Source organism: Nymphaea colorata, chromosome 9 (assembly GCF_008831285.2).
Source record: "Nymphaea colorata isolate Beijing-Zhang1983 chromosome 9, ASM883128v2, whole genome shotgun sequence".
Taxonomy (NCBI): Eukaryota; Viridiplantae; Streptophyta; class Magnoliopsida; order Nymphaeales; family Nymphaeaceae; genus Nymphaea; species Nymphaea colorata.
The window spans coordinates 8519587-8645728 of NC_045146.1; the positions used below are offsets into that span (position 1 = coordinate 8519587).

The 126142-nt window shown below is 37.5% G+C and overlaps 2 protein-coding genes, 2 long non-coding RNA genes and 2 other non-coding genes across 15 annotated transcripts; 3 read left to right on the forward strand and 3 right to left on the reverse strand.

The window, feature by feature from the left end:
- Positions 1 to 928: 928 nt before the first annotated feature.
- Positions 929 to 8643, reverse strand: LOC116261328 (uncharacterized). Of its 2 annotated transcripts, XR_004174269.2 has the most exons (5): positions 8252 to 8643; positions 7341 to 7379; positions 6948 to 7011; positions 5810 to 5866; positions 929 to 1163 (listed from the first exon to the last, which is right to left on the reverse strand). It is a non-coding gene; the product is annotated as an uncharacterized LOC116261328 (long non-coding RNA). The 2 variants fall into 2 exon arrangements; XR_007574205.1 differs by having other exon boundaries at positions 6948 to 7379; positions 8220 to 8643.
- A 12428-nt stretch (positions 8644 to 21071) lies between these two features.
- LOC116260250 (probable U6 snRNA-associated Sm-like protein LSm4) lies at positions 21072 to 67897 on the forward strand. Of its 4 annotated transcripts, XM_031638432.2 has the most exons (9): positions 21074 to 21412; positions 25822 to 25955; positions 55692 to 55773; positions 56056 to 56097; positions 58722 to 58820; positions 58946 to 59023; positions 66164 to 66206; positions 66933 to 67097; positions 67555 to 67897. In XM_031638432.2, the coding sequence occupies exons 3-9, from the start codon at positions 55771 to 55773 to the stop codon at positions 67575 to 67577; spliced, it is 453 nt and encodes a 150-aa protein (XP_031494292.1). In that variant the 5' UTR covers positions 21074 to 21412; positions 25822 to 25955; positions 55692 to 55770; the 3' UTR covers positions 67578 to 67897. The 4 variants fall into 4 exon arrangements, with proteins under 4 accessions (XP_031494294.1, XP_031494293.1, XP_031494292.1 ...); XM_031638431.2 differs by lacking the exon at positions 25822 to 25955; XM_031638434.2 differs by lacking the exons at positions 25822 to 25955; positions 58946 to 59023 and having other exon boundaries at positions 21072 to 21412.
- A 629-nt stretch (positions 67898 to 68526) lies between these two features.
- LOC116260724 (uncharacterized) lies at positions 68527 to 75034 on the reverse strand. 2 transcript variants are annotated; one of them, XR_007574289.1, is made up of 3 exons: positions 74632 to 75034; positions 74257 to 74412; positions 68527 to 72732 (listed from the first exon to the last, which is right to left on the reverse strand). It is a non-coding gene; the product is annotated as an uncharacterized LOC116260724 (long non-coding RNA). The 2 variants fall into 2 exon arrangements; XR_004174160.2 differs by having other exon boundaries at positions 68527 to 73795.
- A 17595-nt stretch (positions 75035 to 92629) lies between these two features.
- On the reverse strand, positions 92630 to 99928 carry LOC116260341 (octanoyltransferase LIP2, mitochondrial). Of its 5 annotated transcripts, XM_031638596.2 has the most exons (5): positions 99796 to 99928; positions 99242 to 99312; positions 98993 to 99114; positions 98830 to 98915; positions 92630 to 93580 (listed from the first exon to the last, which is right to left on the reverse strand). In XM_031638596.2, exon 5 carries the CDS (start codon positions 93510 to 93512, stop codon positions 92805 to 92807), a length of 708 nt encoding a protein of 235 aa, XP_031494456.1. In that variant the 5' UTR covers positions 93513 to 93580; positions 98830 to 98915; positions 98993 to 99114; positions 99242 to 99312; positions 99796 to 99928; the 3' UTR covers positions 92630 to 92804. The 5 variants fall into 5 exon arrangements, with proteins under 5 accessions (XP_031494456.1, XP_049935465.1, XP_031494458.1 ...); XM_050079508.1 differs by having other exon boundaries at positions 98830 to 99114; XM_031638598.2 differs by lacking the exon at positions 99242 to 99312 and having other exon boundaries at positions 99796 to 99910.
- A 582-nt stretch (positions 99929 to 100510) lies between these two features.
- LOC116261633 (small nucleolar RNA Z101) lies at positions 100511 to 100598 on the forward strand. Its single transcript, XR_004174337.1, has one exon. It is a non-coding gene; the product is annotated as a small nucleolar RNA Z101 (small nucleolar RNA).
- A 118-nt stretch (positions 100599 to 100716) lies between these two features.
- LOC116261634 (small nucleolar RNA Z102/R77) lies at positions 100717 to 100804 on the forward strand. Its single transcript, XR_004174338.1, has one exon. It is a non-coding gene; the product is annotated as a small nucleolar RNA Z102/R77 (small nucleolar RNA).
- The last annotated feature ends 25338 nt before the right edge of the window (positions 100805 to 126142 follow it).

Here is a 126142-nt window from a genome sequence, read left to right on the forward strand (position 1 = left end):
TACATTAATACATGTATATTATTCACATTGGTAAAGTTTATGATTTGAACGATTTTCTGTTTTCATGTTTTTCTCCATTGAATTGTTTAACTGCTCATGTTTTTGTGTCTACATCTTTCTGCCCTAGGTTTTTTGAAAATTTTAAATGTGGATGAAATCTTTATATACATAGAGTTAGTATACCAAGTTTATCATTGAACACCATTACATTATCTTTTGCATTCATGCAACATGACTTGTGAAACTGTTTTACATTTTCTGGTACTTGGTCAAATTTATGAGTCTGTTTGAAAGTTTTTATTTCTATAGCAACTTTTCAGGTCAATAACGTTTTCATCTCTCATTATTTTGTGGATATATAAAGTCCTATTGGTTCTCTTTTATGTATAGAATCTACAGTCCAAATTTCAAGTCAATCCAAGTTGTTTAGATATGTTTTGAGTCATGCAAAAGTCATAATGGTAAAACTTTTTGCCGCTATGTTTTTTGCACCGACTTTATTGCTTAATTTGTTTTTTTGGTAAATGGACTTTACTGATTTATCAATTTGAATTAATTTTTTTATATGTGCAGATTCTCCACCCAAAATTTCCAATGAATGTCGTGATACAGATGCTATTTTGTGGCATAATGTCGAAATGCCATAAATGGATGTGTTAAGTGGTGTTCTATTCATGCCACTGAAGAGTTTTTAGTGGCGCTGGGTTTATGCCATAATAAATATTATTAACATGGTGGAGAAGTCATCAAGTGAGCTTTCAGTGACATTGTTGGAAAGTCGGTATTTATCTACTATGGCACAATAAAACCGCCATTGAAGGAACGTTCAGTGGCATTCCTTCAATGCCACTAAGACTATTATGATAAACTAACAATGCAAAAATTATTATTTATCAAACATGATTTTGGTACATATACAAAAGTAAATACATAAAAGAAATTCCTAATAAAATTACATTCCTAACAGAAATTACAAAGCCATTGCCATCCCCTATACATTCTTCACCTAAGAAAATGGATCTGGAATTGCTAAAAATTAACCACCAATGACCAGTCCCTGGTGTCTTCCCTCTATCATTCCCTTATAGCTGGAGTTTGTGGCACATGAAGCTATTCTAAACTGGGCCCTTTTACACTAAGATGTCCATGAATAAAGAAATTAGCTGTAAAAATAGAACACACATATTAGAATGCATATTCTCATGCCTAATATAGCTAGACAAAATAAATGCAGAATTTTTGTTCATTTATATGTCAAATCAACTTCATGTATATCTGCTATGAAGATGAAATTAAGGCTGCCCATAAGAAACTTAGAGCTTACCAGATGAAAAAGGTAGCACTGAAAATGCTAATACTATCGTCATAAATCTTGAAATTTCAGTGTAGGCAGAAAATTTGTCAAGGAGAAGGACTAGGAAGTTGGGTTGTGGAAATGCTAACAATGGTAGCAAGTTCGTTAATAAATCTTCCTCATCATTATCAGCAGTCGCTTTATAGGCACCTATGTGCCATTGGACAACCATCCTTTATTGACCTTCCCAAAGCCACCCTCCCCAAATTTATCCTTCAAAATTCTGTCATTTTCTTTATGTCATTGTATGTGTATCTAGTGGTGGTGTAAGCCCTGTGATCATTCAAAATTTTCTCAATTTTTGCTGGCCGTTTATGGAGTATTTGGAAGCACCCATTTCCAACAGGAGATTTTATTGCACTCGAAGCCCAAAAGGATCGAGTGGAGAACAACAAACATGCTAAGAGTTTTGTTGCAGAAAATAAGTAACAATTTTTCTAGGACTTAGCCAAGTTTTTATTTCCACCTAGTTATGAATTTTCCATCCGATTTTTGTTTTTTAACTTAAACATTTTTGCTTTTTTCGTGGTAAAAGCACAAATTGACGTGGTTAATCATGTGAATCATCATTTTAGGGTTCTAGAATATGCTTATTTGTTTAACAGTTTTCATGCATTGTTAAATTTGCATTATTTCAAATTACTGCATTTAAACTTCAATATATGACTTTAGGGTTTTGAATGACCTTGCGCAATAGGCCCTTCTCATTAAGCTTGATTTATCAAGTGAATGCCCTAATTTGAGTCTGAATTCCATATTATTTTGAAATATCATATCATTCATGCACAAATATGCTTTGTTCTATTTTTATTAATGTGCTTAATTGTGTGCATTCATGTAATGTAATGCATTCATTCACTTCAAAACACACATAGACATGGGTTTTGTATTAATCAAGTCAAGATCATCAGCTATACATGTTGCAATATCCCATGTATATGCTTGACTTGAGTTGATTATATGAAAATATATTTAGAACCATAGTTTTTAAATACACCTTTTCAAATTGGCCTCTTTCAAATCTATTCTTCCAAAAACCTAGATTTACTCATGATTGAGTGCTAATCCTTAGGATTAAACCTACGTAAAACCATAGTCTTCTCTCAATATCTTAATCAAGACTTGATATTGAGTCATCAATTATTTACCTAAGTTTCAACCCTGGTTAGGATGAATCTATACTCTAGTTAGGCTAATGCTAAACCCTAGTCAAGTTAGTCCTAAATCTTAGCCAAGTTAAACCTAACCCTAGATAAGCTCAACCTAGACCCTCACTAGTTTAACCCAAACCCCAATAATGTTGTTTGTGTGAGTCTTGGAGAAATATGATCTAGATCTAAATGAATTGGATATTGGATTTGAGGTCAAGTATGAGATCCAATTTGAATATGATTCGGGTCCAAGAAATCATATTATTGAACTTAAACTTTATGAGAGTTGGATTTAAAGATTGGATTCCATATCAACCTTTTGGACCCAAATCTCATGATAATTTGGATCAAGATTTTGAAACTCTTATTATGGACTTTAGAATCTAAACCCTGCAATTGGATCGTTATACCTCATTTTGGATTCAGATCATGAATTTAGGATTAAAGATCATTTAGGAATTGGCTTCGCACCTCCTAACTAAATCCTAGTCAGGGTATTAATTTAAACTCTCATTACAATGATCCTAAGCCTAAACCACATATCTTGATCAATCACTTTATGTTCGGATCAGTATTAGTTGATGATCTTGGATTTGAACTTTAAATCAAAACCTTCCTAGGTTCTTGTCCAATACTTAGAAGCTAGATCTCATTCATGTATTGAATGTAGTTTCACATGCATTCATATTAGATATGGAAATTACATTTTGCATGGAGCTATAACGATATGGATAATGAACTACGGTACATGGCTCAAGAATTTTCAGTTCATGCTCTCCAATGTCTGATGATCCACTCGAATGTTAAATTCCTCTTATTTTCAAAATTCAAGACTCTTTTTGCATTTAGGTTTGATGACAATCATAATTTGGAATCTTAAACACTTAATCTGGTCATTGATCTAAATACTCCCATTAAAGGCAGTAGGAATAGTCAGTTCTTGTACCAATGAGTCAAGTCCTATCTCTTGTAGGTTCCCATAATGGAAATACAGAGGCAAGTTAATATTTTAATGATTTATTGTTTATCCTATATGAACGGTCATGACATGCAAGATTGTGAAAATTTTGCATCATCAACAAAGAAAGAGATGCACAAGAAACCATGACACCCGAAGATATGTCAGACATGGCCTAAATTATGTACCTCTTGTTATAAACATTTACAAGGGATAAATGAAGAGCATATACAAAACTTGTTGATTTGGATGAGGTCCACTAACTATCAAAATTAATAATACTTATCACATGTGGCATCTACATATAATCTGCATTAACATTTTATTAACAGTTGTTCTATCTTACTTGTTGTGGAAGTGATTTCTTGCTACCTGTTAGTTTTTTGCTTTTTTAACAAATGAATTTGCAATCTGCAGGTGAGGACAATAGCATGTAGAAACTAAATATAAGAGTTAGAATTTTATTTATGTTCAAAGTTGCACATTGTCTTTTCTTTCTTTTTGATATCATTCATAAATGATATCATGCGTGAGCTTTCTGTCACTCTTTCATGGTTTTCTTATGGACATTTTGTGTTCCCTAGCCAGGTTTCCTTACTTTGAGCTAAATTGGGCACAACTGTTCGTACATATCCTTTGTTTGTAGTTAAGGTGGTTTATGAAATTCATGAGCTCAACTTGTTGGTACCGAATATGCATAAATGTACATAAAGTCAATTTGTTATCCTTCTCTATCTTTCTTAGTGAATTTAAGAAGCCCTTAAAGATGAGACACAGATTTTCCCTTGTATTAAAACTTAGTGACACTTACTTTTTCTTGATTTTATGAAAATAATGGCTTGACATATGAGGAAGATACCACAGTGCCTTTTGTTAAAACCATTATTTTGTTGCCTTGACCTCGTTTTCAAATTTTTTACAATTGGAAGGGAAGGCAGTAGGCTAAACCAGTGTAGCTAGGTCTCCTACTGCAGTGAACTCTATTGGTTAAGAAAAATAGGCATCAAGTGGATGGCGCCTTTGAAAGAGAAAATTGGTTTAGTTGTATCTATTTTAGTAACTGGTTAAGTTAGAACTACAAGTGTTGAATGCCACAGACCAATACCAACACCAATAAGCACAACTTGTTTTCCTTTTTCCTTGTATACAAGAACTTGATGAGCCATGTAATGTCTTGTTTGTACTTTGGAATGTTGTGTGGCAGTGTGATTTTTAGTTTCTACTATACATGTATTTGCATCTAAAGAAGTCAGATTCAAAAGTGGATATGATGCAATATAGAAAATATTTTCTGTAAAAGAACCTCTTTAATGAGAAACAATAATCTTAGAATTAATTTTATTAGGTTCTTTTACTAGTTTGAGATGCAGATCTAGCTTGTACGAATAATATACTTTTCCTTTAGAAAATTACTCCTAAGATACTTTTTAATATACACTTAAATGAAAAATTCATGTGGACCATGTCGATGATCTGTCTCAAGTTTAAAAGGATTCTGATTAATCTCCAATTACCTTTTGTTATACATGTTTGATTAGTCATTTTGTTAAATGTTAACTAGTTATCACCAATGCAAGTCATGCTTCAAATCGAAATCAAGATGTTTTGTCCAATCTATGATATCCACATATTGCTTGACATGCATGTCCTGCATTATCATGACTCTGCTCATATGCACATTCAACACCTTGTCATTGCATCTGCACATCAATTTCATGCACATCTTACATCATCATGATTTGGTCCATACCTAGGGATGTCAATTGGATTCAGATCAGATATACCTTTTACCATATCCAATTTTTGGATATTCATATATTCAGATTCGGGCTTGGATTCGAATTCAGATGAAAAAAATATATATACCACATCTGAATCCAACTTTTAAATATGCATCGAAATCCAATCTGAATCCAATTTTTAAGATATATTTAAATCTGATCCAAATCCTAATTTTAAATTATATCTGAATCCGATCCGAATATCACTTTTAAGTTATATCCGAATGTGAACCGAATTGGACTTTTAAGTTATATCTGAATCCATCTGAATCGGATTTATGACTTTTAAACCGTATGCAAATCTGATTTATGTATGAAAAATATACAATAAACACCAAATGAACTATGAAATCCAATCCTAACATCACACTAGCCCAAACTTGACTGGTGATAATTGTCAAACTTATTAAGAGAGAGAGAGAGAGAGAGAGAGATTATATATATATATATATATATATATATATATAATGGTAGGCAAGAATGTTAGTTTATTGATATGAAGACTCCCGAAGAAACTCTTAACGCCGAACAAAATTGCAATATGCAGTAATATAAGTGTACTCACTTGCACAAAAGTTGAAATGGAAAGAAGAGGCTTCTCCCCCACTTTTTGGTGCCTAGACTGCAAAAAGGATAAAATGTTAGTGGTCTACATCCTCAGAAATTAATCAACCATTCTGCCATTTGGTCCAATTAACTCAAAGAAATTAAAATAAAAAAGTGAAACTAGTAAATGCATGCAAATGTCTTTCTTCATTTCCTGTACTGGTATACATTTTAATGACATAAAAAAAAACATCAAAATGACCAGCAAGTTGCTGCACTGGTTCGCCTAGTGCCACAAGATTCATGTCTCAAAGTTCAAAGAGTTCCTTGTACAACTTCCAGCTCCAACATCACAAATCATCAAATCTGGGAACCATCTTTCTGCTCACAGCAGTTGAAAGTCCAGCTTATTATTTTGCAGCAAGTATAAAAGGAATTCTTAGTACCCACTCATTATAATAATATGTCAACTGATATATATTTATAAGCATGTAGAATATTTTGAGAAAGGATGAATTGATGTGGTGGGTGTATGTAGAGGCAGGGTGAGAAAAAGAATTGTGAGTCCCATTCATTATTTTTTATTGTAAAATACTATAACTGGCTCACCATTTTCTTTGCATAAAATTTCACGGAACTCCAACTATGTCTAACAATTACTAGTAAGTTAATTTTTATGGTTTTACACAAGATATTTAAATGCTTCCTGATTAGATGGATAAAAAAGAACGTGTTTGAAGATGGTCATCGCACTTTCGAAGAATGCAAGTACAAGAAGGATAAGCATAAAGAGAAACAAGAAGAAAAGAAAAAAGTCACTCCCACTTGCATAAGAAATGCAATCACAAGCAAAAGATACCAAGTCTCAATTGGAAGACAATTGTTCTTTTAACCACCGAAAGTTCCATTCATTAAGCAGTTTTTTATTAAACAGTAGTCCAATTGGAAAACCAGACAAATCAAAATAAGTTCATATGGATGTAATCAGTAGGCAATTGAGTAATCTATTGTTTAATGAGGTGGGAGGAATGAAGATTAGATACTAAAATTTGACCTAAGCATTAAGTCTTCAGTATATGCAACATGAACCTGTGGATCAGAAGTTGAGATTCACAAAGAAACATAAGTTTAAGGCTTTGAGCTCAAGAATGTGTAACCTTTTCATGCAAATGTCAAGGGAGCCCTAAAATAATGCTGAAGAGACCCAGTTGATACCAATACCTGCAAAATAAGAAGAAACTTTCAGACCCAGTTTTTTTATATTTTCCACATTCTTACCTCATCGTCGGTTGGATATGGCCAAGGTTTTCATAGACTTATACAATGGAAATGCTGGTTTCGAGCATAACTTTAAAAAAACTACTGATCATGGCAATCCTTTGAATGGAAGCCTCTACTCTTCATATTGCATCCGGCCTGCTGCAGTTGCAATTCTATACAATGTAGGGGCATCAGGGAGCTACAACATAGGGTATAGGAAGTCTGATTCACGACTATGATCTTGACAATTAAAATTGAAACATACACCTTAGTGAAATGAAAAAAACAACCTGATATCTCCAACGAGGAGCCAACTCTTCTGCAGCTTCCTGTCAATAAAATAGAACAGGAAAGGGAATGGAAAACACATTAGTCAAACATACAATGTTTGTTTCCCTCTACCTCAACGGCTGAGGGAAGAGGAAAAGTTGAAAAGGAGGCACCAAAACCCCAACAAAAAATCATCAAGAGGCTCTTAAATCTCCTCTGCCTCCCATAGGAATAGTGCATTCTCTCTCTCTCTCTCTCTCTCTCTCTCTCTCTTGGATTACAAAGCACAAAGTGAAGATACCCATTTTGTTGTCATCTCTAGAATGAGCTAGAATCCCTAAGGGGGTGGAGAAGGGGCGGGGTGGGAGTTTTTTTTTTTTTTGGGTGGGTGAGAGATGGGTCCATTTCTGGAGTCGACAGATGGTGTGGTGGAGCAGATCATGAGAAAGGGGCAAGAGGTCCCCGAAGAACTCTTCTTCATATTGTAGGTGATGTAGAGGAACCTTGTGTTCCTACAGAGCAAGCAACAAAAGAGGGAAGCCCTCACGATTCTCGATCTCGAGAGATACCACTCGTTGTGCTTCCTGTCCACCTTCCTCAAGGATTCATGAACAACTTCAACAGGTAAATCATGTTGAAATAATTCTAAAAAATGTTGTGTATGAGGCTTATTTCCAAGTCAGGTTCAGAGTTTGTTATGGGGGCTTGCATGCGTGAATCGTCTTGCCTGATTTGCAATCATAGAAATGTCTAAAAAGGGTATATAAAGTGTACAAAAGTGTAGAATCTTGTGGGTATATCTATATTTCTTCAATTTTTTATCTAGTGTTGATTTGTAACAGAATTGTAGACTTAAGGCCACTATTCAAGTAATGAGAAGATGAGCCTTTTCATCCAACCTTTGCTCTGCTCCGTATTCCTAAGCACATACCCTGTTTTCCACCATTTTTCAAGCTCCTGTCACATGGTATCAGAGCCATGACTTCACACGGACCTGTAGAAATCCCACTAGGTGAATACCCCAAATTCTTCATCGTCTGAACCTGCACCTCATTTTGATCACGGCATAGTGGACAGCTTAAACCCCTTTTTCCTTCACCACTCTGACAACCTAGGAGCGGTGCTGGTCTCCCAAGTTCTCACAGGCGACAACTTCATGATGTGGAGTCACGCTATGGTTATGGCCTTATCTGCGAAAAACAAGCTTTCATTTGTCGATGGCAGTCTACCTTAGCCGAACTTAAACTCACCACACTTCATTCCGTGGAGAAGATGCAATCACATGGTTTTATCCTGGTTGCTCAACTCCATCTCAAAGGAGCTTGCCAATAGTGTAATCTATGCCTCCACTGCTTATGAGGTATGGAATGACCTCAAAGATCGATTTACACAAAGTGTAGCACCACGTAAATATCAGATTAAAGTGTCTTAGTCGTCTTCCTCAGGAAAATATGTCTATAGTTGCTTACTACCAAGTTAAAAGCATTATGGGATGAGTTATCTTCCTATGACGTGTTACCAAAGTGCTCTTGTGGTGCTCTGAAATTGATTGCGGCAAATCGAGTGATCCAGTTTCTAATGGGTCTTAATGACTCATACAAATGCCACTGGGGGGCAAATCCTATTGCTCGACCCCCTGCCATCTGTAGGCAAGATTTTCTCGTTGGTTCTTCAAAAGGAAAAGCAACGAGAAGCAAGAGTCCAATCTAACTTGATTGAGCATGTTGGGTTGACTGCATCTGATGGAGAAGCAAGAAACATCAAAAACTATCATCTGAAGAGGTCACAACAATATTATTGTACCCACTGCCAAATAGCAAGTCACTCAAGGGAGAGATGTTTCAAGCTAAATGGATACCCTCCCAATTTCAAAGGAGGAAAAAAAAAAGAACTGGTACTAATGCTGCAGATGGAGATAAAATGCATTCTAATGCTTCAATATCTGTTGTTACACCTAATCCAAGCAAGGATCAAGCTCCTGTTCTAACTATGGTTGAATACAACAAGTTAAAACAACTTCTTAAAGATCGAACTACTCTTGCGCCACAGCCGTCCAATGGTCAGTTTCATTTTGCAAGTGTGATATATTCATAGTCAGGCACTTGGATCATTGACAGTGGTGCCTATGATCACATGTCATCTTCCCTTAATTTTTTGTCTAATGTTATGCTCTTACAATCACCTTATCCCATAAAACTACCAAATGGAACTGTAGTACATGCTACGCACATTGGTGAAGCCTCTCTACTACCCTCTTTGTTACTAAAAAGTGTTTACTACATTCCAAATTTTCAGTTCAATCTTGTATCAGTAAGTAAACTTGTTTCACTTACTAATTTTCAAGTCATCTTTGGTTCCAACGGTTGCACCTTGCAAGACCTGAATTCTAGGACGATGACTGGACTGGGTAGTTTGAGAGATGGCCTGTTCGCATGTAAGATCTCTAGTCCTTCACATGAATCATTGGCAATAAACTCTAGTCTCAAGCAATCAGATATATGGCATCTTAAACTTGGGCATCCATCACAAGCCAAAAATTATCTATTTTCTCAGCATGAATTTAGCATTAAAATGTGAACATTTTATTGTGATGTATGCAAACTAGCAAAACAGTCTAGATTACCTTTCAATGAAAGTGTCTCTTGTTCAAATCATCCATTTCACATGTTGCATTGTGATATTTGGGGGCCATATTCCCCAGCCTCATTTTCTGAAGCACCCTATTGTATTACCTTGGTTGATGACTATACACTAGAGCAGTGTGGGTTTATTTGATGCAATTTAAGCATGAAACTACTCATCTATTAAAAGATTTTATCAATATGATTGAAAGGAAATATAAAGTTGAGGTTCAAATTATTAGAACTGATAATGGAGTCCAATTTTTTTTCAAGGGAGATGAATGAATTTTTTCACGAAAAAGGCATTGTTCATCAACACCCATGTGTTAACACACTACAACAAAACAGTGTAGTTGAGAGAAAACACCATCACATTTTAGATGTGGCTCGAGCCCTTAAATTCCATTTTGGTTTGCCTCTACATTTTTGGGATGAGTGTGTGTTGACAGCAGTCTATTTAATCAATTGAACCCAACAAGTGCTTTACAAAACAAAACTCTTTATGAAAAAAATATTTTAAAAAAACCCCACGTATTTTCATCTAGGCATCTTAGGTTGTTTGTGTTTTGCAAAAGAACCAAATCCCAAATCTAAATTTGATCAAAGATCACATAGATATGTTTTTCTAGGCTACACATTTGGTCAAAAAGCATATAAAGTGTACAATCTTGAGACTGAAAAAAAAATTTGCTAATAGAGATGTATTTTTCAATGAAACAGAGTTTCCATTTAAATTAATTAGAAATAGTCCACCAACTTCAGTTATTTCATTGCCAATTAATGAGACTCACGCTACTAAAACTAGAGACTCTTATGCAAACGATGAAGTTCAGGTGGACCCCTTGACTGCATAAAATCATGATTCATTGAGCCATGGACCTATTGAAAATTTGACATCAACAACAAACAATAATGAAACAGAACCCAATTCCATTGAACCCTCTAAGCCTCTTGCTAAAACACTTGAACCGACAGTTACACTTCAGCCACCATCGCTAAGAAGATCAACTCGCAAGCCCAGACCTTCTGTTGTATTAAAGGAGTATTACTATGGATTGGCCACTCAAGATGGACCCAGTCTTTCATCTATTGGAAAGAAGTCCTTGTCCATGTCTCCTCTTTCACAACTCCTCTCTTTTTCAGCTTTCTCCTCAGCTCATAAAGCATACTTGTTGAACATTTCACATGTTCTAGAACCCACATCCTATATCCAAGCTGAGCTTGATCCAAATTGAAGAATGGTGATGCAAACTGAAATTGAAGCATTAGAAGCTAATAAAACTTAGGATCTCATAGAACCTCCAAATGGTATTAAACCCATAGGCTGTAAGTGGGGTTTATTGCTTCAAATACAAAGCAAATGGTGAGGTTAAAAAAATTCAAGGCAAGGTTAGTTGCCAAAGGGTCTGCACAAGTTGAGGGTATGAATTATAATGAAACATATGCACAATAGCAAAGTTAGTTACAGTCCGATGTCTTCTATCAATTTTAGACGAGCATAATTGGATCCTTCACCAGATGGACGTCTACAATGCTTTCTTGAATGGCAGCTTGGATGAAAAAAATTATATGTTGCTTTCTCCCAAATATGGATATGGTAGAGACACACGAGTATGCAAGCTAAAAAAATCATTTTATGGGCTAAAACAAGCCCCTAGAAATTGGTTTGGAAGGTTTTCAGAGGTATTGCTAGCTTAGGATTTCGGCATCTTGAAATATTTTCTTGGGCTAGAATTGGCAAGATCGAAGAAAGGGATATTCTTGTCCCAACGAAAATACGGTTGTGATGTCTTGGATGAGGCAGGGTTGATTAATGCAAAACCAGTTGAAGTCCCAATGGAGCATAGAAAAGATTTATCGGTGGATGGTGGTGAGTTGCTGAAGGATCCAACCGCCTATCGACATCTAGTAGGAAGGTTAATTTGCTTAACCATAACCAGATCTGATATTACTTTTGCAGTACATACTCTTAGTAGGTATATGCAACAACCTTCTATTGCACACTGCAAAGCAGCTTTGAGGGTGTTAAAATATTTAAAACAAAGTCCTGGCCAGGGACTATTGCTTCCACTAAATGAAGACTTCCAGGTCACCGCATATTGTGATGCTGATTGGGGATCATGTAAAGAGACAAGGAGGTCGATAATAATTAGGAGCAGCTTAATTTCATGCAAATCAAAGATGCAGCATACTGTATCAAGGTTGTCTGCTGAAGCAGAATACCGCTCCATGGCAAACACTAGTTGTGAAATTTTATGGTTAAAATACTTGCTTCCAGATTTTCAGGTGAATTTAACCAGTGGAATTACTCTGTGACAACAAATCAGCCTTTCAAATTGCTGCTAATCCAGTACTGCATGAAAGAACAAAACATATTGAACTTGATTGCCACCTTGTTCGTGACCTAATAAAAAATAAAACCATTTCAACCAGTTTTGCTCCCTCACAGTGTCAGCTAGCTGACTTGTGATCAGTTTCAGTCGTTGAAGTCCACACTGCGCATTTGTGATTTGCATGCTCAGTTTGAAGGAGTATTGAAATAATTCAGAAAAATGTTGTGTATGAGGCTTATTTCTAAGTCAGGTTCATAGTTTGTTATGGAGGCTTGCACGTGTGAATTGTCTTGCCTTATTTGCAATAATAGAAATGTCTAAAAAGGGTATATATGGTGTATAAAAGTGTAGAATCTTGTGGGTATGTCTATATTTCTTCAATTTTTTATCTCTACTGTTGATTTGTAACATAATTGTATACTTAAGGCCACTATTCGAGTACTGAGAAGATGAGCCTTTTCATCCAACCTTTGCTACGCTCCATATTCCTAAGCACATACCCTGTTTCCCACCGTTTTTCAAGCTCCTATCACAAATTAGTGAAACGTACTCACATAGAAGAACAAAACAACATGCACACTTGATGAAAAACGAGAGAAAGGTGGATGTGGACAAACCTTTGCACTCACACCATCTATGAATCCCTGGAGGTGTTTGGAAGTTTTTGGCTGCCGTTCAGGTTTCAACGCTTCTCTTTTTTGTTGTTGGGTGGTGTAGGGAAGAAGAAATGAGAGAGAGAGAGAGAGAGAGAGAAATAGGTAGACAGCCAATAATCTTCAATAGCTTGCATGAAACAGCCAATAAAAGAATTTTTTTTAGAAGCAAAAGGGAACGGGCGGGAACCGGAAGTTTCTATTTCCATTTTAAATCAGGTCTTAATATATATAAGTCCTTAGTCACCAGCCTTATGAGAATGTCGACAACTGTTAGCCCATGATCTTCATCAGTAGCTATATTCATGCCTCCATTAATGCTTAGTTGAGAGACACCCTAATCATCAATGCCATCTTTGTTGCAAAATTGATTTTCTTTTGTGTTATGATCATTGAGAAAGCCAATTTTGCTCCAAAAATTTGAGAATGTGGATCATGCTATTGCTTTGGTGAAGAAACACAACCTCTTTCCTCACGTGCAGGACTTCATTGAGGCCCAAATCTTCTTCATCAAGTGCACCCTCTATTACCATGTGAAAAATGATAGATTATTTTGAACTATGTTTCCATTCATGAACAAAGTGGGGAGAAAACCCAAGTAGGAATTTGACAAGAGAACACTTATATGGATGTCATTCAACCATTGTTGGTTCGGTTGAAGCCGTTCACACATTTCCATACAGTTTAACTTACACCAAGTGATAGTCTAACAATTGAACATGAGCAAATAATTGGTTATTAACATGTCTCAAAATAGGTTTTGCCCTGTGTGAAATCTTTGACTTGATTTTGTAATATATGTATATGTGTGTTTTTTGTGTGCATGCATTTGACTGGGTAAACATCTGCAACATTGCTTGCATTCCCTACACTGGTTTATGAAAATGATTTTCCATAATATATACATATAATGTGTATTCAAGCTAAAAAAGTCAACACTATAATGCTCTTATAATTGGTGGGCAGAAATTGTGCCTAATAGCTGACCTACCTTTTTTTTGTGTTGAATTGGTACCAATGATTTCCATGTTTTGACAAATCAAATTGGAGAGACTTTGTAAAGTTATTCAGTTTCTAAATCCTTGGAGATATCTGCTCGTGCCTGCTCGTCCCTCAATGAAATGGCTCTCTTTGTTATGGTGTGCCTCGAGTCGCCACTTTCGCTTTTCTCTGCCAGCAAACCAATAATATATATATATATATATATATATATATATATATATTATATATATTAAACTTAATTTACCAACAGACTAGACTACATTTGGAACTTATATAGCATAAATGTAGAATGGTTAAGATCATTCTTGATGGGTCAAACACCTAACAGTATGCACCTACCCATTCATTGATTCAAAATAGTCCAGTAAATTCACATAACTATCTTTTAGCAAATTTGACTAATTGATCAATTCTCTTTTTTTTAACTAGTATATTTGACATTCATACTTCTTTCATAATAATTGTGCATATTGAACATTGATCGGTTTATTTTTAAATAATAATATATTTTAATTGAGTAAACTATTATTTCATGATGATCACTTATTTTTATTGTGAATTATTAAATCAAGTGACCCAACTCATTTGAAAAATACATTATTTACTATTTTTTTCTCATTTTAGTGAATTAATTGAAATAATTTGTCTTACATCCGTAAAAAGAATGTTCAGTGATATATCCAATAATTTAGTAGCCTTCTTACCTTTATTACAATAGGTGTTTTTTTACATAAAATTGTATATTTAATCCAATGATATATAAGATAATTTATTAAATCAAATGATTTGTTATTTTTCTACTAGTTAAAAGTTTTTGTTTTCAAATTTATTAATTAAATGTTATACATCAAATACCTATGATTTTCAGATAAATTATATAATTATACAAAATAAGCAATTGATTATTTGATAAATAAAACTTTTTTATGACTTCAGTAGTTTTTTCATATTAAATTTATTTATTTGAGATTGTGCATTGTGCACACTGAAGATGCTTTCAACTTAAAATGAATATCATAATGCGTTTAAGATTTTTTATTTATTATAAAATATATTTTCTTTGATGTTGGTTTTTAAAAAAGTATGTTTTTGCTATCAACTTTTTTTCATATGTCACGTACATGCCAATATTTCTTTTTGAAACCTGCCATTTTTTAAATATATAATATAGTTATTCTTGGAACCAATTTGACATAATGGTCCACTAAAAAATTTATAGCTCTAAAAGTGTCTTTTTCATATTTTCAAAATTCCCATTTTGTTGATTTGTTATTAAAGTTTTCTTTATTATTTCTGATTAGATAAATATATTATTTAAGATATCCTGCTTAGTTGATGCCTTACCTGTAATAATTTGCTTGATTACACAAAAATGTTAGTTAAACATAATATTATTTAATTAATTAATTAGTTTTATAAGATATAGTTTTAAATATTTTAAGTTAAATGGTGTATATGATTACTAGAGGGATATTATTATATGCAACTCCATGGAAGTCATTGGCTCTTAGTCATGATGTTAAGTTAATGCATTTGGCTAAACCTTTTGCCCAAACATCCTACCATTACAATAGGTTGCAACTTCAAAACCTAAGGCCAACAAATCAAGCTCTCACTGGATTCAGATATTAGGCTACAAGATTCAGATATCAGTTCTTGCGGTTCGGATTCACATATTAGGCTCCAAGATTCGAATATCAGGTCTCACGGTTTGGATTCAGATATCAAGATACAGGATTCAGATATCAACTCAAGGTTCAGATTCATATATCAAGTTATAGTTTGGATTCAGATATACTTGTTAAGATAGTTAGTAACTGATCGGATATTTATTTAAAACCAAATCTGAATCCGTATCTGATTGGATGTTATTTCTTAAATCCAAATCTGATCCAATTTTCTTAATCGGATGTGAAATTGCTTACTATATCTGATTTTTTAAAAGCAATTCGGACAGATATCCGATCCAAATTTGATCTATTGACATCCCTGTCCATACCCCTAATCAGCACCTTGTCATGGACTCATCAATTCATGAACTTGATTGCCTATTATGCATTTTCTTTAAGTTAACTTTCATGGCTTTAGCTTGATAGGCCAGTAACCTTATATATCGATACGACTTGATTTTTTTTTTTTTTTCATCGTATGAAAAAGAGATAGCAGTGGCAGCAAAGAAACTGACATAACGTCAAGAGACCATCTTTCTCCTCGTAAGGCAACCTGGGCTCCCAAGTCTTTATAGGTGATATTTTTTTGCAAGCAGTTTGTTGAATGCTTTTGATTTTTGTTACTTGTTTTGTATGGGCATGCATCCATGGTTTTTGGAAAATGTCCTTTTTCTTACATATTAGGATCAAGCTCATTGCGGACCCCTTAGTATGTCCTAGATATACACTTAGGAGTGAGGGTGTAGAGTACAAAAAATAAATCATGACTACCTACCTAATCTGGACATACTCCAGATCTTCTTCATCACGTCCTTCACACTCTATTATCCGGGAATGAAGGTCCATAAGACCCTACAAAGGCTCAAGAAACCTTTCTCTTGAAGGGCATGAAAATCAAGGTCAAAGCCTATGTGAGAGAGTGTGCAATTTGCCAAAAGAATAAATATGAGACCATTCATCCTCAAGGCCATCTAAACCCGTTGTCCACACCCAATAAGCCTTGGGAGGACATATTCATGGATTTCATGGAGGTCTTGCTAAACTCAAAAGGAAAGGACACTACTTTTGTGGTGGTAGATCTTCTAACATAATATGTTCATTTTGTTGCTTTTCAGGAACCTTATCTACTCCTTTAGCAGTGGAAGCCTTGCATGATCATATAAGAAAGCTTCGTGGGGTTTCCAAAACCATAGTAAGTAATAGAGGAACTTACTTCCTAAGCCATTTTTGGATGCGCGACTTTCAAATGACAAACTTTGTTTCAGCATGATATACTATCCTCAAATTGATGGCCATACTGAGGTGGTCAATAGGACACTTGAGACCTTCTTGTAGTGTTGCATGAGTCATAAATTAAAAAGTTGGTCCAAGTTGTCACACACCAACACTTTGACACTCAAATAATTTTTTTTGTTGTTGAAACATAAAACATTGAAGTACGACGGCACAACACTTCAAAAGAGATGAGCTATGCAATCAAAGACAATGGGGCAACTTTCATTTATATAACAATTTTCAGTTCACAAAAATCACATCATTCTTCTCATTAATACATATGACAAAAATGCCTCAAATCACAACATTGATGTCTAACAAAAACAATACATTAATATGACCCAAACAAGATGCGCTGGCACTACAATAGACCCAAAACCTTCCCAATAGGACGTGAGTAGAGCCATCTGATCAACTTGTTACCCCAGGTCCGCCAAAACCTGAAAAAGAAAAACAATTGAAGGCTTAGCCTTCGCAGTATGACAACAAGCTAGATAAGTCCCTACCCCTCTAAGGTTAGGGCTCAAATAAGAGATAAAACAAAATGAAAGCATATCACCATCATGTTGTGATACGGCATATAGTTACATGACTTGTCAAGAAGGCCCTTCACATATGCCACAACATGTAAAATCTACTTGATGACCACAAAAACACGTTCACAATTCACATGCAACTCATGCATAAACATATCATTCTTATTCACTTCATTAACATTTTTTTCATTTACATTAACTTTAGTGAATTGAGAGTTTCTGTGGGTGCAAACACAGGCACATGTACACTGCGGGTGGCCTACAGCCGAGAAACAACCCCCGTGGTGGCCAGAAACGATATGGATTCATTCACGCTGCAATGGAAGAACACTCATCCATGGGTGTGTGAACTTCAAGGAGAGATACTCAACCTTCCCTAGGACACCTAGTTTGGGAAGGCGGGAGCCCAACCCTCCAAGTACATCACACAACGGTACCCTAGGGCCTTGCACCACCTGCGCTCTGAAAAGGCGAGACCAATGGTGAAGGTGGGACAACTCCCAAACACATTGCCACAACCCATTGACCTCTCATATCTTATTCTTAAGTTCTTATCATTATAATTGCACATTCACAAAATGACTGGCTAGGTCATGAGGTTGGTTCACTTCTCGAGTGCACCCACACCTCCAAATGCCTCCACATGAGGACTACACATATTATTAACATTCTTAGCTAGCTATCATAACAATACAGGTACAACTACCCTTCAATTCATTCAATTGCATTATTGCCCATGACAATGCATATACAATATACCACAATATTCACATTAATCAAATACATCAATCATATCTTTCAAAACTTACCAAACCATGGAGAGTAGTCTCGATCCATGATTGGCTTGTAGCTGTCCTATACAGTTATTATTCTAGGATGGTTTCTAATGCACAATCGGGGTCAATGAGACACTCAACTCGATACCTCACCTCATATGTCTTAGGCAGTTATCAATTCTAGCATGCAAATGCAATTGCGTAGAAATTTTTAAAACAAAACTAATTACATAAGCATTCAATTCTCTTGCATACATTCATTCAATTACATTACAATCATTCAATCACATCACAATCGTAGGATCCAACGATCTTGAGAATACAATTCAATTACATTACAATCATTCAATCACATCACAATCGTAGGATCCAACGATCTTGAGAATACACATTCACAAATTGGCCCTAGGCCAGGATTTGTTTAGAATGCTGCCATACCTGTCGCGCGTCTACAAAACACCCAAAACGCCTCGAGCTTCGAATCTAGTCGCTCAAGGTCTAGTGGTCGTGCCTAGAGTACCTGCAAACACAATCAAACGATAAGTTCTCTACTCACTTCACTTTACATATTATACAAATGTGAAACATAATCGTTGAGACATGGCATCGTCTTAAGGGGGTGTCGACAAGTAGTATCGGCTCGCAAAACCTTCCAATAAGCATCTTCCAAACTCTTTGAGGTTGTGACCAAACGTCTAAACTCGGAGCTTCAATCAATCTATCACTAACACATTTCTCACTTCCTTTCCTTAGTTGAGGCATCTACCCCGCAATTAAGATTCTCAACATACAACGTAAATGCACATCAATACAAATATATTTCCCTAGCTTGCTAAAAACAGTTCTAAACCTTCCCAACATCGTCAAAAACTCCATCATGTTTCCAAATCGCTTCGAAAATCAACTTATCATGCTAAAAAAGACAATTATACACGTAGATCTACGTCCTTCTCCAAATAGTCCTAGACTTTCTCCAAAATAGCAACATCGCTAAAATGCATTTTAATTAATCAAATCTCAAGTCTAGCACGCTCAATTAATAATTATACATGCACCAAAAAAAATTATTAGGCAATTTAAGCTCGATTAGGCCTCGCTCACCCCATTTTCATAGTCCAAACTACTGCAATGTTCCCGGCAGCCACCTCGAATGCTCGATTGAGTGCCAACCCCAATGATTGCACGCTACCTTCACCACCAATGCCTTCAATTCGCTCGTATGAGGGGGAAAATGTGTCTCCAAACTGCCAAACAACCATAAATAGGGTGAACTGTAGTGAAAGAGAGGTCAAAAGAGGGGTATGTTGTTAGAAAAAAAAATAGTCGGCCGTGAGAATGAAGTTTAGCTAAGGGTGAGAGGGGAAAAAAATAGAAAATGAGGAGAGGAAGAATGTCCATGAGAATTTGGGTAGAGGGGAAAGTGTGCAGGAGAGAACTGGCGGGAAGGAGGAGAGTGGTGAGGGAGAGAGAGTGTGAGTGAGGGAGTGAGAGCTCGAGCAAAGTGAGAGAGAGAGAGAGAGCGTGCATGCAGAAGGAAGGAGTTGACAGAGAGGGAAGAGGACAACACAGGAGTGAGGTCGTGCGAGACAGAAAAGGGCATGGGCAGAGGGGTGAGAGTGTTGCGAAGGAGGGAGAAGGAGAAGAAGGAAGAGGCAGCGAGAGGTCGAGTGGGCTTACCAGAGCACCACTGCCGCCGTCCTTCCTCCACTGGCCCAAGCGTCACCGCTGCACCCTTGTCTACCTCTTGCTTCTCACACGGCTGAGACAAAGGAAAAAGACGAAGAGGAAGACGTCGGGGAAAAGAGAAGTCATCGGGCTCCTTCACATAAGTGGGTTCGGGTCTGGGTCTGGACCCGATCCAGCCCACCTGAAAATGTTGAGTGTTACACAAGTATTTGTAGTGAGACGAGTGGTCCTACAATTCAAGTCACTACTCTACCATTGGTGTGACCCCTTTTGAGGTAGTATACAATTACCCAAATCCATCTTTGCTACAGTATAAAAAATGTGATAGTCAATATGCCTTTGTGAACAAACAATTGCAATGAAAAGATGAAATTCTAAAAATTAAGAAAAATAATATTGAAATGGCACAAAAAAGAATGAAGTAGCAGCATGACAAAGAAAGAAAGGAAAAATCCTTCAAGGTGGGTGACTTGGTACTCCTCAAGAGACTTGTAAGAAGCCAAAGAACTCTACTTGTCCAAGATTATACTAAGTTGGTCTCTCACTATCCTGGCCCTTTCAAAGTCTCTAAAGTCATAGGAAAGCCTATAGGTTGGGCTTACCTGATGATGCACAAGTCCATCTGGTTTTCCAAGTCTCTGGACTTTAACCTTTCTTTAGTACACCCCCATCTAAGAAGACAAGGCTCAATGGGATGGTCCATCTCCCTTACCAATCCAAATCATGAAAGTGAGGTGGGTTTAAAAAGAGGGTTGTCTATTGCACCGACTCTTGGTCCAATGATGACGAGGAAATGAGATTAACTTGAAAAGGTGAGAATTTTTAAGGTGGGAGGAGTTGATCTGGGTCCATGCACAAGCAAGCAGACGTTCAGAAGGTCAGCCCACATCCCAATCCAGACATGCACATAAGCAGGGGCGGAGGGAGGGGGGGGCTGCTCAAGAATTTTTTTTTTTTTTACATTGACAAAATCAAATTCTTTTAGGATGGCCCAACCGGTTGCTCTTCGTCACTCCTCTTGGCCGGCCCGCAAATTGTATTGACCCGACCCTAGAAAAAATTCTCGCTCCGCCCCCTGCACATAAGGACACATAAGGGATACACTGTAGTTCGAGGAAAAAATTTCAAATTTTTTAAAAATTGTTCTCTCCAAAAAAGGAGAGAAAAAATGTCCGCTGAGCTGAGTTCTGGAATTATTATTCTGGAAAAATCTTTCCACCCTCGAAGGTGGAAAAAAATTTCTGGAGAAGGAAAAATGCCCGTGAGGGCTTCCTTCGCTTTCACGGTCTTGTTTCCAGACGAAGACAGAAGGGGACGGCAGCTCTGTCTTCCGCAGTAGCTCTTCCCCGCAGATTGGGAGGCTCCCCTGTGCCCTCGACCCCTGCTTTCGCAGATGTCTCTCCCCCCGACTGCCAAAGCGCGAGCGACAAATCTGTAGCAGATAGTTTTGGCCTTCCGAGACATACTGCTTCGGCAACTCATCCGACCTGCTTCTCAAACCCTCTAGCATACCAACGGCTACGTTGTTTGTGTTTTTCAGGTAAGAAATCCCTCGGTCGTCTTGCTCTTTGTATGCCCTTTGATTTTGTTTTGCTATTGAGAATGGTTTCGAGTTGGCTGGTCGTTTTCCGTTCTACATTTCTTCCTTCCTTGCTGCTTTGGGCTTCTAATGTTTCATGGTTTTGATTTTTGGGAGTTTGATCTTGGGATTGGGTTTCGATTTTTGGGGGTTTGATTTTTCAGGCGAGCTCTTCTAACGTCATCTTCAGTTTGAAGTACATGGTAAACAGGATTGTCTTGTGTTGCAATCTGCAGTTTTGTTAAGTTTTATCACGGTACTCCAATTGCTGTCGATCGAAACCTAAACCTATCACCTACAAATAAGAAATATAAAAGAATTTAATCAAACAATAAATAAAAAATGTGGGAGTGATGATTCAACCAGCAAACAGTAAATTGTTGTTTCTCGTCAAATGTAGGCTAGCATCCAACTGCCCATCCAAATCTTTGCCCTATGCCCTGCTTCTGCATTCCTTGAGCTTCTTATTAAATTCTCTGTGCTCACATCCCGCTGAATCAGACAGATCCTGATGCCTGGTTGCACCAAGCTTTCTGTTGACTGACTAATCCCAGATGTGTTCAACCTGCTTCCCAATTTGAATGTTAATGAGTTGATCAAGGCATTCTCTGTGAAGACAAATGATATGATGCTTGTGATCTACCTCTCATCCCTCATTCGACAAATGTAGGTTTATGATAGATTCTTTGGCCAGAACACGAGAAAGCTGAAGATGCGAAGCCTATGCCAATTCCTGCAGCAGGAGGAAGCTAAGCTACTCAGCCTTGGTCTAGATGTGTCACGGTTATTTTCTGCAGCAAAGTGCTAGTTGGCAATTGCATTTAGTGCTGAAGTTGGCTGCTGCAAATTGGTGTTGGCTCTTGTGAGAATTTTGTATTGATCTTTATTTCAGAAACTACGCCCTCATGCAACTTGCCACCATAACCAACATCCGAGTGCTTCGATGACTAGTTGATTCTAGTAGAATCGTGTAACTTAGAAATTGTTAGGGCTTCCAGACGTGAATGGTTTTGGTTGGAATTAAATATGGATGATGACAGGAAGGCATGCTTAAGGTGTAAAGGAACTGAATTTTCCACTTTTTCCTTCTGTAAAATCATTAAGACGCGTATATGGTGTTTCTATGTTAAAAGTATAGGCTGTGTCAGTTGCGACATCGATTTTCTTTGTCATCTTGTATAGATCTTTCATAACTAGTTCCAACTTTAGAATCTCTGTGCTTCTCTTCTCTCTGTTTTCTCATTTCCTTTTTTCCCATCTTTCACATCCAATTGTTATCCCTTTTTCACCTAATTTTCCATTACGTAACATTTCAGTGTGCCAATTTTCAATTTTAATTTTTTAAATATATTTAACGCATTTAGTTTGTCATGAAGTTGTTGGATCTGAAGTGGTAACCTTCGCCATAATTTTTTTAGGTCTTGTTTGTTTTCATGTTTTCATTTTCTTCCCATTCCATCAAACTAAGAAATAACTTTCCTGGAAACATTTTTCAACCCCATCAAACACACAACATAAGTGGAATAGGTACCAACTTTCCGGTTCCATTTTTCCAGGAAAGATATTTCTACAAACTTCTTTCCAACTCCATATTTCCCATGCATCAAACGGGCCCTAAGAGATTATATCTAAATCCAGCATTTGCTTAATGCAAAAATTCTGACTTTTGAAATTTACTATGGTCTTCTACACTAAGCAAATTAATAAGCTAGGTGTCATACTAATTGTCAAACCGAAAGTGAATATGTCTCTGACTTGCTATTCGTATGCCTTGACTTGCCATCAACCTGTGAAGCACCTTTTCATTAAGTAATTGTGCCTGGCCTTGGGTTTAATGGTCCAAAAAATTGTGTTTAGCAAAATATTTCCTTGCACAAAATCTAGGTCAAATGGTTAACCTTTTTACAAGTTTTGGGGGCTGTCCCACACTATCAAATGTGAAGCACCTTTTCATTAAGTAATTGTGCCTTGCCTTGGGTTTGATGGTCCAAAAAATTGTGGTTAGCAAAATATTTCCTTGCAAAAAATCTAGGTCAAAGGTTAACCTTTTTACAAGTTTTGGGGGCTGTCCCACACTATCAAATGGTTCCCTTTACCTTGTGCACCACCTCCCCATAGAAGGCTTGCCATGGTAGAGGGATCTTCTTGACCACAACCTAGAGAAGCCAAAATACAAGCATCCAAAATCCAATGACATTAAGATGAACATATTTTATAAGACACAACTAGCCAACATAAAGAGATCAACCTATTTCCAATCTATAAGTTTTTTTTTTTCTACCTTCTAGAATCTAAACTAATCGTTTGCACCAATCCTCCTTCAAGTGACTGCCAAATAGTGATAGCCCAGTAATTAGTTGGTAGGGAGCCCACCTGATTCAGTAGTTGAGTCAGCTTCATTTGAATGGAAAACAAAAACCATGGACTTGAAAGTATTTTACTAAAAAGACCTACACACTCAAAACAAATTTTGCCAAAGCACTCTTAACTGCAAGAAGAGACACATGATTTGCCATGCTAAAAAGTAGAACACCATCAACAAATGTGAGTATAGTAGGACAACAACCCACTCTTAGAATCCAATGGACTTAATATGGTTATGCTCTGCCTTGCCTTTGGCAAATCAAAAGAAAATTTCCATAGCCACGATAAACAGATATGGGGCTGGGGTTTAGCACAATGTTAGTCCTTGCTGCATCTCAAACAAATCTTCTAGGTCTCCAAACTACATAGTAGAGACGAGCTAACACACATCATAATTCTCTCAATCCAAGCCTTTGGAAAAATCCCAATTCAATTATTGTCTTCCAAATGAAACTCTCGTTTAGCATTTGATATGCTTTAAGATGCCCAACTTTAGAAGCATGATGAAGACCTTGTGCTATTTGATGCACAAATGATCCAATCAGCATCAATAACATAAACTAGTCGTAGCCTGCCAAGGATACATGCTCCTTGCCTAGGGCCTATGATTCTTTGAAGCACACTTTCACTCAATTGGCCAAGAAGTTATATATGAATTGGTAAAAGGAATTGTAGAGAGCAATGGGGTGAAAATCTTGTACTTGCCTTACTCCCTCCCTTTTGGGATGAGGGAAATGAAAAACCTGTTCACATTTTTAACCAACTTTTTTGTATGCGTAAAGCTCTTAATGATGTCTACAATATGTGGCCCCAAAACATTTCAATAATTTTGATAGTAAGAGCTTGAAAATCCATCTGTCCTGGGTGCACTCCAAGTATCTATGAGAAGACAATGGCTTCCATTTCCAACCCTAATACCTTTGGATCCTCGATATCTTCCAACATTTCATCTGTTGCTTAACAAACCCCCCAAAATTTGATAAAGGTATTTCTGACATGTGTAAAGAATGGCCATAGGATCCTCAATTAGGGTGCCTTCATGCCAAATAGAATAGCTATTAATTTTCACCCATCTTCCTTTGACTAATTATGAAAGTACTCTATATTGGGTCCCACTCAGTCAGCCATCCGATCCTAGCTTTTTGTTTTCATTGATTTTCTTCTTCTTTTTCAAGAAAAATCTAAAGCTCCTCGAAGTAACGATTATCCCATGAATTATTTCTAGCTTGGGCCCTATAGAGAGCTTCATTTATGCTTTTACTTCGTGCAAACACATTGCCAAGGCACATTCTATATCAAACCGAAAGCTTTCTTCTACAATAGATGTCACCTAAGCATAGGCAATAATATTATGGCTTTCCAGCTGAAGTGCTCAAGAGTTGAAGAAGTGAAAAAGCCTCGTCAACCTGTGTAAGGGAGGAGGGAAAAGTAATGGAGAAAACTAAAAGAATATGATTTGAGGTAGAGTATTGCAACACATGAAGCCGATTGTTTGTGCCCCAGACCTTATTCCAGCAATGGTTCAACTAACACCAATCTAGCCTGCACAAACTACAGTCCACACCTTGATGACTATTGGATCAAGTGAAGCTTCTTTTATCATCATCTACATCATGAAATCTACAACTAACAAGAAAGTTGTTAAAGATCTAGCACGAAGTGATGTTTGGTTCTCTCCAAATCTTGTCATGAGAACCTCTTATGGGATTGAAGCCTCCTACCAAAATGTATGGCCTCTGTCACATGGATACTCCTCCCCTACACGGTACTGGTACGACACCAGTACCAGTGCAGTATGGCCTTGGGTTCGGGTGCGGTCAACGCACTCAAGGTCATTTTTGACCTTTTCAGACTCAATCAAAGTTGATCGAGTCCAAATTTGTCTGATTTTCATGTTAACGATTTTTACATTTTAATGTTTTAAAGTTTAAACCATTTTAACGTTAAAATTTTCGAAAGCCTTAAACACGTTTTCATTTCATTTGGTTTCGTTTCTTCGTCTTCAGTCACCGACAACCACGCATGGCGAGCGGCGAAGGTAGGGGCGGTGACCAGCGACTGAAGGCGGTGACCGGAAACAAAAGGCGACGACCGGCGATGGCAGACGATCTCCGGCAACGGCACGCGGCGAACGGCGATGGTATTTGCTTGTTTTCATCATTTTCTAAATTTCTATCGATGCGCTGAGCCTACCATCGTCTCCGGTGCCGGCAAACGATGCTTTTCACCGGCGAGGAACAAGGCTCTCTCTTGTTTCCCTTGATACGATACTGATATGGCTTTGGTTCTTAGTGTTCCTTTTTTTTGTTACCTCTTTTTTGTTTGTCTCTTTTTTCTTCATTCTTGCTTCGTAGTGTTGGGATTCGTTTTCTGCTTCGCTAGCTCCTTTATCTTGTTATGTAAAAGTCTATGTTGTTCTTTTGTTTGTGCTTCTGCTTCTGTACACGCGTGATTTTCTTCGGCCTCAGTTGAGCAGTAAATTTGGGCTTAGTTTTTGGATACAAATTGATGTAATCTAACTTGCAGATGAACAAAACTTCAAACTAAAGTACTTACACTAGAAGACAATAAGGAAGACAACATAAAACCAAAGTAACTTTTAACTTCATTCAACATCAAGTGTATGCAAAATAGAATCGTCGCCCACTTATATGGGCGAGAGTAGCAACGGGTCGGGTCCTGTACAAGTGCCCGACCCAAACAGACCCACATAGATATCACATGAACATACGTGCAAAGTGAATCACAAAATAACATATGTAACTCAAAATTACAATTCAACCCTTGGTCCGCCTCGAGTATCTATGCAGAGGCACCTCCTCTCGTGTGTGCTTTGGGTCCACGGGGGATCCCACAGTTGAAGGTTCATGAACTGCACTGATGCCTGAAGGTGGAACCTGAAGCGAAGAACTGGACCGAGGAGAGTGACGGCTCTAGTCCTGCCCTGCATCATTCTCCCCTGGTTGGAGGGAAGTTATCTCCGACGAATCATTGTCACCAGAGTAGGGAAACAAATCAGAAACATTGAAGATCGACGAAATTTGCCACTCAGGAAGCTCAAGCAGATAAGCATTTGTTCCTAGACGATGACTGATACAGAAAGGGCTATATTTTCTAGGACTTAACTTACTATAGGTACCAAGAGGACATCCCTCAGGTCATAGGTAGACCCAAACTTGTTGACCCACTTCAAAGTTGACATCTCGACGACTCTGATCAACACGGGACTTGTAGGTTTCGTAGTTCTCTTGGAGCTTCTGCTTCACTTGACTATGGACATCACGCATATACTCAATAGCATTTAGTGCCACCGGAGCATGTTCTCCAACACCTGGTACCATGGATAAGTCAACAACATGGTTTGGGGACCGACCATATAACACTTGAAAAGGAGACTTCACAGTGAAACAGTTGATTGAGTTATTATATGCAAACTCAGCTTGTGGTAGCACTAAGTCCCAAGTTTGATATTTTCTCCTACAAGACACCTGAGTAAGTTTTTTAAAATTCTATTGACTACCTCGGTTTGGCCATCGGTTTGAGGGTGGTAAGCACTACTGAACTGAAGTTTCGTATTAAGCAGAGACCATAGTGAACGCCAAAAATGACTCAGGAACCTCGTATCTCTATCTGAGGTGATTGAACGAGGAAGTCCATGAAACCGTGCCACATCTTTGAAATAGTAAGAAGTAACTAATGACGCATCTATCGTCCTCTTGCATGGAATGAAAATGGCCATCTTGAAATCTGTGTACAACAACCATGATTGAATCCATTCTACGGATCGTCTTGGGAAGTCCGATGAAGAAATCCATAGAAACATGCTCCCAAGGCTTATTTGGAATAGGTAGGGGAGTGTACAAACTATTATTTTGACTATGCCCCTTTGTGATTTGGCAAGTACGACAACATTGAGCAAACTTGATGACATCCTTCCTCATCTTGGGCCAATAGTAGCGTTCATCCATCAAAGAATATGTCTTGTCCTGCCCAGAATGCCCCGACATTCCATTACCATGGAGTTCTGCAATAAGTTGTAATCGTAATGAATATTGATGGATACATAATTTATTCCCACAGAAAAGGTACCCATTGTGAATGGAAAATTTAGAGTCCAGGGGTTGAGACACACTAGAGCACTCAGACCAAATGTGGCCGAAGTCCGGGTTAGCATGATACATGTCATTGCAACTTTCAAATCCGACTACCTCCACAGACATGGACATCAATAGGTTGTTCTTTCTACTGAGAGCGTCTGCAACTCTATTGAGGTTTCCTTATTGGTGGTGAATGGAGAAGGTATACTCTGTTAAAATATAAATTCTTCACCAGCACGTTGAAGAGGAGTCTCTTAGGATTCCACCTCCTTGTAGAATGTGTTAAAATATTTAATGTCCTTGTAACATGTGAAGAGTCTCCTAGGATTCTATGTTGTAGTTAATATCCTTGTTATATGGGAAGTTTCCTAGGATTCTATGTTGTAGTTAATATCCTTGTAATATGTGAAGTCTCTTAGGTTTCTATGATGTAATTAATGTCCTTGGAGCTTGTGAAATCTCTTAGGATTCTACGATTGTAGAATTCTGGAAATGAGATTATAAATAGAGGCCGTGCAAACCATTTTGGCTACGGCTTCTTCTCCTCAGTTTCTTCTTGTTTTCATTCTCTCTCTCTCTCTCTCTCTCTCTCTCTCTCTCTCTCTCTATCTTCCTGCGTGAGTGCTGTTTTCGGGTTACAGATATTGGTGCTACATTTCTATCATGATATCAGAGCACCAGGTTACGTTATCTCTACCAAACGAAATGCCCAAACAAGTCTGATCTGGTTAGAACTCTTTTCTCATCTTGTCTCTATCCTGAATTTACTTTTCTCTTGCGCAATTCTTGTTCCTTTTTCTTCTTGCTTACCCAAGGACACATCTTGTTATATCGTGTCTTCTTTCCCTCTCATCTTCTACCTATATACCATTCCTTTCTGCTGTCATGGAAAACCTTTCGCATTCTGGCATGTCCTCAAGTTTTCTTCCTCACCTTATTACCGAAAAACTCAACCATGAGAATTATCTGATCTGGAAAAGGCAAATCATGCCTTTCATAAGAAGTCAAGGCCTCTTTGGACATCTCGATGGTTCAACAAAGGCTCCACCAATATCTGTCTTACAGGAAATAAAAAATGAGGCAGGAGAAGTTATTGCTGTTCATGAAGACAACAATCCTGAACATGCTATGTGGATGAGACGTGATCAAAGTCTGGTTGCGTATATTTTGTCCACTTTATCTCAACAAGTGTTACTTTCAGTTTCTGATGATTGTACTGCAGAAGAATTATGGGAAACCCTTGCTGATACCTTTTCCCAAATATCAGAAGCTCGAATTATGTACTTAAAAAAAGAATTTCAGAATTTGAGCAAAGGTTCAACGTCTATCATGGATTATTTGGGGCGTATTAAGGCCGTCGCAGACCAACTTGCTGCCTCAGGGAATAACATTTCTGATAAGGAAAAGGTGCAGCAAACCTTGAATGGACTTGGGCATGATTATCATGCTTTTATTACAGCTCTTGAGGTCCTTCCTGTTCTGCCTTCCTTCAACGAACTACAAGGTAAACTTCTCCAACATGAAATGAATATGAAAAGAGTCATTGAAAGGACTGATCAAGGGAACTCCCAAAATGTGTTGGCTATGAATGTAAAGTTTGGTAAGAGCCATGAGCCATGGGAACTCCAACCATGGTGGTCGTGGCATTCTACCAACACCACATAACCAAGGTATGTCTCCTTTGGATACTTCAAGAAAAATACCAATTTGTTTTCAATGCAACAAGAAAGGACACATGAAGGCACAATGTTGGTTTAATCCTCAAAATAAAAACAAAGGGGTAAGACATGATTATAAACAAGGAGGACAAAGTTCTAAATCCACCGCTGAAGATATGCAACAGCTATTGATGGCTGCATTCTCAAAGATGACTATAAAGCAAAATGAGCAGGGAGAATGGTTCTTGGATTCAGGTGCAGCTACCCATGTGACAGGAAATGCAGGTAAATTGACTAACTTATCCCCTCATTACGGTAGAAGTTGCATTATAACAGGTGATGGAAAATCTCATCCTATTACACATATTGGAAATGCACATATTCCATTGTCATCCTCGTCTCTATCACTGTCTAATGTTGTTTTTGCTCCCAATATCAAAAAGAACATCATATCCATTTTTAAACTCATTGATGATACAAGCTCTTCTGTTGAATTCACACCTTCTTCTGTCTATGTCAAGGACCTCCAAACGAAGAAAATGTTCGCTAGAGGGGAGCGTCAAGGGAATATGTACGTCCTCAAGGAATGTCTACCCAAGGATTCATCCACTTTTGATATAGGATTGAAGACATTTTCTCTTTCTCATAATGCGTCATCAGTGCCAAGTTCTTGCCATTTTCAATCAAAAGTAAGGGGCCCTAACCAATTTTTGGAGTCTGATTTGTGGCATAGTCGGCTAGGACACTGTGGTCGACATTTCATTGAAAAACTTGTCACAAATAGTCTCATTCCAAGATCAAGTTTACCTCTTACTTCAAGTGTCAAAAAATGTTCAAGTTGTGGACTTTGTAAGAGTCATGTTTTACCTTTCCATAATATAAATCAAAGGGCTTCCGAACCCTTTGAAACTATTTTTTCTGATGTATGGGGGCCAGCTCCTATTGATTCCATGTCTGGGTCAAGATATTATGTCTTATTCATTGACTCTTACTCACGTTTCACCTGGATTTACTTCATGAAACACAAATCAGAAGTACCTCACATATTTCGAAACTTCTATGCCATGATTCAAACTAAATTTTCATCCAATGTGGTGCATTTTCAATGTGATGGAGGGGGAGAATATTCCTCGTTTGATTTTATTGAATTTCTACGTGAAAAAGGGATAACTAGACAAATTTCCTGCCCTTACACACCACAACAAAATGGTGTAGTTGAGCGGAAACATCGACATATAGTTGAAAGCGCCATGAGCATGATGCATGATACTAATGTGCCCATTTCCTTGTGGACTGAAGCCTTCCATACTGCTGTATACATAATAAATTGTTTGCCTATGACACTCTTGATGTATAAATCGCCATATTTTACACTCTTAGGCAAACAACCTGATTACAAGAACTTGAAGGTTTTTGGTTGTGTATGCTATGTTCACGTTGATGCTGCCTTGAGGAACAAGTTTCAAGACAAAGCTATTCAATGTAGATTCGTTGGATATGCTGATGAATATAAAGGTTTTCGATGCTATGATCCAACAACTAAACGTATCAAAACTTCAAGAAATGTCATTTTTGATGAACATAGTTTTGATAATACAAATGAAATGCCTATGACCATTGAATCTTATGATCCCTGGACCAGTACACAGTTATTCAATGCAGATCCTGTTATAGAAAATGATGTGCCTCAAAGTGAAGATTCAGAGAGAGCAATACAACCGTCGGATATGGCTCAAAGTGAAAATCAAGAAGATCCAACACAGTCATCAAGTCATCACGAAAACAATAATGAAGAACAGAGCAACGATGCACATCGGTATTCGGGTCTTATCTACAGTCGACGACTAAGGGACAGAGATGCTCACAGTGAAGAAGACAACATGCCCCACCTTAGAAGATCCCAACGCATTTGTCATCCGATTCACAGGTGGGTTAGCTATGATTCTTTATCATTTGATTTTCAGTTATTCATGGCAAAAGTTGGCAAGGAGGAAGAACCTACTTCATTTGATCAAGCATCAAAATCACATCATTGGAGAAAGGCTATGAAAGAAGAAATGGATGCCTTGCATGAATGTGGAACATGGGAGATCGTTCCAAGGCCACACGAAAAGAACGTAGTGGGCTCCAAATGGGTATACAAAATTAAATACAAACCTGACGGCAGCATAGAAAGACACAAAGCAAGGTTAGTAGCAAAAGGGTTTACACAACAATATGGAGAAGATTATGATGAGACATTCAGCCCTGTGATCAAAATGGGAACAATTCGCATGATTATATCATTGGCAGTTGAATATGAATGGAGACTACATCAAATGGACGTGAAGAATGCTTTTCTTCATGGTGATTTAAGGGAGGAAGTATATATGGAACAACCTCCAGGATACACGAAAGGAGACTCTCATGCATGGGTTTGCAAACTAAGAAAATCTATTTATGGACTTAAACAGGCCTCACGTTCGTGGTTTGACAGTTTCTCTTGCAAGATTCAAGAATGTGGTTTTCGGAGATGTCCTCTAGATCACTCTCTTTTCATTTATCGAAAGGAAAACATATTTACTTTACTTCTTATATATGTTGATGATATTGTTATCACAGGCAATTCAGAAAAACACATAGAAGAAGCTAAAGTTTTGATGATGCAAAACTTCAAAATGAAAGAGCTTGGTGATTTACGATTCTTTCTTGGAGTGGAGATTGATAGGCACAATAATCGCCTCACATTGACACAACAGAAATACACGTTGGATCTGTTGAAAAAGTTAGGTATGTCTGATTGTAAGCCTGTTGGAACTCCTAGTGTTCTAAATCAAAGACTAAGTGCTCAAGATGGGGAGTTATATGAAGATCCTACGCAATATCGAAGTATTGTTGGGGCACTTCAATATCTTACATTTACTAGACCAGATATTATATATGCTGTGAATCAAGTATCTCAATTTATGCATGCACCTAGAGATACTCACATGGATGCTGTCAAAAGAATATTAAGATATCTTAAAGGGACAGCAGGAGATGGCTTAGTTTATGGTAAGAGTGAAAATATAACTACTGGACATCAACTTATGACATTCACAGATGCAGATTGGGCTGGAGATCCCGATCAAAGAAAGTCCATTTCTGGTTTTTGTATTTTCATTGGACGTAATCTTGTGTCTTGGAGTTGTCGAAAGCAAAAGGCAGTAGCAAGATCCAGCACTGAAGTTGAATACAGATGCATGGCTGCAGGTACTGCTGAAGTTACATGGGTTAGACATTTGCTAGAAGACATTGGAGAAAAGATTAAAACATCAATGTTAATGTGCGATAATCAAAGCGCTATTAACATTGCCTTTAATCCCGTACAACATGGTCGAACAAAGCACATTGAGATTGATCAACACTTTGTTAGACAAAAGGTGGAAGACAAGGAGATTCAGCCTATTTATGTTCGTACAGATGAACAAGTTGCAGACTTATTTACAAAAGGATTAACAAAGGAACGATTCTGGTTTCTAAAAGGCAAATTGTACATGGTGCAAAACCATGCACAACTTGAGGGAGGGTGTTAAAATATAAATCCTTCACCAGCACGTTGAAGAGGAGTCTCTTAGGATTCCACCTCCTAGAATGTGTTAAAATATTTAATGTCCTTGTAACATGTGAAGAGTCTCCTAGGATTCTATGTTGTAGTTAATATCCTTGTTATATGGGAAGTCTCCTAGGATTCTATGTTGTAGTTAATATCCTTGTAATATGTGAAGTCTCTTAGGTTTCTATGATGTAATTAATGTCCTTGGAGCTTGTGAAATCTCCTAGGATTCTACGATTGGAGACTCTTAGAATTCTGGAAATGAGATTATAAATAGAGGCCGTGCAAACCATTTTGGCTACGGCTTCTCCTCAGTTTCTTCTTGTTTTCATTCTCTCTCTCCCTCTCTCTCTCTCTCTCTCTCTCTCTCTCTCTCTCTCTCTCTATCTTCCTGCGTGAGTGCTGTTTTCGGGTTACAGATATTGGTGCTACATTTCTATCATACTCTTGCATGAAATTAACCCACTTGACATGACGAGCACACATATTCTTTTGACTATGGAGATACTTAAGTGCCTCATGATCTATATACAGAACAAATTCATTGTAGATTAAATAGTGTTTCCAATATCGAAGGGCCTGTACAACAACGTAAAACTCCAAGTCATATTTGGAGTACTGACATTTTGCTCCGCTTAGCTTCTCGCTATAAAAAGCGACTGGCCTCTTGTTCTGACTAAGCACAACTCCAATTCCAACCTTGGAGGCATCACATTCTACCTCAAATACCTTAGTGAAGTCTGGTAAAGCCAATACAGGGGCATGAGTCGTACGATCATTGATATTGCAAAAGGCGTCCTCAGCCGCTTGGGTCCACTTAAAAGTTTCACCCTTGAGACACTCTATGATAGGAGCCATCATGGTGCTGAAGTTTTTGATGAATCTCCGGTAGAAAGTGGCTAAACCATGAAAACTCCTGACATCGCCCACTATTCTCGGCGTTGACCAATCTATGATAGCTTGCACCTTAGAGGGATCAACCTGCACTCCTTTTGACGAAACAATGAACCCCAAGAAGACAAGGTTCGAAGTGAGGAAACTACATTTCTTGGCATTAGCAAACAATTTTTCCTTGCGCAAGGTCTCTAGGACTTGACGCAGATGACCAAGGTGATAAAAAATTGTGAGGCTAAAAACCAAAATGTCATCGAAGTACACTACAACAAACTTTCCAATGTACGGCCGAAGGACTTGCGTCATGACACTCATGAAGGTGCTGGGTGCATTGGATAATCCAAATGGCATAACTAGCCACTCATAGAGCCCATCTCGTGTCTTAAACGCAGTTTTCCACTCATCTCCTTCTCGAATTCTTATATGATGATATATGCTTTTCAAATCAATCTTCGAGAACACTTGAGCTCCCGCTAGCATATCCAACATATCATCCAATCTGCGTTAATGGGGAAACGATACTTAATGGTGATCTTATTGATAGCTCGACTATCCACACACATTTGTTTCGTGCTATCTTTTTTTGGGGTCAGTAAAGCTGGAACTGCACACGGACTAACACTCTTTCGAATGTGACTTTTTTGCAACAATTCGTTTACTCGCCTCTGCAACTCAGCATCCTCAATGGGGTTCAACCGATAAGCAAGTAGGTTGGGTAAACTACTTCCCGGAACAAAGTCTATTGCATGTTGAACATCTCGGTTTGGTGGCAATCCCGAAAATAGATCATCTGGCATAATGTCTTGAAACTCAGAAATGAGTGGTGCTACCTCTTGTGGAATGTTTGATGAGGTAATAGACACAGGTTTAACAACCAAAGCATAGTAAAATCCATCTCCTTGACAATGATTCAAGAATTCTTTGTTAAGAATGTATGTATCCCATATGTATACATATATACATTTATATATATCACATATATTAGTCATCTAATATATGCTTTATATATATATATATATATATATATTTTATATTTTGGGTACTTAGGACACCTATGTAATTTTCACTTTCTTTATGTATTTTTTCTTTATGTATTATTTTCTGTTTTCCCCTTTTATCCCTCTCCTTTTTCTATTTTTCATAGAGGGAGACTAGTCCCAACGGCTAGATTTCTAGCCGTTGGGACTGCCTCCTCCTTCTTCTCTTTGGCCCTCTCCTCTATAAATAGGGCAGCTCTCCCATTGTTTATTGTATGGCTTTTTAGCCTACTTCTTGTATCTCTTTGTGTGATTAATTTAAGTTCTTCTTCACCTCTTGTTTGAGGGTTTGTGAGATTGACTTGTTGGTGAAAGCTTCAAGGCTGATATTACTTGAAGAGGTTGTTTCTTTGGGCCTGATTTACATGGTATCAGAGCCTCGTCTTTGGCTCTTTGTCTTGCTGCCATTCAAGATTGAAGGTTCATTTTTTATTCTTGCGTTGGAGCTGTGAAAGACTCCAAGTGTTCGAGATATTGCTTGCTGCAGTTTTACACAAGAAGAAGAGTGTTTTTGCTGGCTTCTTTTTGGTGATTTCTTGACGAAATCTAGCTCCCTTGGTGGTGAGCTCGTGGCTGTTGAAAGGGTGACTGGTTTCTATCATTGTTGAGTTTTTATCCTTGCCGTGGACTTCTTTTCACGTGGCTGCCATCTTCTTCATAACTTGTAAGTGGATCTACCTTGTTGATTGTGCCCATGGATGACAAAGTCTCTTCTCTTCCTTTTCCCAAACTCTCATCAACAAATTACATACAATGGGCTAGAACTATGGAACACTTTATTCGTAGTAAAAGCCTTTGGGGACTAGTTGATGGGACAAAACTTGAACCACAACTAGTCCTTACGAAAGTTGTTGATGGAAGGGCTATGGAATTGGATGCAACCGAAAAAGAGAAGGTAATGGCTGAATACAACAAAAAATGGGAAGAATGGAGTGTTGGTCATCACAAAATCATTACTTGGATCTTGACTTGTGTTGACAATGCTACTAGCGGGCAAATCTCTAAATTAAATTCTGCCCTAGAAGCTTGGGAATATCTAAAGAAAACTCATACCATGAGAGATGTTGCTTATATGCATCATGTTCAACTCAAAATTCAGAATCTTCAACAAGGAGATAGATCCATTAAAGATTATGTGGCTGAAATGGATCAATTGTATGATGAATTAAGTATTTTTGAACCACATTGGACACAAGATCTTATTCTTAGAGAAAAGCAAATACAACGTGACAAGTTTTACAAGTTTATTATAGGTCTTAGACCTGAATTTGATGGTGTTAAAACAACTTTACTTCATCGCTCTAAAATACCATCTATGAATGAGGCTATTGCGGAGCTTCAAATGGAGGAAAATCGTCTTTGTCTTGATAAAGAGACAGTCAACAATGTGCTTGCCACATCTAGGCCGGGGGCCCACTTGAGACCTTATAGACCTCCTCACTTCAATCGTACAAATGAAGGAACAAGGAGAAATATTATTTGCTATCATTGTCAAGAAGAAGGACATACCAAGCCAAGATGTCCAAAACTTAGAATTTTTGATAAAAGAAGCAATGTTGTGGCTCAAATTCAAGAAGAGAAGAAAGAAGCAAGTTCATTCCAACTTGAGCAACTCATAAGTGCTCTTCAACCTTTTCTAAAAGGAGGAAGCACACCTTCGACTTTGGGAGCGACCGTGGCATCTACTTCTTCAAGTAAGTACTCTTGGATTATTGATTCGGGTGCATCTTTTCATATGACTCCTTATGAATCCCTTCTCACCGAATGCACTAAAAATGATTCTTATTCCTTTGTGAAAACGGCGGATGGTACCTCTCTTGAAATTGATTTTATGGGAAATCTTGACCTAGCTTTTGGATCCAAAATTTTAAAAGTACCTCAAGTAAGACATATTCCTAAATTAAACTTAAATTTATTGTCCGTTTCTCAAATAGCCGACCTTGGTTTTGATGTAATCTTCTCACAATCCAAATGTTTGATACAGGATCGGATATCCAAGAAGATGATTGGGGAAGGTTTTAGAACAAATAATCTCTACTACATAGACTTTTTGGACCTTTCAAGACCATCTTGCAATATCTCCAAAGAATGTGACATTCAAACTTGGCATCAAAGACTTGGACATTCAAATATAGAAAAAATGTCTCATCTTCCATTCATGGAGAATTTTTGTCAAAAGAACTTTGATTGTAATGATTGTATTAAGGCTAAAATGAAAGCCTTACCTTTTGATAATAGAAATTTTATTGCCCAAAAATCTTTTGATTTGGTGCATTCGGATGTGTGGGGACCCGCTCCTATTATGTCAAAAGGAGGATTATTGTACTATGTGATCTTTATTGATGATTATTCTAGGCATACTTGGGTTTATTTTCTCAAGCACAAATCGGAAGTATTCACAAACTTTAAGAATTTCTACAACATGATCTATACCCAATTTGGCTCAAATATCAAAGTCTTTAGAAGTGATTCGGGAGGAGAATTTATGTCAAATGAATTTCAACAATTTCTAAAAGAAAAAGGCATTGTTCATCAAAGATCTTGTCCTAACACTCCACAACAAAACGGAGTGGCCGAACGTAAACATAGGCACATTATTGAAACTACTAGAGCCCTTCTTTTATCTAAAAATGTTCCCAAAAACTTTTGGGCCGAGGCTGTTTTGACTTCAACCTATTTAATTAATAGAATGCCTACCAAACTTTTGAAACATATTTCTCCTTTTGAAAGACTTCATCATGTTAAACCTAATTACAATAGACTTAAAGTCTTTGGTTGCAAATGTTTTGTGTTAAATGACAAAGACGATAAGCTTTCCTCCAAAGCTATTTGTTGTGTTTTTATTGGGTATTCCGAAACTCAAAAGGGTTATAGATGTTATGATATTAAAAAAGATAAAGTTTATGTTTCTAGAAATGTGATCTTTTTAGAAAATGAAGATGGTTTCAAAGATGAACCCAAGAAACTGGAAGATTATACTTTTCTTTGGACTAATGATATTGATGATGATGATGATATTGATGATGATGAACCCGATAAAGGTATAGAGGTACCAATTGAAGAAGTCAACAATGATAATTCTACTCATATCATCCCTCCAAAAGAGATCTTAGTTTATAGAAGAAGAGACCCCCAAAATCAAGAAACTAATCAATCTCTTCCTAGGAGATCCCAAAGGCACATTAGGCCTCCTCAAAGATTTATCTCTTATGAGTCTTTTTCTCCAAAATTTCGAGCTTGTATTATGGCACATCATTCTTTTCATGAGCCATCTTCTTACCTTGAAGCTAAAGAAGATCCCAATTGGATTGAAGCCATGAATCTTGAGCTTAAAGCTCTTGAAAGCAATGAAACTTGGGATATTGTGCCTCTACCAACGGGGAAAAAGACTATTGGTTGTAGATGGATCTATAAAATCAAAACTAGAAGTGATGGAACCTTAGAAAGATATAAGGCCAGACTTGTTGCCAAGGGATATGCTCAAGAATATGGGATTGATTATGAAGAAACCTTTGCTCCTGTTGCTCGCATGACTTCTGTTAGAACCCTTATTGCCATTGCCTCTGTTAAACATTGGACTATTTTTCAAATGGATGTTAAAAATGCTTTCTTAAATGGTCACCTACAAGAAGAAGTTTTCATGAGTGCTCCCCCTGGTTTTGATCTACCCCAAAACAAAGTTTTACGCCTTAAGAAAGCTCTTTATGGTTTAAAACAAGCTCCCAAAGCCTGGTTTGACAAGTTTAGTAGTGTCATGTTTAATCAAGGTTTTAAATCTTGCTACTCTGATACTGCCATGTTTGTAAAAACTACCTCCGTAGGTGTAATTGTTTTATTACTGTATGTTGATGATATGGTTATTACTGGGAGTGATGATGAAGGGATTATAGAGGTAAAACACTTTCTTAGCAAATGTTTTCAAATGACTGATTTGGGAAGACTAACTTATTTTCTTGGAATTGAAGTTGCTTATAGCAAACAAGGTTATCTTCTTTCTCAAATGAAGTTTGCTAGTGAATTAGTTGACAGAACAGGTATCTCAGATGACAAAGTTGTGGATACTCCAGCAGCACTGGGAGTAAAAATGAAAATTGATGATGGAGAGATATTGGAGAATCCCACTCCTTTTCGGCAAATAGTTGGCGCTCTCTCTTATCTATCCATCACCAGACCTGACATTGCTCATGCTGTGCATGTGATAAGCCAATTTCAACAAAGACCCACCTCAGTACATATGGGAGCGGCAATGCGGATTGTCCGTTATGTGAAAAACACTATCAACAAAGGACTATTTCTGTCTTCTTCTTCTATATTAGAATTAGTTGCGTATACAGATGCTGATTGGGGTGGAGATCCCAATAATAGGCACTCCACCACTGGTTTTTGTGTGTTTTTAGGTGACTCCTTAATTTCCTGGCGATGCAAGAAACAGAATAAGGTATCGCTATCATCAACAGAAGCTGAATATCGAGCAATGGCAACTACAGCAATGGAGATAGTGTGGCTCAAAAGCTTACTGAAAGATATGAGAATTCATATTACGAATCCTGTCAAGCTTTGTTGCGACAACAAAAGTGCAATCTATATTGCTAGCAATCACACATTCCATGAAAGAACAAAGCATATAGAGATGGACTGCCATTATGTTCGTGAAGAGTTCCTTCAGAAAAACATAGATCTCTCCTATGTCCAATCAGAGTATCAACTTGGCGATTTCTTCACTAAAGCTCTTGCTGCTACCAGATTTAATTTTCTCCTTGGCAAACTTTCGGTTATCACACCGTAAGTTTGAGGGGGGGTGTTAGAATGTATGTATCCCATATGTATACATATATACATTTATATATATCACATATATTAGTCATCTAATATATGCTTTATATATATATATATATATTTTATATTTTGGGTACTTAGGACACCTATGTAATTTTCACTTTCTTTATGTATTTTTTCTTTATGTATTATTTTCTGTTTTCCCCTTTTATTCCTCTCCTTTTTCTATTTTTCATAGAGGGAGACTAGTCCCAACGGCTAGATTTCTAGCCGTTGGGACTGCCTCCTCCTTCTTCTCTTTGGCCCTCTCCTCTATAAATAGGGCTGCTCTCCCATTGTTTATTGTATGGCTTTTTAGCCTACTTCTTGTATCTCTTTGTGTGATTAATTTAAGTTCTTCTTCACCTCTTGTTTGAGGGTTTGTGAGATTGACTTGTTGGTGAAAGAAGCTTCAAGGCTGATATTACTTGAAGAGGTTGTTTCTTTGGGCCTGATTTACATTCTTTACGAGATAGTCCCACAAAACTGGATAGTTGCACCGGACGACCAACTCGTTGTGTTATGTTTTCCTTTGTGGGTAGCAAGACATCTTTCCGGCCCTTAAATTTAAATGAATAAGTATTCTTATGCCCATTATGAACAGTCTTCCGATTAAACTGTCCAGGTTGACCAAGAAGAGACATGCATTCATTGGAACAACGTCACACCACACTTCGTCCAGGTAATGTGGTCCCAGAGAAAGCTTTACTAGGCACCGCTGGGGGACGTGAACTTCTTCTCCCTTTTTAAACTAAGACATCTTGTAAGGTTGAGTGCACTTTTCGAGCTTTAAGCCTAGGGTAGTAACTGCTTATTGTGAAACTAGGTTCTCACATGCACCACTGTCAATAATCACATCACAAATTGTCAATAATCACATCACAAATATATCCCTCACACTTGCATCGAGTCCTGAAAATGTTACCACGTAACCATGAAGAATCTGACTTTCCTTTTGGTGCAGTCAAGACGTGATGTATTGATAAAAGGTTGCTTATGTCATCACCATCAAAATGTATAACATCATCCTGATCAGAACTCACATCAGACGAGCCACTCGAGACTTCCTTACTGTTAGAATCTGGCGGTTCCTCTATAGTCTCTGCCAAATGAGTTTTCTTTTGGGAATTTGGACAGTGATTTAACTCATGAAACCTAAAACAACGGATGGTCTGATCTGAACTACGAGTTTTAGACTGGGTGTTATAGGCTGGACCTGATTGCTCGCCTTTACCAGGGGAAGGCGGTACGGTATGGGCTTGAACTCAACAGGTTTCGAGGAGCTAGCTTCCCTAGTTGGAAAACTCGACTTGGGACGATGTGAGGTGTCACCCCTAGACACTTGGGTTTCATGCTTAAGTTTCAAGGTTTCTTCTCTGTTCATTGCATATCTGCTTGCCTGATCTAGAGTATCTACTCTGGTACAATTAAATTGATCAGAAATAGAGGGACGAAGACCAGGAACCTACCTGGTAACTTGTTGACGTTCAGTCTCCACAATCTGGACGTGCAGTGACAGTCGATGAAACTCTGCCATGTAATCCGTTACGGATCTCGAGCCCTGACGAAGGTTGAGGTACTCCTTGTATGCCCTCTCAGCGAAGGTACAAATTTGGTCTACATCAGCCTCTGCATCTCGCCCCAAGCCTGCACAGGTCGCTGACCGCGTCGCCCATACGATCTTTGAAGCTCAAACCACCGTGTCTGTGCAAGCCCACGCAGTCTAGTCGCAGCAAGTGGCACTCTGTGATGCTCCTCCACCTGGTGGTAGTCAAACAAGAACTGGACTGCATATGCCCAGTCAAAGTACTCCTGTGCGTCGAATTGCCCAACAAACTCCGGAAGGTCCAACCTCACCCCATATCTGGTGGGGCGATCTGCGGTACGCCTGTGTCGATGGTCAACTGGTCCTTTTGGATGTGCACTCCAAAACTCGTCATCATCTGAATAAGCTGAGTCGCTGTCATTCTCGGCTGGCGCATGGGGTCGGTACGGCTCAACATGAGGTGGCCTCGGGTGGGTCCGATCTGCGAGGGGACCCATCCGTCGACACCTTTGTTGTGGAGCCTGAAGAAGTGGTGGGTCCCTAACTGTGCCTGCACAAAATGGAACTAGATCTGGGGCTTGGGTCCCATGGACAATCAGATAGCGATATGAGTATGGATTTGGGAATGGGTATGGGGCGTGAAAAGTATTCACATGTGGACTTGGGTATGGGTTTAAGGACGGATTTGGATAAAGGTTTGGGTTGGATTGGGTTTGGATCGGGTTTTCTCCTAAACTATTCGTCAGACCTAGAGTGGATTGGGTTGGATTATGGATCGAGTTTTGTGGATAGAAGGCAGGATTTGAACTCGATCCTGAATCTGTAAGAGAATGGATCTGGTTTTGATCTGGTCTAGGACACAAAATGGGCGGGTTCCGGGTCCGATTATGGTCTTGGTGTAAATCAGGCCCAAAGAGACAAATACTTCAAGTAAATCAGCCTTGAAGCTTCCACCAACAAGTCAAACTCACAAGCCCTCAAACAAGAGGTGAAGAAGAAATTGAATTAATCACAATAAGAGATACATAAAATAGGCTAAAAAGCCATATCAAACAATAGAGAAGCTGTCCTATTTATAGAGGAGAGGGCCAAAGAGAAGAAGGAGGAGGCAGTCCCAACGGTTAGAAATCTCGCCGTTGGGACTAGTCTCCCTCTAGGTAAAACAGAAAAAGGAGAGGGATAAAAGGGGAAAAACAGAAAATAAACTAAGGTAGCGTTTGATAGGCAGAGATTCTATTGTAGCTCAGGAAAGATTATTCAAATTTAAAAAAAAATTCCTGCGTATCAAACGCGGAATTATTTTTTTTACCGTTGAAGCTCAAAACGGAATAATATTTCCAGAAATATTATTCCAGCTGAGAGCCGGAATAATATTTTCGGTTTTTTTTTTTTTATCGTTGGGGAGGAAGAAGGGACGGGGAGGAAGAAAGGAAGGAGGGAGGAGGAAGAAGGAGGAAGAAGGGAAGGAGGGAGGAGAAGGAAGGGAAGGAGGAAGGAGGGAGGAGGACGAAAGGGAAGGAGGGAGGAGGAAGAGGGGAAGGAGGTAGGAGGAAGAAAGGGAAGAAGGGAAGGAGGCTGAGCCGGAAGGAGGGATCGTAGACGGAGGGAGGAGGAAAGGGGAACGAGGGAGGATGGAAGGAGGCGGAAGAAGGGAAGGAGGAAGGAGGGAGGAGGAAGAAGGGTAGGAGGGAGGAGGAAAGGGGAATGAGGGATCATGAAAGGAGGGAGGATGGAAGGAGGCGGAAGAAGGGAAGGAGGAAGGAGGGAGGAGGAAAGGGGAAGGAGGCGGAAGAAGGGAAGGAGGCTAGGCGGAAGAAACGAAGGAGGAAGAAGGGAAGGAGGGAGGAGGAAAGGGAGAGGAGGAAAGGGGAAGGAGGCGCGGAAGAAGGGAACGAAAGGGAAAGAGGAAGGAGGGAGGAGGAAAGAGGAAGGAGGGAGGAGGAAAGGGAAGGAGGGAGGAGGAAGAAGGGAAAGAGGAAGGAGGGAGGAGGAAGAAGGGAAAGAGGAAGGAGGGAGGAGGAAAGGGAAGGAGGGAGGAGGAAGAAGGGAAAGAGGAAGGAGGTGGAGGAAGGGAAGGAGGGAGGAGGAAGAAAGGGAAGGAAACGGAGGGTTTTCCCATTTCCAATTCTTCCTCCCTCCCATCAAACGCAGAAACTTATTTCTAGAAAAATAATTCTAAACTAACAAACACAACTTAGTTTTGGAAATCAAGAATTTTATTTCTTAAAAACCAATTCCAGAAATATGTTTCTAGAAACATCTTTCCAGAAACATATTTCTGGTCATCAAACACTACCTAAAAGAAAAGATACATCAAGAAAGTAAACATTACATAAGTGTCCTAAGTACCCAAAAGATATAAAATATATATATACATATAAAACATATATTAGATGACTAATATATGTGATATATATAAATATATATATGTATACATTTGGGATACATACATTCTAACACCCCCCCTCAAACTTACGGTGTGATAACCGAAAGTTTGCCAAGGAGAAATTTGAATCTGGCAGCAGCAAGAGCTTTAGTGAAGAAGTCTCCAAGCTGATACTCTGATGGAACATAGGAGAGATCAATGTTTTTCTGCAAGAATTCTTCACGAACATAATGACAATCCATCTCTATATGCTTTGTTCTTTCGTGAAATGTGTGATTGCTAGCAATATATATTGCACTTTTGTTGTCACAACAAAGCTTGACAGGATTCGTGATATGAATTTCCATATCTTTCAGTAAGCTTTTGAGCCACACTATCTCCATTGTTGTAGTTACCATTGCACGATACTCAGCTTCTGTTGATGATAGCGACAACTTATTTTGTATCTTGCATCGCTAGGAAATTAAGGAATCACCTAAAAACACACAAAAACCAGTGGTGGAGTGCCTATTATTGGGATCTCCACCCCAATCAACATTTGTATAAGCAACTAAATACAGAAGAGGAAGACAAAAATAGTCCTTTGTTGATAGTGTTTTTCACACAACGGACAATCCGCATTGCCGCTCCCATGTGCACTGAGGTGGGTCTTTGTTGAAATTGGCTTATCACAGGCACGGCATGAGCAATGTCCGGTCTGGTGATGGAGAGATAAGAGAGAGCTCCAACTATTTGCCGAAAAGGAGTGGGATTCTCCAATATCTCTCCATCATCAATTTTCATTTTTACTCCCAGTTCTTTTGGGGTATCCACAACTTTGTCATCTGAGATACCTGTTCTGTCAACTAATTCACTAGCAAACTTCATTTGAGAAAGAAGATTACCCTGCTTGCTATAAGCAACTTCAATTCCAAGATAATAAGTTAGTCTTCCCAAATCAGTCATTTGAAAACATTTCTTAAGAAAATGTTTTACCTCTATAATCCCTTCATCATCACTCCCAGTAATAACCATATCATCAACATACGATAATAAAACAATCAATTACACCTACGGAGGTGGTTTTTACAAACATGGCAGTATCAGAGTAGCAAGATTGAAAACCTTGATTAAACATGACACTATTAAACTTGTCAAACCAGGCCTTGGGAGCTTGTTTTAAACCATAAAAGGCTTCTTAAGACGTAAAATTTTGTTTTGTGGTAGATCAAAACCAGGGGGAGCATTCATGAAAACTTCTTCCTGTAAGTGACCATTTAAAAAAGCATTTTTAACATCCATTTGAAAAATAGTCCAATGTTTAACAGAAGCAATGACAATAAGAGTTCTAACAGAAGTCATGCGAACAACAAAAGCAATGGTTTCTTCATAATCAATCCCATATTCTTGAGCATATCCCTTGGCAACAAGTCTGGCTTTATATCTTTCTAAGGTTCCATCACTTCTAGTTTTGATTTTATAGATCCATCTACAACCAATAGCCTTTTTCTCCGTTGGTAGAGGCACAATATCCCAAGTCTCATTGCTTTCAAGAGCTTTAAGCTCAAGATTCATGACTTCAATCCAATTGAGATCTTCCTTAGCTTCAAGGTAAGAAGATGACTTATAAAAAGAACGATGTGCCATAAGACAAGCTCGAAATTTTGGAGAAAAAGACTCGTAAGAGATAAATCTTTGAGGAGGCCTAATGTGCCTTTGGGATCTCCTAGGAAGAGATTGATTAGTTTCTTGATTTTGGGGATCGCTTCTTCTATAAACTAAGATCTCTTTTGGAGGAATCATACGAGTAGAATTATCATTGTTGACTTCTTCAATTGGCACTTCTACAACTTTATCGGGTTCATCATCATCAATATCATCGTCATCATCAATATCATTAGTCCAAAGAACAGTATAATCTTCTAGTTTCTTGGGTTCATCTTTGAAACCATCTTCATTTTCTAAAAAATCACATTTCTAGAAACATAAACTTTATCTCTTTCAATATCATAACATCTATAACCCTTTTGAGTTTCAGAATACCCAATAAAAACACAAGAAATAGCTTTGGAAGAAAGCTTATCGTCTTTGTCACTTAACACAAAACATTTGCAACCAAAGACTTTTAAGTCTATTGTAATTAGGTTTAACGTGGTGAAGTTTTTCAAAAGGAGAAATATGTTTCAAAAGTTTGGTAGACATTCTATTAATTAAATAGGTTGAAGTCAAAACAGCCTCGGCCCAAAAGTTTTTGGGAACATTTTTAGATAAAAGAAGGGTTCGAGTAGTTTCAATAATGTGCCTATGTTTACGCTCGACCACTCCGTTTTGTTGTGGAGTGTTAGGACAAGATCTTTGATGAACAATGCCTTTTTCTTTTAGAAATTGCTGAAATTCATTTGACATAAATTCTCCTCCCGAATCACTTCTAAAGATTTTGATATTTGAGCCAAATTGGGTATAGATCATGTTGTAGAAATTCTTAAAGTTGGTGAAAACCTCCAATTTATGTTTGAGAAAGTAAACCCAAGTATGCCTAAAATAATCATCAATAAAGATCACATAGTACAATAATCCTCCTTTTGACATAATAGGAGCGGGTCCCCACACATCCGAATGCACTAAATCAAAAGAGTTTTGGGCAATAAAGTTTCTATTATTAAAAGGTAAGACTTTCATTTTAGCCTTAATACAATCATTACAATCAAAATTTTTTCGACAAAAATTCTCCATAAAGGGAAGATGAGACATTTTTTTTATATTGGAATGTCCAAGTCTTTGATGCCAAGTTTGAATGTCACATTCTTTAGAGATATTGCAAGATGGTCTTGAAAGGTTCAAAAAGTCTATGTAGTAGAAATCTTTTGTTCTAAAACCTTCCCCAATCGTCTTCTTGGATACTCGGTCCTGTATCAAACATTTGGATTGTGAGAAGATTATATCAAAACCAAGGTCGACTATTTGATAAACGGACAATAAATTTAAACTTAATTTAGGAATGTGTCTTACTTGAGGTACTTTTAAAAGTTTTGGATCCAAAAGCTAGGTCAAGATTTCCAATAAAATCGATTTCAAGAGAAGTACCATCTGCCGTTTCACAAAGGAATAAGAATCATTTTTAGTGCGTTCGTTGAGAAGGGATCCACAAGGAGTCATATGAAAAGATGCACCCGAATCAATAATCCAAGAATACCTACTTGAAGAAGTAGATGCCACGGCTCCCAAAGTTGAAGGTGTGCCTCCTCCCTTTAGAAAAGGTTGAAGACCACTTATGAGTTGATCAAGTTGGAATGAGCTTGCTTCTTTTCTTTCTTCTTGAATTGGAACCGCAACATTGCTTCTTTTGTCAAAAGTTTTAAGTTTTGGACATCTTGGCTTGGTATGTCCTTCTTCTTGACAATGATAGCAAATAACTTTTCTTCTTGCTCCTTCATTTGTACGATTGAAGTGAGAAGGTCTATAAGGTCTCAAATGGGCCCCCGGCCTAGATGTGGCAAGCACATTGTTGACTGTCTCTTTATCAAGACAAAGACGATTTTCCTCCATTTGAAGCTCCGCAATAGCCTCATTCATAGATGGTATTTTAGAGCGATGAAGTAAAGTTGTTTTAACACCATCAAATTCAGGTCTAAGACCTATAATAAACTTGTAAAACTTGTCACGTTGTATTTGCTTTTCTCTAAGAATAAGATCTTGTGTCCAATGTGGTTCAAAAATACTTAATTCATCATACAATTGATCCATTTCAGCCACATAATCTTTAATGGATCTATCTCCTTGTTGAAGATTCTGAATTTTGAGTTGAACATGATGCATATAAGCAACATCTCTCATGGTATGAGTTTTCTTTAGATATTCCCAAGCTTCTAGGGCAGAATTTAATTTAGAGATTTGCCCGCTAGTAGCATTGTCAACACAAGTCAAGATCCAAGTAATAATTTTGTGATGACCAACACTCCATTCTTCCCATTTCTTGTTGTATTCCGCCACTACTTTTTCTTTTTCGGTTCCATCCAATTCCATAGCTCTTCCATCAACAACTTTAGTAACGACTAGTTGTGGTTCAAGTTTTCTCCCATCAACTTGTCCCCAAAGGCTTTTACTACGAATAAAATGTTCCATAGTTCTAGCCCATTGTATATAGCTTGTTGATGAGAGTTTGGGAAATGGAAGAGATGAGACTTTGTCATCCATGTTCAAAATCAACAAGAAGACTTTGTTGATGAAGGAGAGTCTGCTAGTGCTACTGTTGGTGCTGAATATGTTGGTGAGGATCTTCTAATTCTTGACGATGAAGAAGAAGAAGAAGAAGAAGATGAAGATGAAGATGATGAAGATTATGAATGATGAATCATTATATGTATCGAACCACTTAAGAGTTATGAATCTATGGTTGTTGAACACTTGAATGTTTTATCACTTTATGACTTATGCTTTGTTGATTGAAATTGAATGATATTGTTATGAAATTTGATGTCTATGAAGTATGAATGATGAACCGTGAACGCGTAAGTTTATAGCATTTAGCAATAATAAGTCTATCATTATCTAAAACATGTTTTTTATGAAGAATCTATTATTTTTAATTTTTTCTGATTTTTTTATGAATTTTCTGATTTTTTTTAAATTTTTTCTGATTTATTATTATTATTTTAAAAAAATTTACGATACGGTTACGATACGGCGTATCTTAATGCCCGATCGATACGCCTTACGATACACGTTTCACAACATTGGTCTCGCCTGATGTGGGCGATCTCAAATTCATGTTTTGCCAAAGTCTGTTGTACATTTTCTTGATTTTTCTCTTCCGTTTGCACGATTTCTGTTTGATTTTTCTCACTCACATTTGATGTAAACTCTGTAACTTTTTTTCCTGTAGCAGCAGTATCGTTTGCCTTTTCTTTTTACTTTGCTTCTTTTGTAGCCATGGCACGACAGGACAGGGACGAAGGTTCGCTCTGATACCAATATGATGTAATCTAACTTGTAGATGAACGAAACTTTAAACTAAAGTACTTACACTAGAAGACAACATAAAAGAAAAGTAACTTTTAACTTCATTCAACATCAAGTGTATGCAAAATAGAATCGTCGCCCATTTATATGGGCAAGAGTAGCAACGGGTCGGGTCCTATACAAGTGCCTGACCCAAACAGACCCACATAGATATCACATGAACATACGTACAAAGTGAATCACAAATAACATATGTTACTCAAAATTACAATTCAACCCTTGGTCCGTCTCGAGTATCTATGCAGAGGCACCTCCTCTCGTATGTGCTCTGGGTCCACAGGGGATCCCATGGTTGAAGGTTCATGAATTGCACTGATGCCTGAAGGTGGAACCTGAGGCGAAGAATTGGACCCAGGAGAGTGACGGGTCTGGTCCTGCCCTACAAATCGTGTCTTGTTTTCTGAAATGTGTTGATTTCATTTTGTTTTTCGAGTGGGTTCTTATTTTGTGTTGGAGGGAAATGGGATCCTTCTATCGTGTCTTTTTTTCGAGTGGGGATCCTTCTATCTCCATATTCAAGATTCTTATGCATTATCTTATCCCCCTTAATATGGACCTTACAGAACCTGTTGTTCCTTCTAATCTGCATGATGCGATTGAGGAGAATGAGAATAAAAAAAGTTGATGTATTTTGTATGTTAATTATGCGACTCAGGAAAATGAGAATCAAAATGATAAATTTTGGAATATGATTTATGAATAGGTTATTCTGTTTGTAATTTTTTGATATATATATGTGCAAATATGTTATTTTGTTTGAAATTTTTTGACATATATACGTATATGTGCATGTGTGTGTACGGCCGTACCCCTACGCCCAAGTTTTTTAAAAATGGTCCTTACCCGTACCCGCACCGACACCCGTACCTGCACCGGCACCGGTACCTGCACCCGCACCCGTACCTATGTGACAGTGTATGGCCCAGCAACTTCTCAAATAATAGACTGTAGAGCTCTTAAGGTTACTTGTTGGGCTTCAGGGTTCACGGCAAATACAGTGCTCCCACTATGAAAGCGACTTGAGTGTATCTATAGGTACATTTCATCATAATCCACCAACAATTTATATCTAAAATAATAAGAGGTTTTCATAGGATCCCAACAAAAAAAATTCTAACAATCTCATTGCAAAACTCAGTGTTTGTCCACACTATATAAGAGTGAAACAGAGCTTTCTAGGAGTCCCTTCAAGCTTCAAACATCATTGTGTTAAACAGGAAAAAGCAGACACATTCATATTAAATAAGAAGATGAAAAAAAAATCTATAGTGGCAGGACGCCTGACTAGACCTTAGATGTTCCATACAAAGTTATCTTGGGGGTATCGTAGAGAACCTTCAGCTGGGCCTAGTCCAGTTTAGGCAGGCGTGTGAGCTGTTGACATTAATGATGTGCTTGGGCACTTGCTTACCTTTACCACCTTTGTTGCCCCTACTTCTGCTTCTAGATTGCAAGGAAGCCCCCACCACCATGTTCTTAGTGGAAATGGAAAAGCCCAACAACACCACAACCTCTGCACTTAAACTGGCCCCTGTATCCAATTTAGCAAAGTGATGCTTAGGTGAGTCCTCATAAAGCTTCTCTTGATGAGTCATTTTGCCACCTTTCAAACATATATGACAGGCAGAAAGTGGACTATCATGAGAATTAGATTGCTTCATAAATTTCTATGTCATAACATGTGTTAACATTATCTCTAGCTTCTAGGTTCAATTGGGGTAATTTCCGCACATTGCACTTGAGAGAGAACAAAAAATATGTTGGAGAGATTTTGTCGACTTTGTCTCCCGAAGGGGTAACATTCATAGTCGTCTGGGGAGTTACCAAGCACACTCGGCCCACTATTCGTTTTTGTACCAATAGTGGTTTGCTAGGGGCATGCCTTTGAGGGTTGCGAGTTGACTCCACACATTCGACAAAATTGGAATTGGCCCTCATAAACAGCTACTTCAGAGGTTGCACTGTTCTCCCTTGGAGCAATCTTCACTTGTGGAGGGGGTTTACACCTTGTTTGGATGGAGAGAAAGGGAGGGAAAGGGAAGGAAATAACAATCAATTCTTTGTTTTGTTGATTAATTAAGAAGAAGGGAAAGGAAAGAAAAGTAAAAAACTTGTTTAGTTGCAAAGGGAGGGAATGGAAATGATACTCTAATGTAAAATTGTAAATCCAATCCCTCCAATTTAAGGATACTCTAATGTAAATCCAATCCCTCCAAAATTGGAGGGATTGGAAAGGAAAGGAAAGACTTATCACTTTCTACCGTATATGCCCTTACCAAGAGTGGTTTGCTAGGGGCATGCCTTTGAGGGTTGCGAGTTGACTCCACACATTCGACAAAATTGGAATTGGCCCTCATAAACAACTACTTCAGAGGTTGCACAGTTCTCCCTTGGAGCAATCTTCACTTGTGGAGGGAGTTTACACCTTGTTTGGATGGAGAGAAAGGGAGGGAAATGAAAGGAAATAACAATCAATTCTTTGTTTGGTTGATTAATTAAGAAGAAGGGAAAGGAAAGAAAAGTAAAAAAGCTGTTTAGTTGCAAAGGGAGGGAAAGGAAAGGGAGGGAATGGAAATGATACTCTAATGTAAAATTGTAAATTCAATCCCTCCAATTTAAGGATACTCTAATGTAAATCCAATCCCTCCAAAATTGGAGGGATTGGAAAGGAAAGGAAATACTTATCACTTTCTACCGTATATGCCCTTTCTTTTTCTCTGTGCATGCATGAATAATGTTTCACGTGATAGCAACATAGTTTTCAATCCAGAGTCTCTTTTTACCACCGTTCACGTAAACCATCACAGCGACGAAGCTTCTTCAAGTTCGTCTCTCTTCTCTTTTCTGTCTACCTTTTTACCACTGTTCACGATGCCCCTTTCCCCATCTTTATCGTCTGGTGCAGGGATATTATTGTAAAGTAATATAAATTCTATCATTCCTTTCCTTTATGTAGTCTAAACAAAACATAATTTTAGCAATTCTTTCATTTTTATCCAAACAAGCTTTATAATAACCTCTTTCCTTTCTTTTTCCATTCTCTTTTCCTCCCTTTCTTTTCCTTTCCTTTCCACCCCTCCCTTTTCCTCCATTTCTTTTCCTTTCCTTTCCACCCCTCCCTTTTCTTTCTTTTCCCTCCATCCAAACAAAGCGTTAGCTTTTAAAGGAGTATCCAACAACATTTGGCAAGACCGACTCCTGTCGCGCTATTTGAATTGGTATCCGGTTCCAACAAATCCCTTTTAAAAGTTACAATCACAGCCTTGCCAAAGCTCTGGCGATAAACCCAGTAGAAGAATCTAGAGAGGAGTTGGAATTATTGGGTCCAACCTCAAAGGTAGGCTCAAGTGCCATCAAGATGCATCGAGCATGTTACCAACCAGCCACAGTCGAGGTTCTTTTCCTCATAACCATGTTCAACTTCCTCTTCACTAGTACCATGCACAAAAAAATCACCACAATCCAACAAAATGTATGCAGGAGAAATTTTTCCCAACCGGTTCTTGTTAAACCAACAAAAAGTTGAGGAACAATTACAATATCCTTCGTCGAGGTGCCCATGAAGCACTCTATCACTGACTATTGGAGGGGCTTCAACATGCATTTGTAGTCCTCTTGAGAGAAAACAATGTACATCCTTTCCCGACACTTGCAACGAGCATCTCCTGAACCACAACCGCCAGCAACATAGGAAGCCCATGATACCCCCACCTTCATACCATGAGCAAGCAGTTGCTATTACTATTTCTGGCCTTCACAATTGCGAGTCGCCCCTACACTTCTTTGACTTCAGGTTGTAGGAAAGAGCACCTCATCGGTCAGGTCTATCGTTGCCTCCTTTTGGCGGCAAGCACCACTCTCCATCTCCCACTATTCGATTATTTGATGCTCTGCCTAACTAATAGAAATATTTTCCCATGACCGACCTTCATGAGCGAAGGAGAGGAATCGAGGGATCTCACCTTTCACCTCCTGAACTTCAGGTCTGACGGCCTCACTGCAACGACGGGAAGGTGGGAATATGAGCCTTTGATTCCCTTTATTGAGAGTGAACCCTGGGAATGAGAACATAGCACTCATTCCAAATGCTCACAAGAACCTGGGAGCGAGGATATAGCACTTGTTTTTCGAAAGCTCACAAGGACCCTGCCTACAAGAACATAACAATTATTCCAAAGGCTATCAAGTTATTGATCTGCCCTTGAGAAGACCAACCAGTAGAGAATGATGCTGTTAAAGGGCCCCCACTTCTCGAAGCATGCACCTACGAGTGTTTTTCCATTAAAAACGCCCCCAGGCGTAATTGAGAGGCGTATGCGCAATGCCTCACCACGAATCGCGGCATGATATGTTATAATTAAAACTAAAAATAAAAAATGGACCATTTTCCCCCTTTTCGAAGCCTTTAGCCCGCGAAACCCTCTCTCGCACTGTGATCTCCCTCTGCCTTTTTGATTTTGCCCTTCCCCACCGGAGATCCATCGCAGTGACGCTGGAGATTGACCTCTACGATAACTCAGGTCCCTCTCTCTCTCTCTTTTGATGGCCGGTAGCCGTCGGCTCTCTTTGTCTCTTGTTTGAGGGCCGCCGGCCACCAATTGTCGGCCGGCAGTCCTCCTCCTCCTCCTCTCTCTCCCCCTCTCCTTTTCTTTCTCTTTCTCTCCTCGATGTTCATTTTCATTTTGTTAGACTCTTACCGTGGCGTTAGATCAAGTGTCTCGTGTGCAAGTGTTATCTTCATATCAATAAATTGAATAGGTCTATTTGCAGATGGAAATAACTTCAAAGTTTTGTTTCGGTTTGTGGATTGTTATTTGCATTTCAGATTGCTATTTGGAAGACAGTTTATGTGTTCTATTTGTTATTTGTAATGTACCTCTAACAACATTTATTGAGGAAAGGCTCAGTCTGTGTTTGATGGGTATGTTCACCTACTATGCCATCCAACATATTATGTACTCAATGCAGACAAATTTAACACAGTGAGTTGCTGTGGTGTAGATGAAATAAGTTGTACCTTGGGGGTCCTTATTTCAATCGGCAATTGTGACTATACGAAATTTGTGTCAGAACAATGACATCTGAAACTTGCAGAAACTTATCATCAGACTTCAGTTGGAAGTTTTGGTGAAGTTTGTCTTTACCAACCTCTTTGAAGATCGTGATCTGATTCGATGGAGAGGATAGTTAATGATCTCATATTAAAGGCTTTGTTAGTGTGTTGATGAAGGGTGTTATATGCAGCACAAATAATTGAAAAAGCAACTGGCAACCTGTTGCTTCTCTCTCTCTCTCTCTCTCTCTTTCTCGTCCCAAGTGGAGATCCTTGATCAACGGCATATGTGTTTCGCAAGATTAAACTGTTGCAACCATCAAAATCAACATTTCTCTCTCTCCCCTCTCTCTCTTTATCTCTCTTTGAAATTTTCCCTCTTGCAGTAAATTTTATATACAATTTAGTTTAAGTGGTGTTTTGTTGCTTTTTATAGCTTTTTTTTTGCATATTTGTCATGTGTTAATTATCCATTATGGAAAAATTTCTTTTGATTTTTTTCTAGTGTTCTACGATGATTTTATCAGCAATAAATTTAATATAACAAGGATTTTATAATGGATGGTGCTATGATTTGCATCAGTTTTTGTAAACACCCCTTAGATGATGAGAACTTGTATCCCGTTCAATCATTTTGAAGAGTTCATGTATTCTTCTTAGCTACATGGGCTAGCTATCCTTAATATGAATTATAAATGCTGCATAAGAAATTTTCAACTAAAAAGAGCATCAGCCGTCATGACTGTCAATTTTTTTGTCACTTTTACTCTCTCCCTCTGTCTATGTCTCTAGTGCAAGTACTTGGGAAATGTATGCAATATACTTGCTGCAAATAATTAACGGGTAAATGTCGGTGTATATATGATTTTCTTTTCATAGAAAATGAGATATTCAGTTCCAATAGTACTTACCATAAAGTAAATGTATGTTACATTTTTTGCAAATAGATTTGGAGGTCAAGAATATTGGCTGAGTAATTGACTAGCCTGGAATGGAATGAAAGTCGATCAGTGACGAACTCACTGGCTAGTTGGATGAGTTGATTGACTAGTCTAAATTTTGACAGCTAAGTTCATGCCTAGGGCCTGACGATAATCATTTTGTGTTCCAGATGGATGGGTTAGAACATAAGATGAATGTGATAGTTTGTCCTTTAACATGGTAAATATTGAATGAATAGCTCATAAGTTCTGGTATTTTGCTAATTTCTTTCTAAGGAAGTTACTAATTGCATTGAGAATGAAATTGCCATTGTTCTTTCATGAACTGCTTGTATTCTTTGAGAAACAAAAATGCACATTTCACACTAGCAAAGATAAGCTGGCTGCAGTGGTGGACAAAAATGTGACCACTTTATAAGGTTTCTGTGACACACTATTCATTAAGAAATTGGTGTCATTATTTTTTTCGAAAAAAGTTCAGGAACTGTGGAAAAATGAGAATGAACATTTAATTGTATGATATGCCTATATCAGACCAAGGAATGCAGTGAAAATTAGTGGGTTCTTGTAGATGAAACTTGAAGCAACACATGACCCACATCAAGCAAACTAATTGGTTCAATCACAATCAATTCTTGTTTGGCTAAGCAGCTGGACTTATGGATAAGTTGATAATTGCAATCTTAGTTAATCAATGAATTCTGTGTATTCTACATTCGCATGGGTATATCTACGTTTGTTCTTTACGAATATGATAGTCTTGTGTGTATGTGCATGTATATGTTGATCCACAGATTCCGCACACCTGCATACTCAACCTCTTTTAACTTTCCATTTAAAACATGCTGGACTATCTTAATTTGATCACATTCTGCAGTTTCTTAGAGTGAAAGCAAGGGTTTTCTTGGTGCACTAGTGAGCAGCTTCTTTGTAGTGGGTGTGATCTTTCTGTCAAGATGGTATGTAGCTCCCTTCTTTTGTGAAACTTGTGGAGAGGGAAGCATCCGGATGCAGCCCTACTTGTCCAAGGAAGTAGGATAATTAGGTTATTTTATTGTGGAACTAGATTCTACATTTTAAATTATCCAAGACTTCTGTGTTAGGGGGTCTACAAGAAGTAGGTCTTGCTTTAAATATTTTGTTGTTTATGTTTCTGGCAATACGTCCAGTTGGGAAGTCTCTTTTCAGATTAATCAGGTTGAAGGGCCTTGACTTGGTTTCATTTCTTTGCATGTTTTCAGCTTCCCTTGTCCCTGCTGAAGACGGCACAGGGACATCCCATGGTAAGATTCCAAACATTTGCTTTTACAATGAACTGCTTAGGTGCTGTTTGGAGCATGAATTTCTGCAAAGCTTTGGGCTTTCACGCATACACTAATTAATTTTTCAGTTTTTTTTTTTTTTTTTTTTTTTTACTGAGCATAAGGGCCACTTTAGGGATACAAATGATGCAATAGACATGCTTCTGTACTCAAGTTTTATGTAATGATACAATTATCGACGTAATTATATTGCTTTGTAATTGCGACAGAGAATAAATGACATTATTACAGGCTGGAAACTGACATGAAGTGGTGTAGCTCACATGATATTCTGTTTGGGAGATAGGTATGAGCATTCAGTGAGGACCTAGATCAACTACTGTTGTTTATTTGGCTATTGATAAGCAAGGATTCGATGACAATAATGGTGATAATAGCTGAGATGAGATGTATTGAACTTATGTAATAAAAATTTGTTCGTTAAATCCTATCCTATTTCTTGTCCGCATCTCAAATGTGGCTCCAAAAAGCAGCTGAACAACCAATAGTTTAATCTTTCCAGTCTATATTGCATGGATACAAACATAGTATAACAACCTGACCCACTCCTGGACTCGGCCTCCTGGTTCGGCGGATTCCAACCCGCCTCCTAGTAGTTTCGGTTTCAACCACAAAAAGGATAGGAACCAGGACAATCATCTCATTAATGGCCTCCCTTTATAAGCCCTTGAAGATCCCTCACAATCTTCGATACAAGACTAAACTTCTGGGGTGTTACAATCCACCCCCTTTAAGGTACACGCATCCGCGCGTGTGGGACTCCAGGTCCGAGTGTTGAAACTGCTCTGATACCACTATAACAACCCGACCCACTCTTGGGCTCGGGCTCCTGGTTCGGCGGATCCCAATCTACCCTCTAGTAGTTTCGGTTTCAACCACAAAAAGGATAGGAACCAGGACAATCATCTCATTAATGGCTTCCCTTTATAAGCCCTTGAAAATCCCTCACAATCTTTGATACATGACTAAACTTCTGGGGTGTTACACATAGTGTCAGTGTTGGACAGGGGCATAAGTGTCGGACACAGCAAGCCCTAAAGCATTAGATACTTGGACACCATTTTCTATCTATCTATATATATATTATAATTTTATATAATTAATTAATCACCTGTTCTTTTAAAAAAATGTCAGGGTTAAAAGGGAGGACACCCTAGTCATCTTTTTTAAAAGGCGATCAGGGTGTTTCCCTTTTTAGGAGGACCAAGGTTGTCCTTTAAAGAGTCGAAAGACCCTTTTCATTTAAAAGGACAATCCTGGTCGTCCTTTGAAAAGGGAGTTGTTCTTTCCTCCCTCTTTAAGTGCTCCCGAAAACGAGAGAGATAGGCAGAGTCATGTGTGACTCTAGTTGGAAAAAGAAAGAGAGAGATGAGAGGGAAAAGAGGGAGGGAAGGGAGAGGAAAGAAAAAAAAATAGAGGGAGAGAGACAGAAAAAGAGAGCGAGAGCAAGGACAACAAAAGAGGGAGATAACAGGGAAGGAGAATAAACAGTTGACATGCGTGTTCGACACTTCATGCTGTAAAAAGGAAGTGTCCAAGGCATGTCAAAGTATGTTGGTATTGGTGTCGGGTGTGGCCGACACCGACACTTCATGTTTTTTGAAGTGTCCATGCAACATAGTTGCGAGGTTGATTTCAAGGATTGATAAATTATAGCTACAAAAAAACGTTAAAAATGAAAAAACGCATTTTTTCATTTTTTTTTTTGTGCATTTTGTTTATTTTAGTTATTCTTTTAAACATTTTTTAATGCCAAACTATTTGTTTCCATTTTCTAATTTTTATTTATTGCTTATCTACTTACTTTTTGATGTTGCCTTATTAGTTTCTCATTTATTTTTCTTTGCCCCAATTTTTATTTTTTTTGAAATTTTTTAAAAATTTACCATTTTTTTCCATTTTTTCAAGTTCGCGTTATTATATCGAATACAAACTTCGCCGTTTAAAACTCAAAAACAATATTTGGGACTATGCTATAAACTCTGTCACACAGATACGTGGGTTTAGCCCACGTACCCGCTCCGATATGCCGACACGCGGATCCGGATACGGGACATGGGTGCGACATGCCAAAAAATAAACTATCAATTTAATGTTTTTTTTTTCATTTTATCATTTTTTTGTGATGCATCCAATTTTTCCATGAACAATCCTTTCAAATACTCAGCCCTTTTGTGATAAAACAAACTTTCTTACCAGATTGAAATGAACAATCCTTTCAAATTCTCAGCCCTTTTGTGATAAAACAAACTTTCTTACGAGATTGTAAGAGTGAACTATTAATTTAATGTTTTTTTTTTCATTTGATCATTTTGGGAATATAAAATTTGCCGTATCCACGTACCCAAAATTTTCAAAATTGCTGTGGCCGTACCCATACCCGTATCGTACCCACACCCATGTGACATAGGCTATGAATGTCTCCTTTCATTTTCTTCTCATGTTTGCTTTCTCTTCAATAGAATGTCACAACTTTTTGATAAGTATAAACTTGCATTGTGCATGTGGGGGTCTTCCTAGTTGTCGTTATTTTAATGCAAGAAAGTGCACAATTTGTTATCTTCATTGAATCATGGCCTTTACAGTTGGTGGAGCTTAAGAATGGAGAGACATACAATGGTCACTTGGTAAATTGTGATAGCTGGATGAATATTCATTTACGTGAAGTCATTTGTACATCTAAGGTAATTTTCTTTCTTCTAGATGGAACGTGAAGACATTTTCTTCTTTGTTTATGTCCTTTTGTATGTGTATTTGTTTGCTATTTCATTTCAATTTAGATGCCCGACCCATTCTACACTTGTCATAGGATGGAGATCGTTTTTGGCGAATGCCAGAGTGTTATATTCGTGGAAATACCATCAAATATCTTAGAGTTCCCGATGAGGTATGTATCGTCATGGAGAAATTAGTTTCCACTTGTGTGTGACGTTGAAAACGAACTTGGTAGGCTGAATTTTGAAGGTTTTGGCAATGTTGTAAAGTGCATAACATAATTTGTATTCATGGAACCAATAGTTAGATACGTAACATAACATAAAAATTAATAAATTTATTTTTTTAATTTTAAAATTCAAAAACGAAGAAAAAAGGAAAAAATAAGAAAAATTTAAAAAGAATCTGAAAAAATAAAAACAATATGTTTTCCATAAAAAAGGTTGCACATAAATACAATAACGAGCATTTACATTGATACTTTACATAAAGTCATTACTCATGATGTGGTGCGAGCCTAGCTTGTGCTCGTCTGCCAAGATTGGCGACCCTTGAAGAAGGGTCATGCTTGCACTCCGAAGGAGCTTTAGTGACAAAAAGGAACATCCCAAGATACGAGTTCTAGCAGCAGTGGGCTGCCTTGCAGAAGATTCACGGTCGCTTATTTGAGAAAACAAATTGCCGGAAAATGCTTTGGGTGACCAACTAATTGAACACGGAGGAGAGCTTTACTCTAGAAAGAAGTGAAGATGCCTCGGTTCAACAAGATGATCCTCACCGGTTGCACAAAGGATTTTGTAGACTCCTCAAAGTGCCTGGTTGATGAAGAGTAAGGAGAGCTTGATGCAGTTACACGTGAAAGCACAGGCCACCAACGACATGAGGTCTTTAGCTGGACACATGAGGTCTTTAGCTGGACCGACCTTTAGGCCTTTTGAAATTGGAAACACAGGGACAGTAGGAAGGAGGATGAAGACTCAATCATTTCAAGGATTTTTTTATTCAATACTTTGTGCTTACCTCATAGGCTACAAAGTTTAAAAAGCTATTCAAATGAAAACTGAAAACTTGCTTGCTATTTTTCAAATGAGGCATGCGCCTAAGCCTAAAGTTTTGCTGCAGGAGTAACAATCCCAAGATCCTTTGCTCATTAAGGTGAAAATGCACCGGTCTTCTCCCAATTGTGATGCTTTAATGCGTCTTTAGTGTTTTTAACTGGAAATCTCGATAAAAATTTCTGGTTGCTGGTTTGTTCTTGTAGAAACACACACCAAGATGGAGAGAAAGAGAAGGAACACACAATATATGTGGAAAACCTCAAAGAGAGGTGAAAAACCACGGAGAAGCTCTAACCTAGGTGCACAACCGCAACCCTAGGAGAGAGAAAAATGTTATTCCTACTTTCAACACTTACACATAAGTGACAATATATAGAGGGAGAGAGGAGAAGCCGCCTAGGGTACCGAGCCCGCCTCGGTACCCGCGCCCCATAGAACCGGGTCCAGATATGGACCCGGTTCCCACAACAACATATTCTAACACTCCCCCTCAAGCTTGGCATACATGTCAAACATGCCAAGCTTGCTAACATTCTTTTCGAATGAAGAAGTACAAAGCCCTTTAGTTAGGACGTCTGCAACTTGATCTTCAGACTTCATATATGGCAGAATCAGCTCCTTTGAGTCAATGCGTTCCCGGATAAAGTGACGGTCAATCTCCACATGTTTGGTCCTGTCATGTAGAACTGGATTATTGGCAAGATTAATCGCAGACTTGTTGTCACAGTACATCTTCATTTTATCTTCCAGTTCCACACCAATATCAGTCAAAAGGATCTTCAGCCACAGCATCTTTGTAACTCCCATTGCAACAGCCCTGTACTCAGCCTCAGCACTAGACCTCGAACACACTTCTTGCCTCTTGCTTCTCCAAACAACTAGGTTACCTCCAAGGAAGATACAATACCCTGTAGTGGACCTCCTTGTGTCAGTGCAACCTACCCAATCTGCATCTGAGTAGCCCTCAATAGTAAGTTTGTCTTGTCGAGTATACAGCAGTCCTTTTCCTGGGTCATTCTTTAGATATCCCAACACTCTTTCTGCACTCTTCCAGTGACAATCCGTGGGAGCATGCATAAATTGACTTAGCACATTTACCGCATACGTGATATCAGGGCGAGTTAGAGTAAGATAGATAAGCTTACCTACTAGCCTCTGATATCGCCCTTTTCCTTCCTCATCCAGAATGGTGCCTGTCTTGATACTTATCTTAGTCCCCGATTCCATAGGAGTAAGATAGGGCCTACAACCAAGTTTACCTGTCTCTTTTAGTAAGTCAAGAGTGTACTTCCTTTGATTCATAACCAGCCCTGTCTCTGATCGAGCAATCTCTATCCCCAGAAAGTATCTCAGTTTACCCAGATCCTTGAGGTCGAATTCTTTAGCTAATCTCTCATTCATCTTCCTGTTTTCTTCCTCATCACTGCCAGTGACAATCATATCATCAACGTAGACAAGGAGAAGACTCACCAGACCATCTCTCTGCTTTATGAATAGGGTATGATCTCCATTTCCTTGCTTGTACCCAGTAGACTTCATAACGATCCTTAGTCTCTCAAACCAAGCTCTAGGCGACTGCTTCAAGCCATACAAAGCTTTCTTGAGGTGACAACATTTTCCCTCTTGAACATACCCGGGAGGCATGCTCATATAGACTTCTTCCTCCAGATGGCCGTTCAAGAATGCATTTTTAACATCAAGCTGGTCCATGCGCCACTTCCTGTGCACAGCAAGAGCAAGAATAACCCTCACGGTCTTCAACTTTGCAACAGGGGCAAAGGTCTCAAGATAGTCAATCCCATACTTCTGGCTGAACCCCTTTGCAACCAGACGAGCTTTATATCGATCTACAGTGCCATCAGGTTTATACTTCACGTTGTACACCCACTTAGAGCCAACTAAGTGTGTCCCTTTAGGGATATCAACCACTTCCCATGTTTTGTTCTTAGCTAACGCACCCATCTCCTCCGTCATAGCATGTAGCCACTTGGGATCATCCTTAGCATCATCCACCGACCTGGGAATAACAACTTTGGATAAGGTTGTGATAAATTTCAACACAACCTGTCGGCTCCACTCAACTTCAACTATGCTGTAAATCTGTACGATTTCAATCTTGCCATAACGACATACCTCTGCCTGTTAGGATCTACCAGGTACCACACGACCAAGCAGATCTGAATGTTCAAGAACTTCTTACACGGCAACAAAAGGTCAAATCTGATACACAGATTTGAATGCCAAAGATCTTCTTCCACGGCAACAAAAAAAAAAAAATCAGATTTGATACATCGACCACAAAAGGTTAGATCTGATACATAACATCATAGATCTTCTTCTACAGCAATAGAAAATCAGATGTGAACGCTATAAATCTTCTTCCACAGCATCAAAAAATCAAATCTGATGCATCGACAACAAAAGGGCATATTTGATACATAACATCACAGATCTTCTTCCACGGCAGCAGAAAATCAGATCTGTTTCGGGCAGATCTGATACATAATGTCATAGATCTTCTTCCACTGTAGCAGAAAATCTGATCTGATAAACAGATCTGAGCGTCATAGATATTCTTCCACGGCAACAGAAACTCAGATCCACAATCTTCTTCCATGGCAGCAACATCATCAACATTTCTTCATGTCTTCCACGGCAACAATGACACAAGGGTGCTAATCACGTTTCTACATGCTAAACATGATTAGCCCCTTTCCACCAAATAGGTTACTTGCTTCTCTTGAAATCAGCAAAAAATGTAGACGTGAACCCTAACTTGGAGGAAGAGGCAAGAGATGGAGGGAACGTGAAACCCTAGATAGCATAGTCCTAGATCTAGGGCTCTGATACCATGTTGCAGATTGAAGAAAGGAGGAGACGAGAGAGAGAGATGTTGCGATAGGAGAGAAAGAGAGCCAAAAGAGATGTCCATTAACGTAACCCTAATCTCCTTTAAAAGAGATTAGGGCTGGGAGTGCACACTTTACAGAAAAGGTCCAACAACTATAAGGAAATATCTAAAGACATCCTCTCTAACTTTTTAATATTTCAAAAATACTCTTTAACAAGGACTATAAGAAATAAGGATTTTCCTTGAAGACATACATATTTCCTTGTCGTTCCCCTTTAGCGAATGTTTTTTTCGTTAGAAGATCCTTGACATACATAGAAGAAGAAGTAAATTCAACAGATGAGTTTGTATCATCTACAAGTTTAGAAATGGAAATAATATCCCTTTTGATATTTGGAGCAAGGGCAACATTTGACAAAGATAGTGGAAATGGTGATGTTGGAAAAGAAATTTGTGTATTTCCAATATGTGTGATAGGATGAAAGTAACTATATTACTTTTACCAGAATAAGGAAAAAGCTTATGTAACTTACCAGCATTTTTAGTTACATGAGTGGCAACACCTGAATCCAAATACCATTTGCCTTGATCATTTTGTTTCACTGTCATCTTGGAGAGGGCAGTCATAAGTATTTGTTGTACATCGGCTGGTGGGAGTTTGATATTCTGTTCAACTTCAGGTTTGTTGCCTTTGTTTTGTGGATTGAACCAGCAATTTACTTTGATGTGACCCTTTTTGTTACATTGGAAATGCGTTGGCACCTTTTTTGTTGTATTAGTTTGAAATCTTCTCGTAACACTTGGTGTTGGCAGAATACCTTTGCCATTTTGTTCATCACGCCCACGATTCATGCCTCCTTGATGAGCTCCATTTTCTTTTCTATGACCTGCAGCAGCTTCCATAGCTAAAACATTGTGAGCATTACCTTGGTTTGTTCCTCCCATCAGTTGTTTCAACTTTCATGTTCATTTCATGTTGAAGGCTGAAGCAGCTTGCCCTGAAGTTCATTGAAGGTGGGCAAGATAGGCAAAACTTTAAGAGCAGTAGTGAAGGCATAAAAATCTGGTCCAAGGCTGCTAAGAGTCTATTGGACTTTTTTCTTTGTCGGAAACAAGATATCTAGCAACTTCCAACTGATCAGCTATCCCTTTAAGACGTCGACCCTTTGCTGAGATTCTAAAATTCTTTCTTCAAATATAGAATACGTGCCTCTGAAATTTGAGAATAGGTTTCAGCAAGTCTGACCCATAACTGTCCTGCTGTACAGTCATCAGAAAGAGAAATCAACACTTGAGAGAGCATTGATGTGATATACGCAACAAGACTTTGATCTCGTTTCATCCATGTTATAAATTGAGGGTTACGAATTTCTTGAGTGGAAATTGTCTCTCCTCTCTCATTCTTAACTTCTTGTTGAATGAACTGTGGTGGGATTGGAATGGAGCCATCAAGATGCCCGTATAGACTCTAGGTTTATCTAGGCAGGGTTATGATTGTAATTTTTGTAATTGTTTTATTTTAAACTCTAGGTTATTGTTTTGCTTCACTCTAGGCTCTAGATTATTGTGATTGTTTCATTCTAAATTCTTGTAAAATGTGTAGAGGAATCACCATATAAATGGGTTGTGTGAGAATATAAAATCTCACCTCCCTTCGTCATTTCTCTTTTCCTGTTCTCTCTCTTATCTTTCCTTTGCTGAATCTGATCGCGGGTTATACTTCCACACCCAAAATCTTACACTTTTGACTTCTTTTCTTCATGCCCACTATTCTCATGTGCTTAACATAGGTTTTATGTGACATGGTAAGCTTTTAAAAGAAACTCCCCCTTGATTGGCAAAAATATCATTATGAAACATGCTCTATTTCTACGCCAACTCCCCCACCTTGATTTGCACACTTGCTGTATGTTAAACTTACTAGTCTGGTACTTGTAGAGAAGCCCATAAGGGTCCGTTTCTTTCATCATTGTGAACCGGACTTGATCTATTTTTATCTCTAAACCATGCAAGTGGGCTCCACACAACTAGGTTAGCCTGGCTTGGATGAGCCAAGGGGGCATAGTTAGGTGCAGCCCTAGGTGTGTCCGCATCATCTGGAAATAAACTTAAATTCTTATGTATCATAAAATGAACTTATTCCGTACAAAAATGGCAAATAAAAATATGATTAATCTTCCTTTTCATCTTCAGTTCCATTGTCTGCTTCAAATTCTCCTCCTCCATCTCAATGTATATGGCATTTGCATCGTCAACTTCCTCGGCTCCTTGTTGAACATGTGCTGAAATACATTCTTGTAGTTATTGTTATATCATGAGGATGTTGTTGGTCCAGGTAAAGAGTATGCATACCTTCTTAATTAATTAGGGTTGTGAGGGCTGAATATTGCTTTTGTCCCCTCTTTTCTGCAGTTCTCTCTCTCATTTCCTCTATTTTCTGCTGAACTTGTGTAGTTGCTTAATGAAATCTGATATAAAAATTCTCTCACCTCCTGCACGTGTTTCGTCTTAGTATTGTTTGTTCACCCATATTCAGTCATTGTATCTTGACAGTTGAAGTGTCATGCATGCAAAACGTTAACCTTGAATTTGCCCAGAGTATCTTGCAGACATCATGCTCCCATATCCACACCTGCTTCAGTGCCATCTTGCATTTCATTCTCTCATTTTCAGCTGCTTGGCTATAGTACATTTACATTATTACATATATCTAGAATGTTATATGCACCTATTTCAACTCTGCAGATTGAGGTCCCAAGTTAAACTGTATTTAGCAATGTGCAGTCCCTGAAATGTTCTGCCTGGTTTCTCAAAGATGACAGTGGAAGAGGTGCATTTGTCTACACTTTCACCTTGTCCATGACTCTCATGTTTTTCCTAAAGCAGCGTTTACTGTTATTATTTCAATTTTATAGGAAAAATTTACTCAATAATGTAAGCAACGGGGTGTCACCAATTGAAGGCAACTTATTTTGCATTTCTACTTTGGTTTTGGATTGATAGTGATGTTATGGCACAGCTGTTTTTATTTTGTTTATCATAACCTCCCTCAAAATGGGCAAAGCTTAGAAGACATTGTAAGCTTCCTAACTTCATCTCTAGTTAAACATCCAATGGTTTCATTTCTTTTCTTCCTCTGCTACTGCATGGGCTGAATTTATAAATGCTGCTCACTGGTAGCTTGTGTTTACAAATTCATGGAACTTGACATTGGTAATCACACCTTTCCTTACACAACCTTACTAAATAAGCACCTCCAATTTCTGGGATGTAAATATTGGTGGTTCTTTTGAAACTTATATATTTGCCATTTTCTTTGCATGCCTTTCAGATACAATCATCTACTACTAGTTATTTTCTATAAAACAGTGTGCGGACATTGATTTGCTCTTTTTGCGTTCAGGTGATCGACAAAGTTCAAGAAGAAACTAATAAAAGCCGAACAGGTGTGTTGTAATTTTTGTTGGCCTTTTTGTCTACGGCTCTTCCCGAAGAATTGCAAAGGAGGGCATGTCTTGACCTTACCCAAATAAGCATCTTTTGAAGCATGTCTTGACCTTGCTAAAAACACAGACTTTTGTAGTAGGGTAACAATGACTGCCACTAAACAATATTTGATGCATGATTGCTATGGTCATAATCAACCACCAATTTGTCATCCTACTGATTGGATCATATCCTCTACATAGTTTGCAACTTGATCAACATTTGATACTCTTTTGGAGTTTATGTCCGAAAGCATAAGTTTAGTTTTGACATCACCTGCACGTAAATGGCTTTGTGCGTGGGAATTATTGGTGCATGGAGTCCGTCATTGCCATTTTATAATAATTAAGAAAATGCATTCTGTAAATGTGCTATTATATAGATTGATTGCAATCACCTGCCATTGTTGTAGAAACTAAAAATGACGAGACATAGGAGATGCCAGTTTACTAGATTGGTCTACTCTAGTGTAGAAAGTTTTTTTTTTTTTTTGCCTGATGTAATGTAATTGTGGTTTTTCCTCCCATCCTTTCCAGAAAGTAAACTATTAGCCTCAGATATGCAAGTTCACTAGAAGTTCTGGTTTTATCATTCTGTCTTTGATGTGCTAATGATTTTTGCTTCCATGTTTCCCTCAGTTCATCGGGTGTTCTCCCAGATGCTAATTTACTGCTTTGTCTGTCCAGATAGAAAACCTCCAGGTGTAGGGCGTGGAAGGGGAAGAGGCAGAGATGACAGCAGTGGCCGACCAGCAAAGAGCATTGGGCGGGGCCAAGAAGATGGATCTGGTAAAGGTGGTGGCAGTGGTCGTGGTAGGGGTGGATCTGGAGGCAAAGGTGCTGGGAGTAAAGGTACCAATATGTACTGTTACTCCATTTTTGTGCTTGATAAATAGAAATCTTATGAACGGTCAACTGGTAAAAGCCGACCTCAACTTTTGTGATTGTCAACCACTTAAAGCATTTTTCATGTTAAATGAAAACAAACTGCTAACTAGCATGAGCCTTTTCCCTTGATGTAAACGCTGCACTCCTGTGAAGGTGTACTTTACCTCTACTGGCCTTCTAGGTGTACAAACTCGAGAACTATATTTGTAACATTGGGTTTAACATTTTTAAAATATAGCCACATAGTTGCGTTTTTTAGTACCTAATACTTTGGTGCTTGTATGAAATTCTCTTGGTTGAATATGGACGTTCTGTTAGTTTGTCCGTTTAAGGACACAACACCCATGATATTCTTTTCAGTAGACTGAATAGTTTTACTGACTGATGATTCCATTGGTATGCATCTTTTCTATTGAAATAGGTGGTGGACGTGGACGTGGTTGATCTGTTGCATTGCAGAGGGTAATGGGCAAAAAGGTGCACAATGAATGAAGTTTCAAAGGTTTTATCATCGCTGCAGCATCTTGTTGAAGACGTTATACTTCTCGTGGTATTGGGCTTGTGGATGTAAGAATATATATTACGGTGACCTTTCACCAAAAGCTAATGGTTAGGGATGAAAGATTTGCAGGTTACAATTCCTTTGGTTTAAATAGAATCTGATATTTGTTTGGTTGGCTCTTATTTTGCTTTTCTATTGCCTGGTCATTTACTTTTCATGTCACATTTTCCGTTGGTTTATATAGTTTAACTGACTTTTAGTATGTTTTTAGTGCTGTACGATATATTCAGTTCTCTCTCTCTCTCTCTCTCTCTCTCTCTCTCTCTCTCCCTAGCAACACACCCAATACGGTTATAAAACGACAAGAGTTTTGTGGGTGGTCTTATGAATTTGTGGCCTTGTTTTTGGGGGCAGATAGGATTCTGGACTGTCGCATGGGTGTGGCTATGATGCAGTACGGGTAAGCGGTGTGGGTGTAGTCACACCTTTTTTCAAAATTGTGGGCAGGAGGGGTTACGACAGGGTGTGTGTGTATATATGTATATATATATTTGGAATCTATTAAAATCAAAATTAAACTAAAAATGGATGATAATGCAGAAGTTTGGTGGAAGGGAAATAAGAGAGGAGAAAAATCAAAATTAATGCAAAGATTAAGTTTGAAAACTTAAATTTTTACGTTTTAAGAGACTGCGTTGCTGTACCCGCATACAGTCGCAGGTGTTTAGAAAACGAGTTGAGCTTCATGTGGCCTGTTTCTGAATGTGTCCTGGATTGGCTCAGCTAGCTTAATACGAGGAGTGGCTGTTCGGCTCAATCCCGCTCATATAGGCGCATTAACTGGTGTGTGTGTGTGTATGTGTGAGAGTTGTGTAACGTGCCGTTTCCTCATCAAACCTGCTGGAGTTGGACTCCAATTTTATTAAGGCTGATATACGAAAAACAGGTAATATATCAGGAAATACAAAATTGCTGCTGACGAGGGAGGCCAAGCAGTACACTACAGCGGTAAAAGCGAGATTATGTGAGCAATTGGGTTCTCGTTTGACTATGCGAAAAGAGCAAGCAGTCTCCTGAAAAAGGATGGGGAATCCAAGACGTCCACCTTCCATCTCCAGCCTCCCACTGAGCTACTTAGTCCAGGATTTGTTGTTACAACCTATTGCAATCGTAGTGCACCCCCAAAAATTGAAGTGATAAGAATGAAACGCAGCATTTCCTTCTCAAATTATTTCTGCCCCTCAGGTTCAGGCCATTTAATACTTGCAGCCACCCAAGGGCCACCTTGGATTTTTTTGGAGGCTATCTGTATTTGTCCCTCCTCCGTCCAAACAGTCTCCCATCTACCAGGAATGATGCCAGAGTTAATCTAGCATCTCAAGTTGTCCATAGCCATAGGGTTGTTCAAGAAACAAGCTTCAAAACTGGAAATGCAATGAAGCCAAAACTGATTGCGCATGACAAAGAGTTGCTCATTGGCGTCGCCTTGGACATGGGCATTTCGCCAGTCCCAGGTAGCCCAAACCACTTCTTGGAAACATAGTCTCTAGCTTCGCATTACCCAGCCTCTCTTGAAGCTGCAACTGTACCACCTTTTCAACTCCGAAACAATGTTGCTGCCACCACAACCATTACGCCCAACCTGCTGGCTACCAAACGCCATGTCCTACAGGCCAAACGACTGAAGAAAAGGATGGGCGCTAGATTCTTCAGTAGAGCAACATATTAAGCACTTGTTTGCGAGATGCAGCCCCCTCCTTTTTTGCCTATAAAAGGTTGGGAGTCTGCCCTGACAAGCAAGGAAGGTGAACCATCTGGCTCTCGGGTGCGCATCCTTATTCCATAGGTGAGCTCTCCACTCTTCCTCTGCCCCCTTAACTCTGATTCCCATATATCACACATTTTGAGCCCCTTGACCGGAGCCCCATCATAAACAAGCTCGTCGGATGCAGGTCTCAGTTGAGGTTTCTCTAATTGCAGCCTCTGCAGCAGGTTTGAGAATTCAGGAACGAGGATTTAATTCAGAATCCAGAACCTCCTTGACAGTCATTCTTTTGGAGCCTTCCAAGAGATACCTCTCCTCGGCCTCCAGGTTTTCAAAGAGGGTGACATTGCTCCATTTTTCAAACCAGAACATCATATCGCCTTGACCGAGCTGCCAGATTACCTTATCTTTGATTTGGCACCAGGCTTTGAAGTAGTGCTTGAAGAACCACGAATGTTTGGTACTTGATCTGGCGGACCACATTCCTCATAGTGCAGCATACTTCTTGTAACAGAACTTTGACCAAATGGCATTTTTTCACAAATGGAGAATGCCCATCTAGCAAGCTGAGCTGAGGACCTGTTCTCCAATCTCTTGAGGCCCAGACCACCTTCGAACGTCAGCCTGCAGAGCTTAGCCCATGCAATTTGGTGCTTCCCCTTAACATTTTCGCCAGCTCCCCATAGAAAGTTCGCCATCTTAAACTGCAAGGTATAGGCAAGACAAAATCCCATCCCCAATAGTTAATCACACATGTTAGCACGTGCTTTAAAGATATAGCCTCCCCGCGAATCGTCGATTTCCACGTTGCAACTTGCAAGCCGCTTGTTCACCTTATCCAGGAGGGGCTAACACCAATCCTACTTGAGCCTCCTACCCCATACATTGGGAGTCCAAGGCAGGGCATAGGGAGGGTGCCACGCTTCCACTCCAATATGGAAAAAATGCCTTCAGATTCGCTCATGGAGGTTGAGGACAAGAGGAAAATGGAAGATTTGTCACCATCGATTTTCAACCTGACATGCTCCTCCAAGCGCTGCAGCGACACCTTAATTCGGTGAATAGACCAGGGGCAGGCAGTGCTAAACAAGAGGACATCATCTGTGAAAGCAAGGATAGCAGGAGTTCTCCCCAGCCTAGGGACGTGAGGAGGAATGATAATTTTGTTAGTCATCTTACCTTTGATGCTCCTAAAAAAGGTCTCCATGACAATAATCATTGGGCTAACCGTGAGATTGCTGCGTTGGGGGTCAGCCCCCAGTCTCCTCCCGCCTGCGAGCTCAAGCAGCAGCAGGATATCCTAGGAGAGAGAGTCTCCCTCTCTTGAGATTGATCTTTTTTTCTGTTCTTGTGTAACTTGCTGTTTGTAGTTCACATTTTATTAATTCCATGTTTGAAATAATAATATTATATATATATATATATATATATATATATATATATATATATATATATATATATGAAGTTTGAGAATCGATATTGAACCACATTGTCATTTTGTCTCAATTTTGCTAAGTTTTAGTACTGAATGAACTTAGCATAAGCCGTAGACCATGTGCTTGCCACAATGTCCCGGCTAAACACAGGAATGAACTGTGAAATATGTCAACATGCATATTTTTGCCATTTACGTTTAAGTATGCTCAGTGGTTATAGTATAATTAAAAGATGTATATTTTTGCCATTAACATTTAAGTATGTTCAGTGGTTTTAGTCTATCTAATTAAATAATTCTTTTGGTTCTAATTCCCATAAAAATATATCTATCTAGATTGAAGTGCGATACTTGGGAACATCAAAATTCAAAACAAAGGATGAAAGGGTGCAACCTTTTCTCCCTTGGGCAGTAGTGCAAACTCGACACCGCTACGTCTAGTTTAGGGCACAAGCTTTTCTTCCTTGAGCGGTAGTGCAAACTCGGCACATCTGTGTCCATGCAAACTCTGCAGTCCTAACTCTTTTTAATCTCCTATCTGTATTTTGAATCTTCTATCTTATCTATCTTAGGAATGTCAATGGATCAAATTTGAATTGAATTTACTCTTTACCATATCCTGTTAGATTCAAATTGAATGTACTATTTGCCATATCTGATTTATCAAACGTTTACATGCTCGGATTTATATTTGGATGCAGATCACGAAGAGCCTATGTCATATTTGAATCTGATTTTTTAATTCACATTTGAATCCAATCCAAATCTGACTATGTCATATCCAAAACTGATTCTAATCCTACTTTTAAGTCATATCTGAATCCAATTCGTATCCAATTTCTTTTAATCCAAACTAAATCCCCCTTTATTTGAGATATTTGGGAATCTAAATCCGCATATAGTAGGTCAGACCCCCTCCCCCCTGACCATATACACAACGTTTTGGTCATAAATAAGGGTCTCAAGTCTTTTCTCTACATAGTGGTAAAATCTGGTGTTTGTTTATACTATGGATGCCACATAAAAGGGATTTTAAATCTGCATCGTGTCTGATATTCAATGTTATTGAACACAACCTCTTTTCCTTCTAAAACAATGTCGATAAACAAGAACCATAGTATGGTGAAAGCATCCTCATGCTGATGCGTGTTGCACTTGCAGATCATATCATGACGCTATGCTACTAATACAAAATGTTCAAAATTGTGATTTTTAGCTTTTAATTGGTATCTAGTACATTCCAACATTCTTTTGTCGACCTTCTTTTTAAATAACATTGACATTAGTCAAAAGTAGTACATACGATCGGCGGAGAGGATGAGACAAAGTGATCATGATATTCAATTACTTGATGTTAAATTTCTTTCTTATGAAAGGTAAATAACATCAATGCCTTTTTCTATATATCGTCTACAAGATAATGTTTATCATCACATGAACTTTTGAGATGTCATAAATTTTGCGAGGACGGGATAAAAATAAATATCGGGTACACATATGAGAATCGACTTTTGAGGGAGTAAACAAAAAATATGGCCCTAGTGTTCAGAAAATCCATATCACTGTTGTAGATATAACAACTTGGAGATACCAATGTATGGTATCAATGCCAATATTATAGAGACATGGTTGTTTTCCCCAACATGTTGTGGAGGCACCTTTCATTCCAAGTGGATGCCCATGCCAACACGGTACTCTTTAGGCATGTTTCATTTCTTGCACATATGGCATGAGCCGCAAAAGTAGATTGAGGCTCGCATTCTGTCTAACAGCCCTACCCAAACTTTTGAGTTGGTGATGGCCTAATAAACAAATGAAATTCATTTCCCTTTTGAATATCCTCAGTCACACTGGTTTCCAGCATCATTGAGTGAAACCTTGGCTGAATGGAACAATACTAGAAACGATACAAGGACAAAGAAGCATTATTGAACAATGTTACTATTGCAGATTGCAATGGAAAATGAAGATAACCTAGTGATTCCTCACTCATTGTCTTAATGGAGAGCCAATTCCAAAGAGGTGGTAACAAAAAACAGAAAAACGAAAAGGCAAAAGCTGAATTTCTTTAAGGAGAGAGAGAGAGAGGAGATCAGGATTCGTGGTCATGGTCCATGGAGAGGGCAAAAGTTGGAAGCTTTAACTCTATAGTTGTATATCTGTCTCTAGTACCAACAGAATGAACGAGAATCTTGCAGAACTCAGGTATTGTTCTGTGAAGTGAAAAAAGATCCAGGAGGTGCATTGTGTTATAAAATATATTTGTTAACCTACTAAAATCTAGCAGAACTCAGGTATTGCAATTGCATTTCAAGAAACTCCAAATAGGAGCACCATTTCGATCTAAACCAAATCCGAGATGCAACTAAACCCAAGTTCATGTCAGACACATAAATTTTGATGCAGTTACACACAGCTTACTTCAGAGGCAGAAAGTAGGCAGCATGGCAACAAGAAAGCCAACAAATTCTCCAATTTTTAATCCAATACATTTTTTATAGACATGATCAATGTGGTGAATGTTTTGGACAAAACATCATTTAGTTGAGACATGATAAATAATTATTCCTTACACATCAAGTAACCTATAATAGATCATAAAAAGGAAGCATAAATAAATAACGAAAACTTTAAGGAAGAAAAGTATGAGAGAACCATCAAGCATTTACAACCTGACAATGCCATGATCACACAAATGTGAAAGAGTGGTGCTAACGTATTTTAGTATAGAAACAAAGTTACCAGCTCTAGAGATATGCAGCAAATAATAGATGTTAGAAGTGGTGAGAAATGCAGAAACGCATAAAAAGTTTTGGAATTCTCCTCCTTCAAGGACTACATTGAGGAACAAAAAAAAACCAGGAAGCTACAGCCCTCCAAGACATAATGGTTCATAAAAAAATACACATCATGTGATTTGACTGTATGTGTTCAGGCCAACCATTATGTTCCACATGCCACTGCAAAAATTGAATGATTGTCAAATTTTAAACCCTTCAGTTATCACCATATACTAATGCGATGCAACCTCAGAGCATCAGAAAAACAAGTTAACGCTGTTTCTTTTCTTGACAAATTTCTCCCATATTTTACAGATCACTTCAATACATACCCATACATCAAAAAATGTGAAGAAGATAATTGTCTTGAAGCTATATGTTAGCAAGTTTACGAACACCAAAGAATAATTGATAAATACAGGCCAGGGACACAAAGGTAACCTGGAAGAACTACAAGAAATTGAAGCAGACATACTGAGAATGAAAGAAAAAACATGCACATTCTTTTCCCAGCACACACACGCACATGCGCACGCACAGACAGGAAACCAGAAAACAAAAAGAACAAATATGGCAGAGTGAAATGAAGGAAAATATTACAACCCAGCAAAAAGTTTAAAGGGGAACAGAAGCGAACTGACCTTGGTGAACGTATGGAAGAATGAGAGAAGAAGAAGAAGAAGATGAAAAATAGGAGTGGAGCAGGTGGAGCAAGGGAAGTTCCAGCGATCCTCAGAATTCTTCTTCTCCGTCTCTCAATCGACCCGACTGCTTCAACCACATCAAAATCAGTCTATCTGCAAAACCAATGTCCCATTCCGCGTCATGCCGGGCACATAAATGAAAATCACGAAGGTTTTCCGCCTATGGATGGATTTCTAGCCCACAGACGAGGGAGGGAGGGAGGGAAGGAGCAGAGGGTGGGACTCACCACAGAGATGCTTATAAAGAAACGAATGAAAAGGCACAAAACAGAGTGGAAAAAGGGGGGAAAGAACTAAACAAGGGGGACTCACAGTGATGGTCTGCAAATTGCAATCGAGCAGCGGGTGGGTGTTTCGTCTGGCAGATAGTTAGATCTGCAAATTGAAATTGAGCCGCGGCAGCTACAGGTGGACCATGGGCTGCAACTGGAGGGATCTCAGCAGCCGGCAGCCTCGCTCTCGCACCTTGCGGTTCCCTCGTCCGCACTGGCGTTCACGCACAGGTAGGGAGGGGCTCGAGAGGGAGCGAGAGGGCAGACGCAGTGAGGGAGGGAGACAAGGGAGGCAGCGAGAGAGAGATGAGGGCGACTGGCCGGAGCAGGAGAGTGAAAGTGCGTGGGAGACGACAAGGTCGAAAAGGCAGCGGCTGTGGCTGCGTGAGGAACTCGTGGCAAGGAAGAGGCAGAACGCGATACGTGAGCTGTGAATCCTAACGGTCCGAAAAATAACTCCGAAATATATTTCCACCCCTCCGGGTGGAAATATGTTTCCGAAAACATGTTTCAGGAATCGACCTCTACAAAATAATTCCGTGTTTGTTACGCTGGAATTTTTTTTTTAATTTAAAAAATTATTCCACTGCTACAGTAAAATTTCAAACACTACTACTTAAAATTAAAAGGTTGCATACCACTCGAGCATATTATTCGAAACCGCATTGATAAAATCTATTACTTGAGAACACCACTCTCGAAGTTCTCAAGGATCCATTTACAGTACAGACCATGGTAAGAATACTGTAGCAGTAATTGGTAACATGTCTTTTTATTCATAGAATCATATTTGACCCAGCACACAAGAAAATAACGACAATGGGAATTCAAGCTGATGAGCCTAAGCCCATCAAGAAGCTCATGTACAAGTTAAAAGAGACACTTACTGTTTCCAAAATTCATCTCAAGGTGTCTCAACAGTAGATTAAAAAGTGGAAATCAAGACAGAAGATCAACCATAATCTTCACAAGCGAGAGAAGGAAAAGCAGCTTAGTAGGTCCTTAAGATCCTACTCAATATCTCTGTTATCAACCTTATAAATGCCTTTGCCATACACATGACCACCATGGAGTAGGTGCTCATGGAAATTAAAGTCAAATATAGTATCACTTCTGATACTCTGGCACAGATCGTCAATTCAGTCATGGTGATTGCACCAATCACACTTTCAGATGATGATATATAAAAACCTCATCAATTCCACAATCACACATTATATATTGTGGTGAGGACTCACGTAATGAATGCTCTTTACATGCTAGTAGATGGAGGGAGTATCTTGAACATCTACTCGAAGATGACTGCGCAAGTCTTAGGCCTGAAGGATGAGCATTACACATTGATGATATGACCATTTATGGCTTTGACAGGAGAAAGAGGACAATGAAAGGCAAGATATATCTAGACTTACACATCAAGTTCACCGAATATACAATCGTGTTCTATGTAGAAGACATGTCACCATCTTATAGTTTACTCCTCGGATGACCATGTGTGAGTAGCCGAAACTTTCATAAGTCCAACTGATCATTTACCCTTCACCATGAAATTTCAAAATTGATTTTCAAGGACCAAATTTCAAGGAAAAAAAGTCATTTTTGAGCCAAACAAGCACTTTTTATACCAGTATTGAATACATAGATCCAGTCCACCTAAGTTATCCAAGCTAAAAATTACCACTTTGCCCATACATCTTGGAATCTTGACCTGAAAAGTATAGATTTTTACCAAAATTCTTAGAATTGCTTAACATTTGAACAATTGGGTCATTTCTTAATTTTACATACACTAGAAGTCACTAGAGTTTACTCACTAGGGTCATCCCAAATCTAAAGCTAGCTCTCTTGGAGCTCAAATCATCTCTTGAAACATAAAATTATGATCATTGACTCAATTAAGTCAAAACAAGTTTACCTTAATGGAGAGAAAGTTTTATTTCACTTACTTTGAATCACCCGGATCAAGTTTTAGTCATATAAGCTCAATCAGAAGATTGAGCTTATAACCAATTTAGAACCATATTTATCAAGTATAAATCAAACTTCTCTTAGTTAAGTTTTAGTTCATTCATCCTGATTTGACTTCAATTTAGTTTCAAGTGCTTTCTCTTTCATATTTTTAGGGATTTGTATAGAATTTGAGCTCAATTGAGAAGAACAAGCTAAAACTGAGCTAAGACCATGTTTATCATGTATAAATGAAGCTTCGTTCAGTTTAGTTTGAATTCATTTCTTCCAGTTTGAGTTAAATTCAGTTTTGAATGTTTTCTCTTTCCTATTTTTAGGGCTTTGAACTGAATTTTAGCTCAACCTGATAGAATGACTGAAAAGTGAGTTATGTTAATGTTTATTATGTAAAAATCAATAATCCCCTAGTTCAGTATGAGTTCATTCCTTTCCATTTGAGTTCAATTTAGTTTTGAATGATGTGGAGCTTACCCCTAGTACTTGCTATACTCTGTGATTTTTTTCTATCTTTCAGCATATTCTTATAGGTAAGTAGCCTTTTTAAACACACCCAGCAACACCAATGAAAATTCCAATTAAAACCAATTTTTTGTGGTCTTCCACAAATTCCCTTTATAAACCTGCCGCATACTGCTTGGTAAAAATTTGTTTTTTGACTTTTAAAGCAATCCAATAGGATGTTTCCGGCAAGCTTAGCCACATGTTGGTTCAGTCAAATCGAGAAAATTCATCTAGAATGGGCATTCTTTTGAGTCATATTCTTTTGCATAACCCAGCTTATGATTTTCATTGATTCATAGAACTAAAGTCAAGTCAATTGCTATCACCCCAAATTTTTCCGAAAAGACTATATTTTTCACCCAAACACAAATTCAAAACTCAAATTTAGACGCGAGATTTAAATCCAAAATCCAACTCTTGAATCCAAATAAGATCCAAAGTCCAAATCTAGACCCGAATTGATTATTTCAAACTCAAAATCCAAAACTGAAATCAAGACAACAAAATTTGAATTTATGATCACCGCGCGCGCATGCATGGACCTTCCCTTTCTTTTATGTTTCGTTCTCATGCAAAATGTGTTTTTAAGCCTAAATCACATGCTAGAACGCGTCTGCGACCAATTGACCCAATCTAGATTTGAAACAAGTCCAGAGTCACTCAAAACGGAGTCGAGCACCCATTTGAAACAAAAACCAATTTTGTACACATTTTAAATAAAAAATGGTGTTATGCTTTTTATATGAACAACCCTTTTTATTTATTTATTTACTCATTTTATCTTATTTTATTTCATTTCATATCATTTTTTTATTTCATATTATTTTATTAAAAAAAATAAAAAAATAATATAGTCAATCATGCGTCGTGTGATGCGAAGTCGTTCGAGATCGCGTTACGCAATCGCTGCCACGTGCGGCAACACGTCGCACGCAGTTCGCAGAGTCTCGGGGTGCTATTGTGCCTGGTGCGCAAGAAATGGGGCCCATGCAATCAAAACCGCCTGGCTCGGTTGGGTGGGCATTAGCCCTGCTAACACCCCAAAGAGGTATTTGCAGGGCTAATGGTCAATCTTGCTTAGTCAAAGCCTAATTTAAAAAAAATAAAAATAGTTCAAAACGACTTAGAATTCACCTGAAAATGTTGTGAAATTAAAAATAAAAAATCAAATTTTGAGTTTTGGCTACAAAATTCTCTCTAAATTCCCCCACAATCTTCTCCTTTGGGTATGAGCTAAACCTTGGGGAACTTCTAGTACTCCCTCACTTGAAGATTTAGAGTTTTTCCTTAGCTCTTTTTCTCCATTTCTCTTTTCTTCTATTCTTCTTATCCAACCTTGAGAGCAAGCTTATTCAAGGTCCAACTCTTCAAGGGAGTACAAGAAGATCTCTTGGAGGCATATCTTCATCACTTTAGAGATTCACCCAAAGCAACTTTAGGATCATCCGAAGTAAGAGATTCATATTCTAGATCATTTTCATTAGAGGTATGTAATCACTGTCCCATTCCGTTTATTTTCATCACTCTCTCTCTTCTTCTTCTCCATAGCTCTCAAATATCCTCTTCGAAGTCAAGAAGCTATTCTCGAGTGCACTAGGAGCATGAGAAGATGAAATAAGATTTCATTTTAGGATTGAAACATGTTTCTCTCTTCTCTTGGATGTTGTTCACTCATGGTTGATTGATTTTTCTCATTTATATATGAATGAACAACGAAAATGAGTGTTTAGGGTTGGGATCTCTTCATTTTTATATTGCTTTTTGAGGTTGAAATTTGTCCAACCTGGAAAAGCTCTTCATGAATATGTACATGTTAATATAATATGGATCTTCATGTCATTATCAAGCTTAGTTTCTTTCTTAATCACCCGATTAGGAACCCTAGTGAGTGCCTTATTATGTTGCATGATTTTCTTCCATACCCAATGGTGGAAGAATTATATTTTCTTATAACAAATAAAATAATAATGTTTTATGTTAATATATTTAATATTTAAAATCAATGCTCTTCAAAAGATTTTTGGAAGCAAGAACCCTCTCTAATGAGGCTTTGGAGACTTAGCATAGGCTCTTGCATGGGCCCAAGTTCCTCTCTGATCTACATAAAAATCGAAGTCGGATATTTTCAAATCATTTCTTGATTTCAACTCTCATGAACACATATATGTATATACATGTTATATGCGTATAAGTGAACATGAGTATCTCTCTTTGTCATTCTCTTTTTATGATTTAACATATTATTTTACAAATTTTCATATACACATGAATGCATGTATATATGTTTTCCATTTTCACTCTCTAGAATCTTTTGTTTCTCTCTTCAAGTTGAATGTTTTCTTTCACACACACACACACACATATATATATATATATACACATTCCTCTATCTCTTTTTCTCTAAAATCCCTCTCTCCCTTTCTAAGATCTTCTCTCCCTCTCCATTTGAGTCAAACGTTCTTTTTACAAGCTTTCATATACATAAGTGTATGTATATGTATGAAAAACTATGCATATCTACGTACCTCCATTTTTTGTTAATCTTCTATTTGGTGATCTTTAAAATCTCTTTCTCTCCCTCTTTCTCTCTATAAAGTATTCCATCTTTATATTTTTCTTCAAAGATCTAAAGTTTTAACTTCTCATTTGTTGACTTCACCAACACCAAAAATCAATTAATGACCAAATATTGGAATCATGTTTGATGGTCTACAACCTCATTCCATTTTCAAAAATTTTTCTCTTTCCATAAAAATACTTATGACAATTATAAGAATGAGAAACTTAGATGTATGTGATGGTATGAATGTTTGTAGATGAATGTTATAGTTGGAATGAATGATTTCATTCTAATCATGTAGGATCAATGTATTCATATATTCACATTCACTTAACATCACTTATGATCACAAGCACCTCTCTAAAAGAACTTAAACAAGATGAGATGAAGCTCTGACTAGGTAGTAACTTAATTATAGTAAAATGTCAAACTTACTTAAAGTCTTAAAAGAACACCAAAGTGATTTCCAAAAGTGATCTTCAAATATTTCCAAATCATATTTATAAAGATTTCTCAATTCAAAATTTCAAAAAATTATAGGATTTGAAAACTCTTTGGAGTTGACTTGGACCAAGTTGTGAGGAATTGGTAGAGTTTTGATGAGCTCTTGCTTGCTATGGTCTTCAATCATTTTGGCTAAAACGTAAACATTTTGAAGATTGGTTCATTTCCTCAAATTCTGATGTTTTGAGAATTTAGGGATGGAGCCTTGGAAAACTTTTCTTTTGAGTAAAGGATCACAAATTTAATTTTTAGGTTTTCCTGAGACAATTCAATCTCTTTTGGAAATTGATTTTTGAGAAAGAGGACTTTGAAAAAATTAGTGAATGCTTTTACAAACAAGTTTGAGTCCAACTACTCAATGGTCCCACCATTTATATGCTTATGGAGATTCAGTAGGAGTGCAATGAGTTTGTAGAGACTATATTCAACACTGAGAGTTCGTGAGCAGTAAGATGAAGACCTCTTTGGCTGAAAAATCACTCTCTCACCATGATTCTTGGGGCTTTTTAGGAGCACATCTAGTGTCATCTCATATAAAATGAGTACAAGACCTTTCACGATTTAGCCAAAAGACACTAAGAGGATAGACAGAGCTTTTAAGAAGGGTATCTTAAAAGTGAAACTAGTCTACTAGGAAGAAGACAAGAAGCAGAGAAAATCTCAAGCACATGTCACATTCATAGTAAAAACCGGTTTTGCATCAGACAGGTTCGCTGCATTCTCGTCCATACTCCAAATTCGATTATGCAAAAAGTCACATGTTCATGGAGAAGTATTGATTGATTCTTGATAAAGTATTCAGATGGACATTGAGCATGGGGGAAGAATGAAGCAAGAATATGAAGGAGAAAAAAACACACTTTTAAACCTTATTCTAAAACTTAATATAAATTAGAATGCTTTTTCTTTAAGCTAGAAAACTTAGCAAAGAATTCCACACATTTCAAGTGATTTTCAGATTGACATTAAGCACAAAGTGAAAAAATTGTGATACATTTTTGACATATAATGTGCATTAAGATCACTCTCTGGATCCTAGATCTTGGTTTGATGCTTAGACCCAGATCTGGTCCTTATCCAAGGAAAATTGTAGAAGATAGATCTGGATATGATACTGGAAGTTGGATTATGATTTGATATCTAGGGTTTGAAATGGAAATAATGGATTTGTATATACAAAAATAGATCAGATCTGAAACTTGGATATGAGATCCAAACATGGAAATAAGACTTGGAGATATAATGAGGACCAGAAATATGAAATGGAAATTAGAAAATAGCATGGACTTGGACCTAGACCTGGCTCGAGCTACACTAGATGGGTTCAAGCCGCATGACATGGACTGGACCTAGCTTAGGTTCAATGTTGGAAAACAGTTCAGACTTAGGCTGGGCGCAGGCTTAGCCTAGGCGCTGTTTTTTGCAAATTCATTTTTAATATGAAATAGGGGTTAGCTGAGCCTAGGCTCAAGCGAACCAGATCCATGAAATTTATATGACAATCTAACTAAGGTGCACGTGATTTCTAAGTTAAGTTATATTTTTAAAAAAATATGTGCATAGTGAAAAATGATCAAAATACCCTTGTGTGTGATTTTAGGATGCAATGGATTCAAATAAGGCAATTGATATTTACATCCCCAAAAATGTTTTGGTTTTTCGAGTGCTCCAGAGAAATCATGTTTTATTTTAAATGAAAGAAAAAGGGACTCGCCTATCGGTACGAGAATTGACCGTTTCTGATGCCTTTAGTAGGGGTAATCAATCCAAGGGCTATGTTTATTCTTGATACATTTCATTTTGGCTTAAACATCTTTTCCATTCTAAATGCGGTATAGTGTTTGAGAAAAACATTGAAGACTTCATGTTTCAAGATTTTGAGAAAGTTTTGAAAAATCATTTGAGAGTATAAAACACTGCCATATTCTTATGGGTAAGTGGCTTATCCAAGCACTCCCTGCTTCACCAATACAAATTCCAATAAAAATCAGATCGTTATGGTAGTTTGCATCCGTTCCCACACGATAGAGTAGGGAGGCCACATGAAGCAGCAAAGTTTTGAAATTGGACAAATTTTAGGAAAGATTGATCTTCCCACCGATACAAGGTCTGGCCATTCCTACCACCATTAACAGGAGTAATTAGACGAAGATCTAACAGAGGGGCCTATATCCATATACCATTGGGCAGCTTCACACTACAAACACCTCAAAAAATAGATCCCTATCATTATCTCTATACTGGCCACATTCTGTAAAGAAGGTTCTTAGGTGCACGTGGGTTTTTAGTTCCTTTCAACTTACTGAATTTTCTTGGAAGTTCTTCCAAATCTTCATCTTTGAGGTCCTCATAGAAGTCCCTTTTCCTGTATTGTTTCTTGTGATTAGTCTGCATGTGGCACATTGTCCTCTCCGATGCGAGACCATATGGTCTCAGTAGGTATGTGTGAACCTCTTTTGCTTGAGGCCTCCTTAGCCAAGTTGCTTGATGGTCCCGCCCCACCATTGTTTTCATCAATAACTGAAACATTTTCTAAAACTGGGTGGACTTTTTTGAAGGCATCTCAGCCCCATTCTTGTAATTTATTTGCCCATGAATTTATTTCTTTGAACTGGAGGATTCATAAATCTCGACCTCAAAATATGCTTCAGTGTGCTCTTCAATGTGCTTTTTAGATCGAGTGCGAGAAGCCATTGCAACTACTCACTTAGTTTGTTTCCACCTATTGTCATGACATAGTTAGCTTTGAAATCTAGACATGGAGATTTTGAAAGTGTTGCTTGGAGACATTAGAGACATTGAGCACGATTGTACATTAGGAGGCAAGGAGGGTAATATAAAACTATGTCTAATTTATTGAGATCAGATGAATGATTTTATACAAGACCGGACTGAATGATAACATGGGGATGGATGACAAACTCCAACCACCCCATGTACGGCTTTGACCTAGAAAGTTGACTATAGACACTGATTTGACTTTTCCCATGGCTGAGTATGTGGCACAAGCCAAGTTGCTAATGTCCTCCCATCATTTGGTTCCTAACTTGTAGTCCATGATCCCGCCATGTTCCTTTATAACGTAGTAATAAAACATTTGCCTCCTCAAGCACTGCACCTATACATCTCTTTGGATGGACGGGAATACCCAAAAATGATTATTTTACCCTTCACCATAAAATGTCCAAATTGAGTTTCAAAAATCAAATAACATTTGCCTCCTTAAGAACTACGCATATACACCGCTTTGATGGTATGTGTGAACACTCAAAATTTTCACAAGTGTAATGACTAATTTACCCTTCACCATGAAATTTCTAAATTGATTTTCAAAACTTAAATAAGAACAAGGATCATTTTGGATCAAAAAGCAAGTCCCACACCTGCATGGAGCACCTAGACCAAGAACACCTAGGTTGCCTAAGATGAAAATGATCATTTTGCCACTACGTCTTGTCACCCAAACCTAAAAAGTAGGTATTTTGACCAAAATTTCTAAAACATGCTTAACATTTAAGCAACTAGGCCATTTCTCAGCTTTACATGACCTCAAGAGTCGTTAGATTCAGCTCATTAGGGTTTCCTTCGCATACAATCAGCTATTCTATCTCGACCAGCTAACTCAGACCAAGCACCTACCAATTCTAGAATACTAGGACTATGTCAATCCAAACGAGGTAGGATCATGTTTACCATGTATAAATGAACATTGGTTAACCTGGTTTGAGTTCCAAAGGCCTTAGATCCCTTTTCTTTCATGTTTTTAGGGGTTTGAGCTGAATTTGAGCTCATGCTGATAGAGTGAGCTGAAACTAAGCTGGGATCCTGTTTATCATTTGTAAATTAATCTTCCTTTAATTTGGTTTGAGTTTGTGCATCCATATTTGAATTTAATTCAGTTTTGAGTGCTTTCTCTCTTCTATTTTTAGGATTTGATCTGAATAGAGGAGTTGAAACTGAGATGAGATTATGTTTATCAAGCACAAATCTATATTCCCTTAGTTCAGTTTGATCTCATTCATCTAGATTTGAGTTTAATTAATTCTAAAGGCCATGGAGCTCTTTCTTAGTATTTATTATTTTATTGTTTCAGAAATACTAGTCTTTTTTTCATTAAACTTATGTTTAATATTTTATGCTAATGTTTGTTTCAGAAATAATAGTATTTTATTTTCATGCTTTATAAAATATTAGTTCTTCATCTTAAATAAGTCAAAATTTTCTAGACAAAGTTTGCAGTGTTTGACATTATTAGCATGAGATTCAAATTTTACTCAACCTTACTATGGGATCTATGAAGAACAAAGAATTTGAATAGGGTTACAGTTGACTAAGAACCAACCTCTACTAGCTATTTGTTAATAGAAAAACAAAGAAATCTCATTAAAACCCATAATATTTCAATGAGAATATCAAAGAATAAAAGAAAAATGTACAAGATATAGACAAGTTTTATGTGATAGGCCTAGTTGGATTGGTGTTGATATTTGCATACCAATCTTTAGAGAACAATTGCGTTCATCATTAATATCATAAACTCATGTTCATGTTTTGGAAAAAAAATTGCCAAAAAAGCCTTACTTTCTCACAGGTTATAGTTTCAAATCCTATGGAAAGTTGTAGAAATGGACTTACGAAAATAATGTCATATGCTTACTATATGGGAGTCTAAATTTTTCAACATATATTGTTCTGTATTTGAGACCCTCACATAAGCTTTTTATTCTCTAAATTTTCTTGTGGTTTTCAATTATCTAAACAACCTTTTTTTATTAAATCAAACATGTGTAGTCCAATAATTAATTAGATTGTTTCGACCAAATAAACTACAAAAAATTAATTATTGCAATCAATAAATCAAAATAAAAAATAAATGGGTGGTCTAAGAAACAATTGAAAATAATATATACAACTTAACAAAACATTGTGAAAAAGGTAGAAGTTATTTATAACAAAATAGAAAGAGTATAAAATAATAATAGTAAAGTAACTAAAGAACTGAAGGTACTAAATATGAGCTACTACGGTGAAACAATTTTAATAATAGTAAATTGAAACTGTATCGTTGGAGGGTAGGCCTTTTAACTATTTATTAAAGAATGAGGTAAATGAATTAACAATCAACGAGAAGTAAAATGAACAAACAAAAAAAAATCATGAAAGGGATGTGGAGGAGGCGGCGACCTCTTTGTTGTCTTATATAGTGTGAGGCAACATCGTATTAAAATCATTATAACAAAGAATAGTAAAGACCCTATAGCTGCCACACAGACTAATTGAGACATAAAATCATTATAATTATGCTTTATATAGGTAAAATTTAAAATATACGAGCTAACCTAGAGTATTATGTTTAGTTGCTAAAATTAACATAAAATATGCATTGTTTCAATATGAAATAATATGGTCACCTTATTTAAGAATTCTCAATAGGTTTACTTAAGAATTGAAAATTGCTAGAAAAACTTGTTTACTGAAGTAAAATTTGGACATCTTTAAAAATATGAAAACTAACATTGAATATACAAGTTTCATACAATTAAGTTATTTATTTTAATTTAATTAATTAAATTGCATTATGTAAAGCATCAGTATTTAATCAGTTAAGTAAATGTTTTAGAAAATAAATAAAAAATAATAAAAAATTAGAAAACTTGGTCAATTACATTGCAGACATGAAAATTGATATAGCTAAAGGAATTATTAAATTCCAATGGCCAATACTAATATTACCATATTGTGTATATTACTTAAGTTTTTAAGAATGTGGCCTCCTATCCGTTAGAGATGCAAATGGTTTCGATTTGGATCCAGTCCAAATTTTATCAGATTTGGTTTAATCAAATTCTATACAATAAACCTTGTCTTTTAAAAATGTAATTTGAAACTGCATAAAATCCACTATTTACATGCCATCAAGTTGGACTTTTAGTGACTCCTAATTGAAAAAATCAACTCAAATTCAGATTTGAACAGGACTCTACATGTTTAATTTAAATTGGATTTAATAATTGGTCTGAATTTTTTTACTAGATTTGTGTAAACGAATTTATAATTGAATCCATAATTAAGCTTATATATAGTGTTGCCAACTTATATTTATTTTGATTTTAAAAATCAATAAAACCATTTAAAATTTTGAAAAGTAGCTCTTTATACCTATTTTTGCCAAGGGGTTGTTGGGTGACTAAAATCGATAAGTTAGATTACCAACTAGTGAAAAAAAAATTGAGTGAAAATGTAAATATTTTTAAAAAATGTTATATTAGCATAATCCACATTAATAGCTTTTCAATTTCAAGCCCGTTCACATCTTTCTTTCCATGTATGTTTAAAGAAGCTATTGGCTCTTTCATTCCATGTTTGTAAAAGCTATTAGCTCTCTCTCTCTCTCTCTCTCTCTTGTTTCTTTTGAAAGAAACCACCACACATAAAGTAAACAGTGTTAGCATAGCAGATCCAACGAGATCCCAATCCAGGGCTGATTTTGGAAACGCACCACAAAGGCAAGAAAAACGAGCTGGAGACAAAAGCAAGAAAATTGAGGAAAAAGGAAATCAGCGTCAACTGATAAAATCTCATGATTACAACGGCAAGGAAGAAGAAACCGTCAAGCCAACAAAGGGAAGTAAATCCCAACGCATGAATAAGCCAAACTATAAACAAAAGGAAAGACATCTTTCCAAGATTGACTTGATGTAATTCTTCCTCTATAAATAATGAAACCTCACCTAGAGTAAGTGGTGAGAGAGGATCATTGTGGATGTAGGAGAATCGTTCTCAGAACAATGTTATTCTCTGTGTTTCTCATTTTCTCTTCCGTGTTTTCTTTATGGTATCAGAGCTGTGAAAAGAACTGTTGAAAACAGACTGTGCCTTCCACCGGAAATCACCACTCACGGTTAGAATCTCTATTGGCGTGTTCAAGTCCAACAACTCTTGTTGTCTGTTTATTGACCGGTGTTGTCTCCTCAGGCATTGTTTACTGCGAGTTTATAGCAGAAAGTACCTTCATTCCATTGAGAATTCAACAGCTCCAAACTTGACCAGATTTATTATGGCATCAAACGGAGCTGTAACTCAGATGTCATTGCAAGGTACTGCTTTACCTTTACTACCTGCACCAACCACTTTACAGCAATATTTGAACATTTAAGTTGACTGCGGATAATTTGTTACTGTGGGAATCACAATTTCTACCTCTGCTATAATCATATGATTTGCTTGGGTTCATTGATAGTTCTAAACCATGTCCGATCCAATATATCACTAGTAGTGATAGGAGATCTCAGTCTATTAATCTTGAATATGTGACTTGGATGAGGCAAGTTCAACTTCTCTTAAGTTGTATTATCTCCTCATTGTTTGAAACTGTTTTTGCGCAAGTAGTTGGACTCAAGATGTCATATGAGGTATGGAATGCTCTTAAAAGGTTCTATACTGCTCATTCCCACTCAAGAATCATGCAACTCAAGGAACAACTACAAGGACTTCGAAAAGGTCTCATGACATAAACGAAGGTTCCCAGGGTGAGCAGGGAGATGATGTGATGGTAAAATGGAAGATTCATTGTTCAACATATGCTAGTGCCAATTTAGTGTTTAGAATTGTATTTTGTGTTTGTAGAAGCTTTATTTTCTGTTTTAAAGAATAGTGATCGCTAGGTACAAATCTACATGTTTCTCCATAGAAACCTGCCACAAGTTCTAGATTTTATTGCCAGTCTGTTATCGGCCATTGGCTTTCATATTTGTTAACACACCAGTTTTCCTTAATTATCCATTTTCTATTATTTTCTCTATTTTGAGCGTTTTTTGTTGACAAAGTGTATATTTGGAAAGTGGTTTTGGTTGAAGGCTGATATCAAATGGTGGGTTTTTAGAAACTGGTTTAGTTAATTTGGATATTAGAATTGAAGTTTAGTTTGGAATAGAATATTAGATTTTGGATATGAAATGAATGCTAATAATCAGATTTGGGTTTGAAGGCTTGGATTTGGATTTGAACATTTGATGAGTTATGGTTTTGATTTGAAAGTGGATTTGATTGGACATGAATTTTGATCTGATTTGAGTATTGGATTCCTGAACTTGGATGAATTAGATTGAAATTGAAAATTTGGCTAGTTTGGCTAGAAAATAAGGTTGATAGGTATGTTTTGGTTATTTTTCTTTTCTTTATCCATTTCTTCCTTCCAAATTGGGAATAAGGTTGTTACTTTGGCATATGAAGAACATTTGTCTCATATTGTATACATGTTACATAGGCAATTAGTTGAATAACATTTGAATTTGGGAGTCTTCATTTTCTAAAAGGGCATGAAACAGGGGCTTTGTTAAACTTGAAGCAGTTCTAAACATTTATATTATCAACATCATAAATGAACAAATGACACAAGAAGCTAACAAAGAAATGAAAGAAATCTCTCTCCTCTCTCTCTCTCTCTATCTCTCGCATGCCCCCCACCCCCAACTTGTTGTGCGCATATGCATCTCTGAAGGTCTTATTTCATATATTGGTTACTGATCCACTATTACCTTAACGTACTCATCTTCATGATTGACACTTACTATTGGCCCCTCCTTATATTTGTCTGGTACTCATTGAACCTAGCAGGCTTCTAGCGATTGGGTTGCAGGTGAATGCTATTTCATTAGAACTATGAGATACTCAACGACTTTACCATTAGTAATTTATAGTGGAAAAGATTAATTTTGTCAAATTAGAGTTAAGAGAGGATATCCAACAAACTCCTCAATTTGCTAAGATACCTTATTTATATCCTCAGTTTTTTATGGTTTATCATTTATCATTTCTATTTTTTATATATAAGTAGCACATGGACTCTACAATATCTAGACCTAATGATTCAAGTTCAGTGTTTGTCAACAACTTCCAAACTAGTATGCTTCCTTTAAAAGTCAACTTCATGAAGATCACATGTGTGAAAGAGTTTATTAGGACATTAAATGAAACAAGTATTCAACATGCTATTTGTCTTCGTTGTAAAATTTCTAGGGACTGCAATAATTAAATGGTACTGCACGTCCAATGAACCATTTAAAGATGTGTCCAGGGATGCAAAACTTGGAATTATGCCAGCAACTTCTTACAATTTGTTGATACATTTAAATTTAATTAAAAAAAAAACAACTTGATTTAACTCATAGTCATTCATGTTCTATAGTTAATCATTAAGGGTTTCAAAAAATTTGTCAAAAGATTATAATCACAATTGAAGTGATTGTCACATAACACTATCAGATCATATTGCATACATGCTTATGAAAATGAAATGATAAAATTACGTGATATTTTAGAGAAGACTAATGAGAGAATTAGTCTTACATTGACATATATTTCTTCTTATTAGAATAATAGTTATTCATATTTAACTACACATTATATCGAACCTATGGGAAATGCAAAAGAAAGTTACTAATTTGGTTGTTGTTGAGACTTCTCATACCGAGAAAAACTTGCATTAGTCATATCTTGGCTACATTTGCTTTCTCCTTCGGTGAACCAAGGAAGTGGAGATGGCACCTCCTTGAATGCGGGGAACAAGCCATCATTCTTCATATTCTTGCTTTTGTCACTTTTTAGTATATGAGTGTTATTATTTGTTTTATCTTCATATGTTTTCTAGATATTAAACTATTATGTATCTTAGTAACTATAATGGGTAAATCTTGACATGGTTAGTGTTGAATATTTGACATTTATTTTCTCTTAAGTGATGGTTATGTATGTCTCCTACATATCCATTAAGTTGGTTCGGCCTAAACGAGAAGCATCTTGCACATTGTTTTGTTCAAGAAAATGGTAAAAATATGGGAGGTTCTTGGTAGTTTCATTGTCCTATTAAATTGATTAAATGAGTCTGTTTCTCTCTCTCTCTCTCTCTCTCTCTATATATATATATATATATATATATATATATATATATATATATATATATATTCAGAAAAATAGGAAAGGGCCTGCAACAGCAGCCTTCATGGCATCTTTTGACAAGCATTTACCTGAGCAAAAAGGGGAAGGGGGCTGCTTTTGCAGCACTTTTGCCAAGTAACTCTTAAACTATACATATAAACACACAAACAAGGAGAGAGAGAGAGAGAGAGAGAGAGAGAAAAAGAGAGAGAGAGAGATTGACCCATCTGAGATTGATGTAGAAGAGAGGGGATGCAGCGCCCATTTGTCCATGAGAGAGAAAGAGAGAGATTGTTTTGTTAGAGTGTAAAATCATCATTCTTTAGAATACTCTTTCATTTTCCTCTCAATCCATCCATTTCTAGAGAGAGGAGATGCAACTTTATAACTCGCCTTTCCTTCCTTGTTTATGAAAACTTAGCTTTTTATTCATTTCCTTTTCCAAGAAGACGTCTAAACATAAACCAGCTATCATTTCCTTTCCCTCTGTTTCCTCTAAATTTACTGTAAAGAAAAAAAAGACCTCGTTTATGATTGGAAGAATGTGGCCATAAGGTGAACGCGGAGAATAATTACCACATAACTCTCCCTCTTGAAACCAATTGTGAAACTTAGGAAAAATCACTGAATAAATTAATTTATAATGTAGTAATAAATTTAGTACTTTTTTCATAACTGTTACAACCCTTCAGATGAAGGGGTGCTCCCTAAGAGACATGTCCATTGAGATGAAGGGATGGTTCCTTCAAGAGACATGTTCATTGTAAATAAGTACTCTTACGATGAAGGGGTGTTTCCCCAAGAGTTATGTCCATTCCAACCCTCTTTTGATATAATAAAAAGGGATGAAGAAGCCATCTTGAACACATTGAAGAATCTCATTCAGAAAGGTTGTGAACAGTCATTGGTGATTCAGAGCATAACTGCATGTGACCTTTATCTTGCTTCATGCCCTACATTACATATTTCCTACCTTCAATAGAGGCAGAGTTTGGGTTGGAAAGGCAATCATGAGACTGCCAAGGCATTTGCCATTACTAAGGATGACAACAGATCAGATTTGAATCAGATATACTTTTTACCATATCTGATATTTAGGATATACAATATACTCTAATCAAACTCGGATTTTAGTGCTGATGAAGAAAATACTACACACCATATCTGCATCTGAATTTTAAAATTTACATCCAAATCCCATCTAAATCTAACTTTTAAGTCATCTCCACATTAGATTCAAATCTGACTTTTAAGTTCAATGTGAATCTGATTTGAGTCCGACTTTTAAGTCAAATCCAAATCCGATCCAGATTCGATTTTTAAGTTTTATCCAAATTCGATCCTAAACCTGAGTTTATTAATTAAATCATTTTTGAAATATATGTACTTGCATTCAGATCTAAAATATTTGTATATTAGTCAAAAATAGCAAAGCAAGCCAGGAACCTATGTTTTTTAAAAATATATCCATATTGAAGCAATGTAGTAAACAATCCAGTATTGTATCAATGTTGCCTACAAATTGCACGTTCAAGATGATAGTTAGGAGACAACAAATCTAATGGAGTAAACTGCAACTGCAAGCTTTCATCGTAAGTCCCAAGCCATTTAGGTTGGAATCAAATTCTATGGTATTAGGAGTATTATAGTAAACCAACCTTAATTTTTTTTTTTTCGCTGAAACCTTAAATTATTTTTTTATTTCATTCTTTTATATATGCTAAACAAATATGATATTTGTCAATTCATTTGATCAATTTTGTTCCTTTTTATACAAATATGCTTTCTCATAATGATTTTCCTTTTATTTCCCTCCTTGTCCTCCCTTTCTTTTCATTTTCCTTCCATCCTTGGTATGTTTTCTTTCCTTCCGTGCAAACATAGCTTTAAATAAAAAAATTAGAAAAAATGAATGAAATTTTTATATATTGGATTATGTATGTAGGTCTGATTGGTTTGGGATCAATGCATTTTTAGTGATTCAAATCATGATGGGTTGATGATGGTGGTGGTGAAGAAAAAGAAAGGTCGAGATAAAAGGAAGCCAAAACAAATGAAGCAGCCCCTGATAGCCTCAACAGAGAGAGAGAGAGAGAGAGAGAGACTAGTTTATTTGTTCATAACTTGTGATTAAAAATGGTCAACTTGATGCCTGTTGGTGGCGAATATAAGCACCTAGTTAAATATTTGAAAGTGTGAAGCCATGATTTCCGAAAAATTAAAATTTGAGTACACTTTTTGCAATACGTTGAAAACTTGAGCACGTTTTTTGCAAATTTTTCAGTTTTAACTTTAAACCGGAAATAAGTGGAGGAACTTCTACTTAGTCACTCTGACGGTAATTTTTTGGTGCCAGACTGCCAGTGACCATGTCCCGCTGATGGTAGGTCTGATTAGTTCCAGTAGATATTTTTTTTTAAATTGTTTTCAACTTCTGAACTAATACACCATACCGCTTTTGATTGTCGACCTCCGGAACATTTCTCGTAGAACATGGCTTATTCATTTGCTCCAAGATTCCGAGCATTTATTCAAAAGCATGTAGAGTATGATTTGCACATCCGCGCACTTGTCACTCCAAAATCTATGAACTAATTCATTATTGAGAACTCTTGTTTCAAGAAAATTTATTCAACTTCTCAAAAAGTAAATTACAACATACAGAATGCTCAGCCGGACAACAAAAACGTGAAGTAACTCCGAAGAGGTTTCAGTAAGTTGCGCGGCCATGGCCATGGAAAAGGCTATTTCAATACGTCCTCATTATCAAGCGATGGGGAACCTTGATGCAGTGTCACACCACTATAACCAAACAACTTCACAAAGCAGGAAATTAGCTGCTGATGAATGACTTCATCAGCGGGAAGGTCCATCCTGGTCTCTCTCCTCAGTGACGTGACCTCTTTATTAGCTATCCCGCAAGGCACAATGTGTTCAAAGAACTTCATATCTGGATCAATATTGAACGCTAATCCATGAGAAGTAAAGCCTGAGGATATCCTGACACCAATAGCACCAATCTTTCTGTCGTCAACCCAAACTCCCGTACCTCCATCCCCACCTGCACGAGCAGGCACACCATACAGTGATGCAAGCTCAACCATAGCTAACTCAAGGTTTTCGACATACTTTCTTGCTCCCAACCCCATTTGCTTCAGTGAAATAATGGGATAAACCACAGCTTGGCCTGGACCATGAAAGGTTATATCCCCTCCCCTCTGTGTATAATGCAGTTCTGCTCCCAGGGATTGAAGTTCATCCTCTGAAATAAGCAAATTGTGAACTGTCCTCCTCCTCCCCAAAGTGTAGGTCGGTGGATGCTGAAGAGACAAAAGTGTGTCCGAAATAATTCCTGATTTTCTTAGATGGACCAGCTTTTCCTGAAGATTGAGTGCATCTAAGTAGCTTACCAATCCCATTGTCCATACCACAAGGCTCTTTGGAGCCTTCATTCCCACGAAACTTCTAGATTATTTTTTTCAACTTTGCCGGAGCTCCAGCACAAGGAGAAGAGGTTCAGCTGCACAATTTCATGCATAGACAACATAAAAACCAAAGACAATTGCTCTATATACTCACCAATAAAGGTACAAGGTTTTGGCTAGTCACAAATATCTTCAATAGTTTGGCACACTCATGATGATGTTTCAAACATTAATAAGAACCTGTTAAGTATCATGCCGTTCTCTGTTAAGCACCAATATTCAAGAGATTACAAAATTCGCTAATATCTACCTATAAAAGCATTTTTTTTTTTGGTTTTTTGTGGTTCACTCATACATTTGGTACTCATAAATGGCTTCCACATTTCCTTGACAAGAGAAAAAGAAGCTGCCTTAAGATTTTTCTTAACAGGGTCCACCATATTTAGTCAGCTAATGTAAATGGCCATGTATATGTGACAACGAAGATTAAATTAATACCCATACTATTTTAAGTCTGCACCAGCGAGCATCAAGCATCCAAAATTCTAGCTCCGAAAAAAAAAAATCATTCACATAAATGTAGCAAATAAATACCAGGAAAAAACAGAGATGATAGATTGCTTCAGAGTCCAAAAACAAGCAACAAACTCTTACCAGAGGGTAGCAGACCAGCATTAACCTGCCGCTACCATATAAATCTGGCTTGTCATACGAAAATAGGAAAGCAGGACATGTAGGGGAAACCAGCCAGACATTTAACTTGTTTCAGCATCGCCAACAAGTCCAGATTCAAGTAAAGAAAGATAAATACCCATTACCAATTGCATTGGTATATACTACAAATTTTTTTTAGTTGAAAAGTATTAAAAAATGTCAGTCTAAAAGCACACAACTAACAAGACAATCACTGGTTTTCACCAATACACACACCCACTTAATCTTAAAAAAAGCAGGGATAAGTTAGAAAAATGGCACTAATGATACACAATGCAAGTTTTCCAGGACAGTTCTTATTCATATGGGATAGACCAACACAACTAAGGTACATATAGGGAGATCTCTACAATGTAGCAACAAATAAATTCAGAATGATTTTGTGTTTCTCCAATGCTACAAAATATTTTTGTGCCAAACATCATCAAACCAATATCAAGCAGAATCCTTTGCATAGTGCAAACACTAGATTCCAGAATGAATAAACCTACATGCATAATAGAAAGAAAAGATATGAAAATTCCGTGTATGAGGTGCATGAAATAAGATAAGAAAAGGAAAAAGTAGATCCCTAATTCTTATCCTAAAGCTGACAAACATAATACAAAACCATTATAAGTTTTGACCAATTCTCTCCTGGACAGAGGATCCTGGTTCTTGTAGGAAAAATAGAATCATGGGCCACAACAATTTTAAAATTTCCTTCCTTTATTAAAGACTTATACTGGGGTTGTTAATGGTGAACGGCCTTGGTAGAACTGGTGGAAAATGTCTTTGAGATCCTCCTGCCAGCTGTCAATGCTGGAAAAAGGTTGCTGTTCAGAAAGAGAGAGAGTGTGGAAGAATTGTCTGCTGTATGTGGCTATCTTAGTGTACATTGGCAAGCGCAGAATAAGTGTATGCATGGGCTGCATAATAATTATGGTTGTGCTTCCTTTTTTATTTATTTATTTTTTCTGAATTCTTGAAATTTCTTGTTCAATGTTTCTACTCGTATATGAAAACAGAGTGAGACTAAGAAGGCAAGGATCATCTTCGGTTGAGAAAGCATGCAGCTGATGGGAGTAAGCAACTCTAGGTGCCAAGATTGGTATTGTCGCACGATGGCTTAGCCTTGCCCCTGCCCACTGCCAAGTACGTAACTTGCATAGACATTGGTCAGGGTTAGCATAACACCTGATGTTCAGTGCACTTCCAAGCACTAGTTGCAGAGCACATGGAAGTAGATTTTTGCATCATAGTTGCATATAAAAGATTATTCTTTATCATTATCTCCTAGTTGGAAGCAGACTATTTTATTATGCTGCCATTGGTTCCATACTCATGCCCAATAACATGGCAAGCAACATTCTTGTTGGAAATTTGGCTTCCGTAATTTGTTTTCTTTTTATGAGATTTATTAGCAAAGCTACCTCCACTAGCTTTGTATTCAACTTTGCACCCTGACTTTGAGTATTGGATTTCAGAGTAAAATTCGCCATTGGACTTCCAACTTCTATATTTTCAGATTCCTGCATCTGCCCCTTCGGGACCAGCAAGGACCCAAGAAGATCTTGATGGCAAATGGGATCAACTTGAATGTCCAAAGCAGTTTTTGAGGAGCCTTAGAATTATTCTGAATTGACACATCAGTAATCTCCCAGTGAGGTATCTGGGTCTTCCCCTGTTTACTAGGAACCTTTCTCTCAATGGCTGCAAGGACCTCCTATCTAAGCTTCACAAAAAACTTGCCAGATGGAAAGGTCATCTGCTTTCCCACTCAGGTTGACTGTGCTTAATTAAACATGTTCTTACTTGTCTTATCAGGAACTGGTTAGCTGTCTTTAAGCTACCATCGGTGGTCGAACAAAAAATGAATGCTCTAATATCGAGCTTCCCTTGGGGGTTGCTTGGCGAGGAAAAGGGCACTCATCTGATTGCTTGGAAGAATTTATGCCGGCCTCTTGATGAAGGAGGATTGGGTATCATGAGTATCCATGATGTCCATATTGCTTCGAGGGCTCCGCATGCTCTCCACTTTGCCAAAGTGTGAATGGGCTAAGTTTCTTCATAACAAATATTTTAAAAATCACACTCTCTAGAAAGTAGTCAATGCTTCATGGTTTATGAAAGGGCTACAATCCGGCTAGAAGACCATTCAGGACAATGTAAGTTGGAAAGTGTGGGGAAGGCCTTATTGAATTCTGGACAGCCAGGTGGACAAATTTATGTCTCTATGACACGCTTAATATGGAGTAATTTTATGCTTTTGGGAACCTCTTCAATCACACCATCCTAAAGATGGTCTCCATGCAAGCGAGTGTAAATGGTATGATTCGTAGCTTCCTCACAAAAATGCACGTGGATCTCCCCCTCTTAGTGATAACAAGGGCCCACTCATCTATCGAGGTAAGAAGCACTATCTCGCAAAGTGATGGAGATATGGGAGGATATAAAAGTTAAGTATCCAACAGAAAGTTGGAGACATTGGATCTGGCACAAATTCCTCATTCTCAATGGTTTTGTTACATAGCTAGCTATGGAAGACTCCAAACTTAAAACTGCTTAAAATCTAAGGGTCTCCATATAGCTAATAGATGTTACTTGTGCTATAAACATAAAGAAGAGGCTAACCACATTCTCTTCACTTGAAATGTTGCAGCCAAAGTATGGAGATTCATATCCCAACAAATTCAGAAAGAAGAGAGTCCCTCATCAAAATTTTATCTTTGAGCTACAGTGGTGGTTTGCATCAAGCTTTAAGCAAAGATGGATTATGCACTATGTCACAGAGGTGCGGGTGCAGGTGCCAGTGCAGGTGCGGTGTCGAAGCGGCACATCTAAATTTAGGTACGGCGGTGCGGCGAGGATATTTTTTATTCTTATTAAAAACTTATTATTACAAAATAAAACAGATGCACAACCATCACGAGATGTTTGTGGAGACCACAACAAAGACAACAGAAAATGGATTGTGTCTGAGGAGTTCATATGTCATCTTAAAAGCATATAGCTTTCGCCAGTTATTGCTTCAAAGTGCATTGTGAATTTGTTAAAAGTGATTGGCTGGAGGAGGAATTTGACACAACACTATAGTACCAAATGCATTCATGCAACGGCTGCACAACCATGACAAAACACTAACCAAATAAAAAGGGAAAAGTAAAATAATTGGGCTCGTCCACTGTATCAGAATGTCACAATTGATGGTAGAATTTCTTTAGGGACAAGTTAACATAATCACCTAAGGGAAGAAAGAGAAACATATGGAATGACATAAAAGAAACAAAGAATATTCAAAAGCAATAAACATTTCTAACTCCACTGAGGGAAAGAGAAAAGATAATTGAAGAACTTGAAAGAACAATTCTAGTGGGGTTTGCAAGCTTCTCAAAGAATGCCTCTGCACAAAGATGCATAGTGTGTAATGCAGAAGGCACATTACATTCTTGCACATGAAAGTTAGCATCAAGCATAACGAGGAAATGACGTTGTTATGCTTTTCTTCACTGCCTTACAGAAGATACCTGTACCTTCTTGACTAAAATCCTCGCTTGGATCATTTTTATCAATGGATGTTTTCTTAGAAAATGAAAAGACAACATGGAATTCATCATCCAGAGCAGACCAAACCACTGAAACTATGACCATGACCAAGCAATAGTAAGAATAGATTTAAGCATATGAATAGAGAACTTCATGCACACAACTCTATATTTTCTAATTGCATATTTCTATGCTGATGATATAAAGCAAAACAATAAGATGACTGAATAATGCAAATCAACCAATACCAAGACCCAATCCAAAGACAAACCAACAGATCTTACATTACATTAAAAATATGTTTTACAGATAGTGGACAAATGGTTACTCCATTGTAGGAGAATGAAGTCAAAAGTGACTGGAAATTACATGTGGATCTAATCTCACCAACGACAACTGATCCATCAAAGAAAAATCATGGATAGTAATAAGCCCTGTGGCTAAAAAAATAAATGCTATGCAAATTGAAAGCTCTCGTTCATTTCCAAATGACAGAAGATTTAAATTGTGTTAGGAACAAGCTTGAAATAGAAAAGATAAATCTGAACACCTTATTATTCAATCACTAGGGCAAAATTACTGCCTGCTGTAAGCTCACAAGCCGTTCAACTCCACATTCTTGTCTCCCCAAGGCCAATTAGTCAAATACCTCCTAACTTTTTACTTCAAAAATAAAAGTGAACCATGAAAAGTTCAGATAGATCATCTGGTCTCCTCACCAAACAAGGAAATTTTTGAAGAAAATTTCTGACTTTCTAGATTATAAACCATTATAAAGCAAAATTTTGCCATCCTACAGCCTTCTCCATGCAAAGACAAAAAAGAAAAAATAAAAGGAAAAGGGCCTTGACTACCCCTAAATAATGCTTCTCAAAATTGTTTGTAACATTATATTCAAACCAAGATAAGCTTCTGTAACAAGTTACTATTTCTCAAAATGTAAGTCTCACATTTAAAGAAAATTTTAATCAGTTATGCCAATCCATCTTGTAAATTAGTATGTTCTCCAGCTCTGAGAAATTGTAGATAATCAAATTATCAATGAGCTTTTTGCAGGAGAAAATAAGACAGAGACTACAAATCTGAAGAAGGAACACAACTGTACCTCTCCACGTTGGCATCTTTTTCTTTTGAAGAATTCCTTTTATTAGCTTTCAACTCAAGCTTTGCACCTTCTTCATCTCTTAGGAACTAAATAATATAACCATAATCATTAGTGAAGCTAGATAGCAAGTTGTCATCGTTTAAATATCTTTCCATGCTCTTACTCTTCAAGCGTCTATTATACTGAAACTTGTTAGATAATTTCCTAATGAGGAGTTTGCTGCTTCAGTCACAGGCTCTCTGAACAAACCTCAAATATATCTAGCTCCAAGGCATAACCAACTTTCTGCAACAAAAAATAAGAAAATAAAATAGCCATGTGCTATGTTAATCATGAAAAGGAATAAATAAGTGTTAGTAGAACTGCATTGCTGGATGCATAATGTCTTGTAACTACTATAGGAAGACCTTACTCGCAAAATCTTTGCCTTCTGATTGATTCCCCTTTTCCAGAAAAAAACGTACAAATTGAACGGCTAAATATCTACAGGAAACAATTGGATGCATGACTTTTCCATTCAATCTGGTGAAAAACAAATCAAAATGCAGAACAAGGAGGCAAATCTTCTAGTACACCCCAATGCAGGAGAAGCCTTCTCTAGTTCAAACCTGAGACCCCGACCACAATGCAGGGAATTTTGTTATTATATGGTATCTAGAGAAAATATTCAGATGCAGAGTTGCCGGTTGACATTCAGAGATGAGTTTCTTGGGATGCAAGAGAAACAGATGTAAAAAGGACCTTTGGTAAATGGAGAGCTGTTAATGGGTAGAACTTGTCGCCAGAATAAGACCAAGATTGACATCAATAACAGTCAAAAGAAGCTCTATATGCAGAACATTACCGAGTAGAAGAAACGCAAGCTATGCTATTCAATTTACAATTTAATTTATTTTAATTTTACCTACAAGTAGTGCAGCTGCCTGAGGTATGTATTACATTAAAAAGTTAATGCTTATCAGCTACCTTTTCGATCCTTCTGGTTGCGGATGTGACGGTAGAAGGGAAGAGACAGCAGGGGAAAGGAAAGGCGGGAGACAGGGAGAAGCGAAGCGAGAGTAGGGAAGGGGGGGGTGGTCGGGGCCTCCTTCGTTTCTTTCATTAAATCAAGGCCGTCCGATGAAAATGAATCGGACGGCCAACCATACATCCTCGGGTACGTCGGGTCCAATGGGCGGAAACCCTAGAAGCTCAAATAAAAGGACCCCGAGGGGCCGCCGCCTCAATGACAGAAACCCTAGTGAGTTTCCTATTTAACCGAGGGGTGATCCTCTAGTCGTCATCCCTTCTCCAACCTTCCTCCCCATGGTCTTTTCGTCTTCCTCATCCACCTCGTCCTCTGCTTTTTCCGTTTTTCCCCTCTTCTAAAGTTCACTGTTTGAAATGGTTTTCTCATGCTGTCCCTTCTTCTCTGTGAGTCTTCTCTGTGAGTTTGTGTGGTTGTTCTTATGAAGGTGGTCTCCCTCTCTCTCCCCCCCCCCGTTCTCTCTCTCTCTCTCTCTCTCTCTCTCTCTCTCTCTCTCTCATTGTCTTTTCGCCTCATCATCTACGCTTTTTCCGTTCGTTCTTCGTTTTTCTCTTCTATTTTCTAGTTTTTTTTTTCTCTCTTTGAAATGATTTTTTCATGTTGAGTCTATCTTTTCTCTATGCATTTCCATTATTGATCCGATGAAGCAGGTGAGATGGGCACATGAGGAATCTTCCTGAAATGGGTAATTTGCGTCTGAATTTCAGTGATGCCATATAACCTTGGAGATCTGATGCCCCTTTGAGCCCCTTGATACTTTTAATAAACAGTTCAGTGGCCTCATTGCTACGTTTTCTTCAAAACAAATTTTCAGTTTCCTTCTTGTGTCTTTTGAGAAACTGCTTTTCCGGTTTAAGGGAGAATGAAGTGATGAATGAATTTGTTTCCCTATTGGTTTGATTTTGCCGCCATGATGGCAAGTTTTGTATTAGCTCTATCTGATCATTCTCCCTATTTGACTGAACTCCCTTCATTCTTCATCTATGATTTGAATATATATATATATATGTGCCAGCGTCAAATGGATTTCCACTCTTATTTGTATATAATTGATAGTTATGCTGCTGAAAATTGTTTGTGATTTGTTTCCTTCAGTTCAATCTGATTCATTCTAACCCTATTTCATTGTAATGGATCTTTCTTCCAAAGTTGACTGGCTGAAATTATTTAAGGGTGCGTTAGATGAGGTTCTTAATTTTCATGTATATATTAATTTTGTCAAAACCGAGAGAGCGGAAAAGGTATAGTTGTATAAATTAGTTTGACTTTGTTGGTTCTTCAATGTCTTCTTTCGATTGGTAATGTCAGCCGTTGTCTTGGTCAACGGTCAGTGCTATAGGTTCTCTTTTGAAAAGAAAAATGCTTCTCCTGTGGCAAACGCGCCTGTTGCTTTTGAAATGACTTCATAAATAATCGGAATCCACTTTGATTAAAACAAAGTTTTGAAGATATTACCGGGAAGGCTTCAGCGAACCTCCAGTTCCATCCAGTGGAGAAAAGCCGCCTGCCATCTCTCCACAGCGACCTGCATCGGGAGATGAAGAAAGGTATCAAAAGAACCCTTATTATCAAGCATCCTTATGTAACATGTAATTAGTAATTCAATTACACTCAATTCAGGCTTCCAAGAATGAACTCAGTAAAACGGAATAAAAAATCATGTCAGATCTAAAACAACTGCCTTGACTGAATCAATAGCATCTGATTACATGCTCTCCAAAAATTCCATAACATCAACTAAGGCCATTTGGCCTCGCGATCAATGTGAAAAAGCTTAGCAAGGACCTCATTGATAGTAGAAGGCAGCATCGTCTAGTCTTGAAGCTAAGCTCTACATTCTCAGGTCGCTAGTTTAAAAATCAATGAATGCAGTACTATGTTACTCACATATAAATCATAAGCTTAGCAATGTTTTGAAAAACTGCAGTTGATAAATTGCACATGAAATTGAAACAATCATAGGCTTAACAACGTTTTGAAAAACTAAAGGAGATATACTCGCGTGAAACTGAATCTCATAGCTAGTTTTTGAAAAACTGAAGGAGATATGCTCACTTGTTCAGCCTTCTCATGGTGGCCATTCAGAAAAGCTCAATTTGGATTAACAGTAAATCTAGTTCAAACATAAATACCCTACGAAGAATGGAAGTGAATCTCAGAGTCTGAATTTCATCATGATATTGTTACAGATAGATAGGAAATCAAGACAAAGTTGGCCCGCCAATCTGGTCTTATCTTATGCACTGAAAATGTTACTGAATAAATGTATTATCAGATTCTTCACTGATTCAACTATAGGCCAATTCTCGACTTGGCCAGGCCTTTTCCTTTCAGATTTTTCTCCTCGCTTCTACTCTATGCTACAGTAATTCCACCATCTTATTTTTGTTCTTCTTCATGGACTTTCTTTATGCTTCACCGTCTCAGGAAACTTGATTTTGTTGCAGCAAGCTTGTAATATTATTTGTTTCTCGTGAAAGACCATATGCATGCATGAGTTTCTTTATACTTCATCTTCTCAGAAAACTTGATTTTGTTGCAGCAAGCTCGTAATACCATATTATGTTTCTCGTGAATGACCATATGCGTGTTCAGACAACGTTTCTCTCAGGAAAACCACCTGATAGATCATTTGACTTTCGCTGTTAGATCTAGCACCTATGATCCAGAAGGGTAATCCAACAAAGAACCTGCTGACAGGAAAACCCGCTCTCTCTCTTAAGGCTGCAGATGTGCCGAGTCAAGCCCCAGCTTGGCCAGCTCGAGCTCGGCTCAAACTTGAGTCGAGCTCCTTACAGCAAACTCGAGCTTGACTCGACTACACAAAATCGAGTTCGAACTCAACTCGTTTAATTTATTTAACTTGTTTAGGCGTTAATTCGTTTAGCATTAACTAGTGTAAGCATTAACTCGTTTAACTCATGTAAGTGTTAACTCGTATAACTTGTTTAAATCGTGTAAGCAATTAACTTGTGTAACTTGTGAAAATTTGTTCTTACCCTAAAAGTTAAAACCAGTGAACCGGTTTTGGTAATATTATTTAAAGTACTGGTTTATAAGTGGTGTCGAGTCAAGTATAAACGAGTCGAGTTCCTGAAACTTGAACTCGACTCGCTTATCTTTTTGAGTATCTTTGTAAGCTCGAACTCAGCTCATTTATAAACTAGTTGAGCACAAGCCGAGTTTTTTCAAACGAGTTCTAGTTGAGCTCGAGGTGGCTGGGCTCGTTATGCAGCCCTACTAACTCTCCTCTCTTTTCCTGCCCTTTCTGGTGCGCAAGTATTGTTAATGACATAAATACCTCTTGTTCACACACACAAAAAAATATTGCTTTTTATAAAATTACAAAAATATCGAGGTGGTTGGGCTCGTTATGCAGCCCTACTAACTCTCCTCTCTTTTCCTGCCCTTTCTGGTGCGCAAGTATTGTTAATGACATAAATACCTCTTGTTCACACGCACAAAAAAAATATTGCTTTTTATAAAATTACAAAAATATCCCTTCGCTTTTACTACCTAAGTAAAAGGCGGACCCAACTCCCTCTCCCCTCTTCCACCCCGCAGTTGCCCCCGCACGTACGCTCGCCCATGTTCTCTCTACCTTCCCCTCTCCTTCATCCCCTCATCCTACCTCACCCGACCATCCCCCTTTGCTCGCCTCCCCTTCCCTCTCTTCTTCCCCATCTTCTATGTGTCCCTTCGTCCTCCCGCCCCTTTTAGCAAGTTCTTGTTGCCCTTGTTCAATTTGGCCGTTTTTCTATTTCATCAAATCATTATAGGAATCCCAACGATGCTGATTTATGAAGAACCCAAATCGCTAATTTTATCATAAATCCGTGTGGACTCAGTGTCTGATCATCACTGAAGCCGATCGTTGGAAGCATTCAATTATTTGATAGGTTTCTTCGACGTCTTGTTTTCGAATGTGATAAATTTGATATGCTAGATGCTTGTAGTTTAATGAGAATAAATAGGGTGTTCCATATTGTTCCCCGGAGTCTGAATTGTTTTTGCTTACTTTTCATTCGCTTTCAATGTCTTTGGTTATGTTTTTATTTACTTGTAATGGAGCACCCTCCCACCAATCCCAAGTGCATATAAGAAATTATGTCTTTTGGGTGGTTGGCATTTTAATCATGTAAGAGACCTCGGCCATCCTATGTAAGTAAAACTGTGATTTCTTTCCAGACGCCTTTGCTTACATCGCTCTTGTGATCAATGTAATTTATGCCCATTGCAAGAGCATTCCCTAAATTTCCTTGCGATCATTGATTTTCTTGTGCCCATGCTATTCTCAAGTCTTCCGCAGACTCTTGAGCATTCAGGCTTACGGCGAACGTGATATCGCCGGGCCGCACGGGCCGAAGAAACTCAGCCCGTGACAACTAATATCAAAGCCAGGTTGCTCATTTGGCACAGTGGGGCATGGGGAGCTAAGTCGGTGTCGAGCTATCCGACGGTTGGCTGCTATATGTGGCAGCATGGCTGCAGATGAATAGAATTCTGTAGCGGAGGGAGCACAAACTCATCAGCAGAATAAGGCGAGTGGGACCAATGGAGGAATGGAAGCTCGGCTGGTTGCGATCAAGGCAACCATTGCCTCCTTGAGTCATTCCATGACTGAAGTTGCATGGAGCTTCGAAGAGTACAATGTTGGGACAACTCAGAACCTAGACCACTGAAGCTGCATGGAGCTTCGAAGAGTACAATGTTGGGACAACTCAGAACCTGGACCAGGTGAACTCTCAGTTGGGAGAAGTTCTAACCCGTTTAGCTGCGATGGAGGATGAGATGGACTCAGAACGCGAAACACGACCCTAGAGAATCGGCTTGCCAAAGGGGGCGAAGCCGAGGCATAGTTGCAATGCCTCAAAAAGTCCCATAACCAAAGAGGTACAATGGTGTCCAAAATGCTAAGGAATTCGACAACTTCCTTTATCATCTCGAAAAGTACCTAAAGGTGAACGAGATCCATGATGACGAAATGAAGATCCGACCACCTCAATGTTTCTGGCGGATGATGCCATGCTGTGGTGGTGGAGGCGGGAGAGTAACGTCGAAAGTGGCATTTGCACTATCGACATTTGGGAGGAATTCAAGCTTCAGATGTGCGAGTATTTCCTGCCCAAAGACACAGAATATATTGCAAGACGACGACTGATGAAACTCAAGCAGACTGGATCAATCCATGACTATGTTAAAGCATTCACAATGAAGATGCTTGAAATTTCAAGAATGTCTAACGAGGATCGACTATTCCGTTTCATGAATAGATTACAGTCGTGGGCGGAGCAAGAACTCCGGCGACAAGATCCTAAAGACTTGAGCAGCACTCCCTTGCAGCGGCCGAATGCTTGGTAGATACCTCAAGGTGGTCGAAGTTCAAGTACAAGCCCTACAACTCCAAGAAGGGTGGAAACTGCAACCACAACAATGGTGGGAATAACCTGAGAACTGGACAAATAGAAAGAGGGAACACTAATGCAACTGTCCAGAAGAACAATGGTGGAAGTGCACGAGATGGCAACACTTATCAGCCTTTACGGCCACCACAAGGATTGAAGTGTTGACACTGCAGTGGGAATCACTTTGCTTCAAAATGCCCAAATGTTGGAAGCAATCAGGCCAGTTCTTCCAAACAATCTGCTAATGTTCTGCAAGGTCAAGGAAGGGAAGCTCCACGTATAGGAGCCCTCCAAATCCTCAGTGCTTTGAAGGAGACTTTGAATGTGATAACATCGATGACTACAGGACTCATGTACTTGGACATCTTGGTGAACGAAAAGTCAACAACAGCGATGGTGGACACTGGTGCAACACACAACTTTGTTTTGAAAGAGGAGGCAAAGAGATTGGGCCTCACCCTAGAAAGGGGCGAGTTACGCATGAAGGCGGTGAACTTGAAGGTGAAGCCCTTCCGCGGAGTGGTCCAGGAAGTGGCAGTGAAAATTGAGGGTTGGTTGGGAAAAGCCAACTTCTCGGCGGCACTGATGGATGATTTCAAGATGATCCTAGGCATGGAGCTCCTCAGTTTGGTGAAGGTGGTCTGATGGCGCATCTACGTGCCATTGGTATTCTTGACGAGAAGCTTACTTGTATGGTTTCGTCACTGATAGCAAGAAAGAATAAGGGCCAATCTCCGATGTTGTCCGTTATCCAGTTGAAGAAGGGATTGAAGCACGACGATGAGATGCATTTGGTGGTGATCAGAGAAGTAGCTGAAGACTTCTGATTTGGTCCTAGAGGTGCTTATGCCTGTCATGGAGGAGTTCGCAGAAATGATGCCTGTGGAACTCTCTAGACGACTGCCACCGCAATGTGAAGTGAACCACGCTATCGAATTGGTCCCAGACACAAAACCACCTGCAATGGCACCTTATCGGATGGGTCCCGTAGAGTTGAAGGAATTGCGACGTCAACTAAATAAAATGTTGGCATGAGGAATCATCAGGTCCTCCAAGGCTCCTTATGGAGCACTTGTGCTGTTTCAACTGAAACACAACGACTCAAAGCGACTATGTGTCGAAAATCGTGCATTGAATAAGGTAATGACCAAGAACAAGCATTTGTTACCGCTTATCACTAACTTATTCGATCAGTTGGGAATGCACAAATCTTTTCAAAGTTGGATCTTCAATCGGACTACTGGCAAGTCAGAATAGTGGAAGGGGATGAACTGAAGACCGCTTGTCTCACTTGCTATGGAGCTTATGAGTTCTTGGTTATGTCATTCGGGTTGACCAATGCTCCAGCCACCTTCTCAACGCTAATGAACAAGATCTTCTACTCGTACCTTGACAAGTTCATGGTAGTCTATCTTGATAATATCATGGTCTTTAGCAGCAAGATAGAGGAATATGTCATTTATCTGCAAATGGTGTTCTGAATATTAAAGGAGAATGATTTTTATGTGAAAAAAGAGAAGTGTCTCTTTGGCCAACAGGAAATCAGTTTTCTCGGCCACATTGTTGGTCAAGACTAGCTACGAATGGATCCAAGGAAGGTGAGAGCCATCCAGGAATGGAAGCCGCCAACCACAGTACCTGAGTTGCGGTCCTTCCTCGAATTGACCAACTATTATAGACGGTTCATCGAGGGGTATCCTCTGATTGCTGCACCTCTCACTGACTTGCTCAAGAAAAACATGGCTTGGGCTTGGACGTAGTCTTCCTAAGATGCCTTTGGAAAATTGAAGAGAGCTCCTGTGAGAGAGCTTGTGCTTAAGCTGCCCGACCACTTGAAGCATTTTGAAGTACATACCGATGCTTTTGATTTTGCCATTGTCGGCGTATTGATGCACGAGGGGCATCCAATTGCCTATGAAAGCCTAAAGTTGAAGGAAGTTGAGAAGCGCTATACTATGCACAAACGTGAAATGACTGTAATCATGCATTGCCTTCGTATATGGAGACACTATCTGCTGGGAGCACAGTTCACCGTGAAGACTGATAATGTAGCTACAAGCTACTTCCAAATGCAGAAGAAGTTATCTCCCAAGTAGGCTCGTTGGCAAGAATTCATGGCCGAGTTTGACTTCATGTTGAAGCACAAGGCAAGAAAAACCAACATCGTGGTAGACGCGTTGAGTCGCAAGGCGGAGCTTGCAGCCATGCGAGCAGGGACTTTTGAAGTGCAACTAGAGGGAGACCTTCTAGAACGTATTCGAGAAGGCATGCAGCAAGACTCTACGGCAAAGCATCTAGTAACTCTGGCTAAGAGAGGCAAGACAAGAATATTTTGGCTGCGAGATGGACTCCTTCTCACTCGAGGTGGACGTGTATTTGTGCCGAGATGGGGAAATCTTCGGCAAGAACTATTAGAGGAGTGCCACGATACTTTGTGGGCAGGCCATCCTGGCTAGGAGCGAACCTTGGTCTTACTTGAATGCGGCTACTATTGGCCACAAATGCGAGATGATGTGGGAACTTATGTGAAAACATGCATCGTCTGTCAACAGGACAAAGAAGTCAATCAGAAGACTGCCAGCCTATTGGAACCTCTTCCTATTCCGGAGTGTCGCTTACCTGTTTTTCCTGTAGGAGTACAAACTTCTGCTTTCTTGCATCCTTTGATACGTTTCCAAGAATTGGAGCGAATTGATTGTATGTTTCTCATGATATATCATGTTTGCAATGTTAAAAGCTATGATCTTGTGACATGTTGTTTGACTGTGATGTATGTTTGTTCATTTTTTGTTTAAAGAAGTCTTTGTCTAACTTGTATCTTCCGTTCGTGGTCGCCAAGTCATGAAATAGTATTTCAATTTCAGTGCCAATGACGATCCATCCACCTCTTGAGCTTACGGTGGTTCCAAGACCTTCATCTCAAGGAGAATCTACTTGGAGTTGCCATTGCATTCCAATGATAAAATTGGACTCTCAGACTTGCTTTCTCTTTTTATATTGTTATTTTTTTGTCATCGAATGGGCAGTAGAAGAAAAGTCATGTATACTCGTGTCACTTTCACCGGTATAGACCTTGGTGGAGGTCTACACCGACTATTTTTGTTCCACTACCATCGATGTTGTAGACGCCACTAAAAAGGGTTATACCTGTGATTTTGAAGGTCTACACCGACTATTTTTGTTCCACTACCATCGATGTTGTAGACGCCACTAAAAAGGGTTATACCTGTGATTTTGGCATCACCCATAAAAATCCATGGTGATGAAGTTAATCACCCGTTAGTAAAATTTTTAACCAATATTATGCTATAGCGGTGATTTTATCACCGGTTGCAATAGGCATATAGAAAAAATGTTAACAATGATAGTAATACCTGCATCTTCAAGAATGCAACAACTTGCCCGGCAAAAGCGGACAAACAAATGCAAATAAATCTATAGTCGAAGAGAAACCATCAAAAGAACATTAGAAACACAAAATTCAAAAAGTAAAAATGAAAATTAGTTAATTTACCATTCAGGTTAGAACAAAAACTGGAAGTAATAGTTAGATGACGTCTACCAATCATATTAGTGTCTGCTTCTTGGCATTGTATGATAAATAGTTTGAATTGCAGATCACTAAGCCCTCGGATGGCTGTGCACCAAGAAATATATATAGTTTATGCACACACATAGTATCTCCATAATAATAACAGAAGGATTGATAAATCTGCATTCCACATTCACATTATATGCAACTGAACCAAGTGGTTTTAATGGCACTAACTTGGAGCAGGTCATAAACAACTTAAACAAATGCATTATTATTAGTACTACAAGCACTGTTTTGATACTACAACAACTATTTGGAAATCACCACCATCCACCAACAAAACTATACAAAACCATGAGCATGCTTTAGAACCATCAGATTGGAAGACATAACAACCTTCACCTCACTTGGACGTATAAACTTTTTCTTTTGTATAGTGGAGTTATGTGGTGTTTGATTATCCACCTAGCATGCATGCCCATGGATTACTCAAACAATGCTATCATGGAGATTGATATATCATGTGATTCATGATCATCAAATATCAACCTTAGTTATTCCATAGAATGGATTCCTCTATAAGGATTTCAAAAGAAGTGGTTAGACAAAAACAGTGCCTTTGTGTAAACCAAGAAAAATGTAAAATAGAAGGCAAGGATGATAAAATGTAACAAGAGGAACAGGGACAATGAGAGGAATGGGAAAGGAAATAGTATCATATCGTATTTACTGTGAATGATTTACAAAGTAATATATAGAGTTGATGGATAAGAACCAGCAATGTTCATGTCCCTGATTTTTTGCTAGTACAACATCATACTAGAAATAAACTCATTGTTCCTAATTTTGTGCGATCTCCTAATCTGTAACGTCCAACACTTCATCGTTCCTAATTTGGTGCAATCTCCTAATCTGTTACAGATTGTAATGTCCAACAATCCCTCTCAAGTAGGTGCTCCAGGATCGATGAGACCCAACTTGCATTTGAATTTGACGAACGAGTCCTTTCCCAACGCCTTAGTAAATATGTTTGCAATTTGATTTTCAATGTCTATTTGCTTAGTACAAATCTCCTTTCTTTGGATTTTCTCTCGAACAACATGGCAGTCAATTTCAATATGTTTCATTCTTTTGTGAAACACCAGATTTGTAGAAATGTGGATTGCTGCTTTATTGTCACAATGCAATTCCATTGGTTGATGATGAGTAATTCCAATATCATTAAGAATGTACCTTATCCAAGTCATCTCGCAAGAGGTCAATGCCATTGCTCTATATTCGGCTTCCAATGAAGTCCTTGAAACAGTTGCTTGTTTCTTAACTTTTCAAGATATTGGACTTTCTCAAATGAAAATGCAAAAACCTGAAGTGGATCTTCTTGTCATTGGGCAAGATGCCCAATCTAAATCGCAAAAGGCTTTGATTATCATGTCACTATGGGATGACAACTGAACCCATAACTTGTTCTAGACTTGATGTATCGAAGGATCCTGAAGGCTGCCTCTAAGTGTGTTGTTCTTGGCTGTGACATGGACTAACTCAACATGTGAACACTGTGCAAAATATTGGGTCGTGTAATGGTTAGACAGACCAAACGACCAATTATTTTCCTGAAGAAAGTGAGATCTTCGAATAGTTTGTCATCATCCAATTTTAAATATTGCTCAGTGGGTGTTTCACTAGATTTGGCACCACTATATCCGGCTTCATGTAAGACATCCAGCATGGACTTCTTTTGGGATAAAAATATCCCTTTCTTGGATTGAGCTACTTCAATGCCCAAAATATTTTAATTCTCCCAAATCTTTCAACTAAAATTTACTATTGAGGATGACTTTTAGTTTCTCGATAGCATCACGATTGTCTCCTGTGATGATTATGTCATCATGATGAAAACACTACCTAGTTTATTGATATTGGAAAACAAGGAATAATCTGCCTTAGATTGAGAGAAGCAAAGTTGTTTGAGGGTCTTTGTTAATTTAAAAAACCAATTGTGAGATGACTGTTTGAGACCATATAAGGATTTATTTAGCCAACAGACCTTATTCTCCCCCTGTCGGGTAAAGCTAAGAGGAAGCGTAATGTAGACTTCTTCATGTAAATCACTATGGAGGAAGACATTGTTGACATCATTTTGAAAAAGACTCCAACTTTTGACGACTATAATAGATAAAAGACATCGAATGGTGGTAATTTTAGCGACCGAGAGAAGGTCTTTGTGTAATCAAGGCCTTCTGTTTGAGTATACCCTTAGCAATGAGGCGAGCCTTATAACACTCGATGGTACCATCTGCATGGTATTTAATTTTATATACCAATCGACATCCAATAGGGTGTTTTCCTGGTGGGAGAGAAACCACATCCCAAGTTGAGTTTGCTTCTAATGCCCGAAGTTCAGTAGCCATAGCATCTCTCCATTCTTGATGTTGCATTGCTTCTTGGAAAGTTGATGGCTGGTGGTGATTGAGAATAGATGTAAGAAAAACTTGATATTTAGGGGAAAACTTGGGTAAATGGAGGTAATGACTCATATGGTACCTTGTTCCTTTAGGTCGCATAGGTGTCGATGTCGATTCAGATGATGTAGGTTGAGCGATGGAATGACATTGATAACCCTTAAAACGTGAAAGTGGAACACTCTTTAGTTGATCACTGCAATGGATGTTCAGAGGAATCAAGGTTAGTGGTGATAGTGTCAATGGTATTGGGTTGGTGGTGATCCGAAGATGGAAATGATGGCTGTGGTGAGGGTGTCAGTGTAGATGATGGAGGTTGATTAGGTTGTTGTGTGCTAGGTGCATGAGTTTAGTATTCATACTCAAGTGATTCTTGAGATGAGAGAGATATAACAACGCCACTATCTTGGTCTTTGTGGTTTTGAAAAGGAAATATATTTTCTATAAACTTAACATCTCGACTAGTGAAAACTTCATGAGTGTCAAGACCATAGAATTTATAAGCAGTTTGACCAAAGGTATATCCAACAAAGACACGTTTGCGTGAGCGTGAGCCAAATTTGTGAGTTTTGCCAATGTTGTAAGCATAACACAAGTAGCCAAAAATATGAATGTGATCATATTTAGGAGTTCATCCATAAAGAACCTCATAAGTGGTTTTTTCTTGTAAAGGATGAGTAGGCAAACAATTGATTAAATAAGCAGCAGTTAAAACATATTCCTCCCAAAATTTTATAGGCAAGCATGCTTGAAAATGAACTGCGATGGGCAATATTTAGGTGATCTTTGTGTTTACATTCAACCACTCTATTTTGCTGGGTGTGGTGATGTAAGAATGTTGACGTTTGATGCTCTTATGGTGTAAAAGATTTTCCATATTTGCCAAAAAAGATTCTTCACAAGACTTTAATGGAGGTTTGAAATTGATTTTCACAAGATTAATGAACTTTTTTTAACATAAAAAATGTTTCAAATTTGTAACGCATGAGAAAAACCTACGTGAAATGTGAAAAATCATCCACAATAGTGAAAAAATAATGAACGCCAGATAGTGAAGGTGTTTGATAACCTCCCCAAATATCACAATGGTAAATGGTAAATGGTAAATGAGTTTGATAACCTCCCCAGATAGTGAAGGTGTTTGATTTCCTAGTAGATATTGAACTACTAGGAAATGGTAAATGAGTTTGTTTGGCAAGATAACATAAGGAGCAGTGCTCATTAAATGAGAAGAATCGATAAAACTAAATAATGACTTCAGGCGAGCAAATGAAGGGTGACCGAGTCCAACATGCCATAGATTGGATTGGTTCGGTGAGGCTACGACAGTGCATGGTTCTTCATCCTCAAGGATATACAAGTCATCCATTCTACCCTTCTCAATCGTCCTCATCGAGCGTCAGTCCTAAATGATATAATAATGAGTATTAAAGATAACACGACAATTGTTTTCAGCAACCAACTTGGACACAGATATAGGGTTAAAAGAAAAAGTGAGAACACATGAGACATTATGTAACATAATAGAAGAATTTAAATAAAACTGACCAACATGAGTAACTGGAGTGGTCGAACCATTAGGGAGCTTAACAGGAATAGATTGAGCTAAAGAAGGGGAAACAAGGTTTGACAAGCAATTGGCAATATGATGTGTAGCTCCTATATCAATTATCCATACTTGAGAGAAGGCCAAACAAACAATAGGTGAGTCTAATATACCTGCGAGGTTGATTTTGGGTGTTTTGGAATTTATGAATTCCATAAACTGACGGTACAATTCTGGTGTGAATGAAGTTGGCGGCTCTTGAGGCTTTGTAGATGGAGAGATCGGTAATGCGTCATTGGTAGAATGAAGATTTGCTTGAGACTGCTGTCGTTGGCCACTAGAAGTTCTCTTCTTGGAAAAACCGTGAAGATGGTAGCAGCGGGCTTTGATGTGCCCAAGTCATCCACAATGTTCACATTGAGGTCTGGTTCGACCCTTGAGCCTGCTGTTGTCATAATTTTGTTTCTTTATAGCAGCCGCAAAAATGCTGTCAAATTGAAGGGGAACATAAAGTTCATGTTGGCATTCCTCTTGAACCAACAGGGTGTAAGCCTTGGATGTGTTGGGAATGGGATCCTTGAGCAAGATCTTGCTACGGATTGCTTCATAGCTTTCATTGAGCCCCATTAAAAACTGAATCTGTCTGTCATGTTCTTGAATATCATGTGCTTTCCTCATATGTCCACATTCACAAGTGGGAAGAGTGACTAGCGAATCATACGCATCCCCAAAGGCCTTTGATTTGAGAATAATACGTGCTAATTGAAGACTGTCCCTACTTGCAGTTAATAATTTGTTGTTGAATCTGATATAGATGTGGAACATTTGATTGAAAAAATCTAGCCTTTAATTATTTCCAAACATCCACAGTGTTTTTGACATAAACTACTGTTGAAGTCAATGACTTGTGAAGGGAATTAAGCAACCGAGAAAGTACCATGTTGTTGAATCTTTCCCAAGAAACGATGAGGGAATGGCGAGCTGTGGGTTTCGGTATAAAACCATCAACAAAACCTATCTTATTTTTAGCTAAAAGAGCCATGGTCATGGCTCTTTCCATGTTTCATAATTATCTTCAATGAGTTGTTGAGATACAAGACACGTACCATGGTTATCCGAATGATGAAGAAAATATGGACTATCCTCTTGAGTTGATGAATGATGCCCCTGTCGCTCCATGAAGTTCTGCCATGGCGGATCTCTTTTCAGCATTCCTTTGGCTCTGATACTATGATAAAATGTAACAAAAAGAACAGGGACAACGAGAGGAATGGGAAAGGAAAGAGTATTATATTGTATTTTCTATGAATGATTTACAAAGTAATATAGAGAGTCGATGGATAAGAACCAACAACATATCCCTGATCTTTTGCTAGTACAACATCATACCAGAAATAAACTCATCGTTCCTAATTTTGTGTGATCTCCTAATCTGTAACGTCCAACACTTCATCGTTCCTAATTTGGTGTGATCTCCTGATTTGTTACAGATTGTAACATCCAACCAAGGAATGACCGGTTTTTAAAGGTGTAAGGACTAATTTCGTTCTTCCACCCAATAATTTTCCCCTCTTTCCTTGGGGAAGTCTTCGTAAGTTTCTAATAAAAAAAATTTATGCATAAAAAATTGCATAATACTTGTGAATAGTATCTTGGCATTGGTCATCAAGTTGAGCTTGACTCCATCGGACCACAAGAAAAGGAGAGATCCTCCCTTTAAAAGGCTCGTAATCATTGTCAAGTGATGGAATACCACCTACCAAACCTGCGAGCCTTATTCTACCAACTTAAGTACATTGTTCACAAGCTGACAGTCAAGTTATCCAAAACATTTTAAAAATATTTCACCATTCACAATTGACATGTGTATATGTATATAAGTGAAAAGAGAGAGAAATAGAGAGGGAGAGAGATGAAAAGGGTATCAAATTAGCTCTTCTACTAGTTATCCGTATGACATCAGTCAATCAAACTTTGAAGACACACTTTGAAGTGCCTTGCAATGTCAGCAAAGATCTGTCCAAAGTAAATTTTATAGTAAATGGTCCATCGGAGTCCTATTCTAACAAGAATTCAAAAGATAAAAGGTGCACAAACATAATACCAAAGACAATGATGTGAAGATCAATTTAAATGGCTAATATCCAATTATGATTAAGACACCATAAGGTTGGTTTCTTTTCTTAATTCATCGACATTCACTTTCTTTGGTGTATAATTAATCAATTTTATCAATTCGGGAGCATTTTATGGCCAAAAAATTCAGGAATTATTTATCCATGAATAATTCCAGGGAATAGGTTGGAAGAGTAAAATTTCAGCCCTATTGTTAGCAAATGATTGATGGATAAAAGTAATTCTTGAAAAGCCTTACCATTGCAGTTTATAGCGAGAAAAAGTTTAGAAACCAATAAACTTATCATTAGGATTATTTCTTCAGCGTCAGAAACAACAGCATCAGCTCATATAGAGGCCCATTATAAAGAGAAGGTATACTTAGGAAACTTATGATCCCAATGCCAAAGTAAAAATGAAAGATTTTCCTATTGCCAAAGTACATTATTTACCTAATTGTGGATTATCACCTGTCCTTCTCATGGCTAGACTTGTCTTCGTAAAATTCAAGTTTTCTTGCAACAAGAATAAACGTTGTAAGATATAGCACAATGAGAAGTCAAATCCAGCCAAACTAGCTATATATACATTAATGACCCAATTCCACATAATTTCAATTAATCCTAAAAAATTACTTGTTATATTATACATTGTCATGTAAATATCACCTAATTGTAAGTGGTCTTTTCTTTCAATAACTGTGATATTTTTGGCTCCCATTGGTTCCTCTGCAAAAGAATAGCTATTGTGAGAACAAAGTCATAATGTAAAGAGATATATAGCTTTATGGCAAAACGAGTGTTAATTGTAGCATGTTAGTTTTGTATTTTATGTGTTATTTTAGCAAGTTAGGATCAGTCAAAATCAACTTGTAAAACAACAAAAGAAGATGCCATATCATAGTCAATTGTCAAAATCATTACAAAATGATATGTAGTAATTCGAATTAGAGACAAAGTCTTTAATCTAATACAAGATAATTTAAAGACAAAATAAATGTAATCTATATAAGAAGAAATGTAAATCCTTAATATGGATTTGATGGCTTCACCAGGCTCTTCTATTGGAAGTGGAATAGCAGTGCATAATTCGTTGGAATCTGCTGTTGACTATTCTAGTTACCTCAAAGGATGTCGCAGGTGGGAGCAAAAGATTCAGGAAGAAATTCTAGGAGAGGAGGGGAGAGGGGAGAGAAAATGGTTGGGGAACACAATATGCGGGGGAGGGCTTTGCCGGTCTTTTATATGAAAGGTCATGTATATCGGCAAACTAAGTCACCAGTATAAGTTCATTCTATACCGCACCTGATATCTGTACCAGCGATTCCACTTATGTTTTACCGACAAAGAAAGCCACCGATGTAAATTATCAACCATAGTGGTGATTTTTGTCACTGAAGTCAACTAAATCTGGAAAGGTTTAATATACAAGTGAATCTAATCAGATCAGATTCATTGAACGACAGTTCATTGTCATAGTGAGAAATTTTAGCTCGAAGTGTCAAGCAAATATAGCTATGTGCACCAAATTATAGATCTGATCTGATCTCGTTATATATTTGTTATCAATTCCGCAAGAACTTATACTAAAATATCAGTTTGGTGTTAGCACTTGTAAACACCCCAAAATTTTCCATTTAGTCAACTATTCTAGGTTTTGCAATGAATTTCACAAAATTGATTGTGATAAACTTTACTTTCAAAGTAAACTTTTTAACCCCAAACCCAATTTAGATTTAGTTTGTGAACTTAATTCATGGCACAAATCTCAATGCTGGTGTACGAGTCCACATCCAAAGTCAATATGCAATACTAAACCCAAATTTAATTACAATTGTCATTTGGAATGCGAATTTAGGTTTTAAAATCAAAACTAGACTTAAAACAAAGTTTTGCCACTTAATTAAGCTGCAAAGCACCAAGTGGGACCCACATGTGGGCCCTAGCTAGTCTGTATGGCCGACCTAGGGTACGGTGCAGCCCCCTTTTGATTAAAATCAATTTAAAAATGCTCCTTTTATTCTAAAATATTGAAATAATCTAAATCCAAAAAAATGAAAAATTTAAGAAAGAAAAGGGGTAAGATTAAAATAATAAAAAATATATATCATTAGTAAAGGAGGAGACAAATTTTAAGATGCCAACATGCATTGACCCTTTTTTACATCTCATAATGACCTTGTCTCAAACCCACTTAATGTTAAGTGGGTTTCGACGTGTACTGACCCAAATGGCATGGCCCCACGGCCCCTGTAAAATAGGTCAGATCTGAAGCTCTTCATCAACATGTGACATAATTAACCCTTGACTGAATCTAACGCTTTGACCAGCCACAGTCAAAGCTCATATCTACTTTCTTATTTCAGGTTAAACTTAGTTAAAACATTATTAAAATTTTCTAAGTATCAAGTTCTATCAAATTCATCAAGCTCCATCAAGATGAAAGCTAAATAAGATGTTGGCAATGGTATAACTGCCCAAACAATTCAACTTTGGACAAAATGATCCTTTTCAATCCAATTTAATTGATAAAACCTTAATTTAGGGTTTAATATGAATCAATTATATAGTTGAACTCATAGATTGTATGGGTCAAGTATATAATTGAATCTCAACCTAGATTCAAAATAGGGTTTTGACCAAGTCAACCCCTTTCTCAATCAAAATTTTAGACAAAAAGGTTTTTTCCAATTTAATTTAATACAAGGGATTTAAAATCCTCATAATTTAAATTTGATTGTTGAACTTATAGAAAGCAAATCTATAATTTAATATGACTTTAAGACTGAATCACTGGGTCAAAGTCCAGCAAGCTCAAGTCAAACAAAAACACATTCAAGAAAGAGTGTGTTTGAAATCAACAAAGTTGAAAGTTATCCTTTCAAAAACCATTCATATTGTTTTTTTTAAATAAATTTCAAGCTAAAACGAGGTAAAAAACCTAGGTTCTAGAGTTTGATTGAATTTGATTGGCTTTGTCAAAGTCTCAATGGATTTGACCAAGCAAAGGTACACCTAGCCCATGCATGTGGGTTAGGTGAACCTTGGTGAACTCAGCCAACTTTTTCTAAAATAGATTAAGTAATTAATCTTTCCCCCAATCATAAATCCTAGATCTTTAGCTTTGGCCAATAGGAGACAAGAAGAGCTCTTTATCAGTGGTCAAACTTTACTATAAAATGATGTGGTGGCCACATCACCCATAAAAAATACAAAATATATAGGTGGACCTTTCGGCATAAGCAAACCATAATTGGTTGGTCCATGCCACATTATCTAGCTGGACCGCCATCTGAAATGGATGTGCCCGAAGGGGGGATAAATTTCTTTTGGGTGTTTAATCTTCTGTTTAAGCTCCAAAAGGGACTAATTAAGTCCTGCCACATCAGTTAGGAAAGAGAGAGCTCAAGAGGACGGCACAACCCACTCTCTCTCTTGTTCAAAATAATTAATTTTAAAGATAATCTCTATTACATGCAGCTAATAAAACAAAGTTCTTTTGAACTTCATAGGTTTTATGGTTTGAGTAGATGCCTTCAACCAATGCAAGCTACTCCTCATCCAACTCAGCCCAACCCTTGTTTGACACATAAGCATGGGATAGCTAATTTTTCTAACTCCCTAGAGTTCGCTCTCTCACTCAAGCACTCCTAGATCCCACACAGCATTCTCTCTCTCTCTTGTTTTGTTTGTTCAATACTGCAGTCAAGTCAAGAAAAAGAAGAAGAAGAACAAGAACAAGAAAAAGAAGTCGGCCCCGAAGCAAGAAGCTTCTCTCCTTCCTCTCTCATCGGTCTTGCAAAGCTCCAGCCCTCCTCGTGGGCTCTCATTTATTTGGTTTTAGGAAATAGTTTTAGCTTCACTCCAGCAACCAGCCACCTTAGAAGATTCTCTCCTATTATTGGTTCTGCTAAGCTCAAACCTTCTCCTTAGGTTCTTGTTTAGGATTTTCAATTTTAGGAAGAGATATGAAGCTCACTCACTTCCAAAGTTGCCTAACAAGGTGGGGGCTTTCTCTTCCTTTATCTTGATTCCATGCTCCAATTTTGTTTATTTCATAGATAAATGAAGAGCCATCATGGGAGGGATTTTATTTTCTTCGATTTTCAGCAAAGAAAAATATCCACATAAGGAGCCAACATCAATTTATACATATTAATATGCATTGTATGCATGCATCTCTCAGTTTTCAAATAAATGCCTATCTAAAACTATTTTTTTAGAAGCCAAAATGTATTTCAGCCAGCCAACCTCTAATTCAAACCATAAGTGAAGCCCATGGTAAGTTAACACCCAAATAGGAGAGAGAAATATGAAATATGGCTCATTGCTTGCTTATTCTACTCTCTTCTCTCTTGTTATTTACTTTCCTTTTCATATCCGTCATGTATGGACATGAGAAAAGAGAGAGTGAATATTTACCTTCTATGCTTCAATGTCACACATTTACATTCATCCCCTTTCTTAATAGCATATTAGGGACAGATTATCTATTACATTAGATGAGATCCACCATTAGATGAGATCCACCCTTACATGGTCATAAGAATGCATATTTGCTTGAAAAAAATCTATTTATTTCTTTTTCCATTGAATTAAATTTTCATGTCTTTCTGCAATTCCTTTGGAGTAAGGTGGTCAAGGAGGTTAGAAGCTAAGTTTTCAACCAACTTGACATCAAAAGTACTTGCTTCTGAACTATTCTTGTTCACAACCTATGTTGCCTTAACTCAACTACTTTGTTTCAAGATAAAACATGTGTGTGTGTGTATATAGTATATATATATATATATATATATATATATATATATATATATATATATATATATATATATATATATATATATATATATATATATATATATATATATATATATATATATATATATATAAGAATAGATACTTTCCTTTAAGGTTAGGTTAAAGGCCATGTCCTTAAACTAATTTGAAGGAGCTAGATTCCAACAATAAATGTTGCTTGCTTAAGGCAACAAGGTTAACCAAATCAAAATTTTAAACTAGACCAATAGAAAGCAGATCCTTTAAATATGATATTTAAAGTTTTTTTAAAGGATAGGTTGATACAAAGTATACATTAAGTTGATTATCTTTCAAGTTTTAATAGTGTTTTTATCATAAGCAAAAATGAATGGCTCTCATAGCATCAACATTTTGATAATAGAAAATCAACATTTTTCATAAAAACAACTTGATTCAAAGCATGTTTTTAATCAAACAAGATTTCATAAATATACTAGGATGTTGATATTTTATAAAAAATTAAAGGATTTGGTTTTTATCCATGACCAAAGTGTTTTTTTTTTTACTAATTTCTATCTATCTCTGTTTCCTCTCTCTCTCTCTTTCCCTTTCTCTTTCTCTATCTCGCTCTCCCTCCCTCTCTCTTTCTCTCTTTCTCTCTCCCCCTCTCTCTCTCTCTATGTGTGTGTGTGTACTTAATCTTAAAACCTAAATCTTAATATGCTAAATGGAATTTAAAACATCAAAACTTCAGTTCAAAATTATTTACCTTCAGGTCAAAAGAAGCTAAAAATTCATCGTTCTTTATGTAACTAAGTCAAATGCTTAGTTTTGCCAAAATTGGCATTATAGAGAGGGACTTCTAAGGTTGTTTACTTCATGTTTTCACAACAGACATAAATTTGCATTTTTAACTCTGTAAATGGTATGGTACCTCAAAATCCCACAAAAGTTCAGTCAAAAGGCTGTAATTAAATTCTCAAAGTTGGGAATAATAATCTTGTTGAATTTACCCAACATACTAAATTTTGCATATATAGTTTTGAGATTTTAAGCCAATTTTGGGATAAAAATTTCTCCTAAAATCTGATGTGAAGTTCAATGTATATCTCTAATGTGGAAATAGATAAATATGTCATATACATACATAATGTGAAATATATATATATATATATATATGTACATATCCCACTAGTTTGAAAATTTAATTTATCAACTTTAAGTAAAATTTTAAAGATTTCTACATTATACTTTAAGAGGAGACTTCCAAAGTATATGTCACTCAATTTTTTACTATTAAAACTAGTAAATGGTTTACTTTTATAGTCATTGGACATATAAAAATGGATATTTGATATGATCTTGCCTAAAAGGGGAATTCCCCTTTCAAAATTAGGATTTCTTTGTAAATTTAAGACTTTGCTTCCATTTTCAAGAGTTGTATCTATTTCAAGCTTATAGACTGTACTTTAATAATTATGCTTGAACTAATATTAAGTAATAACCTAGAGATCGTCCAACATATCCAATTTTACATCAAAATTGTTCTTCATTTCATGGATGCATGAATGATGGAATGAATATTAAGATTATTAAGACATGTATGTATGGAAAACAAGTGAGAGCAAAGAATGTATAAATGCATGTTGTTTATTTTCCTAACTCATGCATGCATTCATTGATTCAATCACACATCTGCGCTATCTTTAAAAAATAAGGAAACCAATTCCAAGTTGCAAAATGTGACCAAACCATATTGCAAAAAAGAATTTGGAGCATAACTTATTTTTGAAAAGAAAACGTAGAATCATCTCAATTTCGTCAACAATGCATTTGAAACTCGAGTGCAGCATCTTCCAAAAACAAAATCTAAGTTTTGTTTAATAACTTGGGAAGTCCACAATTTTCTCTAAAAAAAACTTGGTATAATTTCAACTCAAACCTCAAACGACTACATTAAAATTTAAAGAACTTAAGTCCCAAATGCCTTCGTAAACAACTGCCCAAGAATTAAACATTTCATTTTAAATTTGCTTCTCCAAAACTGAGATTCTAAGCATCTATGATTCCTTTTCAAATCAATATTCTAAAGAGTTCATCTAAATTTTTGATCTCAATGAGTTTGATTCCTATCTTAAAAGATTAAGTAAATTACCCAATTTTTAAAGACTTTAAAGTCAAGACTCCTATCTTTTAAATCATTTGCAAAGAATCTCAATTTTCTCTCAAAATGCAATCAATTTTTTTTTTCAATCAATCAATTTCATCAAAAGGGATTTTCAAATTGGACCATTCAATTCAATTTTTAAGTTAACCTAGCTACTCAAATCAAGTTCATTTTTAAAACTTTTCTTAAAACCAAGTTCAATTTTTTTTTATCCAAGATTATAAGTTAACTTCAAGTTCATATGAATGAGCTCATTTCCAACACAAGTTCCAAGTTAAACTTTTCAAATCAAATCTCCCAATTAAGATTTTGATCCTGCAAGTTAAGTCTCTAGCTCAACTTTGCAGGTCAATTTTTTTTTTAAACTTATTCTTACGGTCAAAGTTTCCAACGAGGATCCAACTTTGTAACAAAATCCGAAATTTCAAGCAAATCCCACTTATATACCAAAAATAACTCCTAGACAAGTTCAATTGCAAAATAACTTGTCAAAACAAGTCAAATTTCCAAACAACTTGTCCAAAAACAAACTCAAAATTTTATTCCAGACAAGTTTGAAAGGTAGCTTGTTCAAAATCAAGTTCAGAATCAAATTCCAATCCATCTTTTAAAACCCTTATGCACAAACATATATGATGCATCACACAAATGACTTGTACAATTTTTGATAAATACTTAGTCCTTGGCCTGATTACCCTGTTACAAGTGGCAAAAACGGTCTCTCCTCATACAGATGTGAAAATTCATTTCTCTAGGAATTTTTTGAAACTAAAATTTCAATTTTGCTGCTTCGCTTGGTTCTTCGCTTGCAAGAGGGGTGTGAACAGCTCAACATATTTTTTTATTAATGTTTATGATGCTTGTCTGCCTTCTTTTGCATATGAAAAGAAAATTATTATTGGTTACAATTATGCATGATAGAGAAGATCTTGTTAGCAATTCTTTCTCTCACATGATGTAGACAACAATTTTGTAATTATTGTTTGATGGTGATGCACTTCTTGCTTGATGGTGATGCACTTTATTGTATTTTGTATTGTTTTGTTTATATATAAATATCCAAATATAGAACCATGTTGCAGTTCCAAAGGTTTAAATGCGGCAAGGAAGCAAAACTTCTTTGAAAGCATAATTACAAATTTTATTAGAATATAATGAGAATGAAACATTGCCTATTGTGAATCAGGATGAAGATTTTATGGATGAAGATGTGATGAAAGATGACAAGATGGATGAAGATGTGTTGGAAGAAAAAGAAGCATTAGAAAGTGAAAGAGACCAACTTTGTTTTGAACCTACAAGTTCAAAACCATTAGCTCTAAATGTTGACAACAAACATGTACTATTTGTTGGAATAAAATTTAGGAATGAGGACATAGCATATAGTTTTACAACAAATATGTGAAGTGAGGGGTGTTTGATGCATGTATACATGACAGTAAAAGAAAAAGAGGTGTTCTATTCTAAAAGCAATTCACTTGCAAAAGATATGGTTACAAGGAAAAAGAGGTTGAGCACAACAAAAGAATATGCAAGTGTAAAATGTGGTTGCAATGCATGGATGTCTATCAAGCTCATATAAGAGAGAAAAATTTAGCGTGTGCACACCATCATTATGCACACAACCATCATTTCGCTCATCAACAAAGATGAAAAAGGTGAACACCCCTCAAAAGAATGACTTAAATACAACGATTGAATATAGGATACGACCATCAAAGATTATAGATGTGCTTGCATATGAAGCTAAGGACTTGGAACATATGGGATTCACCAAAGATCAGTTGTATATACATCTAAGGAAAGTAGCATATACTTATCTTCGTAAAGATTGTCTGACTCTATTAAATTATTTCAATAAATGGACTGATGAAAATCTAATTTTTTTATCATGCATTTTAAGTTGATGAGATTAAGATTCTAAAAAACTGATTTCGGGAAGAAGCAACAGCTAGTGAAGATTATTATTTATTTGGGGATGTAGTAACATTTGACACATCATATAAAAAATCACGTTGTTTGTTCCATGTGTAGGTGTAGACTATCATGGCCAGAGCATTATTTTTTGTTGTGCATTGTTAGCAGATGGGAAAATAAAATCATTCAAATGTCTCTTTCAAGAATGCTTACATGCAATGGTGATAAACCTCCTATGTCAAATTTGACCAATCAAGATCTTGCAATGAGAAATGCGATGAAGGAAGTTTTTCCAATTATAGTACTCGAATGTTGCAATTAGCATATATTTCAAAAAGTGCCAACATATATGGGTAACCAACTTATATAAACATAATTGTTACTTCAAACAACTATAAGAAACATGGTTCATGAAGTTAGAATCAACTAAAGAATTTGAAAATAGATCGAACAAGATGATTTGCTTATATCCCAAGTTGGAAAGACTTGATAGGGTTATGAATCTACAGAAAGAAAGCGATACATAGGTAAATTGTATTCTAGTGATGTTTTCATGGTGAAAGCCTATACAACCCAACAAAGTGAAAGTATGAACAACTACTTCAAGAATTGGGGTCAATGGACATACAACTTTAAATGAATTTGTGATAAGCTATGATGAAAAAGAGTTGCATTTCAAAATGAACAATGAGACAATATCTACAAAAACATGACATCCTATGGAATTGTCCAACATTGTGGTGTACAGTGGGTAACATGTCTATGCATGTTGGAATTGAAACAAATACTTAATTGACATTAGAAGCACTATCAAGCACTAAGGTTAATTTATTCTTACATTCACATGAGAAAAAGTTTTTTCCATGTGTAGGGATAAGTGGTTCTCCATGACATTGACATTGCTATATCTTCAACTACATGTTCTTGTTGTCGCATAGGTAATCAAGGTAAAGCTACTCTTACATTCATTTGATGAATACCACATCATCTGCTCTTGGTAAACAATACATTCAACTTGTAATGCAAGTTAAATTTGTAATACATGTGAGACATTTTACCAACTTTGGGTCAACATCACTCAAGCTGAATAGGAAATAGAATCAATGAAATAGTTTTGCTTCTTGATTTAGAGCTGCAGATGGTTTATTGTTGTATTTGTTGGCGTAAATCTGGGTGTGTTATTGGTTTAATGTAGTGGCTTTATATTAACCACTAATCTAGAAATGGAAATGGTCTATTCCTTCTCGCCAAAGCTTCCGAACTAAACTAGCAATGGCTTTTGTGTGTTGTGTTCCTCCCTTTTGTTAACACTTATGTCAATTTGGCATGGTTGAGAACTTGAGAGATGATGATTAGCAGGGAGGGTCACCATGATGTAGATCCAAATGGGTACGGATTTGTCAAAATTAACTAAGACAAAAAAAGGTAGTATAAAAGATAGTGAATAGGTACAAACTTGCATGAGTCTACTTCATGGCCACTCAGCATACACTCAGCAACTTTTTGGAATCCAAAAAGTTGACCAATCTAGTTTTTGGACATGGTACAAACTTTGGTAGTTCAACGATTGGTTAGAACTTACTCATTTGAAGCATTAATCCATTTATGTATACATACATAATGGACTTCGTTTAAATTTCCTTATGGTATTTACCTAGCAAGGACCTTATCTGACATACTAAGACACATAGTTAGTGGTAACTGGAGCCTTGGGTGTATTCAAAGGAGGTTGTGGACAACATTAGCTTCACCAGCTGATCTTCCCATTCAACATCTTCTACAACTTCTATATTGAAGGCATTCCACCACTGCCTGCTAAGCTGCTTGGGGAACCAGTCCCTCCTTCCCCCTCAGCAGCACCTACCCCTGCAGCCAAGGACACAAAGCCCCATGCTACCATCCCTAACTTCACCAACTGATTTGGTTCTCACCCATCTGCCATGTTCAGTGACAACTGATGCATGTTCGTGGTGCTTCAACAAGAATAAACTTTGTGTTTCAGCAAGAGTAGTGCTAGATTATGTATATGTTCATGTAGCCAAGAATGAATGCTATCAACGTTTGTCATAAAAATGATAAAGTTCCCTTTTGATAACACTCATGTTTGTTTATTGATGTTCATTACATTTCTAGACAAGGTCGATAACTTGGGAGATGATGATTAGCATTTTTGTATTATTTGTGTTCCTCTAGTTAAAACATTATTTGTGTTCCTCTAGTTAAAACCAATCATATCATACAATGTCGTAAGTAAGATGCATAACTTAACACGATCAATTGAGGCATGAGATTAGCACTTTGTTACCCATTAGTTTAACAGCTGCTTTTTTTTGCTCATTGGTATAAAACTCTTGGGCCGCCTCATCGACAAGAAAATTCTCT

Coding starts and splice junctions, on each gene's coding strand:
- LOC116260250 (XM_031638432.2), top strand. Junction 59,024..66,163: donor ATCTTAGAGTTCCCGATGAG/GTATGTATCGTC, acceptor TTTTGCGTTCAG/GTGATCGACAAAGTTCAAGA. Junction 66,207..66,932: donor AACTAATAAAAGCCGAACAG/GTGTGTTGTAAT, acceptor TTGTCTGTCCAG/ATAGAAAACCTCCAGGTGTA.
- LOC116260341 (XM_031638596.2), bottom strand. CDS start 93,512: ATGAAGGCTCCAAAGAGCCTTGTGGTATGGACAATGGGATTGGTAAGC.